We start from the raw sequence: 125,201 nt of genomic DNA on the forward strand, positions 1-125,201 counted from the left end.
TAAAGGTGTTTTTCCTTCTGCTTGGAAATTTGCTCATATCCAGCCAATTCCTAAAAAGGGTGACAAATCCCTCCCTTCCAATTATCGTCCCATTGCAGTTACTTCTACTCTTTCTAAAGTAATGGAGAAATCAATTAACCGCCAACTCTTAAACTACCTAGAAACCTTCTGTCTTATCAACGACCGCCAGTATGGATTCCGTCAGTGTCGATCCACTGGTGATATTCTGGTTTATGTTATCCATTTATGGACTAATTCAATGGAAAAGTTCGCTGAAACACAAGCAGTTGCTCTTGACATCTCAAAGGCTTTCGATCGTGTTTGGCATAAAGGTCTTCTATAAACAAGCTTCCATCTTACGGTTTGCCAACTGTTTTTTGTAATTGGTTATCTAGTTTTCTCTCTGATCGCTCACTGAGGGTGATGGTAGATGGCTCTCTGTCTTCTAACTTCTCCACTAATGCCGATGTCCCCCAAGGTTCAGTTCTTTCCCCCACTCTTTTCCTCTTGTATATTAATGACCTTCTTCCATTGACTGGAAATCCTATCCATAGTTTTGCCGATGATAGCACATTGCATTCCACTTTCCATTTTGAGAAACCTTGCCCTGCTCAATCAGCTTCAACTTCTCTCAAATCTGCTACCAATTCCTTAAATGCCGACCTCCAGGTAATTCTCCAGTGGGGCAAAGACAACTTAGTTGATTTAAATCCTAAAACTCAGTCTTGTCTTATATCTCGCAAAAAGGATTCTTCTGCTCCTATGTTTATCTTTGGTGACACTCCGATTTCTAGTCAAAATGATATATCTCTTTTGGGGATTACCCTGACTTCTACTTTCTCTTGGCACAAGCACATTACAAATATTGCTTCCTCTGCATCTAAAAAACTTGGTTTTCTCTTTCGCTCTCGGCGTTACTTTTCTTCCAAACAGCTATTCACTCTGTACAAATCGCAAATCCGCCCTACCGTGGAATATTGTTCCCACAACTGGGGTGGTGCCCCCAAAACCTCTCTCAGGCTTCTTGAATCCGTTCAGAAGAGGGCAGCTAGATTAATTAATGATTCATCTCTAACAGAGTATCTCCACTCGCTATCTCATTGACGTACTGTTTCTGCTGCATGCCTCTTCTACAGATCAGATACTTCCATGGGCACTGTTCTTCTGAATTGGCTTCTATAATTCCCACTCTCTCTTTCAAAACAGTCCGAACCCGTGCCACCACCAGCCAACATCCATTTACTGTCCAACTTTAAAGTCACAGAACCAACCGTCCATCTTCCTCATTTATTCATTCAATTGCCGTTTTCTGGAACAACCTTCCTACGTAATTCCTGAAAATTACAGTCTACAGAAGTTCAAGTCCAATGTCAACAAATATCTTCTTTTGTCTTCTCAACCTCCAACACAAGCACGCTACTATAGGTTCTAATACCTCTCGTGTTTGGGGTTTACATAAAAAAAACAAAAGAGTTCTTACTAACAGCAACAATAATAATAATAACGGGACACAACCAACTACTCCATGCACTTGATACCAGTACACATCTGGAGTGGAAAAAAATTCCATAAAGGAGAAAGTTTTTTTTGATATAATAATAATAATATCGTATCTGACAGCTAACACAGTAATCAACTAACAAAATAATCCTACCAACGTTTGAACCAACAGAAAACTAGTTGCCCAACAACTAAAAAAACAAATTTCTACGTCCAAAGATGGACCATAAACAAGCACGTCAGTAAAAAAAAACTTTAATACTGTAAAATCTGATATATAAAATAAAGCTTGAACACAACATTCTAAGTGAACAGAATGAATCACCAAAGGGTAAATTTTTGTACAAAATCTTATGATAATAATAATTGGTTAGGGCGGCAGATGAAACAAATGACAAGCAGTTAAGCAAGAATCTTATTTGGTAGAAAAGTTTACAAATACAAATCAGTATTCCAGCAGTGAAGGATAAACACCATATAGAGATCTATTACATTAAGACTTCTTTATTGCTATTCTAACCGTATGGGAAAAAAAAGTCTTTTTTTTTTTATACAGTTTACGTTTTCTTTTATTTCATGTCTTAGCCCTTGCTTTTATGCGGTTATTTTATTATGCACAATATATTTACAATTGTTATGTACAAGTACTATGATATTATTACTATAAAGTAATATTTTATAATATTAATAATTTCTGCTACAAAAAACAAGGGGTCACTTTCAATCTCCACAGTTCAAAAGCATCTGTAAACTTTCGACCAGACATCACACATTACGTTTTACCTATCAAGGTTAACAAGATGAAAATATGCTGAACAAACACATTGGGAAGTACATGTCTTGAGAGACTGAACTGCATTTTTGGACTCCGATTGCAAGCCTAAGCGAAAAACAGATTATGATTGAACAAAATTTGTTTCTGTCCTTCAGTGTTTCACAACAACATTTCTTCAGTCGGTCGGTGAACCCAGAACGTATTCTGAAAGTACTTGTAAGTAAAACGATTAACATGAGGACATAGGGAAATTGCAGGCTAAATATGTGGTAAAGAATAAGGTAAACGTAGGTAAGTAGAACGCCTAGATTATAAATTCTAATTTAAAAATAAGTATGCTACAGAAATTTTCGTTTTATGTCAAACAACTGAATGCCTCTGTACTATATTCAAAAAAATTTAAATCTACAAAATTGAAAGACTTATAATAAACTAACCGAGTATAAATGTAATGTTGTCATTTGAACTTAGATTAAATATGTTACGTCTAGTTGGTGTATGGTTAGTTTGAACTTTTTACATTCCCCATTCATAATTTTCTGCAGATCAGTTCGCTTTCATTTGAGGGATTCTGTAGATGAGTTGGCTGGTTGGTTGGTTGTTAGGCGAGTTGGCTGGTTGGTTGGTTGTTAGGCGCATCAGCAAATTTATACCATATTACGCTGTATATAATGTCTGTAAATTCTGTGTGTGTTGTATGGTCCACTTGCTATTTGACAAAAAACTCCAGTTTCCGGGAGAAAATAACCATCTTACCTCGCCTAAGGCCTACTAACTCAACCACGTTATGTAAAAGGCTCATAAAAATTCGTAGCGTCATTGAAGGGATTAAAACTCCGGTCTTTTCCATCCTGTTGGGAAGGACGGTGATTATACCAACTGTGCTACCCACGAGGACCTATACCGAGGAACAGTAATCTTAAATCAACAGTCATTTTATAGATTGTAACAATTAGCTAGATCTTGAAGAAATCCTTGAAGATCCTTTAATAAGCCAAAGTTCTTTGCATGCCCTCTTGTAAATGGTTTTATTCTGAGCATTTTATTTTCCAAAATGATAGCGTACACCTTGATCTTTATATTGGCTACTTAAATTGAGCCAGATGGATAGGTCTGCTAGTGACTTTTCAAGAGATGAATAATTTTTACGAGAATGTGAAAAGAAACTTTAAATTAGTTCAATTGAATGACTTTTTTAAAATCAAGATATATAATGCCAAACTGCCTGCTATTATTTGAGGGTGTTTCAAAGATCAAAGAGATTTGTCAAGCTGACCTTAAGAGACAGAATAATGCTCTTCAAACAAAATGAATATCCACCAAAAAACTGACTGATGACGTACTTTATTCATTTGGAAAGTTGTTTTGCACCAAAGCAACTAAGGCTATGAAGCATCAGTGTATTATATTTATAATTACGTGCATTTCGTGGTCAGTTTTTTATTTTGCTGGATGAAAAGCCTTTTAGGGAAGGAAATAGTGCAACCCTAGCCGGAAACCGACTAACTCAGCCAAATTGTATAAAAGGCCATAATAATTCTTCCCGTCTTGACGAGATTCGAACCCAAGTCTTCTCTACTTGGTGTAGACGATAATAACTCACTATCCATGAGGGCTATTTAGAAAGAGGGTGGATGAAACATTTTTTATGGAAAACATTGATTATATCTATATCTAAATATATCGATATTAATTTATGGTTTGCTCCCCATAAGCAGGTTTAGTGCACGGCTTAAGATTTAACACCAGACGAATAAGCCGATCCTAAATTTAAGATGTTTTTTAATGCTTCAGAGGTCGACTTATATGCAGGAACATACGGTAAAGACAAGGAAAACTATCCATCTTCGTTATTAATGCTGAAAGCAGAATATATATAACAAAGAATGTTATGTTTATTAAAATTTTAGCAGCGAATGCTATATTTTAAAATAATACAAATCGGAAGCCTTCAACCATACTTCTATCTTTTGACCTATTCTCAATTCTCTTTGTTCTTTCTGTCTTCACCATTGACAGTTGTTTCTTTGTAATACCATAAACGCTATCAGGTACATACTAGTAAAGTGGTTCTGGGATGCTTCAAATTGTTTTTCGAGAGTAAGTAGTTCATTCTCTAATGTACCATATAATTATGTAGAGTACGCTCTTCCTGTTATTTTTCTATAACCTGATCTCATTTCTCCCCCGTACTCTCCAATGCTTTCTCCTTGACCTTAATCATCGGTTCTCACATATATACAACTTTCGCTCCACTAACTCTTTCGTCCTTGTCTACCTCCTTTCACTTCCCTGAGGGTTTTTGATCATCCCCATATCTATTCAATCTGAACTTTCGGCATGCAGAGTCTCATATCGACTTCCTTGTTCGCTTAGAAGTCAGAGTAATTCCGTAGAGTTGATATGAATCAGGTGCGTAATTTATGCCGCTGGAGTATCTTCCAGGAATATAATGACTGGGTTTCTTATGCACGAATCAATAAAAAGTAATATATATATGTATATATTTTTTCTCATATAAATCATTTGACATTATCAATTAGATCTTATATTTCATTTTGTGATTTTTTCCTTGAATATTACTTCTCAAGAAGTAATACTAAAAAATTACATGTTTATTGAATTTTGTATTAGCGAACTGGATAAAGCTCCTTTACAATAACGCAAACTGGAAGGCAAACACATAATGGTAATTATTTTTATGATACCATTCAGAATGACCGATTTCTATAGGGTAATTCAAAATTGTGCAGTCCAAAGTGAAAGAGCTAATTTCTCTTATTTTGTAATTATACTCAATTCTTACAAAATTATATCCTGGGAAACACTGTATTCCTCGACAGGCAGAACAGTGGTCGTTAGATTACACTTACACATACTCATTAAAACCAGTTTGTTCGTGAAAAAATCATATCTGAACGTGTATATATGCTCACTGAACAAAAAATTAGAAACCTCTATTCAATATCTAGAAGAGCCACCGGTAATGGTGGGCTGTAATTCAATATCTGAATTACAGCCCTTACGCCTCGTGGCTTAAATTCCACCACTAGCGCCAGATTTAACCATTCTTTCATAAGGATATTTGTTTGCTGTTGTACTATGATCGGCAGAGAACTGCAAAGCCGAACCGTCTTTCCAACATATCCCCAGACATTCTCAATTAGATTCAATCCTGGAGCATTAGGCGGCCAGGCGTTGGAAATCTTGAGATTGTTCCTTTAGCCGCACAGGTACAGTTTTTCCATACTGGATAGTTGCATTGTTTTGAAAGAATCCATCTCAATCCAGATAAATATGAAGTAATGTGTGGTGAAGTTGATCCGATACCACAGAAAGATACTATTGGAGGTAAGACGACCTTCTAACGGTATTGGCGACCCAGACCGTACCAACACAGCATACCCGATACCATGATACCACCTCCAGCCACGAACATAGTATTCCAAATGAATTGAATTGAATTCACTTTACTTACTTTAAAGTTTCCTTTAAATCCGTACGATTTCGTTCTTAGAATACCGACTTTTTTCTTTTTCTTCCTTTTAGCACTGCATCCTGCTTTTGCCTTCCACCCATTGTATACTTTTGAGGCACCTCCATAGCCAGGTGGGCAGGAGCAGCAGTGCGTAGCACACCTTCTTGATTAGACCGGGGTTCGAGCCCTTGACCCTCAAATACGGAGGATGCGAAAAGATCAGGGAATGACAACCGCATATCCCGGAGCAATATGGCCTTAGTTGCTAATGCTCCAAATAACAAACAAACAAACAAGTATACTTTTGAGATGGTTTCTTTCGACACACCAGTGATTTCCTATGTTTTGTTCCTGCTAAATGCGCTGCAAAAATTACACTTTTCTGAAAATCAGAAAGATCACCTGCTTTCCCATAGCCTGGGTGACAAAGCCCAAGGAAAGCGTACAGTAGTCATGTCATACAGAAGAACTTGTGATCATATCACGTTAACACTTACATTGAGGCCAACTGCAAAAGTTTTCTTGGTTTTTTTTTTGGCTGTGACTGTAATCAAATAGTACTTTTGTTAAAGCCAAAGACATACGGAATGATTTCAACTCAAAGTTTAATAGGGAGTACCACCAAACAATATGATATTATGCAAGAGCGTGCAAGCCGTGTGGCGAAATTTTTTTTATTCGGCTTTGTTTTTTGACATCCAGTCTACTGAAGTCACAAGCCCACCCCACAAAACGCAAATCTAACTCCAATTCACAGAAAATTCTAGATTCTAGGGTGTGTAGCGGCGTGTTAGCAGAACATTAAAGACACATTTTTTACAAAAAATTTACAAATCTTTAATGAACATTATATACAACATTTACATAAAAAAACAAACTACATATATGCATATCAATTTCTATATACAGGGTGTCTCAAAAATACACGGCATAACTTCAGGGATGAGTTCCTCACATGTAGACAATAAAAATATTTTATATCAACATAGTTCCGGAAATGCTTGGTTTCCGAGTTTTGAAGGTCTGTCTATGACACTTAACTGTTCACATCACCTTATAGTAATTGTTCAAAATGTCCACCTTCTGCCTGAATACAGGCCTCACATCGACGTCTCATGGACTCGCGAAGACGATGCCAAATTCCTGGCATGTTTCGTATTGTCTTACAACCTGCCACAATTCGATTGCGGAGAGTTTCCACATCAGCTACCGGAGTCGAATACACTAATGACTTTAAATGGCCCCACAAGAAGAAATTTAGTGGGTTTAAATCAGCTGAGCATGGAGGCCAGGCAGTTGGTCCACCTCTACCTATCCACCGACCAAGAAATATTCGATTCAAGTAATTGCAGGCTAGGTGGCTGAAATGTGCGGGAGCGCCATCGTGCATGAAGTGTGCTCAATGACGAATGATCAGTGGCGTGTCGTCCAAGAAATCAGGCAAGTTGTTTTCCAGAAAATTTCTACACGCCTGCCCTGTGAGTTTGTTTGGAAGTACATGGGGCCCAAATAACTTATCACCAAAAACATCCACCCAGATGTTGAGGCTGAACCGCTGTTGGTGATGTGATGGAAGAATTGCATGTGGGTTTTCCTCAGTCCATACATGCTGATTGTGAAAGTTTTGGATTCTGTCTCGTGTGAACTTTGCTTCATCTGTGAATTTGAAGAATTTCCTGTGAAGAATTTCCTAAGGCAGGAAAGTGAGAAGTTCTACCACACTGCTGCAAGAACCACTGGCAGAACATTACTCGCGCAGGGTAATCTGCTGGTAACAAGGCCTGTACCCGTTGCAGATGGTAAGGATACAGTTGGTGTTCTCGCGACACTCTCCAAATAGTCGAACAGCCAGTTGCATTGCTATTCTGCGTGTGCTGATTCCAGGAGTGGCATGCACAACATTCAAAATCTCCTCCTCTACTTCAGGAGTCGTAGATGTTGGTCGTCTTCTGTCGGTAGCACGAGGTGTAAAGGTCCCATGTTCACAAAGGCGGCGATGGATACCTTCAAACTTTTCCTGTCTGGACATCTTCGTTCTGGGAACCTTTCGTAGTACAAACAACGAGCCGTCAAACCGTACATAAAGTACATATCTGCTTGCTCCTGATTTGAGTACATGGTCGGAATGGAAAACCACCAGATTCTGTCAGTACCTTGTGATGAAGGAAATCACCTGCGGGAGATAAGACATTCCAGTTAATAACTCGGTAAAGCATGTCCGGAACTATGTTAATATAAAATATTTTATTGTCTACATATGAGGAACTCATTCCTGAAGTTATGCCGTGTATTTTTGAGACATCCTGTATATATATAAACCATACTATAGTACAATACACTGTCTCTCCCTCGGGACTGATGCTCGAGGTCGTTCCTTTTCCGTTACAAATTATCCACTTTACTTTGTATCAATTGTATCTTACATATTATGAATCCTCAATGAATATCCAATCATTCTCATCTAATACTATTTGTTATCGCTTACATCAGTAATACCCATTACAACTCTTATTATTTTGTTAGATCTCTTAGCTTTTAAAACATGAAATGTATTAAAATTGGTACACTCGTACATCAGTAATATTCACTACAGGTGGTACCTTAGTTACTCCTTTTATTCAAGAGGTTTCTCAATAAATAAAATTTCTTTCTCTATAAACCGTATCTGTCAAGTTATCATTTGTCGACACCTTGTCTAAATTAATAATATATGTGAACATATCCTCGACTTACTACCCCTATGAATATATTTTCTTTATTAAATCCTTTATACTATTTCTCTCTTTTTATTACCCCTGTACCACCCTTACGTTATTTCATAATCATTAACATTCATAACAAATTATCTCAACCATAGTAACCAACTTGCCTATATCAAATTAGAAAGAACTATGAATAAATTTCTTACAGAGTTTAGATTATGAGTCCATGAGTCCGTGGTTCAATATAAAAAAAAACAGGAATAGACTTACATTCCAAAATGGCCGCTTCTTGGGCGTTCTGATTTTTTCTTTCCTTTCTTGGCTCACATATCTGCACAACTGGCCATTTCTCAATGGACCGAGCCCTAGACACAAGTGTAGTCTCTTACACGACAAAATGTCGGAGGTACAGTTTGCGATTACGTTGCCAGGGACGTCGATCACCCGACAACTACCTTCCGATGCCGGACAAGGCTTTCTTTCTCTTCTTGGCTCACACATCTGCACAACTTTCAACGCACATGTTCCCACTCTTCCATACCTCCAAGAAAACAATCTCTTTCAGTCCGCACGTACTCGCGTCCTCTACGCCTCATTATCCCTTTCTCTCACCCATTTTTCCTTCTTCATCTTGCTACCACTAGATGTGAACTCTGACCACCAAAAAATCTACTTCCACTTCCACCCGCAAACTCATGACTTTTTCCCCTTAGACCACAGAGAAGTAAGATACAGAATGGACACTTGCTTGCTCAAATTACTCCCCCCGAACTTTACTCTTTCCCTCAAGGAACGCCTCCCCCAAGGACTCCAACCAAGCCCTATACTGTTTAATTTTTTTCATTCCTTCCTATTTGCTAAAACAACTAATTCCCCCCTACTCCTCAGCGCACAAACCAACCCTTCTCTAGAAATTTCTTCTTTTTTTTTTTCTCATGGCAGTATGGCTCTTTCATGTTTGCCGATCACCTCCAAAACACTCAGTTTCGTGTTCACAATATCAGCCACCCTGACACCGTTTTCTTTTAGCGCGTACACTGGATGTCCACTAATTTACTGTTTACTTCCTAATGGTAGCTTAGATCTAAAGAGACGCTTCATAATCCAGTTCCATGGTCCTATTGTTCTTGCCCTCAGCAACCCTTTTCTCGCCTGTTCACAAAAGGCACCCCCTCCCTGTTCCTGGCGGCTGTCCCTCTTAGCTCTCTTATATTACTCGAAATTACTTGTTTCCATTTAGCTGCTATTTTAACACATACCTCTGTAACTTTCCCATCCCCAAATCCAGTGTTTCTCCAACTTTAACCTTTATTACATTCAAACTAAATATTAAATCTTAATACTTACTACCTTTAAAACTTAATATCCCCTTTCCATCGCCCTTCCTGGATTTATTTTAGCAAAACAGATATTTTTATTTTATTTGTAAGATCTAGTCTTACACAGCTTAACTTTGTCCCTCTCACTGACTTAAGTCGATCACGTGTCGACCCCTTACTCCCTTCCCCAAACTAGCAGTTTCCCGAACCATTTATACCTCCTCAAAGATATCAAAAACCTTGCACCTTCTCTGTTTAAGTGAATATTGTCTTTAGAAAACAAATTCTACTAATCAACCAAGGCCAGCCATGCTGGAAAGATCTCCCCCCCCCCCATAAGCATTGCAGAGCTCTTTAAGTGTTAATCCACAAGACGTTCATCATGAAATTCCCCGTGTCTGTCTGGCAGAACTACAGACACAAGAACAATTTGTCCTATCTCGCGACACTTTTTCAACATCTGCCTGGCATCTTGGTCGACATTATAAATCGCCATCTGCCGCTCGTGTCCTCGTAGGTAGGACAGTTGGCATAATCACCGTCCTTCCCATAATCGGGTGGAAAAGACGTGGGTTCAAATACTGTACTGTCAATGCTAAGAATTTTTAAGGGCCTTTTTCACAACGTGGCTAAGTTAGTCGGGCTCAGCCTAGGACAGCATGGTTTTTCTCCCAGAAACTCGGGTTTTTCCATCAGCAAACAGCAAATCGACCACAGAACACACGAAATTTAGTTGCTGCTGCTGCGCCTAAAACCCTACAAGTAACCAACCTGCCACTCGTTTGGAGAGATCTGGGTTCGATTCCGTTGACGACTAAATGAACCTCTAAAGTCATCTTAAATGACTAAAAGGTAAAAATGTAAATATAGCAGCTCAATTTGTTATATGTAAACAAACGACAATAAACAAAATCACAGCAAATGCTGTCATGTACTCTAAACTAATTTTAAATTCCCTCTTAGTGCCAGCGAAAACATCAACGAATGTGCTTCGAGAGAAATATATTTTCGCACTGGAAGTTGAAAAAATTAACTATGCTTCTTGAGCAAAAATTATAATGAGGTGTATGCAATTTTTATCAATTTACACGGCATTTTGATTTTAATAATGGACTTTGAAGACATTCAATATATTTGTTTCACGTAATAACAAAGATCGTCCACTTTCGTTTTTTGCGCCATTATAATTTATTAAGTTATAATGATAACATGCATGACAAGATGCAAGATAAAATAAATCGATTGCGTGTGGGAGACAGAAAGTCGATGTTTATGAAAGAGATTAACCATACACTTAATGAAGCATACATTTTTCCAGTAGTATCTACATTGGGCATTTTTCTTTCTCTCCACTCTCCACTCTGTTATTCTAAAATGGCGTCAAACTACTCGCCGGTTCACACAAACGCTGTATGAGACCAGTCGCATAGCTGTAATTCTCAAGATATATTTGCATAAAGTTAAAAAATTTACTGAATAAGCAACAGAACTAAAAGTGGGAAATGTCACCCTTTTTTTTTTCTTTCTTTTTTTGCACGGATTCTTAAAACAAATGTGATCACTGATAAGAGTGCCGGATTGCTTTCTTAATATTTTGTGCTGAAACCTTTTGCTTTTATGACGCCCTTCAATCTTCGCGGCATACTCTCAACCAGTTTTTTATAAATGTCACATGATATGTTCCTCCACTCGGCCTTTAACGCAGCCTTGTTCTTTGGGCGATCTCGACGTGCACGTACCCGACCATCCAATACATCCCAAAGATGCTCAATAGGGTTCAGATCAGTACTCTGGGCGGCTGGCCAATCCAACTTTTCCACACCCATGTCCTCAAACCACTCTGTTATGACCCGAGAAGTATGGCATGGCGCGTTGTCTTGCTGATACAGGTATGGGCCTTCCCCGAAGTATTGCTATGATGTTGAAAGTGCATAATTGTCCAGGTTGTCCTGGTATTGCACAGCATTCATGGTTTTGTCGATAACGACTAATGGGCCCAAGCTAAACCATGAAAGGAGCCCCATACTACGACACTGCCTCCATCAAACTTCATTGTTGGGAGGATACAATCAGGAAGAAATTTGTTCCCCTAGCATTCGCCACACCCAGGAACGGCCATCAGACTGGCAGAGTGAGAACCTCGACTCGTCTGTCCATAGGACTGTTTTCCACTGCTCTACAGTCCAGGATTAGCGCTCCTTACACCATGTTACTCGGCGTCTAGCATTTGTTGAGGTGATCAGTTGTGTTGAACTGTTGAGGTAATTCTGTTGAACGTGTCATCTTGCATGTCGACTTTTGCAAATGCCTGTTCGAAGCCCAGTGTGCATATTTATAGCAGGTTCTGTGACGTGTTGCATGCATAGGATCTGTTTCCCCATCAATGGAGCGGTGTCCAGATCTTACTTGGCTTGCCATACGACTAACATATTCTTATTTTATATTATAATTATATATATATACTCACGGCAAAAAAATTTCGAAACATTTTGCGATTGGCGTCAATAGAGAATTAAACGTACGGTATGCAAATGTAAGTTGTCAATGGTATGATACAAGTTTCTTGCTATCAGATAAAGACTGTGCGCTTTCCTAGGCTTCTTAGTCGATCAAATCAAGTTTCAGCTTCACTGAAGCTGAAAAGAATTACGACCGATTCCAATCACTATAAATTTAGCTAATTTATAGGTAGTGATTTACAGTTAAGTATAACTTACACAGTCATGGAGTAATTTTGGAAGGACATTAAGCATGGATGCGCTGTATTACCTCCTGATTTATGGACAAAAACACGTACAGCAATCATCAAGAATCGATTCGCTTCTTCACAGTTGTGAAAGTTATTCAGATTATGCAATGACTCACTCAAGAAAGGTCTACAAGGCTGCAATGACCTCGTAATCTATTACTTGTCTTGTGGCAACGAGCTTCGAAGGGTTCTAAAACTTCCTGTCTTTCTGAAGGATGAATGCTGTAAGTTTCTTTCTTTTTTTGGAAATTAAAGGGAAAAAAATTCAGCTTACTTTGAAACAGCACAATACCGTGTACCAGTTCTGATGTCTAAACGAGGTATGTGTGGACTGCCTTTAAACTCCAACAAATTCAACTGTTAGAGTGACCTGAATCATTCTGGAAATTCGAATTTAGTCCAGACGCTTTCTTTATTTCTACAAACAACCGTTTCTTATGAAAATACCAAAATACACAAAAAAGTAGCACGTGTAACGCATCAAGAACTGTCTGATGCTCTTTCTAGTACAGCATTCACTGCAAATTCGGCCCTAAGTGTGTGTGCTAGATGGGAATAGGCCAACATGACAAAAAAAAAAAATAAATAAATAAAATAAGCGATTAATTTGACATGCTAGGTTTGCTAGGGTTTGTCAAGCGTGACCAACAACTTACATCAAACCGGCCATGAACCTACACTGTGCCCCCCTCCTCTAAAACAGGGGAAGTAGTGCTGTTCTGTAATTTAGTAGTTGTTTCTTAAACATGTATACTTTGAATAACATTAAAACTATTATTAAAATTCCCCTGGAAAGATCTTCGTGGGTGGCGCTTCGATTTAAAATAAATCTTTAAGACTAAGCAGTTTACATGTTGATTATCCACTTATAAATGATTTGTGCTCAAAATATAAATTTTATTGTGTTCCAAAATTTTGGAACACAAATATATGGTTTATGTTCCAAATATAAATCATTTGAAACAACTTTTTTTAAAAAATTAAAAGTTGTTTCAAATGATTCACTAAAAAACCACTTGTGTGTAGCACAGTTTGTAAAATCGCCATTCTCCCCACACCGGGTGAAAAGACCTGAGTTCGAGTCCTGTCAATGACGTGAGGGATTTTTATGGGCCTTTTTCATAATGTGGCTGAGTTAGTCGGTTTCAGACGAGGTTAGCATGGTTTTTCTCCCTGGAAACTCGGGTTTTTCATCCAGCAAAACAGAAAATCGACAGCAGAACACTCAATTTAAAGACAGTATGGTCTTAGTTGCTGATGTTGCTGAAACTCTACAGCAAAAATAACACTAAAAAACTTAACCTCCCTTCCCTTCCTTTTGTGAATACCGGATAACAGACAAAAATCGATTTGCCTGTATCGAACTACTTATTTGAGTACTGTACTGCAATTTATTCAGTCTTGAAAATGAAAAAAAAAATAATAATAAGAAATTTCTAGAGAAGGGTTGGTTTGCGCGCTACGGAGACGGCTGTGGTGAGATGTTTTAGCAAATAGAAAGGAATGAAAAATTAAACAAAGTATGGGGATTCGTTGGAGTCCTTGGGGGAGGCGTTTCAAACTTGAGGGAAAAAGAAAAGTTCGGGGGAGTAATGTCACAAGTGTCCAATGTGTATCTGATTTATCTGTAGTCTAGGAGCGGTAGCAAGATGAAGAAAAAGAAAAAAAAAACGTGAGAGAAAGAAAGCCTGGTCCTGCATCGGAAGGCAATGATAGGCAGTGAAGGCGGTGGTTAAGTTTAAAGATATGTGAGCCAAGTAGAAATGGAAGAAAGCCTTGTTCGCATCGGAAGGCAGTGTGCCCAAGAAATGGAAGAAAGCCTGAGCGCAAGGGAATTGGAGGTAGCGGCCATTTCGGAACGTAAGTCTGTTCCTGTTTTTTTTTTTTTTTTTCTTTCTCTCTCGAATCCTGAACTCAAGGACTCATAACCTAGCTCTGTAAGCAATTGAGTGATAGTCCTTTAAAAAAAAAGAACATTCCTGTGGTATCAGGCAAGTTAGTTACTAAGGTTGAGATAATTTGTTATGAATGTAAATGATTATGAAATAATGTAAGGGTGGTAAAGGGGATGACTAAGATGATAACTAGAGAGTAATTAAGGTATAATGGGTGATCTATAGTGAATATTATTGAGGTAAGAGGTAATACAGTTGTAATACATTTCATGTGTTAAAGATTAGGAAAAAATTTAATAAGAGTTGAAATGAGTTTTACTGATGTAAGTGATAAAAATTGGTAATGGCAAAGAATGATTGAGTAAACATTAATGATTCATAATAAATAAGATACAACTGATACAAACTGATGTAATAATTTGTAAATTGAGAATAGCTGATGAGAGAGAGAGATAGTGTATTGTACTGTAGTATGGTTCAAATATATGGAAATAGGCATGCTTGCATGTAATTATTTGTTTTTTTATGTAAATGCTGTATACAGGGTGTTTCAGTTAAACGTTTCAGAACTTCTAAGAGGGGTAGGGTACATCCTGACAACTCGAAATCATATAGCAATGTGGGGTCGGAAATGCTTTCCTGAAGCGGTGTTGTACACAGAAGCACCATAAAGAAAAGAGACCGTAAGTGAGAAATCGTTTTAATAATACATGAAAAGAAGCAAAAGGTACATGGATTAAAGTAAGTGTTCGAAGTTTCTTCCACGGGCTACAATGCACGCCTCACATCTCCGACGCATGGACATCCGAACATTCTGGAATACTCCAGGCGAATTTCGAATTTCTTCGGCAGCTACTGCGATTCTTGCAACCAGCTCCTCAGCATTGTCAACAGGGGTGTCATAAACTAGCGATTTCATATGACCCCAGAAATAAAAATCAAGACATGATAGGTCGGGTGACCGAGCAAGCCAACGCACGGGACCACCACGTCCGTTCCACTGTTGACCAAATGTGACATCCAGGTAGTTACGAACATCTCCGCTATAATGGGCAGGGGCTCCATCATGTTGGAACGACATTGTCTGTTGCGTCGATGCAGAAATCTGTTCATCTCTCAAAAGTTGTGGCAATACTTGCTGCAGAAAGATCAAGTAGATAGGTCCGGTTAGACGACACGGTAACAGGTAAGGTCCGATGAGGTGATCTCCCATAATACCGGCCCATACATTGACCGAAAATCGAATCTGTGCTGCACGACGTCGCACGACGACTTCTGTGTACAATACCGCTTCAGGAAAGCATTTCCGACCCCACATTGCTATATGATTTCGAGTTGTCAGGATGTACCCTACCCCTCTTAGAAGTTCTGAAACGTTTAACTAAAACACCCTGTATAATGCTCATTAAAGGTTTGTAAATTTTTATTGAAAAAATATATCTTTAATGTTCTGCTAACACCCGCTTTACACACCCTAGAATTTTCTGTGAATTACAGTCAGATTTGTGTTTGTGGGGCGGGCTTTTAACTTCAGTAGGGTAGAAGTCAAAACACAACAAAAAACAAGCCAAGCAATAATAACATTTTTAATTCCCCCCACAAGTTGCATCAGCGACTTAGACAATATGTGCCGTATATAATACATCTGTAAATTGCATGCGTGTGTGTGTTCTGTGGTTGTTTTGTTGTCTGCTGGACTAAAGCCAGCCGAGTTTCCAGGAGAAAAAAACCATGCGACCCTCGTCTGAGACCGACTGACTCAGCCGCATTGTAAAAAATGCCCATGAAAATTAATCCTCGCGTCATCAACAGGATTCGAACTCAAGTGTTTTCCACCCGGTGTGAGGAGGACGGTGGTTATACCAGCTGTGCTGCCCACGAGGGTTGAGGGTACTGATTGTTGGAATAAACTTCTACCTAGTGTGTTGTGGAAGTGAGACTGAATAAATTTAAAGAAAGATTGGAAAAATTATTAGAATGAATGAGCAAATGCAGCTGAAGAGGGTTTTTTTTTTTTGGCTGATGCTGTATAAGCTTGCTTCCTTGCATCATTTTGTCATATTTAATTTCGTATAGCACTGATGTCGCCATTTCATAAAACACGCAAAACGGACCATAGTAACGCCTTCTGGCCTTAGTTACCTCTTCCCAATTTAAAACAAACAAGCGCCAACTAACGATGATGATTTTTGATGTTTTCCTTGATCATGACAAACAACTGTCAAAATTCCTCATTTCCTTTTAAAATTAATTAATTATTCTGTTCATTCCAGCAAGTGTTTGCTTTCACCCCTTTTACACAACCGGCCCGATTGAAGGGTATACAAAAAGGAAAGAATAGAAATTACTTACAATACTGTATTTACAAAATGCAATTATTGACAATATTACAAGAATAAATTATTTACAGTGCCTTATTTACAAAAATTAAGGTAAAATTAATACAAAAAGTAATAAAAAAATTTTATGATGCATTAAGATTTGATTTCTTGCTTATTACATATTTTTATATTACTAATTATCACTTATTACAGGGTATAACGTCTTAACATAATACTACATCTTGTTCCATCTTTATTCGAGGTGTTTCCATCAGGGTACTCCCGTTCTGTAGTTGAAGTAAGCTATGGGCTTCAGAGAGGCTTGCTCTGACAGTATTTCACAGTGTCTACTGCCAATGAATTAAAAAGGTTGACTACGTTGTTTGAAAAGAAATTCTTTAGACAGGAAAGATTGGGTAATATAGAATGTAACGGTAGGTAGGTTCTTTCTTCGCCTGCATTCCCTAAGATTTCTCTACTCATAAGAGATTCCGCGCAGAAAAGGCTCAGGTTCGAATCTCGTCAATGGACAGAACTTTTATGGTCTTTTTTCTCTCCGTGGATGAGTAGTCGACCTCAAGCGTGATTAGCAAGGTCTCCCCAACCCATTAATGCGGGTTTTTCGTCCAGCAAAACAGGCAAATCGACCGAAGAACACAAGCAATTTATGAATATATTACACATTGGCAGATGAGTTCGTTCTCGAATGGCTCTAATATGACTATAAGTTTTTACTCCTAAGAGAAGATATTAGAGAATGTCGGAAAAAACACCTACCGACTCTTAAACTGGTGAGGCAGGCAAAGGGCGATTTAAAAAAAACTTAGCAATTAAGTAGAGAATTTGTATTTGACAAATTACAAATATGCCTTCTTAGTACATAGCATGCCATTTGTTTTTTGAAGATGATATCCTCGCTGTGACCTCTGTCTCTGCGCAGACATTCTAATCTTCCAAGCACGTTTTCCATGACGCGGGATAGCATCTCCCAAGTAATTCCGGCAATTTATTCACGAATTCATTCTTTCATCTTTTTTTCATTATGCGATGAGAGTACACCTTACTTTTTAAGTGCTCCCATAAAAAAAAATCATTTGCTAACAGGTCCGGGGACCTTGAATGTCAAGAAATGTCACCAGTTCTGGTATGGTTATGAAAAAGAAATCGTACAGCGTCCATTAACACCCTAGTGGTATGAGACCACGGCCAACTTGTTGAAAGCAGCTAGCCTCATTAAGTTAAGGAAACTTAGTTGCTAGAAGTTGCACGTTAGCAACGCTGTCTGATGTCACAGTTGTTACTCTTCTATTATCATCTTTAAAAAAAAGTATGGGCCGATTATTCTGTGGGATAAAATTTCACATCAGACTCTTATCGGTCACTGCGCAATGGTTGCTGGGGTAATCGGCGAAGGTTTCCTTCCGACCAATAACGAAAGTTTTGTTTATTCACAAAATTCGTAAAATAATAAATTTATATAAACTCTCTTAAAATCATAAATTTATACAAACACGCCACCAAGAAATCTGAATTGCACTCTTGGAAGTAAATATTTCGAACATAAAGAAAGAGGATGATCTCGTTTATTAAAATACTTATTTCAAATATATTTTATATTTCGTTTGTACTTGTAACTCTCACTCAAAAGTATTATGAAAAGTATTATGAATAACGAGATCAACAGAGCTCGAATCATACTCAGCATTTCGGATTGAAACTGCTCTCTCAATCTCTCTTTGCTGAGAGAGGAAAGGCGTAGACACATTCAAACAATGAGAGAAGAACTGAAAGAAAATCCAGAGGTGAGTCTAATGGTGCTGTGATGGGCCGGAGAGGAAAATTCAGTCTGTAACTTCCGTGTCGTGTGAGCTGTTCTTGGAAAGCAGCTCTGTTCCTCCCGGTCTGATTGTTGAAACTATAATTAGGTGTCATTAAGTGCACATAAATTTCTGCATTCAAAGTTGGACAGCTACAAATACGTCTTATGACTGAGCACTCTAGCTCTCCACTTAAAAGGCGCAGAGTTAAAATGGTCAGTTGTGTTGCAGAATTCTAAACAGAAGACGTGCCCTGGATACCAACGTTTATTATTTTTGAAAGCACTCTCTTTCCGGGACGTAAGGTTTCTCACGGATTCTCCAAATCTGTCATTGTCACACTGAGACAATGCAGTTTTGATCAAACCGTATACTTTTAATTAATTTTAGACTGTTTCCGAATTTCTGAAGCGTCAATTTTTAGCAATCGTAATAAATGGGTCGGATCACTCTGAGTGCAGATATCGTTCCTCTGGAATTGACCATTGCTGATTCCGATAAAGACATTATTGCTTTCAAATTTCATTACTTTCAAGTAATTGTTCAATAATATGAACAAATATCGGTTGTAGAGTGCGAAAATTTGGGAAAGGAACGAATAGGACAAGGATTCAAATCCACGATCGGAGATTGCAGTCCTTGAATGCTGCGCTGTTCTGATGAAACAAAACAACAATATACTGTACAAATATATACGAAGTTCAATATGCAGTTCTGGTTTAAAAAAATCCACGTCTTTTGAGTTTTTTCACGAAATATTTTTGATTGATTAGAATGATAGTATGCTCTTTTTCGAGGAAGTTCACTATCATTGTGCTCTTATTACCATTCAAGACAGAGAACAACCTCTTTGCAATGAATTCAGGTGTTCAAAAATTCTTTGAAGGAGGAAAATCGCACGTTTTAGCAGCTTTGACTACTTTTATCCCAGGGTCAAACTTATGGACTTATCCGCAGACATAAATCCATTAAAAACATCAATCTGATTATTATTAAATATGTGTATGACTGCCTGTGAACACTTGATGATTCTTTTCAAACGGTTTGAAACAAATCTTGATGAAAGTTTACTCATGCTTAATTATCACTTAGAATATCATAAACTGTTTCATATGATATTAATTTTTTCATTTCATTTTTCCTTTATTTACACACAAAATGCAGCCTCGAGACTTATGTATATCAAATTATATACAACATATATTTACATATATTTAAATACACTCTGTACATAACTTTTAACCCGCGCGCGCGCTCGTGTGTATGTGTAAATGTGTTCTTCAACTGTGGTGGCTCCCAGACATAAGTCCAACTCCACCTTGGATTCCTGTGATAGTATAGAATCTCTACAGAACGCGCCTGGAAGAGTATATTATGTGACCTGTGTCTACTATCACTGTAGCGCAATTCGCGCATGAAATTCCTACCCATCAGAAGTAGTGCAACACTGGTGGGTTCCAGCAATCCCGCTTCTCGGTTGCCCATACCAGGGAGCTAGCATAAAAAAAAAACTATTAGGCTATTCTCTGGAGGGCACAACCACAAACTTCAAGTTGAATCCACCAGAGTCTAGAACAAAACTCCAAAAGTCACAGTTCATCTGAAAATCTCTTCATTTGCTGTCCCACAATCACTGGAACATCAAAGTCCAATAAGATATCATCCAGCAGTTGTCTAACTGTTCACCATGGAAAACAGAACCACTAGATATGTCCAACATGTTAGCCGTATATTTAATAGTGATCATTCGGAATGAAGGAACAGTATTCTGTATGGAATCAATGTTTTCTGGAGGCGCAAAATTGGGGGGGGGGTCTTTCACTTCTTACACTGTCTTCAATGCTTTCCCTTTACCCTTTTCCAAAGTACTTCACTTCACCTTTTAAACTGATCTGAAAAAAACAAAAAAAAAAAAAAAAAAAAAACAAAAACAACAACAGAATATATCATTATTTTCTCTCTGAACTTCTGAAAACACAATTATTCTGTACATTCACAAACGCAATATATAAATTTAACTTAAAACTGTAGTTAACAGTTAATCGATGATTATCAGCCAAATATCATCTATACTTTTCGAAGAGCCTTTAATTTGTAGAGAAAGAAATCAAAATCATTAAAAATTCAAGGTACTGATTCCAAAAACCCCAACCACTGGGCCATGGCCGAGTTTACAATACCCCAAATGCAAAAAACAGGGGAGAATGTGAGGGACAGAAGAAACACAACTGAAGGAGAGATTCGGAAGGACTAACCCCGAATTGTGGGGGAAATGCCTTAAGGCAATAATGATGAATCACCAATCGGGAAACCTCCCAGTTTTGTTACCATTTATAAGATACGGTACATTCAAAGTTCACCATAATATTTTTAAAAAATATAATAATAAAATTTCAGTTTGTACTTTTGAATATTTGTTTACAGAAATCATTGCTTACGCATTTACAGCCCGCGTATTACTGGAAAAAGTGAAAGAAAAAAGTACAGATCTCATATCGTTTTGATTCATGTCACAGGTTGAACATATTTCACTTGAGTTGTACATAGTGGACATTAAACTCAGTTAAACCTGATATTTTCGCTATGAAGATGTATTTCAAATTGAAGTACACGGATAACAACTCGTTTGAATCTAATGAATATTGAGTATAATTCAAGTGAATATCTTCCTTCAATACATAAATTTCAATGATTTTATTGAGGAGGCAGGAGGTGGAGGTTCAGGTTTCAAAATAAACGAATTGATAGCACAAACAGAAATGAAAAATATTTCCGATGGAAAGCAGTTTGTTTCAAATTAGTACAATACCAAGGCAACTCGTAGTTAAGGAAAAATGTTCTGCTATGGGCATTAAGACCATCGTACTAATAAGGCAGTATAAATCTCGCTGGCCACAAAAACACAGGAAGGTCAAGATAGTCCTCCTGCTTTTCATCCTTTTGAAAAGGCCACAATAGTTTAGGTTAAGTGTGCATTAAGTGCGAAAGCAATTAAGGCTATGAAAAGTCAGTATATTATCACTCAATCAACCATTTTTGTTCGTTTGTTCCATCTATCGTTGTAAAAGTTGATAGCTTAAAAAATTCAAGGAAGAAATACACAAACCTTTGGGGGAAATGGTAATTGGAAATGGTATTTGGGGGAATAGGTAAAACGGAAAGTTTTTTTTTTTTTTTGGATCATGCTGTATAAACTTGTTTTCTTGCATTATATGGTACTACTAATGGTAATTATGTTTGTAAATGCGTGTATTCTTCAGTCAGTTTGCTGTCTGTTGAAAAACCCGATTCTTCGGGAGGAAAAAAAAAAATGCAGTCCTCGCCTGAGAGCGACTAACTTGGCCACGTTGTGAAAATAGCCTAAAAGAATTCTTCGCATCATTAACGGGATTCAAACTCAAAACTTTTCCAGCCGCCGTTGAAGTTCGGTAATTGTAATCACTACCTGTGAGGACAATCAAAACAATTAGCTATTATATAATTTCTAAATTCGAAAGATTTACTCCAAGAATGTTTCCCAAAAGTTGGTGTACGTTTAAGATAAAAGGGCGCACCCAGCAGCCGTCGTTAGTAGCAGAGCTGGCATAATCACCGTCCTCCCCACACCGCGTAGAAAAGACCTGGGTTTGAATACCGTCAAAAACGCGAGCAATTTTTATGAGCCTTTTTCACTACATGGCTGAGTTAGTCGGTCTCAGGCGAGGGGAGCATGGTTTTCTCCAGACACTCGAGTTTTTCGTCCAGCAAAACAGCAATGGACCACAGAACACATGCAATTTATAGACATATTATATACGGCGCAATATGGCTTAAGTTGCTGATGCACCTACACACCTACAAGAACCAACCAACCACACCAGTATAATTTCGATATCAATGGCTGCGAAGGGAAATTCATTTATGTATGACGTAATTTTCCTGTATACTGAAATGACGCAATTATCTTGTAAAGAAGGAGAATCCAATGTTGCAAAACCGTCAAGATGTCCAAATAATTCCGAAGACAAATCAATGTCAAGTTGCTTAGAAATCCCGTTGATGTTATCTTCATCTTGTGGAGTAATAATAATAGGTCTCAAACGGATAAATTTCCCCTACAAGACTTTGCGTGACCAACTAACAAATTGTTAAGTGTTGAACTTCTGATTTAATTTCTGCGACCCATAAAGCCACTTCTCGCATATACATTGTATAAGTAAAAAATGACCCATATTGAGAATTAACAAACTGGCTTTAATAGACACGGATACAAAGTCAAAATCGCCACATGTATTCTCTACTTTGATAATTAGCCATCTCATTCGGACTGTAACGAGCACGAGTTCACTGGAGTGTTTATTTCCAGTATCACTTGTGAGTATAATGCCAAATTCTAGTGATCCGTATTATATGATGTAGAGATACTCCGTGAAATGTAGGCGAAACTAAGGCTCAACGACCAACATCTCACTTAGCATACCAGTATGTTAAGAAGAAACAATTTCTATTGTCGCTATCAGTTACTGTACTCAATTGGCCTTCTCTTTGTTAAAATTTTGCCTGTTGTAACAAATACCCAATTTATTGTGTGATTTTACTGACAGTTTTTCAGTGAAAGTGTTATATTATTACTATTATCATTCTATTCACTGTTCTGAAACAAGGTTGTTGTTTTTTTGTTCCATTGTACTCTAGTTTATTTTGAATAAGCGATAATTTTGATGAAGGTTTTGTATGCAATGATTTCAACTCTGTTTTGAAATAATTGCCTCACTGGCTGTATGTTAGCCCTCGTGAGTAGCACAGTTGGTATAATCACCCTCCTTCACGCACCAGATGGAAAAGACCTGAGTTCGAATCCTGTCAATGGCACGGTGAAGTTTTATAGGTGACATTTTATAACGTGGCTGAGTTAGTCGGTCTCAGGAGAGGGTAGCAGTTTCTGCTCCACGAGACTCGGGTTTTTCATCCAGCAAACTGCAATTTCCCACAGAACACATGAAATTTACACAAACATATATACGACGCAATATGGTCCAAGTTTCCTGAAACTTGGACCATAACTTTCCTAAAACCTTCATGTTAATTTATATTTGTGCGGATGCGCTGATGATATCGGTGTTTCGGGAATCTTTCAAAAACAATTTTTTCAGTAGTTTTCATAAGTGCAAGTAAAATTGTTTCCATAAAATGTTACTAATAATATTATTATTTCATTAGGATCTTTTGTTATGGCACTGTTATTCAACTTTATTTATTTATTTAGTCAAGTAAAGGAAAAGGAGAGGTTACACCTACCCTTAGAGAGCAAACATTTGCTAGGAGGGTAAACATAACTATAACAGATTAACAATATATACAATATATATAACAATATATTAATATAAGGACACTGATAAAATTTATTACAGCAGGCTAAGACAATATTCAGGATAAATGTTCTAAATAAATTCAGCATCCCTGGAAGAACGGTGCGGATGAACAGGCAAGTTGTAGAAGGCTGTCCAGAACAGGAGGGGAGTGCAGTTTTTCCTCAATCACAGAAGCCTATGGAGAGCGGAGGAGAATTGAAACATCTAAAATTGCAGTATTGCGTAGATATCCGCAAAGACTTTGGATCTGTAGGTCTTGTCCACGCAAATCGCCTCGGGGTTAATATTTAAGTCGTTCAGATCAATCGTGTTTGCTAAAAAACATATGACTAAGCGAGCTGATTTCGATGAGGGCAGGTCGGATCTTAGATGTTCGGTGATTAGTTGCTCTTCTGTTATCTTTGGGTAGAATGATGAGCCTATTGATGATGGGAGCATCTAGTCTACCGGAAATATGCTTGGAGAGGGTTATTATATTGAGAGTAGTGATTATTTGTTTCCAAGGGGTCATTCCATGCAGTGAGTGCGGTATAGCCCTAGAGATAATAAGGGAATGTCCTGAAGACCTATTGAGGAATCGCAGCAGACAATACTCAAACCCCAAGAAATACTGCAGGTAGGTTGGAGGAGTGGAGGACCAGATTTCCGACGCGTAGAGAGCCACGGGTTCAACACAAGTTTGGATAAATCTAGATATTAGCTTCTTATTGCCGTAACCAACCAGTTCCTGGCGAGCAGACCAAAGGGCTGCATAGAATTTGTTTCTTGCTTCCTTGAATTGCTCCAGAAAAGACGGATTCGAATTCCAGACCAAACCGAGGTTCCTGTGAGGGTTGAAAAACTTGATTTGATGTCCGTTTAGACTGGAACGCTTACTTTATTTGTTAATAACTTTTCCTATTCATTTTTAAGGAACGTAATGTAATTCAATGGATTCTTCTTATGTTTATTACGTTTTCAAGAGGGAGTTCGACGAGGATATTTTATAAATAATTAAACAGTACTAAAATGCATTAAATAAACACAGTATACAAGGTCACGATTCATAACAACATTATAAAAAATATATGTTCAAGAATTTTTTTTTTAAAGCTAGAAAATACTGCATTTACTATTTACATCGCATCAAAGGTGATCACCAGAAGCACTCATTCCTTAATAAGTCTCTCCTTCCCCCAAACCATCCACATTAAAGAATTAGTTACCTAAGCAAGGACAACAACTCTGTAAAATCTGGCACTTTATAACCCGGAATTCTTTAAAATTTGGTACATTTTATGAAAAAAATCGACATCTTACAATCGAGAAATATTAAGAAAGTAATCCAGCGTTCATGACTTTAAAAAGAATTCATGCAAAATCGGTGAAATTTCTCTCTTTATAAAATGCTTGCAGAACCGTCTTGTCTTTTCATCTGTTGTTGCGGCCAGCAGGATTCAAATTGCTCAGATAATGCAGTGGTGTTATTTCTCAAAGCAGAACAACGTTTCCTTTAGAACTTGCCCTGGAATTGCCCTGGAACTGTAACTTGTCCTGGAATTGCATTATTCTGTTTTTATTTATTATAGTAGGCGTTCACTGCCAAAATCTGGCATCCACGCCATATTATACAATACCGCAATTAAAGACATAGATACATGAATACAATTATCTAAATACATGACTACATAAATCCATATACTGTACAGTGTTTAGTACACAGATCCACTTAGTCCAGTCTAGTAGAAGACGCCCAGGCACTACAAACCCATTAGATAGGAAGCTCACTAAAACTCTATCAGTTCATCGATTATAAAAAAGTGCACATTGATAAAGTTCAGACTTAACGAAGATGCCACCAGAAAGAAGAGTTCACGTTAGTTGATTTAATTCTATGAAGACTGGACTTGCACTACTTTGAAACAAACGATCTCCAATAAAGGCTAATTTGGCCATATATATATATATATATATATTTTTTTTTTTTTTTTGTTTAAAATATGAGACTTACCGCAGCTTGTTTCAGGACTAGTTGTCCCTCATTAGATAGCAGGTGGTCTCTCGTGACAATACGTAGACAGATCAATTCTAAAGATGTTGTTGAGCGTGAGCTTCCAAATGACATACTTAAATCAGTTTTCATGTTCTAATATAGCTAAAACTATGTTGAAAATAGTTCAATAAGTTTGCTAAAAACTTTTAACTTTTTACGATATACTTAATATTATTTATGATGTTCTTAACTTTTCATATTTTTATGAAACCCTAAATATGAAAGGTATTCGAACCTATAGTAGTTAGTACAGTGCATGGGTTGAAAGTTATGGGGGGTTTGATGGCGCATCAAACCCCACATAACTTTCAACCCGAGTTCGAATCCCATCAATTCACTGATAGGATTCGAATTCGGGCAAGGAACTGAAGCGAGGAACTTTATGGGCTTTTTTATCACTTCGTGGTTTAGTTAGTCTTAGGCGTGGACAGCAAGGTTTCCCTTGCTGTCCACGCCTAAGACTGTCCCTTGCTGTCCACGCCTAAAAACCCGATTTTCGCGCAGAAAAATTGGGAAATTCTCTTGAGAACACGTGCAATTTAGCACAAAATATACTAAATATATATAGGCAGATGAGTTCCTTCTCAGGCACCCCTAACACGGTTTTGTAAACACAATTGGTGTGCCTAAGCAGATGATCATCGGCAAATGCATATAGGGTTTTTATTAACTTCGGCAAACCAAAGCCATATTGCACCATATACAGGGTGTTTCAGTTAAACGTTTCAGAACTTCTAAGAGGGGTAGGGTACAACCTGACAACTCGAAATCATATAGCAATGTGGGGTCGGAAATGCTTTCGTGAAGCGGTGTTGTACACAGAAGCACCATAAAGAAAAGAGACCGTAAGTGAGAAATCGTTTTAATAATACATGAAAAGAAGCAAAAGGTACATGGATTAAAGTAAGTGTTCGAAGTTTCTTCCACGGGCTACAATAAACTAGCGATTTCATATGACCCCAGAAATAAAAATCAAGACATGATAGGTCGGGTGACCGAGCAGGCCAACGCACGGGACCACCACGTCCGATCCACTGTTGACCAAATGTGACATCCAGGTAGTTACGAACATCTCCGCTATAATGGGCAGGGGCTCCATCGTGTTGGAACCACATTGTCTGTTGCGTCGATGCAGAAATCTGTTCATCTCTCAAAAGTTGTGGCAATACTTGCTGCAGAAAGATCAAGTAGATAGGTCCGGTTAGACGACACGGTAACAGGTAAGGTCCGATGAGGTGATCTCCCATAATACCGGGCATACATTGACCGAAAATCAAATCTGTGCTGCACGACGTCGTATTGTATGAGGGTTCTCGACCGCCCAGATATGGTCGTTATGCGTGTTGAAAATTCCTTCCCTTGTGAAGGATGCCTCATCGGAAAACAACACTTCAGCAGGAAAAAGGGGATCTGTAGCACATTTTCCAAGGTACCACTGTGCGAAAGCAATACGAGGTGCATAATCCTCCGGTTGCTGTGTCTGGACACGCTGCACGTGAAACGGATGCATGTCTTGTTCTCGGAGAATCCTCCAGACGCTGCAATGGGAAACCCCGACTGCGTTTGCTAGACTTCGTGTACTCGTTCTTGGATTCCCCTGTACATGCTGCAGCACATTCTGTTCGACGGCTGGAGTCCGTGCTGTTCTTACCCTGTCCCTGTCAGCTCTTTCAAATGAACCTCTCTCAGCTAACCTCTGGTGCAGTCTTGCAAAGAAATTATGATTGGGAATACGCCTCGTCGGATATCGTTCCGCGTACAAACGCTGTGCGGCTGGCCCACTACAATTTGCAGCCCCGTACGCCAAATGCATATCGGCTAACTCTGCGTTCGTGTAATCATCCATCCTACTAACTTGGCGTTCTTGTGCGAAATTAAGATTCCCTGCACTAAAGCTCGGAATTTTCGATTCTGCCCATTGGTATATGATTTCGAGTTGTCAGAATGTACCCTACCCCTCTTAGAAGTTCTGAAACGTTTAACTGAAACACCCTGTATATTGTCTGTAATTTGCTTATATTCTGTGGTCGATTTTCTGCAACTTGGATGAAAATCCGAGTTTCTGTGAGGAAAAAAAAACATGCTACCCTCGCCTGAGACCGAATAACTCAGCCACGCTGTGAAAAAGGGTCCATAAAAATTCCTCTCGTCAACGAAGGAATTCGAATTCAGGTCTTTTCCACCGGTGTGGAGAGGACAGCGATTGTGCCAACTGTGCTACCCAGGAAGGCGCATATGCAAAGAGCAGTAACAGACGAATTAGCCAATAAACAGAAGTATTTATTCGCATGTACCACCAGTGTACGTGCTCCACCATATAGAAATTAGTACTTTATTCTGTCACTACTTTATAAAGATGATTTTATTCGAAAAGATGGTTTACGTAACGTGAGGATTTATTTATTTTTTTCGCAAATATCTAAAATATAAGCAATTTTCAAGCACAAAAAAATTACTAAAATTCATCATAACTTGAACTAACCACAGTGGTCACGAACCTAAAAGTAAAATGTAATATTGATGTCCTTCGGTATGTTGGTCAGAGAAATTATGAGTGAAAGACTCAAAAGAAATGAATATTTATGTGTCAGCTACCATAATCTACTGAAGAAAGAATTTCGGCATGTCAAAAGATGCGTATAGCAAAGTAAAACCGTGAAAGAAAGAGCGTTAAATTCTTTGCTACGTTTCCGCATACTTGTGACCTCTAAGGCTTAGGAAAGGGACTTCACGAAATCGTAATAAGCACCTTCACAACTTTTACACTAGCCTTAGGAAATGTTTGGGGGATCCGTTAACAAAAAATTCAGCTGTAAAATAATTATCAGATTTACGGATGCACCCATCTGTGAGGCACGAGAGATAGAAAGATTTAAAAAATCATAAGGATTTAAGTCGCAAAGAGATACTATAAAGCAGGAGTTCACAAAGTGCAACCCGAAAGCTTTTGTATGCGGCCTGCTGCCTTTTTTATGATGTTATGTATAAATGGAAAGAAAATCTTTGTTCAAATTTTAAAGAATCATAAGAATTGTGTATTAACCACAGTGGAAACCTTTTAATACGAAATGCGCAGGACTTTCACAAATATTTCCTGTTAAGTGAATTTAATGGTAAAATTTTTGATGACCGATTCCCAGTTTGGAGAAAAACGAGTGGGGATTAGTTCACAGAATAATTAGTTGACTGGTAGGTACTGAGAAAATCCCAACTATCAAAGTCATGATAACAAGCTGCATCTACAAACTCTTCTCTTTCCAACTCTTCTTTCATGCGAGAATGGTAGTGATATCAGAGCGTTAACCCGATATATGGTCCACCCACAATTTCTATCGTCATATTTTCATCAGTATTGGCCCATTGACGAAAAAGTTTGTGGACCGCTGCTATAAACTATTCACTTAAGATTGCAAATATGACTGAAAGATAAAAGAAAAAAGTTCTTAAGTATTTAGAGAAGAAAGCGGACAGAGCTTAAGAAAACAAAATGAACAAAAGAGTGTTAAATTAAATTAAAAAAAAAAAAGGAGAAGAAACTGATAGCTATAGAGGAAGAAGTCAGTGAAAGATAAAAGATGGAATGGAAGAAAGAGAAACCCACTGAGGCATATGAACGAAAGTGAGAAGGTTAATCTACCTAAAATAGCCCTTACATCATCTTAACATCCTACGGGTATTCACGAGACTTGAAAACAAGTTCTCCGCAAGCTGTTTCTGACATTCGACGCCAGATGACTCTGTCTTTGTCCCTTCACTTTAAAGGTACGGGTCTTGCTCCCATACACATACTGGACAGGTCATGTGTTACAGGTCACGATGAAGTGACTTCTCCGTACCGACCAAAACATCTCATCTGCAGAAACTGGTTCTGGTGAAAAGCGGGGGTTATCACAGAAGCTACGAGGGGGGAGGGAGGGAAAGGTTATTAGGACGAGCAACTCACGGAAGGAGGACAGCGCAGCTTTTCTCAGGATATTCCATTTCTAGCGTCGTCGAGTGCGGAGGTACGGCAAAGGTCAGCCTGTACGCTAAAACATCAGGCATTACTGTCCGTTGGCAAAGGGGCTCCTTTCGGTGTGTTTGCACGTGATCGCCAATTGGTCGTCGGACTGCTGACCAGCCGACGTCTGAAGACGCTTACTCCGACCGGTAAGGTCTCGTCAGGTGCGCGTAGTAGCACCAGACGGAGAGCACGGAAGCGTACGTGTATCGCATTCAGTAGCATGCGTGTGGGAAAGTCTGGATAAGAAAGAAAGAAAAGGTAAATAAAATCACTCGTTTTATTTTATGTTTTTTTTTTTGGGGTTTCATTTCGATACACTACTTAAAATGGCCTTTTTATTTTTCAGTAATTTTAATAGCAATTAACATTATCAATTGATTTTTCGCATTAAATATTAGTATCGTTCAATAAAAGAAAGGGAAATTTTATTTTAGAAGTGTGTTGATTTATTTGTGCAGTAAATTTATTTGTAATGTTAAAAGAGAATTTTTAACATCCTACTGCCAGTTCAGTTCATTCTGGTCCGGCAATCCGTTTTCGACATTATAACACTAAAATCATAATTTAAATTATAATAGTTATATTTGGTTATTTAATTAATTTTTTAAAAAATAAATGCATCAAGTACAGAATACCTGCCCGGCTATTTAATAGGCATATGTACAGGGATATGGGGGGGTTAAATTTATGCGATCCTTGAAATTTTAAGTGATTAATAAGAGTTTCATAAAGTTTATAATAATTTAAAAATTACACAAGACAGTCATGACAATTTTATAAATAATTTGCATATTAGATTGAGGATCCAGCCATGGATACTAAGTGAAATATGCCAACTGGTTTGTATGTATGCTTAAGTATAAAATAAAAATAAAAGCCAAAAAGAAGGTACTCTGTACATTTCAAGATACGTGCCGTATTTACTCGCATATTTGCCTCGTTGTGCTTATAAAAGTCGTATTAATAAAGAAGCAATTATTTTATTTCACTGAAATCTATTTTTTTGTTGTTTAATACTTCTCAAGTTGTGTACCGATCCACCTAAGATCCATGCATTTTTTTCCTTTCGTTAGATCATTATTTTATTATTATTTTTTTTTTTCGGTAATTATTATCTGACTCGGGATCCAAGGGCCAATTAGTCTGTAAGCACTTAACAGGATGCTGGAATTAAATGCATACAAATATAATCAGTGCGCCGAGATAAAAAATAAACTATAAAATCAGTTTTTAAAGAGCATAAAGACCTCTTAAATTTCATGATATGGCATATATTTATACAGCAATTAATCCACTTACAACTACAAATTTTAGAAGAAGATACATCAATTATATTTTAGAAACATAAAGCCAGAACGTCTATTGAACAAAATTTTAGATCATTGGTGACTTACCCAAGCGGTATTACTATGCAAGAGACTCGTGCATGTTATTATTTTAAGATCTATCAAACCATGTAACAAATGTGCGAAAATTTACACAATATCATTGGTTAGTGTATTAGTAAAGGGTGTGTAAACTTGAAATAATTAAAATAATAATACATACTTTCCAGCAGCCGCTAGCCCTTTAAAAAATATGCACAAAAGTGCAGTTATAGCTCACAGCCACTATTGTATCATTGGTTTGCTCCTAGCTTCATACTGCAGTTATTCTCATTTGTTGATTTTTTTATGAAATATAAACTGTCCATTTAAAACATTATGTTCAACCCCGTGCTTCAGCAATGGTCCTTCCTCCCCGTCTGCTGGCACGCACATGTCGCGGTGAAAACCGGTAAATTTGATACTGCAAGTTTGTGGCATGCGGTTCACACGAAGGACTTGATCGACATGGGCAAGAAACGTGATATGACAGACTTCGAATATTGGTTGATTGTCGGGTACCGTTTGAATGGTGGAAATATTATGAAAACTGCGCACCTTGTGGGCTGTTCGCAGAATGCTGTAGTTAAGGTGTTCCAAAAGTGGACGAACAACCGATAGAACAGCAGTCGCCGGGCCAATGGCGAGCGCCCAAGTCTCATCGATGGTCGTGGTGAACGTGCTGTCCCACCTTGTGCAAGTCGATAGACGGAAAACGGTAGAACGGCTGACCATAGATGAACTGTCAGCGCGGTAAAACAGTGCTATCGTCACCGTCCTCCCAACATCGGGTTTTTGGTCCGGCAAAACAGGCAAATCGATCATAAAACATGCAATTTACAGACACTATATACATGGATAGATGAGATACTTTCCGGGTCACCCTAAAGTAATGGTGACCGTGGATGACCAATGCAGAAGTGCTTTAACATAAAAGGTCTGTGTCGTGGTGAACTCCGAGCCTGACGGGAATGAGGAGGCAAGGTGATGTGAGCGAGATGAGTATTTCAGAGAAGGAATGGAGGTGGCAAGTGGTTTCCTAGGCAAAAAAAGGAAAGCACTGGGTAAAGGTAAAGTGGAGGTGCAAGTGGTAAAGAAGTTTATGAATCAGAACACTTATTATTGGACTTGTACAATATTTGTTTAGATGAAGGAAAATTCCCCAAAAAGTGGAAAGAAGCAGTTGCGAGGATTTTTTATAAAGAATCCAGAGTAACCAGTAAGAGATCCTGCCTCATTATAGGCCATTTGCTCTGCTTTCTATGATTGGAAAAAAAAATTGATAAGTTACTGATGGGGCGAATTGAAGCAGCCTAGCAATCGAAAGGTTATTAAAATAGCCTGAGAGTCGAACGGTACGTGCTCATCAATTCTGCCCCTCTTGAAGCAATTTGGCTTCAAGAAGGGCAGATCTAAGAACGTGCTATTGAGGAATATTGTCGGAAGTGCAGTTCTCACAAAAGAAATACGCCCTGTGATTTTTGTTGATATTAAGGGGGAATTTGGCCAATTATGGTGGGAAAGTTTCATGATTAGAATGAAAAAATAAGCTGTCCAAAAAATTCGTAAAGCAGTTGATAGACTACTTTAGTAATAGATCTGTAGACTTGATAACAAAACATACTGAGATAAGATATGATGAGACTCGTGGGGCCACTCAGGGCTCAATTATTGGTCCATCTGCGTGGAAACTGTATACTAGATAGTTTGTTGAAAAAAGAATGGGAGAGTGGCGAGCCTACTGCATACGCCGATGATTTGGCAATTATGGTGTATAGAGTATGCAGATTTGCGAAAAGAGCTTGAGGAGAATGCTCAGGAGTCATTAAAGATGGTCGAACAATGGACAGATTTACATAAGTTAGTAGTCTCATGAAAAGGCAAACATAATATTGTTGAAGGGCAATCACAGTAGGTGATGGCATCCCACTGTAAGGTTGTATTCATATCCGGTGACATGTGCCCCCTTCATCAACTATCTCGGGGTTATATTGGATGAGAAGTTAAGGTTTGTACCCCATGCTCGTCATTTGAGAGAAAAGATAAAGAGATTGGTGCGGATGCAATGGGGGTCAAGGGAAATTTCCTTGACCTCCTATATAAATCTTTGTACGAATTGTGGCATATGCTTGTGGAGCATGGGGTCATAGAGTTCAAAATGTAGTGGTGAGAAGGATTCTGTTATGAGCTCAGAGATTTGCCCTTCTTAGGGTCACTCGGGCGTGTAGAACGGTTTCCAACGATGCCTTACAGGTTTCAGCAGATTGTGAACCCATAGATTTTGTAATTATGAAAAGAACATTGGAATGCAACGAAAGTGAAAAAGTCTATGGAGATAAATGGGGCCCTGCCTGATATGAGAAAAGTGTATGAAAGGAAAGATTTAAAAAATGAAAAGAAGCGATTTAAAGTAGAAGTAATGAGGATGTTGGAGCTGTTTTGCAGTTAGCCTTATGACCTTTGCCTTTTTTGCCCGAGGTGAATGAATGCAATGGAAAAAATAAGAAGTTGGCCTAAGAGTAAGATTAGCGAAATTGGGAGTTGTAAGAAGTCCAGAGTCTGACAAAATGAGGAGGCAAGCGATGCGAGCGAGATGAGTATTTCACAGAGCACAAAGGTATAGAACATGGGCAAGGAACATGATATGACAGACTTTGGAGAAATTGAAGATGTGCAACACTTGCTTTATAGTTGATGAGAGCCCTGTCAATCAATTCGGCCCTGGAAAGATTGTGCAGGGCTCAAGGGGTAGAATTTTTTTCAGCCTGGTCTGTACTTGTTAACAGGAGAGACTGCTTCTACAGGGATGGGATACACTTAAATAGAAAGGGTGCAAGAATGTTTGCTGATGCTATCGAGGCAATGTTAGGTGGGTCGGAAAACTGCTAGATTGGGGGGATACAAGGACTAATAGATTAACAGTAGCCACTGGCAGAGGTGAAAGTGATTCTTGCACTGCTTCTATTGGAATGAGCCGCAGCCTGGAAAATAAGATGCAGGATATTTCAGAGACTGCTGGGAATCATTGGGGTACAAGTAAACACATGGGTTGTGTTAGGGTAGCTAAGAAAAAGAACAGGTGCATGTATACTTGTGTGTACACCAATGCTAGGAGTTTAGTAAATAAATTTGATGAATTTGAGGTATTGCTCAAAACATCAAAGGCAGATATTGTGGGGATTTCAGAGACGTGGTGTCACACAGATATAAGAAATGCAGAACTGGAATTTGGGGAGTACAATGTCTACAGAAAGGATAGACAGGATAGGAAGGGAGGAGGGGTTATGCTATTAGTTAAAAAACACATAAAATCCAAGGAAGTGAAGCCAGTCGACATCGCTGGACAGTGCAGTGTCGAGTCAGTTTGGTGTGACATAAGCATTGGGAGATCAAAATTGAGAGTAGGAGTGTGCTATAGGCCTAATGACTCTGATGAGTATAATAAGAAACTGTTCGGAGAAATAGAGTGGGCCAGTAAATCAGAGAGTCTTATAATGGGGGATTTTAATTTCCCAGATATTGACTGGAATTTGGGGGCTGGTCACTCACACAGTAGCAAGGCTTTTGTGGATTTATTGGATGATTGTTTTCTACATCAGCATGTTCGGGAGGCAACTAGAGGGAGTAATACTCTTGATTTGATTATCAGTAGTGATTCTTCATGCATTAAGAATCTGCAGATAAATGAACCACTTGGTGGCAGTGATCACAGTGTGCTGAAGTGGGAGTTACTCAAAGAGGTAACTACCATTAGGGGTAAAGGGAAGGGGTATTGCTTTCGTAAAGGCGACTACAATGGACTGAGACAGTATTTAAATTCTATACAGTGGGATCAACTGATGATATTGCCAACAGCAAATTCAAAATGGGAAGCATTCAAAGAACTTATCGTGGAAGCTACTAGGCTTTACATACCAACTAAGAAATATTGTTCAAGGTTTAGGCCTAAATGGTTGTCAGATGAACTAATGAGGCATATGGCAGAGAAGAAAAATGCATGGGATACATACAAATTAACACGTGACACGGACGCCTATGATAGATACAAGTTGATCTGTAACCAAGTTACAAAGGAGGTTAGGCAGGCGAAGGCAGATTACGAGAGATCCTTGGCAAGGGATGCGAAGAAAAACAGCAAAGAGTTCTTTACTTATGTAAACTCTAGAAGGAAGGGGATGAATCAGATTGGTCCACTTGAGATCGATGGGTCAACTGTTGATGACCCTGCTCGGGTAGCTAACAAACTAAATGAATATTTTGCATCGACATTCACACATGAGGAGTTATTCAGCGAGGGGAATGCCAGAGGTGTATTCAACTCTAGCAGTAAGCTAGAGAATCTTGTAATAACTGAGAGCAAAGTGGAGGAGAAATTGTTGAAGATAAACACAAGAAAGGCACCTGGGGTGGATGGGATCTATCCAGTTATATTAAAGGAGGCAGCAAAGGAGGTAAGCAAACCCTTAGCCATAATTATGAGAGCTTCCTTGGACTCAGGGGAGGTACCCATTGACTGGAGATGTGCAAATGTGACCCCAATTCACAAAGGGGGATCAAAGGCTGACACAAGTAATTATAGACCTGTGAGTTTAACTTCTGTTCCCGGAAAATTAATGGAGGCACTGGTGAAAGAAGCACTGCAGGATCATCTAGACAAGACTTCAGTTATAGCTAGGACACAGCATGGTTTTGTTAAGGGGAAGTCTTGCCTGACCAATTTGATTGGATACTATGATGCAGTCACAAAAGAACTGGATGCAGGGAATAACTTTGATATTATATACTTGGATCTTAGAAAGGCTTTTGATACTGTTGCACATGGAAGACTGCTGCACAAATTGGAGCAGTGTGGCATTGGAGGCAAGTTGCTGCTATGGATAAAGGGGTGGTTGAGGGGGAGAAGACAGAGAGTGGTAATCAATGGACACTGCTCATCGTGGACTAATGTTATTAGTGGAGTCCCTCAGGGTTCAGTATTGGGGCCTTTATTGTTTTCTGTATTTATAAATGATATTGATGATGGTATATCAGGCTTAATGTCCAAGTTTGCAGACGATACGAAGGTTGGCAGGGTTGTCAAGGACACTACTGACACTATGCTGCTGCAACAGGATTTGGAAAGGTTGAGCAGATGGGCTTCGAGGTGGCAAATGAAGTTTAACATTGACAAATGTAAAGTACTACATATGGGAAACAGCAACCCCAGAGCAACGTATCAACTCTGTGGTACTACACTGACAGTGGTAGAGAATGAAAGGGACCTGGGGGTGGTGGTGCAGGCAGATATGAAGTTCTCTGAGCAGTGCAGACGAGCTGCAAGAGTAGCTCATGGTGTATTGTCAATGATATATAGGAATTTTTCTAGCAGGGATAAGGAGGTGATTATTCCCTTGTATAAGGCAATGGTCAGGCCACACCTAGAGTACTGTATACAGGCCTGGAGGCCTCATTTCAGGAAGGATGTAGAGCTGCTGGAACGAGTACAGAGAAGGGCAACTAGATTGGTGAATGGGACAAAGGGGTTCTCTTACGAAGAAAGGCTTAAGTTTTGCAAATTACAGTGTCTGGAAACTAGGCACCAGCGGGGTGATCTGATAGAGGTGTACAAAGCCTTGAATGGTTTGAGCATGCTCAATGCTGATGGGATTCTTCCTCTAGCTCAGAAAAATCACCTGAGAGGGCATAAATTCAAATTGAGGAAAGACAGATGTAGGATAGATGTGCGGAAATTTGCCTTTAGCCAGCGGGTGGTTGGTGGGTGGAACAGACTTCCATCCCTTGTCGTGGAAGTTGATAGCCTAAATAAGTTTAAGGCTCAGCTGGACAGGTATTTCGAACGAACAGAGGGGTGAAGTGGAAGTGGTTATTTTTATTTATTTATGTTACTTTTTTTTTTTTTTTTTTTTTTTTTTTTTTTTGGCTGATGCTGCATAAGCTTGCTTTCTTGCATCAAATGCCTCTACTAATGCTAATGCTAATGCTAATATACTGTATAGTGAGAGTAGATGCAAGTTTATGAGGGAGATGGACATGCATTTAGGCTGCAGACAGACGAACTTTTTAAAGTTCGAAAGTATTTTGATTCTTTTTTGAAGTTTGTAGGAAATATATACGTTGAGAAGGGGATTGCATGTTTCCTGATTTTAAAGTATATTTTATACACTTTTCATTCTGTTCTGAGGTTGCAAATATGTATATATAATATGAGAAATGATAGCGTCTCTGTTTTGTATAAATTATATAATAAAAAATTATTGATGTGGTAATGTATAAAGCTGGTATGTAATTTTTTTTATTGAGTAAAGAAAAGGGTTAACTGTCCTGGCTGTATAGTTAAATGTTTTATTTTGTTCTGGATTTGTATTGTGATGTTTGAAATTGAAGTGATGTGGTATGCTTCTGTGATGAGTTTAGATGTAAGTAAGTAGGTAAAGTATATTTATTGTGAGAATGTAAGTATATATAAAGGAATTTTATTTATTAGACTGTAAACACAGGTATATATCTTGTATATTCTATACTATGGGATAGAAAATCCCATAGTAAAGAATATACAAGATTAGTCTCAGATCAGAAGGTTAAAATGAAAGAATAATAGGATAATACACGGAACTTAGCTTAGACAGTAGAGATCCGCCTCCTCGGGACAGGGGCGTTGGTTGATAAAGCACTCAGGTCTTGACTGTGTCAGGCGGGTGCTGTGGCTAAGTATCAGTATGAGAGAGAATGTGAGATGTTCTATGTGCTTATGGGCTATGCCAAGGGAGCACTGATACTAGTGTTGTGAGATTATGACCATAGATTATAACCCAGGGGACAACCAGCGGCGCTTTCAAGACACGATTAAACGACCTCTCCTCTGTATGGGCCGCCGGAATAGGCGCTCGGTCAAGGTTCTCATGCTTACGACCATTGGCAACGACGCCTGAAGTTCGCATCTGAACGGAGTAATTGAACCATTTGACGACTGGAAAAAAAAAAAGTTGCCTTTTCCAATGAATCACGTTTCCGGCCATGTCGTGTGCACGGCAGATGGAGGGGACAGCGAAAAACTGCGCAGAAGAATCACTCTGATACCTTAGTCCAACAGAAACAGGAAGATAGCAGCTGTTTTGGCATCGGGAATATTTTCCTGAGAATCTCTTGAAACCCTCAAACCCCTAGACCGCACTCTGAATGCTACAAACTACAAGTATCCATTGTGGTTGATCAGGTACACTCCTTCATGATAACTGTCTTCCCAGATGGCACAGATGCATTCCAAAAGGACAATACGTTCGCTCTGCCACGTTGCCGGTATTATTTGAGAGTGATTCACCGAACACGAAGGTGACTTCCAGATGCTACCTTGGCAGCCGAATTCGCAGGTTATGAATCCCATAGAAAATCTCTGGGATTATGGATCGACAGAGCTGGCGTTTGGATTCTCTGCCACACAGACTATCGCACATCTGCGGAAAGCAATCCTGGCAACATGGTAAAACATACCTTCTGCAATGTTCATCGGCCTTTTTTTTTTTTTTTTTGTGGTCTCTGTCACGAAGCTCATGCGACCCTGGCAGAGACCAACCAGAGATTTTGGGACTGCCTGGCTACTTCCCAGAGGTTAGTGGTGGGCAACGAGGAGTCCCATCAGGAGGGCTCTGCGGCGAAAAGCCGACAACAAAACATAACGCTACACCGCTTTCTCGTAAATCTCTTTCCCCCTTTTCAAATTCCAGTGTTCACACCTTTTTTTTTTTATTTAGGCCTTGCCACTGAAATCCTCGGAAATTAGATGGCGGGGCCTGCCAGAGTACTTAAATAATCTATTGGGTGCCTGACTTGACTCCTCGAGGCAAAGTGTGGGCAACGGCGGATCCCAATAGGGGGATCCACTGTTGATCCACGGCTAAACGGTCAGAAAAACAACAGAACATAACACTACACAACAAACCACTCCCCACACACTTTTTAAATCTTTGGCCTTCACAGAGTTCTGTGTCACACGCAGAAATAATACAAACCAGAGATGGGGGAAACCCCTGGTGCCGTCAGACAACTAGCACACTTTACACTTCATTAAACAACACACTACTCACACTTCTGGCTTTCACAGAGTACTGTTTTCCTGCACAGAGTATACGGCGCAGCTGTGGGAAACCACCGGAGGCGCCCCCAACCCAAACACTATGCCACTATGGCCTTATTGAAACCATACTTAACAGTGTGTTGGTGGTACGGCCAGTAAGAGGAAGGCATACCCACTATTAGGAGTCTGCGCGGTAGCACAGTGGTATCGTCACCGTCCTCCCCACACCGGGTGGAAAAGGGCTGGGTTCGAATCCCGTCGATGACGCGAGGAACTTTAATGGGCTTTTTTCACTCCGTGGCTGAGTCGGTCTCAGGCGTAGATAGCAAGGTTTTTCTCCCCAGTAACTGGGGTTTTTTCGTCCAGCAAAACAGGCAAATCGACCATAGAACATATGCAATTTACAGACACAAATACGGCTTAATGTATTTAATTACGGGCAACCCTAAAATAATAATAATAATAATTAATACCCACTATTAGGGGGTGATAGTGAATTACGCGCTAAAGCTCCTGCAGTCTATATCCCATCATTGAATTGCGCACACCAGGAAAGGCTACTTTCTTAGTCGTGAATTGCACATCACAGGGCATTAGGGTCTCTTTTCCATTATCTCAAACTATTAAGTAATCAATAGTTGAAATAGTGTATTTGTTAGGCGGTTCTTGTGGTTTCCCACAAACCCGCTTTAAATATTCTGTGATGATGCACTACTTGCAAAGCCAGTCGGTGTGGGTCATGTGACTAGTGTGTTGTTCGCCTGGTCTCTTAGTTACCGGGAGGCACGATCACCAGGAAAGAATCTCCCAGCATCCGTCCATGACACGGGGAGCTAGACCAGGGACAGTAGAAAACACCTGTCGGGCTGCCTGCACTCTTGAAATAGCGAGAGTGAAGGGAGCCAGCAGAAAGGAGAATTTTACAGTAAAGATGAAGGCATATGGAGGCGGCGGAAGGCACTTCCAAGGTGAAAACAGAGGAGAAGAAAATGCTTAGTGCAAAGGAATGTCCCTAGAGAGGGGCGTGGGATGGGAAAGAAAGAGAAAGTGCAAAAGCGTGAGTAGAAGTTCTGCCTGGTGCGGGAGTCATCAGGAAAGTTGGGAGTATCGGATGAATTTGACTAGGGAAGAGTTGTTTCACTATTGCAGAAGACTTTTTTGATGGAATGATCAAGGTGGTGCAGCAGCGCAGAGCACATATCGACCGTCAGAAGGGCTTCAAATCCCACCAGGGTATTCACTAGTTAGCTGGAAGAGTGAGTATGATGGTGCTTTCAGATCAATGCCATCTTTACAATGAGAACGATGTCCACTTGGGTATTCATTCAGCTCTGGTTGTGGAAACAGCAGATGTGAGGAGAGAGAGTGTTTTCAGGAACATTTGGTCTGGATGTCTCATTTGTAGAATCTGACGTTGAGAGATGATACCAGCGCCTCTTGGAAGGCTGCAGAGGCATACCTGCTAAAAGCTAAAAACGCTTCTCTTCTTTTGATTTTAACAGGTTGCTCTCCGGACTGAGTGTGGTTAAATTTAGATCCAGTAACAGTTAATTACGTAGGTCCAGGTAGATGTTGCACGAATACATTACGTGGTGCCAGTCTTCCAGTTCTCCGCATTCACAGTGGTTTTCAATTCACAACGCTTTTTAATAACCCATGTCCTGTCAAAAGAAAGGTAGTATGTACAAACCAGTCAAGTCTTTGTTTGTTGAAGTAGGAGACACTAGGCAGAAATAACTTGGTAGTACTGCCTTTGGTGGAATCATCTCAACGGATTTTCCAGGGGAGACTAGTTCCTGCCGGAGTTCTTGTTTTGGATCTACATCGACAAGAGTTTTTATCCCGAGGAATTCAGATTTTTTTTCTTTATAATAGTATGGGAAAGTCCTGTGAAGGCCGCTGGGAGGTCAAGGGGGATACGTCCTGTCAATACTTGTAGTGCTGCTGTTGACGTCGTTCTACATGCCAGTCATTTTAAATAACATCAACCGTTTATCTGCAGCAATAGGTTCCTAGCGCTGATGATTATGATGTATTATGGATGTTATGATGTTCAACGTCCGAGATCTCCATCAGGAGAGGCATCTTTCAGGTAGATGCCCTAAGCCCACTGTGGTTCTGTCTGGCACTCGACCCGCTATCGACAACACTCAACAACAGCAAGTATGGATATAACCTCAAAGAAGAAAAGAAAAACTTGTACACCCTCTCCCACCTGATGCACGTGGATGACATCAAGATCTATGCGACAACCCAGAAGCAACTACTTCGGATCACCTAAGAATTCCACAATGATATCAGGATGGAATTTGTTCTAGACGAATGCAGGACCCATGGATTGCATCACGGGATATTAATCGGCCGAAACTACCAGATGCAGACTGGTAAACAGATCGAAGCCATGACAGGAAGACAGACATTCAAATACTGGGGATGATACATGCTCAGCAGTTAGAGCACAAGGAGATCAAGGCCTGCCTGACCGAAAAATACTATCAGAGACTCAGAAGCCTGCTCAAAGCAAAGATGAACGGAGGGAACACAGTTAAAAACCATTAAACCTATGCAGTCCCAGTGTTAACATTCTCCTTCGGGATCATAGATTGGACTAACGCCGAGCTGGAGGATATCATGAGAAAGACAATGACAATGATGACCAAGAGCAGCCAAATCCACCCGAGTTCAGCAGTGGAGAGACTGACAACATCTCGGAAAGAAGGATGATAGACCTGATACACCTCAACGAGCAACAGAAGACAGTGATAGCTAACATGAAAGATTACTTCCAGAAAAACACTGCAGCACACCACCAGGCCATAAGGAAGATAGACAAGCGATATACTCCACTCAACCTAAGCGAGTAATCTTCTTCCTCCCAGACGGAGAAAACGAAGCTAGAAGGATGAGCAAAGAAGACACTCCATAGTAGACACTACAATGGCTTCCATCAGGAGCACATAGATAAAATGGCTTTTAAAGCATGGCTCACGAGCGGGAAGCTCTTCCCCGACACTGAAGGATTCATACTCGCTGTCCAAGACGAGATTATCAACACCAGAACAAAACAAAAAAAAACTATTATATTAGGGTCACCTGGACAGTTACTTTCCCATGTGTATTTTTCTGTAAATTGCGTGTATTCTCTGGTCGCTTTGCTTGTTTTGCTGGATGAAAAATCCCAGTTTTTCTGGAAAAAAAAAACCTTGCTATCTACGCCCGAAACCGATTAACTCGGCTATGGAGTGAAAAAAGCCCATAAAGTTCCTCGTGTCATCGACGGGATTCGAAACGGGGCCTTTTCCACCCAGTGTGAGGAGGCTGGTGACGATACTACTGTGCTACACGGGTAGACACCAGGATCACATTACACTAAGAGCTATAGAAAATATTTCGCAAAGGAGCCTCGAGTATCAGATAACACATGTTGACGATGCCACTTGGCCTCAGAATCTATTCCACACATTACCGCAGGATGCAAGGTGATGCATTGGATTTTTTGTGCATCTATGAGTGTACTCCATCTGTACCCAGACGGAATACACTCGTAGACACGACCAGGTGGCCAGGAAAATACATCAGAAGTTAGCGAGGAAATACTAGTTGATCAAAGAAAGTGTACCGTGTTACAAGTACGAACCCCAGGCCGTACTAGATACCCCAACCCACACGCTGTATTGGGATATCAGTCTACGCGGGTAGCACAGTGTTATTGTCACCGTCATCCCCATACCCGAATGGAAAAGGCCCGGGTTCGGATCCCGTCTATGATGCGAGGAACTTTAATGGGTTTGTTTTCACTCCGTGGCTGAGTTAGTCGGTCTCAGGCGTAGATGGCTAGGTTTTTCCCCCCAGAAACTGGGTTTTTTCGACCAGCAAACAGGCACATCGGCCAGAGAACACACGCAATTTACAGACATAATACATAAACGGGTTTATGTAATCATTTACGTGAGACCCTAATATAATAATGTACTGTGACTTCGCCATAATAACGGACAAGACAAACCCGCACAACAGACCCGGACATAACCCTTGACGACAAGAAGGAAAACGCTACCTATCTGACTGATATAGTGGTGCGCAACACTGGCAACTTCCAGGAAACCCACGAGGAAAAGATCAGGAAGTACACGAACCTAAGAAAGGAGATCAAAGAAATGTGGCATATGGAACAAGTAAAGACCATCCCGGTCATCGTGTCAACCGCCGGTATAAGAAAAGCACCTGGGGTGGATAGGATCTATCCAGTCATATTAAAGGAGGTAGAAGAGGAAGTAAGAAAACCCTTAGCTATGATTATGAGAGCATTCATGGACTCAGAGGAGGTCCCCACGGACTGGAGATGTACAAATGTATCCCTAATTCACAAAAGGGATCAATGGGTGACACGAGTAATTACAGACCTGTTAGTTTAACTTCTGATCCGGGGTAATTAATGGAGTCACTAGTTAAAGAAGCACTGCAGGATCACCTAGACAAGACTACAGCAATAATTCAGACGCAGCATGGATTTTTCAAGGGGAAGTCTTGCCTGATCAATTTGACTTTACGTTATGACGTGGTTACAAAGCATCTGGATGCAAAAATAATTTTGATACCATATACTTGTACAGTATTTCAGGAAAGCTTTTGATACCGTTGCACTTGTTAGACTACTGAGACTACAGTACAAATTGTAGCATCATGGCATTAAGGGTAAATTGCTACAATGGATAAAAGGATGGTTGAGTATGAGAAGACAGAGAGCGGTAATCAACGGACATCGCTCTTCGTGGAATAATGTTATTAATGGAATCCCTCGGGGTTCGGTGTTGGGTCCATTGTTTTGTATATTTATCAATGACATTGATGAAGGCACATCAGGCTTAATGTCCAAGTTTGCAGATGATACAAAGGTTTGCAGGGTTGTTAATGACAGTATGCTACTGCAACAGGATCTAGAAAGGTTGGGCAGATGCGCTGAGAAGTGGCAACTGAAGTTTCACATTGATAAATGCAAAGTACTGCATATGGGTAGCAGTAACCCCAGAGAAACGTACCAACTGTGTGGTACTACACTCAGGGTAGTGGAGAATGAAAAAGACCTCGGGGTAATTGTGCAGTTAGATATGAAATTTTCTGAGCTGTGAAAAAAGGTTGCCAGAGCAGGATATGGGGTCTTGTCAATGATATACAGGAATTTTATTAGCAGGGATAAAGAGGTGATTATCCTTTGTATAAGTAGATGGTCAGGCCACATCTTGATTACTGCGTACAGGTCCGAAAGCTTCATTTTAAGAAGGATATAGAGTTGCTAGAAAGAGTACAGAGAAGGGGAACAAAGGAGTACTCTTACCAAGAAAGGCTTAAGTTCTGCAAATTGCAGCGTCTGGAGACTAGATACCTGCGAGGTGATCTGATTGAGGTGTATAAGACCTTGAATGGTATGAGCAGGCTGTTCAAACCATTCAAGAGGAGGAAGAGTTCTTCCTCCTCTTGCTCAAATTACGAACCTGAGGGGGCATAAATTCAAATTTAGGAAAGACCGTTGCAGAAAAGATGCACAGAAATTTGCATTTAGCCAGCGGGTAGTTGATTGCTGGAACCTTCCACAGGTGAACGCTATCACCTTCCACGACATTCATCTGTCGTTGTGGAAGGTGATAGCTTAAATAAATTTAAGGAAAAACTAGACAAACATTTGGAGTGAATGGATGAGTGAAATGGGAAGTTTTTATATATTTTTTTTTTGCTGATGCTGTATAAACTTGCTTTCTTGCATCATATGCCTCTACTAATGGTAATGCTGTAGCCAAAGACCCTACATTATAACCTAGCAGCAGTGATCTGTTGGAGAACATACACCGATGAGCCAAAACATTATGACCAGCGAGTCGTTATGCAAATCGAAGCATCTGCAGGTGAACTACGGCGGGTGCACGGGTCGGGACATGGTATAAAAACACCTGATACTTAGCTCCGTTAATCAGTGTTTCTCTTGTTCTTCAGATGGGAAAGGCAGCGGAACTACACGAGTTTGACAAAGGCCAAATTGTAATGACCAGACGACTGGGTCAGAGTATATCCGAAACAGCACGGCTGGTGGGATGCTCATGGTCAGCCGTGGTTAGTACCTACAGAAAGTGGTCCGAAGTGGGGGAACCCACGAGCCGCCGGCGAAGTGTTGGACGACCACGGCTCATCGATGCGCGAGGAGTGTGTGAGGGCTCTCCCGGATGGTATGTGGCAACAGAAGAGCGACTGCGGCGCAACTCGCCGGTAATTGGAATGCTGATGACTGAGTAATGTACAGTACAACATACAGTACATCGAACCCTGCTGAAAATGGGGCTGCATATCCGCAGGCCGCTCCGAGTACCCATGCTAACCATGGTTCACCGGCGACAATGCCTATAATGGGCAGGCTAGCATCGAAATTGGACCTTGAGTGATTGGAAGAAGGTCATCTGGTCCAATGAATCACGTTTCCTGTTGCACTATGTGGACGGCCGGGTACGTGTGCGTCGTTTACCTGGGGAACTGATGGAGCGTGTATGCACCATGGGATGAAAATAAGCCGGTGTCATGCTTTGGAAAATGTTCTGCTGGGATATCCTGGGTCCAGTCATCCATGTGCTGGGCAGTCTGACGTCTACCACCTACCTAAAATTTAATATCATCCAAATTAAATTCGCCCACATTTCGGTCTTTCAATCTAGCGTTAAACCCATGTAAACGTAAAAAAAATCAATTCTGCGTGATTACTCTAGACAGAATCGAACCCAGGCTTCTCTCGAAACGAGTAGCGCGTAGCGAGCTAATGCCCCACTGTGCTTTTTTAAGGAGGATCCCTTCATGGACGGATTCGAACCTGGGCATTATCCAGCCGGTGTGGGGAGAGGATGGTGATTATTTCCACTGTACAATCCGCGAGGTACATTCTGGATTCCAGTTTGTACATTTGACATTGTTAGTTGTTCGTCTGACTTTAGTTTGTTCAAGGGTTTCATCTGCTCTTGAAGTAGCCATTTTGTATATTTGAAATTCGTATCCGTTTTCCAATTTCCGGAATGTGATGCTGAAAGTAATGCTATCTTCGTTAGTTATCGTTTTTTATTTATTTTCCTCGGGGGGCGTTTGTCACTCTCTTCCATCTTAAATATTCTAAAATACCAATCACCTTAAACCTTCCAAATGAATGATATCTCAACTTATGCTTTAAAATAAATTGTATTGAAAAGGAAAAAGAATTGCGTATACAAACAGTAGAAATATTCTGAAGAATACCTGAATATGAAGTCAAACACTAATGTACATGTATATTCAGTCGTTAGTCCTTTTGAAATAATTAAAACAGTGCCAATCGCATTATACTCTCACGATAAAAGAATACTGGAACCATTATAATCGACTACTGCAGCTTGCAATTTTTTTTTTTTTTCACAGTGTGGCCGAGTTAGTCAGTCTCAGGCAAAGACTTCATGGCTTTTATATATGCCATAATAATACCATAATTCTGTATATAATTATGGTGGTAACTGTATGTTTAGTAGCAGTAATCGTTTTTATCTATGGACATGAACCCTTGATTGTACCTGATCTTTTCACGTATGTGAGGACACCAAAATAGTTCATCAAAGTTAGGGAGGATGTTGAATCACATGTGTTGCAACAAAGCAGTTTCCTAGTTTGAATTAAGGATAATTACAGGAAATCAAACACAGACGTCTCATAAACAGACACACCTTTGAATATGCCAGTGTGCGAGTTGCCTATTTTAACGTCTCCTACTTAGCTGGGTGAATGCGAAATCAGTTATTTACGGGACAGTTTTTATGGTATTTGGTGATGCGTTTGATGTATCTGAAAAAGTCGGTCGGGGGCTCTCTGATATAACACTCACAGCAGCTCCATAGAAATTGTGAATGGCTGTGAGGGCCAATCAAAAAGTATGCCTATAGCTATTCAGGTCTTTGATCTTCCGCATTCAGGAACTTCAAACTGCGGGAGATCCTATGTTAAAACTCATGCGGTATGGATGGAAGAGGACAAGGGGAACAAAATCGTAAACTACACAAAGGTATTCCTGCACTTTAATAATTAGGGAAATGCTTTTCTCTCAAATCTTGACTTCTGAAGTGTTAAGATTTATTTTTTTAAGAAGGTAGGGAGCTCAATTTGAAGTGAATAGCTTTGCCACCAACAAAATGACATTCATATCTATTGTTGACTTTTGACGATTGAGCAGCAGTCATATCGTGAACCGGATGTGGGACAAACACACAATACGCTAACAAGGATTGGAAGGCATTGAATTAATACAATAAAATTGGCTTATACGCGTGATTTGGTAGGATGACTGTTGTTGGACAACCTACTAACAATATGATTGCATTTTATGTCTTCATCAGTAGTTCTATAGATGCATTGTCCATAGTGTAATACTATCTTTTATTACTTTTAAAAGTAGTTCAAAGAATGGAAGTCGACAATTTTGGAAAGGGATTAAAGGAACTGTCACAAAAGAAAGATAAAGTGGTTATTCCTATTCGCTAGGTTATTTTATGTGGTGAATTACTAAATACCCAAGAAGATGTGAATTTCTGGTAGATAGCGTTATGTCACTCAGACCATTTTAAATGATAATGAAAAGAATAGTCTCCTATTAGAATATGCATCACAATCCTAAATCTAAAATTGATTTACATATACTTTTTTAGCATGAGTATTCCAATTGAAATGAATAAGTTGAAAGCCAAAGACAGCAATATTTAAAAGACCGTTGAATTTCAATGTGGACAGGTGGTGAGATGCCATAGGACATAAACGTATACGACGGATTTCGAAGCTTCTCAACGCTCCGAAGGCGACTGTTCTGGAACATCGAACATAAATTATTCCATTTGCCGTACCAAAGATGACTAGGGATTTCTTTTACAAAAAATTTGGTAACCTTATATTCTTCAATTACATTCCATTAAAGTTTAGGTACAGTTTGGTGAGGCCGTCATATTCGCTAGACCTTAATCGATTATTTTCTTACGATGTCTCAAGAAGCGAATCTATTTCAGCAATCCACATGCTATTTAAGCAAAAATTGAGGCTGTCAGAAGAAAGTGAATAAGACTATAGGAGAGCTTTGCCCTTCGGTGGAGGGAGGAACTCTTAAAGACTAGGAATTCTAAAGGAATGTTTCGATTGGGGCTATATTTCAGGCGGAAGGAGTAGTGTTCTCTAACTTCCATTTCCACGTTTCTTTGCTCGTACAATATGTAAGTCTGCCTATGAACACATGTTTGTACAAATATACAGTATTACACAATAAAAAAAGAAAAATAACAATATAAATTTGCGATTCTGTTGGTTAGACAAGGCTCTGTAAGCTTAATACAATTATGTGCAGATTTGAAAGGGTGGGCGGTTTGCTGAAGAGCGGATATATCCAAAATTCGTACTATTGCCGGAGCTGTCTTCTGGTATACGTGGAACTGAAACCACGTCTACTTTTCATGTCTATAAAATGGGTGTATGTCTATGTCGGTTTGCTTATATATCCACTGCCACCAGTCATAAAGACCACGGGGTATAAAATAAAAAAAATAAATTTTCTGTTTATACTCCGGGACGACCAAACGGTCAGAGGAGTTGACAAGATAGACAGAATACAAGAAACAGCACCGTATTCAGCAGTCACGGGCTTGAACCCCGGTCACTCAAGGCACGTGTACTTATGCACCCGCGCGCCTGACCACTAGGCTACGGCGGCATATTTTAATCCTAAGCTCAGATTCGCCGTCCACAGCGAGCACCTACTAAAACGGTTCAACTATACTGAATTCAATATATCCCGCAATCCTCTATGCTGCAGAAATCTGGGCCCCAGCATCTCCCTCCCTGCAGAAGCCAATATTCAGTTCCGAATACTGGACCTTGAAATGGATGACAACCAAGAACCACTTTCCCCTTAGGTTAGGATCACAGAAAGGGCACATACAACTGATCATCCCGAGGTTTCCAAACCTCATCACCATGAGGCGTACTAGGATGGTGATAAAAATGCTAACAGGTAACATAAATGTGAGTGGCAAGTCCTTCAAGAGTCTCTGAGATCGAGTTCCCTCGATCTCTCATGTAACAGGTAACATAAATGTGATCTCGATCTAACAGGTAACATAAATGTGAGTGGCAAGTCCTTCCAGAGTCTCTGAGATCAAGTCCCCGAGGGAACTCGATCTCATGAGAGAAAGAAAGATAATAATTTGTAGTCATAAAAGTTGTGCAAATACTCCAATTGATATTAATCATTTCATCATCTAAGTGTAAAGCTGTTGAACCTGCTGCCGTGATGAGCGTGTACTAGTGATGCCTTGTAACCAGCATTATGGACATTTATTAGTAATAAAGATTGTTTATTTATAAAACATCAGAGTAGTTTTGATATCAACCAAAGAGATAAATGCGGTCGCCATACGAAAATAGCTTACCCTCAATATAGAAACCATTGCACTTTGGATTGAGAACAAGAATTGATCCAAATTTTTGACTAAAAACGCAATTAAAATGGATGGAAATAATACACGAGAGAACTCCATCATGTATATTATCTATATTCTCAGTTCATTCCTCTTATTCTGTCACTTAACTGCACTGAGCAACTACTTTAGCAGTTTCGGAGGCAATTCACACATCAAACGAAGAGAGCGAAGGTAGGCGACTTTCCTGATGCAAACACAGCAATGAACTGCGAATAATTGACCAATCAAATACAGGAAATGACAGAGCACAGTATTTGCATTACGCTAAAACAACCATATCAGGAAGTCCATCAATGGTGTACTCTATTTCCACCCTCTGTTTCACTGATTTCAAACGGTTGACGAACACAACAAAGCTTCCCCTTAAAAGGGAAAGGGTATTTGCAAAAGTTATAATCAGTTATTGGCGGTTCTAGAATGACTGTTGTTAACTCCAATTTCCAAGGGGGAAACAAGTCGAAGAATAAGTTTAATGATAACTTTGAAAGATAAGTTGAGACTGTCCTCGTTTTCGGTAAGCTGGCTTCTCGCTTCTTTCTGCAGAGGAAACGGGAGGAAGAGGGTAAAGAGAACCACCAATTACACGGATATAATAAGCACTAATGGTCTTTCTTAATCACGGATTGGAATTAAGTGCAAGCAAGTAAGTGACCAATATGAATTCCAGTTTAAGAGAACAATTAGTGCAAGGAGTATTTATACAGTTCTTCAACCGAAGATCCAAGTATGATTGGTTAAACTAACAAAAAATAATATAAAAATATTAAATAAATAAGCACACTTAACTTTGATATCACCCAAAGAGATAAACGCGGTCGCCATACGAAAATAGCTTACCCTCAATATAGAAACCATTGCACTTTGGATTGAGAACAAGAATTGATCCAAAATTTTGACTAAAAACGCAATTAAAATGGATGAAAATAATACACGAGAGAACTCCATCATGTATTAGGAGTTGAGTCGTTACACGCGGACGGACAGATGGGCAGATATGGTGAAGACAATAGGTGCTTACGTATACAGATGAGTATGTACGCGACTAAAAACGAACAAATATTAATGACTTTCATGCGCGAACTGAGAATACTTCGTTTCTGTGCATCCATTCCTCTAATGGGAGCACGCCAACAAATATAATATCCAGGGCTGCAGCTACAATATACGGTATATGTATAGCCTAATTGACATGTATGAATGAATGAAAAAAAAAAATAATAATAAAAATTATTTCACTTCTATTCGTCCGATTTTAATGAAATTTGGGATTGGCTAGAGTTAGACAAATCGCGCTAAAAGAGCCAAATATAAAATTTAATGAGAATCCGTACAGTGAGAATCGAGTTATTACATGCGGACGGACGTACAAAGAATAATTACTAGATTTTTATTAGTTCAGTTTTAATTAAATTTTGGACGACTCGACAAATTGTTTAAGAAGAGCCAAATATAAATTTCATGCAAATCCATCCAGTGAGAGTCGAGATATTACATGCGGAAGGACGGACAAATAAATAATATTTGCCGGATTTCTATTAGTCCGATTGGTCCAATTTTAATGAAATTTGTGCGGGATGAACAAATCGTTGTAAAAATCTTTCCAAACATAAAATTTTATGAAAATTCATCAATTAGGAATCGAGTTATTACATGCTGACGGACAGACATGGTGAAGACAATAGTTGATTAACGCACCTAAAATGGAATTACTGAGGATTCATTTTACCAACCTTTTTTTTTTTTTTTTCATATGATTAGCATGGGCGCCAGCAGCATGGGGCAAAGTGGTGCAAGTGCACGACCCTTTGGATTTCGAAATAATACACAATTCTTAATATTTTAATTAATTTATTGAATCATAAGATATTGCATGTATTCGAAACTTTGGTGAAGAAAAAAATTATTCCCACACGCACCACATTCACTTCAACTTTCCTTTAAAAATATCTTGTCGGCTCCCATGCTGGTTAGTATTAGTATTGGTATTATAATGGCTAAATATATTAATCAAATTTATTGTACCAACACAGTATATTAAACATTGTATTCGATGATGTATTTACCGAAAAAAAAAAACATGGTAAAAAATATCAATTTCGCTTTGAATTTTACCAGACTCTCCGCCTCGGTCACCGTTGAAAGCAATTTATTCCAATGAACTACAATACGCTGCCCAAAGGTAAATTTCACTTAAGATCCAGCCATCTGTAATCCTCTATATCTTGTTTCTTCTACCAGTGGAAAACAAACTTCCCTCATTCATTTTCCTGATCCTTTTCAGGGCCTTATATAAAAAATTATCCGTTGTATCAGGCGAAATGGAATTGACATTACATTAACTGCGATTTGTCAAATCTCCTTTCCTATCCGAACTAAGAAAATTATATTACAAGTCGTAAAGAAACTTTAATGCCATTGTATTACTTTACGTTCACAACATGCTACTTCTGGTTTCCTACTTGTAACTATTTGTACCAATTTGTACCCCCTTCCCTACTCTGTGCTAAATTAACTGAACAGCCACATCAGGAGGATGCATTCACAGAAACCTCCCCTGGTTAATTTTTAAAACACCTTGGGAGGGGGGGGGCATTTCTGCGGAACTATTCAAGGAAAACTAAGGATTTAATTGGCAAATAAGAAATTCGTCACACTGTGTGCTAGATATATAGTGAAGCAGGGAAATTCTTCAACTTTCCTTATTCTTTGAGTGGGTTACTTTAAATACTCCCACAGCTACGGGGTTAATAAATTACTCCTGGCAGTCCTCAGATCTTTTCGTTCTCTAGGCTACAAGGCTTAAAATAGGCCAACTCTCAACGGAGTGGGTCCGTTTTCCACCTCCTATCTATTTAGTATGCCGATCCGGGTCATTAAAAGTTGAGAATTCACTCCAACGTATAATTTACCTGCCTTTTCCTACCTCTCGAAGATTAATAGCAAACAAACACCTTCGACTGTCTCAAGAAACTCATCAATGATAGCCTTCCATTGCTGAAGCTCAAAAGTTTGCAGTAATAGACGTGATCTGAAGTGTGTAATTATCTGCAGCGAATTTTTGGAATACAATCATGAGTTTCGTAGATGCGTAAAAGTGCTGAGATGTCACGATTTCTGTCTACAAGAGGATCGGGATTGTTTGTTTGTTGAAAGGTTTTTAGGCGCATCAGCGACTTAAGCCATATCGCGCCTTACATATTATGTCTGTAAGCTGCGTGTGTGTGTTCTATGGTCGGTTTGATGTTTGCCGGACGAAAAACCCTGAGACCGACTAACTCAGCCACGTTGTGAAAAACGCCCATAAAAATTCCTCAAGTCACTGATTGCAACAACATCCTCAACGTTGAATTCTTGATATTAGCCAGAATCAGTAAATCTGTGACATTTAATTTTATTTAAAATTTTAACGTTTCCTTGTGAAGTTGATTTTCCAATTACGGTGTTACTACAGTTTTGAATACAATTTTAACTCACTCCAATCATACAATAGACCTCATTGTAGGACGAGGGAAACAAGACAGTTAGTAGAAATCTTTAACTGGCGCTTCCGTCATCTTAGAATACGAATAAAGTATATACAGTAATTGACAATAATGTGATAAGATTTTCTGATGGCGTGATACTGAAGGATCAGCCAAGAGATGCAGTTTGGGATTAATACTGTGAAGAAAGGTATAGCATTTAAACCTTCTCCCTGTCTTGTTCCATTAATGCAACAGGATACAAGAACAAACGTTGCACGAAGCAGTGAAGCGATTTTAGGATAAATAGGTGAAGTGACTAGAATTTATAGAGTGAGAGTTATTGAAAACGTGTGATATTAGTACACCTCGTTAGAGGAAGCTTAGGTGCTGCCCCAGTCCTGGATAAAATGAAAGAGAGGAGATTTGGATCGTTCAGGTATAAGAGCTCATCCAGCCAACTTGTTATTGTTGTTGTTGTTGGGTTTTAGGAGCATCAGCGACTAAGGCCATATTGCTCCATGTATATTGTCTGTAAATTGCGTGTGTGTTCTGTTTTCTGGTCGAAAAATCCGAGTTTTCGGGAGAAAAAACCGTGTTACCCTCGCCTAAAACAGACTAACTGAGCCACGTTGTGAAAAAGGCCCATAAAAATTTCTAAAGTCATCGACGGGATTCGAACTCAGGTATTTTCCACCCGGTGTGGGGAGAACGTCGGCGAGGGAAAGCGAAGGCCAAGCGAATTGAGTGCACATGAATGGAGGACGTGGAAATGGATATGGACTGTGGAGTTGGAGAGGGTTTCCGCCCACAAAATAATTAGTACTCAGAGAAGGTCTGTTCACCAGCAAATTGTTTGTTTAATACTTGTATGTAGTTAATTTGCAAAGTTCTGCCATAGTCGATCCCTTTCGTACAGTGTCCGGTTTTTCAAGAATCCCGATATTAGATGCTATCCTCTCATTCGTATTTGGGCAGTAATAATGAAGAACCTCATCATTACTGCCTTAATTTTAGATAAATAGCGAGCAGGCCTTTTTCGTCCAAAATGACATTGGCCAAAAAACACTCGGCTTTATGGAATACTTTCGATATTTCCAATAGCCGGATTTTCGCACCATCCTTCTTCCAATTTAGTTACACCAATCGAAGTGAACCATACTAACTTCATCTTAATCCGCCGCGTTTCAGCATGCCAGGCTTTATGGGACGGAGCATTACGTTCCATAAAGTTGGGAGCGTGTTCCTTATTACTGACAGAAGAAGGTTGGGAGTATGTTTCTTATTACAGACAGGAATGTCGGTATCAAGGAGTTGCCAAAAATTATAATATACGAAGTTTCTATGAGAGTTTTCAGCACGATGGCCAACGTTTCCAGTCCAGATCAGAGAAGCAGTCTCATACCTGACGCTTTCTCACTCTCCCCCAATTTCGCTGAGAGACGATAGACGATACATTGCGAACATTCTCAGACCAAATTCGACCATCTGGTCTCGACATTGTGTATTGAGACTCGTTACTCCATTGGATATTTTTAATGAATGTTTGCCACCCTACTCCTAAAATGTGGTATTATGTTAAGCTTATGAAGTGTAGTTCTCTCGTGAAAGTTAAACCCATTCAACTCCTACAGTGGGCGCACTCGTGGACAGTCCTATTGGCATCTGAGGCTCCGATTCCAGGTTAAGTAGGCGCGCTTATGAGACTCATGTAACCACTGAGAGGTCGGTTATTGGACTGTAGTTTTGATAAAGAAATCTAAAACCTGTTAAAAAAAAACTGCAAAGTAAATACAAGCATTCAGGGTTAGTCGATCCCTTACCGTCAATTCTATTGACCTATCAGACTGATTTAACTGTTCAATCATTGACTATTAATTAAATCTCACGAAAGTAAAGATCTGCAGTGGCGTACACCGATACTCATGATTCTCTATGATTGTCTGAAATTCCATAAGCCCCTTACTGCAACTCATAATAGTTGATAATATCTCTGGAGTTTTCTTTACTCTTTTATATCCAGTCTTTTTTTTTTTTTTTTCCGAATACAGCCAGCTCACATCCTTCGCTACCTTTGGAGGATGTTCTAATTCTTTTGAAATAATAGTGTATGAGTGTACAACGAGATTAGAATGAACACAAAAATATCTATTAAAAAACACTAATGAAAATACAGCCAATAAATACTATTCATAACATCCATTCCTACCACCATTGATAATGAAAATTTTGTTGGAACAATATACACTGAGTGGGCACCGTATTAGATACATCTACTTAATAGCGAGTAGGTCCTTTTTTAGCTCTCATAACTGTTAGATTCGTAGTGGCATGGACTCAATGAAGTATCGAAAGAGTGCCACAGATAGGGATGCTAGCCCATGGTAACTCAGCTTCTTCCATAGTTGTTGCAAATTGGATGGTTGAGGATTTCTGCTCTGAAGCTCCATGCACTTCACCCCAAAAGTGCTCAATTAGATTAAGATCTGGTGACTGAGGAAGCCACAACAGCAAGCTGAATTCGCTCACGTTCCTGGAACCAGCTGTGTGAAATTATGGCCTTGTGACATGGAGCGTTATCCTGATGGAACAACCCATTCTCCGAGATACACTGCAGCATCCACACGTTAATCCACTGATATCAAGGAGCTTAACGTAGGAACGTTAGCTTCTTGATACCAGTGAAATTCCTGATAAGTGATAATGGATAAAATAACATGATTGTTTAATTACAATGAGGACACGTAGGAAAAATAATACATTTACTTAAAAGTACTTTCAAAAACATTAATAAATTTATCCAACTATGTTACAATCAACGTATATTATGCCCGTAGCACCTTGACAGTTGCAGCAATATTTTTGTAAAATCCTAATTACCCCTACAGCCCTTCAGCTTTTGTTTAAATACTTTCACATCGCAAGATGATAGTTCTGACATTACGGTTGGTGTTCCAAAACTTCTCATTCGAAATTTTTCCCATCTGTTTACCCCACCTTTCAAATTTGTTGTTAAGTTCCATATAAATGGAACTCACAAAAAATTCAGGTTAGATGAGTTGGAACACCCACCATGTCTATAGCTGACTGGGCATCTCCACTATTCAGGGAAGAAAGAATAAAAGAATACAAATTATTAAAAGAATGATTCTTCCTTATAACGATCTAATAAATAAAGTCTCTTATATCAGTACCTATTGTTCATTTTATGCTCACTAACAAATCACTTTTTTTATTTGTTACTGTGGCTAAAGGAAATCACTTCGCTCATTGGGGTTAATTCTAAACCTTAACTAGCAACTCGGCCTCGTTGTTTATCACTCTGATAACCCCCGACTGTGTGTGTGTTTGTGCTGCGCCTTCTTCCTGCTGTTTGGCCAGTCTAGAGGCCTAACCCCTTTCCGTTGAATGTGCACTATACACCCTATTGCGGTATCTAGCTGATGATTGCAAACGACACGAAAACTCTCATTTCACATGAATCCATTACTGTCCCCCTTGTCTTGAATTGCATGGTGGATGAAGCAGCAAACGCCCTCTGCACAATTTCCTCCCTGTGCTTAAAGTTACTCAGGTCACTGCCCAGCTATACTCAGTACACCCATGTGTGGGTTCCATGCACGGCCTTCTTATTTTTAACTACTACACTTACGTAACTGAACTATAAGACAGCAACACAATACCAAATTATAATACAATCCCCCCCCCCCAAAAAAACATACATGATCTTTTTGCTAGACAAAACTTCCAGAACTAAGTATTTGTTCCTAAAGAAAAGAAATCATAAATTGCGTGCCTCTACCCGTAAACAATAATACTAATGTCTAGTTACAATTAAAAAGCTTAATACTTTTAAAAAAGAATTAAGAAATAAAGTGACCAGAATTCATCTGTTATGTTTGCGTGGTGAAGTCTTTCAGAGGTTGCAATTTCAATGGAAAGAATGGCTAGGTTGGACAGCCGCTCTTGGGCTAGAAATGGCTACCTTATATACAATGTTTTTCAATTATTTTTGATTTACTCAAACTTTTTTCACAAGATGGCGATGCAATCGGCAAAGATAGAAACGCAAAATACCAGTATTGATAACATGTCAACAGAGTATATATTTATTTATATTATGCATGACTACAATACAAGAGTTATTTCGCAATAAGAATGTGTGTATAAAATATATAAAAATGCAATAGTAGTAGAAAAATAATAAAATAATCAGGATGAAAAAAAAAAAAAAAAAGGTAATGTATATATTATAGAAAAGACGAATTCTTTGGATATAAAACAAATTCTTAGTCTTGTGGTTTAATTTACTACTTTATGTTAAATAACATTATTTTTACGGTATTTTGTGTTTAATGGTATGTTATACATAGTATAAACATTTTTTTTTATGCTTTGCGCTATTTACAACATACATAATATAGATAGATTCCTGTAGTCTCATAGACAGATTATTTGAAGCTTTATGCTATAGCATAAAGCTTATAGCATATAGCATTAAACACTAAATTTTATAAAATTTAGTGTTTAAACTAATTAAAATAACGATTACTGCATCAAACCTTAAAATATTAAGCTTTAATCCATCTAAATTTTGGGATACAACAGCAAGAATAGCTCAAAACCTCAAATGCAATACTCATCTACATTATTTTTAATTGCAAATTGAACTAATTGCTAGAGATTATAGCAGTGTTGCAAAAGTTAAGATTCAAGCGTTTCGCAAATATTTATCTGCTCATTTTTGCATTTCTCACTTTCAAATTCTTTCCTCTGTTGTTATTACTTGCTTTTATTTTGTCATCCTTCTCTTTCTTTCTCTCCTCGGTCTGAGGTATTCCATAGCAGTCAACATCAACCTTAATAACTTTTTTTGACAGCTATATTTACTCAATGTTATCGAGGTTTCGGGTCAAAGACCCAGCGAGAGCCGAGTCATTATAAATAATAATGATGGTACATATCATGTAAATCGTGCTTATGTACATCGGATGTGATTACGAGGTTATAAAGGGAGAATATCATAAGTGAGCCTTTAATGTCATACTAAATCATTCATCATTTCAACATTTGTAACTTTTACTCATCCGCTAACCCACTGATTATGCATCATGTTAACCCATTTTACAAAAAATGGGGTTAATGCGATCACAGAATAACCTTTTATTGCTTCAAACAAAGTTAAATCTCTTTCAAATGGATGTCATATTTGTAAGCTTTAAAAAATTGAATATACGAGATTTAACGAATACCATATTACCTAACTTTTGTCTCGTAAATGGTTTTGTTCTTTAAGCACCACGGCATATATATGTCATGTGTTTTTAAAAACAAGGCTACTTTTCTATTTAGAAAAACAGCATAAAACTAACAGTGGATTTTACTTCTTTGATTTATTTATTTATTTATTTTTTTGTTCTGCTTTGCAAGTTTTAAGTTAGGCGTAACGTACGTTGGCAAACTTAACTTTGGTAATAACGTATAATTGTATTTCATATTCACTTCTAATACTTATGTATTATATAAATAAAATTATTGCCATACCGATAATTATGTACTTTCTGGGATTGCTACTGCGTTTGTCATTAAATCAAGCATAAAATGACAACATCTTATCGATAACAAAAACAATCAATCACTTATAATCACAACAAATGAAAATCGAGAGAAGTCTATGCTCTGTTTGCTTGCCGCTATGTGGCGCTTTGATAATTAATTTCTTTACAGGAGCGAAATAATATGAAAACCATAGTAATTCTAATAATGTTATTAAAACCGTCTGGCTATAATACTTAAGCACGGTAATTAAACAGCAATTTTCTACAGGCGAAAATAACCATTATAACTGGGCAATTGAAAACTATTCTCGTGACATATCTTGGTGCTCACAATTACACGGCAAAGCAGCTTTTAGTTGCTAATCTGTTTCTATCTCTTGAACCGTGACAGTCTTAGAAGAAACCTCACGTAGATGATTAATTCATATTTCCGGGCCTTACAACTACCGGAAATATGATTGGTGCTGTTTAGAAATTAGTTGTACTTGTGGATGCGATAAGATAAGTGTGTCGAACCTGGAAGTCCAACCAGAAGCAAATGCATCGTAATGCACAAATTAATTTTGAAGCACAAACTGATACGCCTATTGAAAAGCTTGTTCGATAACTTTTTAATACACTTCCCTTTCTTTATCAGAACCGGTCTAACTCGCTAATTAGGAGTCATGAAGAACATCTAATGCGGAAGTATGGTATATAGGTATATTGGGAGGAACGTATGACATGAGGTGAGGGTGAGGATCTCTGGGGCTAAGCGAATGCCCCAAAACTGATAAGAGTAATGTTGCTAATTATCCACTTGGACGAACTTCTAAACACCTCATTAGTGTCATGGGTGAAGGAAAAGATCTTCTTCCTTTTCTTTTCGGCAGAAAAGAAAAGTCTTTCCAATAATAATTTGGACTGGATTTTGGGAGAAACCCCAACACCTTGGCCTAAAATAGATTACTTACAGCCACAGAATTTCTAAAAAAAATTCTCTTATTTTTTTTTCTTTTTCTTTTTTTAAGAAATCAAAACTATAATAAATTTCGGAATTGATTTTAATTACGCATTTTATTTTTGTAAAAGTTACCCTTGTGATTTTAAATCTAATATAAGTGATTGTGCAACATCAAACGTGACTTTCGTTTTAATTATAAACCTACATTACTATGTAATTCTATGTCATATATATAATACGACTGTATATGTATATAATAAACTGTTCACAAATGTATCAATCGTTTTATCCATCTGAATACGGTGTTGGTCCTTCTTTGGCCTGTAAAGGGTGAAGTCTCAGAAAAACCCTTTTTGAAAATTTATATCACATAAATTAGCAGAATTTATATATTTTAGGCTAATTTATGACACATAAAGTAGCAGAAAGCAGTTTCGGCATAATTATTTCTCCATTCCGCCAACAGTACATACATTGGGCAAGTACAAATCCTGAAGCATTTTTGAGGGTTTTTAAATCGAAATTCGCGCAGTAGTTCTGTGTAATTTGAATTTGATCGGCCTGCTCAGATTAGAATTCTGAAATTTGATCTTCAAATCTCAGATTTGAAGCCCTCCCTAAAATTTCATCAATGTTTTGATGAATTTTATGGAGGGCTTCCAGCATAAAATTTCATCAGTGTTGAAAAGATTACATATGCGAAATTTAAATAATAGTATGTTAACTTTAACTTGCAATAATCATATATAGTTTGAACATTTCTTTAAGCTGTTGTTGTATTGTTATTGTAGAGTTATAGGCGCATCAGAAACTTAAGCCATATTAGCTGTTTATAAGATGTATGTAAATTACTTGTGTTCTATGATCGATTTGCTGTTTACCGGACGAAAAACCAGAGTTTCCGGCGAAACCAACATGCTGACCTCGCCTGAGACCGACTAACTCAGCCACGTTGTGAAAAAGATCCATAAAAATTCCTCACGTCATTGATATTATTTGAAGTCAGGCGTTTTTCCCCCAGTGTGGGAAGGACAGTGATTGCAAAACACATGAGGGCTTTCTTTAAGCACCACAACATATAACAGTTTTGTTATAAAAAGACTCTTTTCTATTTCGAAAAACAGTATAAAATTAACAATGGGTTTTGCCCTCTTGCTTCGTGCAAAGTTAAATTTCTTTCATTTAACTTTGCATGAAGCTCTCGAGATTCATTAATTCCTTGGTTAACCATACAACCAAGTTCTTCCACATGATAAAAATAGCTTCTATCTAGATCCCTTCCGTCACTCCAAAGAATCGCTTTCCTCTCCTCCGGAGTCTAGTTCCTTCGAGTGCGACAATATTATACTCATCGCTATGCATTAACTTTTCTGATGAAAATTTCGTGAGTAGTAGTTTCTACATAGAATTTTTGTTGATGCAATGCTCTATTCACAGTATGAGTAACATATTCTGGGACTTTTTGGCAAACCTGAGCGGTTTTTTTGGACAACTCGATTACGAGTTCAGAGAGCTGTTGTGGTAAAAAATGACCGGTATTAATGGCCAACTACCATCCTCTTGCGTACGATATAACAGAATTCGGAATACTGAGAAGCAGTGAAATCTGTTATACGCGTCTTTCCCCATAGCATCCCAAACCTTTTTAATGTTCAAATTCGTTGAGCTTGTTTCTGCGTAGCATGTCGATTAAAAATGACAGACACCTCTACAAAATGTGCTTAATCGTTTCTGTCCCATAGTTGCACAACAGGAGGAGGAGTAAAATTTCAATTATTACAAACCTCCTACTATTACTTTTATTAATTTCCGCTTAAAGATACAGTACTAGCAAAAAATAAAAGGAAACTAGACGTCGTTTTTTTAAGTAAAAATTGTAGTGATGTTTTTGTATGTGCAATAATAATAACTTAATATAGTACTACACTGGTGTGCAAAACTTAAGGACCAACACTATTTCTAAACGTTACAACCACAAAATCTTTACTTAAGGTACTCTTTACTGATGAGAGTAGATTCACTCTCAGCAGCGATTCTGGACGTCAGCTAATCTGGCGAGAGTCTGGTACACGGTATCACCCTACAAACATCACGGAAAGGGATCGATATGGCGGTCGAGGTGTTCTCGTCTGGGGGGGGGGGGCGTTATCTTGGATGGACGTACACAACTCCAGATACTGGAAGGCGGTACACACTACTGTACTGAGGTAATCCTTTCCCATATGCGTATGTTCCGAGGTGCTATTGGCCCCGAGTTCGTATTTATGGATGATAACGCCACACCCCATCGCACTGCAGCTGTTGATATGCTTTTGGAAAGTGAGGACTGTTCGTATGGATTGGCCTACCCGTTCCTCAGACCGATCTAAATCCTATCGAACACATACGGGACGCTCTGGGGAGACGCCTAACGGCACGTCCACACCCATCAGAAATTGTTCACCAGCTGAAGATGGCGCTGACAGAGGAATGGACGGTGTTACCGCAAGAACTTATCAACGACATTGTTCTAAATATGGACAGACGGTTCAAAGCCTGCATCGACATTAGGGGTGGCCATATCTCCTACTGAGGACCTGTAAGATGTAAAATCTTACAAATATAATATTTTGTGGAGGAGTGAGATTTATTTAAAGTAAAACTTATAATATGGCAATATGGGGGAGCGAACCTTACAAGCCAAGGGATTAAATTAGACAACGTCTATACAAGGGGAGCGGTAAGTTAATAGCTTTTCACCTAGGGACACTTCGACTCTCAGCTCACACAGGCAAACCAGAACAATAGAAACCTATAGCAACGGCTATTAGTAGAAGGTGTCAACTCTGGTAAACAATAGCGCGGTGGACCATGTGCTGTCGGGACATTTCTTTAATCGGTGACACCTGTACAAAAGACAGGACAGTGAAAACGGAACAAATGCTGGGAAGTAGATTTAAGTCTGTCTGGCTGGCAGTGATGGCAAGTTTTATAGATCGTGGGAAATTAGTCTGCTAAAATATAACTATAAGCAGCTGACTTCAAAGGTACTGACAGCCTGAGACAGTTTACAAATTTCTTAAAATAAGAAGTTAGATCGAGCAACAAGGAATCAGCTTGAGAAAATAAAATGGGCAAATAAGAAGACAGAGAAAGTTGATAAAATGAGTAAGATTGGTTAAACAGAAAACTAGGGCGGTTTTGACATATGTAGGCGGTACAGAAAAGGAGATGAACAAAAAGTGAGTGAACGGGGAGAGGGAAGACACAGAGTTGAGAATTTGGGAGTGTTTTGCGAAGATGAGTTAGTGACAGATCCCCGAGTTGAGTTATGTGGGTGTTTAGGAAAATGGGTTAGTGGGATTCTAAGTTGAGTTTTTGTTGGTGCTAGGGAAAATGAAATAGTCAGCGAACACAGCAGTAGAGATTTTCGTCGAGATAAGTAAAATGAGTTAGTAACATGGACAGTTGAGGGTTCTGTTGTGGTAGGAAATATGTGTCAGTTAACAGTTGAGTGTTTGGTAGTGGTGGGAAAAGAGAAGGGTAGCGCCCTGGGAAGTTTTCATCTTGAAAAAGTTCTTAATAGGTGGAGCGGAAAAACGAGGGTAACACCCTATGAGTTTTTCCTTGTGATAAGTTTTAATAAAGCGGAGTGGAGAAGGAGTTAGTGTGAGATGCCCTATGAGTTTTCTTTGTGATAAGTTTTAATAAAGTGGAGTGGAGAAGGAGTTAGAGTGAGATGCCCTATGAGTTTTCCTTGTGATAGGTTTTAATAAGGTGGAGAGAGAGAAGGAGCGAAATCCGCAGAATCAGTAGCTCGAGAGAAAGGAGCGAAAATGCGAAATTAGTAGCTCGAGGAGAAGGAAGGAAGCAGCGAATGGATGGTAGCCCGAATAAGGTGGAGAAAGAACGCCAGTCCCATGCAGCCAAGAGTTCCTAAAAAAAATTATCTGTAGCAAATTCAGGTGAAAGCAGATGAAGGAGATCCTCAGTGAGCCAAAAATGGAAAGCTTGAAACCGCCCCGGAAAGTAAAGGAAAGAAAAAAGATAATAGTAAGTATTGTAAGTTAACAAGGACTGTTAGTGAAACAGTATAGTGGTTAATTAATGAAGAACAGAGATAGCCCTAGAAGTAAATTGATAGATAAATTATATCTTAAGTAAATTATATATATACTAACAGAGTTTAATTAATTCAAAAAGGTTATTGTAAAATGAAAAAAAAAAAAAAAAAAAACGAAAGATAAGTAATAGATTAAATTGTTGTTCAAATGATTATAATATGTTAGAAGGATAATTGAACTATAGTGAAAAACCTTGAATGTTTTAAGGACAGATAATTGAATCCTATGAGAAGTTTTGATTATGTTTTAAGGATAGGTAATTGAATATAGTGTTTGTATTAATGAAGAATTGTTGGTCCAACTGAAAGACTAATAACAAACAGAGACTTTAGGAAAGTTAAGATTGGTCTTCAGTGTATTGTAAGAGAATGGCGAGAACACAGAGTATAATGATGAAAATAGCATATTGATTGTTAATATAAGAATAATATATGCAAGGTATCCTTGACTTAACCTTGTATGCATATTACATGTTTTTTTATTCAATTGTATATTATGTTGTACATATATATGTAAATAAACTTTGTTGTTTATTAATTTGTGAGTTTGTTATTCCTGAATACTCAGCCTTTCCGAAGGGAATTATACACAATTGAGAAGTTCCCACGAATCTGGAATTCTCCTAGGAAGTCAAGTCAGATGCGTAAGTGGGGGAAATAAGAATAAAGTAAACAAACACATAATAGGGAACAAAACGAAATAAGAACAATAAAACAATAACTAAATATATAAACAATCATCATCTTTGTTTTCCACCCCCCACAGACCACCTCTTCCCTTCGTTTCATCTTTGGCAGTGATGCATCTGCATCATGGCAGCCAGCGCTATATTGCCTTTTTTATAAAGTCCCTCTGTACCGTTTTGTTTCCGTTGTAGTGTCGGTGTTGTTTCCTTCATCATTTCTGTACCTCACGATGTTCCTTTAGTATGCTTTTCCCATATCGAGGCCACTCCTATGAGAAGCTACAGGTGAAAACCTGACTGGTCCTTAAATTTTGCACACCAGTGTAATACACATTGATTTATTTTTTAACGAAACAAAAACTATGAATCCCCCCATATGAATTTCAGTTTGTGTGTGAGTGTCCCAACCTTTTAGCAACATTATCATCATCATCATCATTAGCCATATGGTGTAAGGAAGCCTGAGGCTTTTGCTGCACCAGCCAAAAAAAAAAATTTCCGAGTCTCCCTCAAAGAGAGAGAGAGAGAGAGAGAGAGGAATCACCAATAAATAGAATGATGATATCCAGCTCAGGACCCCTGAGTGTGCCAAGCCCATACTCACCAGATGTAAGCCCCTGGGGTTGTACATGATGTGCATCCCTCGTGAATAGCACAGTTGGTAGGATCGCCGTCCTTCCCACACCGGGTGGAAAAGACCTGAGTTCGAGTTTCGTCGATGACGGGAGGAATTTTTATGGGTCTTTTTCACAACGTGGATGAGTTAGTCGATCTCAGGCGAGGGTAGCATGGTTTTTCTTCCAGAAAACAGAAAATAGACCTCAGAACACCCATAGATTACAGACAATATACGCTGAACAATATGGCTTTAGTTGCTGATGCTCCTAAAACCCTATTGCAAGAACAAGAACATGATGTGTAATATATGTAATAAGTTAATACGACATACACGAATTTTCCCGTGACTCTATAATGATTTTGGCACTTCTCATTCGTTTGGAGAGGTCTGAATGCGATCCCCGTCTGTGACCGAAGAAATTTCTGAAGTCTTCTACAATCGAGACTGTATACTCCCCCAATCTCAGGCGGAGGGAGTAGGTTATCCCTCCGCGAGTCATTCTTGGTTTTTCATCCCGCAAAACAACAAATCGCCCCTTGAGCACACACACTTGTACACACATCATACGCATGGCGCAATATGTTCCTAAGTGGCAGATGAGCTTAAAACAACAAAAATATTTATGAAAATGAAAAGTTGGGCGGTCATCAGATTAACGTGTTACGAAAGGAAGTAGTCAGAATACTTAAGCGGTAATGCTTAAAAGAGTTTAATTTTGATGTATTCCAAAGTTAGTATGTCATCCTTTTGTTTAGATGGTTGGTTTCAATTTGTGCTGAAGACATTACACGAATTCTGTGGTCAAATTTCTTGTTTTTTTGGATGAAAAACCTGAATTTCCAGAAGGAAAAAAAAAATACCATGAAACTCGTTTAGAATATACTGTAATTAAAATTCCCTAATATTTAACTTCTGTTAAATATTAGGGAATGCATGAATGCCTGAAGCATTTTCAGTCTAGAGGTACATTAGCTTGAGTGAGAATTTTGTTGTACAGATTTTCCAAAATATCTATGAAGGAAAAAGTACCGTTTCTGAGCTGAGGCAGTAGTTGGGTATACCGTTCAGTTATAATGCAGAGAAATTTGGAAGAGAGTTGAGTAGCCATTTTAAGTCTGAGAGTGAAATAGAAATTTCAGACAGCATGTCACAAATGGAGAGTCCTTGAATATGGGCATTGCATCTTTGAATGAGAAGAAAGAAAGTATGGTAATATGATCAGTCCAGGTTTCCAGCCGGAAGTCTTGAAAGATGAACGAGGTATTTTGTAAAAAGATCCTCCATCCTTTTTTGAGATCGGGTATTAATAAACTGAGTTAAGGCTGTGTTCTTAGCAGTATCAAAGACATACTGGCGACCTGAGAAGCAGCATATATGTATACTCTCAGAGTGCCGCCTTCGATACTTCTTCCTTATTCTGGAAAAGGGTGTATAAATTGGATGCCCACCATGGTTTATTTTGTAAGGAGAACCGGCACCATGTAGATATTGTCACACGTGAAATAAAAGAAAGCCAACAAGCCAGCCAAAACCAGGCACCATCAGGGAGAGTAATTTGAAAGCAGACTGAGAGCAAGATCCTTGTTCAGGAAAGTGATGAAACTGTTTTGCTCAGAGGCTGAGGAGAAGGTCTTGGGGTTTGTGAGATGGCAAGACATTATGAATGTAGCATTCAGAGGAGTGTGGTTTGAGTCGAAGCAAATTGGTAGATTTTCAGTAAAAGCAGCAATTTGGGTATTAATAAAGATTCTGTCAAGCTTGGCAGCTGGCAGTAGTCTTAGTGGGAGGAGAAGCAGCTTCCGTTCAGTTGAGAATTAGAAGCTGGCTAGACAAGCGAGTGGCGATGTCAGTGGGAAGTGAATTACTAAGGTTAAAATCACAAACATAAATTAGGATGTCGGATGGTTCTGTGGTGCAGATCAACCAGATACTTAGATCGCCATATTGGCTGATCGACACTAGAGCGGCACATTAATCCACAACAACGAGAACAGGCGCTCCACAAATGTGGACCTGGATGGCCACAGCTTCAGTTTGGGAAGTCTGATATTAGTAGTGAAAGATGATAGGGTAAGCCGCGAAAGAGAACAGGAAACACCACCATACCGTCGATTCTCACGAGATGTAACATGAAAAAGGAAGTTAAAATAGGAATTTGGCAGCGGGAGTACGGAAATCATTTGTATTGTTTAGCACCAGTTTTCGACTTGTCTGAAAGAGGAGAATGGTAGGTGCTAAGTCCTTCGATGGTTGACACGCAAATCAAAAATGTCAATATAATCGAGGAAGTAAAGAGAAGAAAATTTATTAGAAAAGAAAATGGTTAAAGCAAAACTGTTTACTTCACGGCTATTAGCATTATATTTTGTTGGCATTTTGAAATGTAAATCTCCTTTTTAAAAATTTCCTCAATATATTATGAAAATACGAATCCATTTCAAAATGAGGTTTTATTATAGGTTTACAGTCGGAAGGTAGCGCATAAAACATTGTCATTCTACTCACTACATAGAATAGAAAAAAATATAAATAAATAAACACAGCTAAAATAACCACGTATACTTATTCAAATAGATTTATTGCAGATCTTTGACCTTAAAAGCAACAAATCGGCTACAGTATACGACCAGTTCAGTACTCATTATGCACGTAGGCATGCGTGTTGCAGACAGTGGAAACTACTTCATACGGAATGCATTAGAATTTAGCTTCTCTCTGTGTATGTCCACGAAAAAAAAGAATAAATAAATAACTTAAAGTAGTAATTTAAAACGAGATGATTATACCTATGAGACTGTTCTCGCCATTACAGGATGCATAAAGTTAAAGGTGACGGTTACTACGTTACATGGAGCTGGGCTCAATTCTTATTCATATCAGATGCAATCAGCAAGGACGAATTACACATATCAAAGTGATATACGCCGTGTAATTCATGTAATCTGTACCACTGCTATACAAGTAATACTTTTCCGTTATATAAGTTATTTACCGTGCCTGACCAGTTCAGATATGAAATAAATAAAATTTTCATTCTGATATGAAAAGTCTGATAACGAAAAGACATTTTCAAGCCCCAATGATAACAGTAAAATGACAAAGGACTGTCAAAAGTCTCCAAATGAATCACTATATATTGATTCATCAGGGAAGTTATTTAGAAAATAAATGAACAAATATGATTAACTGGTAGATACCCTTCATATAGGATTATAATAATCCGTTGATCATCTGCTTGATATGTGATTTGAAATACCATTGCTGTCACAATGTGACTGCCGTCTTCCACCTGTCTAAAAATATCTCACTCCATATCCAATGACATCATGTGCAGTTGCCAGAGTTACACCGTTGACCAGTGGGTTCCCGATAAATGGATAACCCTTTAGAAGGCAATTCACTGGCCAAATTGATACCTTAAAGAATCAATTTTCAATGAGTTAATTATTATCTGACCTTAATCTTAAAACCAATAAACGTCGGATAACATAAAAACGCTGTAAGGCTTTGTCCCTTTCTAAACTTTCTTACTGTGAAGGTATTCCGACCTAAAAAATCACTGAACTAAAGTTAAAACTAAACACACCCCAGTAGCTTGTCACGCGTTTCAAACACGTCCCGTTAAAATGAACTGATGCAACGCTCTTTCTGTCAATGAGTTAGAAAGTGCTGGACCGTTAACATGTAGTTTTGAGACGATCCACGGCTTAATATACATCTGCTTCTTTCTCTTGGAGTGCATGTGTGTATGTGTGAAATTCATCTATCTTATGTGCTCAAGGACTTACTCTGTCTGGTGAGTCGTTTCCGTTTAACCTTTAATCCTATTGGATTGATGACAAATGATCCGTGTACGTGTTTCAGACAGGTATCCAAGGCAAACGAGTAAAACACCTGAATCTTCCCTGTCCTTCAACTTAATAGCTGCACGTGGAAATACCATACCTTTCTTTAAGCAGAATTAGTTGTTAATTCTCTGTGCATTTTTGTTTATTTGTATCCTCACTCCTTGTGGAGATAAATATAAAAGTAAGTAAACTGTTGATTCTTTTTATTTTTAACCAGTGTTCACAGTAAGAATAAATTAGAATGTTAATTCCCAATGGTTGAATAGAAAATTGTTTCCTCTTAACGTTTTCCGCTTAGTGCTAATTTTTACCTACTGTGAATCTTACTCCTATAAGGAGAAGTAGTCCTTGAGCTCATTCTCATCGTTAACTTATTGCTATCGTTATTAACGTAAGTAAAAACATTTCTCCATGGATCTGACTTAAAAAGTTATAGGATAATTAAAAGATGGTTCTTTAAATTGACAAAACATTTCGAAGTTTGTTTCTATAACCATCCTTATATAAGTCAGATGTTTGGTTTCATACTATGAAAATGACTACTTCGTTACTATGGTGACGAAAGATGCATATGGATCAATGGAAACAGGCATATCCCATTGCTATTCCATATTCACAGGTAGCCTAATAATGTAATGTTAATATGCTTCTGTAGGATAGGCTTAGTATTTTTCGACACAAATTCACACTGGGTTGGTAAACTGTGTGTTTATAAAAACACTTTGCTGAGTTCAAAACCGGTCGAAACATCCTACGATCGAGACATCCTACCATTTTCGGATGAGATTGATTAACTCGGTAAAAAAAAATAAAATGCCTACGCATGTCTACCACGCAGTAAGCTTGGGTTGTCACTGGCAAAGCAGTAGAGTTCCACAATACCTCCCAATAGTTACAGTTCTTATAGCAATCACGTATAAAAAAAACCTACGAGTTCAAAGTGAGTTTTGTTTTATAATACTTGTAAAAGTTATTATATAATTTCAATATGATTTTAACAATTTTAGTCTTCTTTGTTCCTTCTAAAAGTTCCAAATATAACTAATACTTTATTCTTAATAACATTTTAAAAGAAAATAATAAATTGATAATTTATAACTTGGAATTTTATAATTTTCGCTGGTCACGTTAAAAATAACACAAAAATAGAATTTAGCACTCAAAAATAGTACATATTTGTTCTACAGCTTTATTATATACAGTATAATACAGTACTGCACAAATGTATCTTTTTTTTCCCGAGTTAAAAATAGCATAGGGTACATGGAAAAGTACAATTAATATTACACTGTACAATAAATGTATGATATCTAAATATTTATTATTATTATTATTCAGGTTCCTTGTTCAATTTGACCGTTGGAGACCAACATTTTCCAGCCAACTCTGTCTCTTGCTTTGTGAAATAGTTCTTGTGTTGTAAGACCCCCATCCCCGTCCATTCTTTTATATTATCAAGCCACTTTTTTCTTGGTCTTCCTTTGCTCATTTGCCTTTAATCTTCCTTTTCAGGATTAGTCTCTGCAGGTCATATTGTGGGCTTCTTATAATATGCCGAGGTAGGAAGTCTTTCTCTTTGAAATTGTAGTTAGTAGTGTCCTCTCTTAAGGACCTGCTCGTTAGTGACTCGATCTGTCTGCGAAATTTTTAGCATTCTTCTGAGCGTCCACATCTCGAAGGCTTCCTGATTTTCCTGATTTCTGCCTTCCGCATGACCCAGGTCTCACATCCATATAGGAGATTGCTCCATGTGTAGCATTTGGCCATTCGATACCTTTTCTGAAACTCCAGTTTCGTGTCACAGAGAAAGTTCTTAAGATTCTTAAATACCTCTTTGGCCATACCAATTCTGCTTATATTTTCTGTGCCTCTGTCATTATTATTTGTAAAGATTTTCCCTAGATATTCAACGCTACTCACTTGTTCGATGGGGGAGTTGTCACAAAAAAAAAAAAAAAAAAAAAAAACTATTTTTAGGCCATCCGAATAATTAAATCCATCTGCCGTGCATTATATTATGTCAGTAAATTGCATGTGTTCTATGGTCAATTTTCCTGTTTTGCTAGACGAAAAACCCGAATTGCAGGGAGGAGGGGAGTTGCCACAGCGTATTTTTATTCCACGCAAGGTGTTTTTGCTTATGGCCATAGTTTTGGTCTTTTTGGCATTAATTGTTAAGCCTATCTGTTCGCTGGCTGTTACCATTTTGTTGAGGAGTGTTTGTAGCTTTTCCTCTGATGTTGCAATGAGGGCAGTATCATCTGCATATCACAGGTTACTGATAACTGAACCATTAACAGTAATTCCTTCTTTATAATCTTGTATTAGATCTATAATGGTTTCAGCATAGAGACTGTACAGCATAGGAGACAACACGCATTCTTGCCTCACTCCTTTCTGGATTTTAACCCAGACTGTGTCTTCTCCCTCTACAGTGATTGCCGCTTCCTGCTCAAGGTATAGTAACTGTAGTATCCTTAGTTCCTTGGGATTGATGTTTATATTGTTCAAGAGCTGGAAGAGGATATCATATTTCAAGAAATCTAATGCTTTGTCAATGAAGTCGATGAAGCTGACATATAGGTTCTTCTGGTGTTCAATTGCTCTTTCTGCCAGTATATTCAGAGAAAACATTGCCTCGCTTGTACCAACCCCCTTTTTAAAACCCATCTGGTCTTTCCACATTTGTTCATCTTTTCCATTTTTCCAATTTGTTCTTGAATCTTGCCTTCAATTCTGCGTAGAATCATCTTCAAGAGGACTTTCATGGAATGGCTTATTGTGCGGTGGTCTGCACATTTTGCTGCTCCTGCCTTTTTTTTTGGTATGGGAATAAAGATGGATCTCAGAAAGTCAAGGAGTAATTTCCCTCCATTGAGGATATTATTGAAAATATTGAGGAGCTGTTGTTTTCCTCTTATTCCGAAGGTACCTGAGCATTTCGGCTGGGATGTTATCAATGCCATTTGCTTTGTTATTGTTCATTGACTTAATTGCTTGCTCCAGTTCTTCCATCAAAAAGTCTTGATGTTCGTCTTCTGTTTGGGTGTTGTCATTTCCTAGTTATCTGTCATCTTTGCAGTATAGTTCCCTGATATTCTTGCCATCTATCCTTTTTCTGTTGCTTGTCCACAATTTTCCTGTTGTTTTTATTCAGAATGTGGCTTCTTGCACGGTCTTTCCTGATATTGCATAATTCCTTCACTTCTTTATGGACTAATGTTCCTTTATGCTCATTTTGCAGATATTCAATCCTTTTAAAACTCTCCTCCATCCATGTCTGTTTCGTCTTCCTTACTTCCGTTTTAATCAAACTGTCATACATCTTATATTTTTCTACATCTTTGTTCTTAAAAATTTTCCTGCGCTCCATTAGATCTAGTATTTCGTTTGTCATCCAGTGCCGTTTGGCTTTCCTTTGGGCCCGTCCAAAAATTGCATTTGCAGCATACAGTCATTATTTTCTTGAACAAGGTCCACTCAGAATTTGGATCTCTATCTAGTAATCGAAATTACTATCCTCAATTCGCTCTTCGGTTGTACTTGTGAAATGTCTCCCATGTACTGGCTGGCTAAGTTTTTCTTTGTCCCAGCCTTTCTTTAGTTCCTTATCCTTGATTGTCTTTAATTTTATAACCAGCTTCCCTGTTAGCGGGCAGTGGTCTGAGCGAAGTGGCCTAGTGGTTCTACACCAACACAGAGAACAAAGGTGGAGATGGGCTATACTGCCTTGGAGCCACCATGATACACGTACACACACAACAATAATTGAAATGTGTCTATTCAGATATAACAGAATATATGTGAAATACATTGATAATACTTCCAAATTACCTTTAGAATCTGTCATTTTAAACTTATTTAATACTTTATTAACAGAAGGAATTTAAAATAACTCAAGGACTGCAATAGAAAACTATCGTCCTATAGTTCTTTTAAATTCTTTAGCCAAATTATTTGACTCTATAATATCACAGAAGCATTAGCATTAATAGTGGCATATGATTCAAGAAAGCAAGCTTATACAGTACTACTTAAGTGTTTTTACTTCTAAACCTACTGAACCTTTTCTTTTTTTTAGTCTCCAGAACAGTATTTTTGATAAGTTTGAAAATCCGAACAAATCGGAAGTCAGAACTACCTACCCCCGTTCCCAATTAACTCGGATTATCGACGCTCTACTGTATTCAAGAACGTATAACACATAATGATATTGATATAATGATTTTGATAATGTATAACAGACCACAATAATCGTAGTATCAGTACAGGGTTATCCATTAAAATTCATATACTTTGGATCGCCCTGGTGATGTATAATTCAATAACAACCCTAAATTTTAGTAAATTTACAACACGTCTATTTAGTTGAACCACATACCTTGTCTAGCTGAAAAATTGGCCTGGGGGTTGGGCGATTCCCGACTATGTCCCTGCCCCTGTTCTTGAGGAAATGATGTTTACATTCTTATCCTATAACTTTTCCCTTTCTATCACTTCCTTCTGTTTTACTATCTCTCGATTCACTTAAGCCTTGAATATGAGGTCAAGATTTCGTCTGGTGGAACAATATTCGCACGCAATCCTGACTTCCCGTATCAAAATGAAAAATAAACAACGAAAAGAAAAGAAGGTCAATGTACGGAACGGATGACACCCTACGTCATACGAAAATTTTCAAGGAACGCATTGAACTTAACAAAGGATTTCTATTCAGTCATAACGTGCAACCCTTAATTGGGTGAACCTATTAACAGCTAACGGCCTCCAAGGAACACTTTAAAAGATAATTGAGCATTAAATAGAAAGTGATTAGTGGTTACCATACCGATTACTTTTAGTTATGGAAGTTCACTGCTCATTAATAGTACGTACACCTTATATAAGTATTATGCTTAATTATGATTAATTATATAGGAAATTGTATACACGCATATAGAACGTGGAGAAAAAAAATAGATAGTGTGTTCATTACCTCATTTCGGCAAATACTTGCGAAATGGTCCTTAGAGATTTGACTTAAATAGTTGTAACCGAGGTTGATTTACAGTTTATTAATGACTATCTCAGAGAGGGCTTGAGGTCAAGTAATTGTCATATCGGATGTTCAATAGAAGACGACATGCCTAGTTGAAGTTAAGTACCGGATTGATATCAGCAAGAGAAGATGGTAATCGTTAAATGTTTCATTGTACTTTGCGCTATATGGGTGAGATGATGTATCAGTGAAGACCTATTTCAAAAGGTACTGGCACTTCCTGTTGTTTAAGAGGTCGTGACACCGAGAGAATATGTGAGAAAGCAGGCTATAAAAAGGATGGCTATACCGGATATAAATGCAGGCCACAGCAGGGCTAAATACTAAACTAGTGAAGTGTGTAAACGCATTTAGTCCGAACAGACATAAAAATACATAGCAAAAAATAAAATAAAAACTGTTAAAATACACTTGAACAATCAGTCAATTGTGGGTTCGCTGCCCTCTGCTTTGTTAACCGAGGCGATTATCGGTACCTTACTCTGCCATTTATATTAATACACTAAACATCGAAAATGCGGGTATCTTACTTGATTTTATTAGTTTTCGCCAGGTGGCACTGCAAAATAATCGTGTTATTTCTGTAAATTATAATCATTGTTGCGTGATGTACAGAATAATATACAGATTGAACTAACATCCTTTGTGGAAGAGTATTATCATGAGACTCAGTTATCATCCGCTCTGGCTGCTAAACGTTTACAAGGTTGGATGATAAAGCCTTGTGGTAATAAATTCCACTCCATTATAAACGATCTTAATCAGTGGAAGAATCTGGAAGATGCGTTTCCCAATTCATCTTTAAGCATTCGATATATCGAACTGAATTAGTATTTGTGTTAGTATTAGTGTTATAATGACTAAATGGTGCTAGGAAGCTAGTTGATCTCGTGGACAGCACACACAGGCGATCTTCCTGTCTTTTTGTCGTCGTGAACACCTTCCCGTCCCTCTCTGAACCATTTGTACCATTCGTACACACTTGGCTGACTCATGGTTTCATCACCGTAACACTTTCCGTAACATCTCCAACATTTCTGCACCATTTTTACCGAGTTTCACTAAAAATTTAAAATCTTTGCTCTAAATTACGATCACTCATTTTTTTGCCGAAGGGTTAAAACACTGATCCACTTAAAGTGGCACAGTTAAATCAAAACTTAACCGATTGCAACGAAACAAAAACTGATCTATACAGGAAAAAATAAGCTACAGCATGATATGGATGTTGTTGACACGCACAGTAGACAGGTGTTAGTAAGCAGTGATTCTCGTTTCATTTTAGCAGCACCTTGAGCTCAATGTTAATACCTTATAGCTCTTAAGCTTAATAAACTGAAGTCTGTAAATAATTTCATGCGGTATTAGTGTTTCTTCTTTCTCAGATACACTATATTTCGTAAGCACCACCACATAATGTCCTTTCAGAACTATATTAGAGTGAGAAAGTTAATATATTGTTAAGTCAATATAACGAAAACCAATACTTGGAATTTGACTGGTGTTAATTATAAAAAAAAAAAACCTACAGTATACAAACACGACCTTGATACTCAGAAATTTCACCTTCATTGTAAGGTGAAAAGTAGGATTCTTAGTAAGGTGTAAAGTAGGATTCTTAGAAACTAAATGGGTATTTTACCACAGCAGAATGCAATATACCTGCTGAATATAGAAACATTTTGCAACTCGCATGGGCAGATTATTAAACGTACGCCATGCAAATATAAATTGTCACATGGTATTACCACAAGTTCCTTGGTATCAGATAAATACTGTACGCTTTCCTGTGGATTCTTACTCGATCCGGTCATGGGGAAAACAGTTTACTTTCCGATTTTCAGAAACGACTTTGAGCACGTTGGAGCACGTTTAACAGGAGCCACAATAGAAAAAACAAAAGAAATCATTGGTGTGTTTGGAAAGAAATCATCTCAGAAGCACACCTTTTAGAGCTGCACAATGAGAATGCAGTCTAGAAGGAAGAAATACAACAGAAAGTCAGTACTCCAAGGCCACAGCAACCAAAAGCGAATAATGCGTTTAGTGTGCAGCAAATGACTGAAAATTTAGGGAAAGAGAGATCCATTTCAACCGAAATCTGGGATTTGGTAGTTGTATGCCTATACGAAAATCACTTCGACTGGAGTGGTACCGCCAACGCCAAGACTCGACTGTGGAATAGTGGAAAAAGATCATATGGAGTCTCGATTAACACTTTTTTGCATCAATGAAATGGTGAATATATGGCTTGAATCTCATGGATCTGAACATCCAGACTGCCACTCAAGCGGCTGGAGGTGGTACGGACTGGATCCACTCATACCGTTAGAACGTTGGGTTACCTCTAATGAATATCTTTCTGTTGTATCGGACCAACTTCGCAACAACAACCCTAAAAGGCTTCATTTTTACCCGGATTGTGATGGTTTCTTTCAAGAGGACAACGCAATTGTCCGCCGTTCAAAAATTGTATCTGAATGATTGGAGGAACATTCCCAACAGCTACCGTGGCCTCCTAATTCTTCAGATCCCAATCCAGTTAAAAATGTCTGGGATATGTTGGAAAGGGCAGTTCGGCTTCGCAGTTCTGTACCGATCACAATACAGCAGCTGACAAGTATCCTAAGGGAAGAATAGTCAGATCTGGAGCTAACTCCCTCAGACACCTAGTGGAAGAATCCGTGTCGCAATGTATGGGCTGTAATTCTGATCAAGAGTGGCTCTACGAAATACTGAATAAGGTTTCTAACTTTTTGGCTAATGAGTATACATACGATATCAAAGGCATCATTCATAAAAAAAATTATACAAAAAAAAAAAAAAGAAAAAAGAAATGAAATGAATAAAAATGATGAATGAAAAACGAAACGTTTTTCATTCATCATTTTTAACTGTGTTTTTTTTTTTTATTTAGCAAAAAATAATTCTTATTCTGTCAGTTTTTCTTTTCTCTCAGTATTCAGGATAGAAGGAGAGAAGTAGATAGCTGGTGAGACCTACTTACGCTAGTGAAGTGTGTCTGATTGACTGTATGTAAAGCAGGACCAGCTGTTAAAAAAAAAAAAAAAAGTCAAGGGATAATCACTGACAGACAAAAGAATCAAACGGTATTTGAACTCCTTCAGATGATAGAAACCCAAATTGCAGTGGTTTATCCTGAGAGTGAAGTCCCTGACACGCACTATTATGACGTATCGTAATTTGAAATGTTATAAGAGACTCGTTCAGTGGTTTGGGTTGTGCATCTGTTTTGTTCTCAATAGAAGAAACTGTTCTTACAGCTAACGTATTCAGTATTCAGGTCGGGTCGATCGTTAACATTTAAATGTTTATAGGTGTAAGCAGAAAAAAGAAGAGAGAGACTAAGAATCTGCAAAGTCATAATGTTTCGATAATGGAGACATCTAGGCAGGGGGTGGAATAGATTATAAGAGCTCTCCAGCAGGTGGCTTCTGCGGGTATAGCTGTGGTAGTTTGTCCTCTTTTTCTATGTATAGAACAAGTAGACTGAGCAAAAAGCTTATTTCGGAAATTACATCAATGGATTTACAGATTTAATGCTGATCTAAGCATGGCAACAAAAAGAAACAGTGCAGACACCTGTGGCTTTCCATCATTATAGTGTGATACGTAGCCAGTAATCTCGAAAAACTAAAGCTATCACTGCTAACAAATTGTTTCTGTGGTGTATGTACGTGTTAAACTTATTTAACTACTTGTTGCTTATTCGATTTAAATAACTTCCATTCTTAAAATAATTAAATCTTAAAATTCTTTTATGCCATTCTTAAAATAATCTTACTTTAAAACAACCTCCTTTTATATACTCCTCGCGTATTACACTTACCAACTGGAATGCGTGTTTCTCTCACGTTTCTAAAGAGAGAGAAAAAATTAGCTCTGTATGTGGCTGGTTCTGTGACATAAACGCGAAGCAAACAAGTATAAAACACTATTTACAACTCGTTTAGTTATAGAAATTACATCGTACATGCAAGGTCTCACAGTTAATTATTTTTATTTATTAAAATCAGTATGGAGTTAACTGTGTCACCGTCCCTATACAGCATATCTACTACAGGGCTACATTTGCACACGAAAAACACATACAATATAATTACATACATTGGTATATAGGTATGCAAATTGGTACACAGATTGGTGTACACTGGGGGCAGTTGCGAATAACAGTAGTAAACTTAATAGGCAATCAAAAGACAGCCAAAGGAAGATCACACGAACTGGTTGTTCTTGTTGGGTTTTAGGAGCATCAGCGACAAAGGCCATATTGTCCATAAATTGCGTGTGTTCTGCAGTCGATTTTCTGTTTACTGAACGAAAAACATCAGTTTCCGGGAGAAAATCCATGCTACCCCCTCACCTGAGACCGACTAACTCAGCCATGTTGTTAAAAAGGCCCATAAAAATTCTTTTTTTTTTTTCAGAGAGTTACTATGAAACGTCGGTCTATGCTCGTTTGGTTCTCATGTTGCTTTGTGATAGAAGATCACGTCCGTTATTCCTCCCTTCCCATGATTGAGTGTGGCCCTTGCGGATAGCTAGTGAATATAATCACTGTACTCTCCAAAAGACTTAGGCGTAAAAGGCCCTCCCAGAAGGTCTAGGTGGAAAAAGTCCTCCCAAAATGTCTGGGTGTAAAAGATCTAGGTTCGAATCCCGTCAGTGACACGAGGAGCTTTTGTGGGCTTTTTTCGCAACGTGGCTGAGCTTTAGATGAATCCGATATTCAGTCTTATTGTGTTTTTTGGTATCTATCAGGTGCCTAATCAAATCGTTGATGCATAGACTTCGTAGTTGAACAGACTAATGCCGTAAAAAATCCCACTAACCTTTTAACATTTCGCGAAATAAGATCTTTCAAGTTTTCCAAGTTCTGAAGACATGGAAAAGTAGCATCGAGAACAAGGAACCACTATTGATGTTTCAACATTTTTTTTTTCCGAAAAACAGGAAAAAGGCATTGTCAGGATATAGAGTCCATACTTGGCTAAAGATTTGTTTCTTGGTGGATAAATACGTTTCCAGAAATGTTTCAAATTTTGAAGGTAGGCTGTTTATTTTGTGCTGGAACAAATTCTTAATTGATAATTCCTTTGATACCGATAAAGAATTGCAGCGCGGTTTTCAGAGTAATGTGACGGCACTACTGAAAGGACTTCCAGAAAACGATTTCCAATAATGTTTTCAACTTTCCAGGCATTGCAGATACGTTGGGATTTAAGTATCAACAGCCAGAAGGAGAGCACTTTAAGGTTAGTGGTAAAATATAATTTTACAGAATAAGTCTGTTCACTTTATTTTCAGATCTCGTATAAAAAAAACCTCTCCCAATTAAAATTCATTATCCCTTCTCTACATCTCTATATTAAATTTCCTGTCTAAGTTTTTTCTTTAATATCTTTGTTTGTCACTTGAACGTTTGACATTAATATTAATATAGCAGAAGTGTTAATTGTTACCAATCGAATTAACCATGTTTTATTTTTTATATATATATTTTTAGGTAACTTAATCTAGTCCTGATAAAGATGTCCTGTATAAAGTTCCTCGGTGTGTTGTACTTAGTCAGCTTGGCACAGTGTGATATTTTCTCTTCTACTGCACATCTTGAAAACCTTCTCTATCTGGAGCGACATCTAGTGGTTTTCTTACACAATTATTTAGAACGAATGGAACAAAAATTAGCACACGTAAGAGGGTAAGTGTCTTGAGATTTATGCCCTAAGACAACAAGATTAAACATCTAAAAGCGCTTAAAATCACTTGATAATTTTTATCCAGTAATTTGACAGTAAAATCAATCTGTATTAATATAAAATAAATGAATCACGAGTTCGTATTAATACTTTGGAACATTAAGGAGGCTCAAATTATTGATGCTTCGCTAGACCTGGTAACTGTTATCTTCAACAAATAACAATTAGTATTCAAATCAACGTGTTCTTAATGAACAGGAGGCTCCGCTTAAAGTTAGTTCATGGCCTGAATTGAGGCATGTACTCAATGACCGGTGATGGCTTTTCTTCGTTGTAATAGAGCGTGAAGGCCGATGGCATCAAAAGATTTTAATGGTGATAAAGTTCTAGTTTCTATATGGACTCTCATTAATTCAGATACCAAACCTTTTCTTAAAGGTAAAATTGGAGAATACTATAGAAATAGAAGCTATTTATAACCATCTAATATAATGATAGAAGCTATTTATACCAATTTAATATAATGATAGAAGCTATTTATACCCATATAATATAATGATAGAAGCTATTTATACCCATTTAATATAATGATAGAAGTTATTTAAACCCATTTAATCACCAAAATTCATATGATACGATGGAAGAAACTACCTGATTACAAAAACTAAAGATTCATTTTTATATGATTCTTGTATCCTTTCATGTATCTTGTATGCGATTTGAAAGGTGCAGTACTCCAAAGAACGAATCCATCTTTATAATCAAAATCGTCATCAATTCAAGGAAAACTGCTAGTATTTCGATAATCTACAGTTAATGTTAACTTGTGTCGATTTATAAATAAAAACAAATAAATTTTAAGTTTATGCTACGGGGAATCCACATGAAGTCAGAAGAGTTTACATGATAGAGAGAATGCACGAACAGCATCGTATTCAGCTATCCCGTGGGCTCGCATTACGGGCAACTCGAACTCGTGTACATTGTACCCCGGAATTTAACAACTCGGCTATTGCGGCCATGGACGCAGGCAGGATATTTTGCAGGGAATAAATTTTTTGCTCACCAAATTTTCGAATACATGCTTCAATAAATTAATGAAAATATTAAAAATCGTGTATTACTTCGAAATTCAAAGTTGCACCACCCTGCCCCATGCTGCTGGCGCCCATGATTGCTGCCGTGTATAGATTGCATAAGATGACATACAGACTAAGGATAAGTCATTGAAATGCTGACGTTGGTTATAAACAAGCAAAACAGGCTAAGTACACTGTTAAAAACAATCAAACACACATCTCTCTGATGTTAATGTAATTGCAGATAATATATAAAGTTGGTTGGAGTAGAGTTTTAGGCGCATGAGCAACTTAAGCCATATTGCACTGTGTATATGTATAATATGACAGTAAATTGCGTGTGTTCTGTGGTCGATTTGCTGTTTGCTGGAAGCAAAAACTATGCTACTCTCGCCTGAGGTCAAATAACTCAGCTACATTATGAAAAATGCCCATAAAAATTCCTCGTATCATTGACGGGATTCGAACTGAGGTCTTTTTCAGCGGGTGTGGCTGATTATACCAACTGTTCTACGCACGAGGGTTAATATACACAGCAAAAGACCATTCTCTAACCTTACTAAAAACTCAATAGCCTTTCTGGTTCATTAGTCATACATCAAAAAGAATATACTATTATAGATTCTCATATTAAGATGCTGTTCATTAGTTAATGACTTCATATTGCAAAATTCGATTTTCAAGCTGAAAAACAATGAAAGAATTAAAAAATTTGTTTGATCATCATCTAGAAAGGTGAAATAAACAATGCAAAGTTTTAAACTCCTTTTATGTTAAATAAAATGTTCAACTCCGGAAAATAAGCAAAATTCGTTTCTCTAGTCTTCATTGGAAGATGGAGGAACTTTTTATGTATATATTGTATATATTTTTTTTTCACCACCTTGGCTGAGGGTTTCAAGGTTTTTTCCCCCACCTAGGAAACCTCTGGATTTTCATCCCACAACTAGGTTATCTGTATGAATTTCTATGCCTAGGCAACTACAAATAGGTTATGCAAAGTTTACTAATTATTCTCCGTGCAATCAATATATTGTCGTCCTGCTTTCAAAGCCTATTCTCCTTTTTATCAGCCTTTTATAAAGACATAAAGACATGAGCAGAATTTTTGTGTAACCAGACCGTAAGTTCATCATCTAACATACTTTGTCAAGAATGAGTGGTTTGACTGCTCACATTCGGGAAAGGTTTACCTCACCTGGATCATACAGCCACTTTGACAAATTGAAGAATGAGCAGCCAAACCACTTAATCTCGAAACTTAAAGTATGTTAGGGGGTGGCCTCATGGTCTGATTAAGCTAATAATATGCTAAAATCTTCTCTTTTTTTCGAGGAGGCAAGCTATGGCTTTAATATAAGGAATTTTTAGCATAATGTAGTAGAACTTTGTATATTTTTTCAAATATATCAAACCGGAAGCAATTCTTCTTTTCTCTGTTAAAACACGATTGTAAAAGTGACTTAAAAGAAAAGGCTTTGGTTTTAGCAATTGGCTAAATCGAAGAAGAATTCAAAAGGAAAGCAGGGAAGTAAACAAACACCTCATTTCTAAAAGTAAAATGATTTTTCCCGTGCTCAATTTATTATTATTATTTATGATATTTAAATCCTAAAATTTTAGGTTATTATTATTGATCTTTCTTTTAAAGTTACGATAATCCAAATTTATTCAAATATTAGATTAAAGTTAACGTGGAATCCGTATTCACAAATAAGAGTACAAATATAAAATGAAGTGAAATCACTAAATGATATAATCTAGGTACAAATCCAGATCTGTTTACTTCAATGATACTCACAAGAGAGCTGCTCGAAAATGTAATTTACAGCTTGATTCAATTAAAAAAAATTAAAACTTCACATTTAGTTTCTGTAGTTTTTAGTAATAAATGGACATTACTTTAACATTTTAATTTCTTTTCATTCTTAAAGGTAATCCTCTACCCTTTGTTTTGTATATTTATCAGTGATATTGATGAAGGTATATCAGGCTTAATGTCGAAGTTTGTAGACGATACAAGGTTGGCAGGGTTGTTAATGACAGTAATGTCATTAACAACTCTGCACAGGATCTAGAACATTTGGGCAGATGGGCTGAGAAATGGCAACTGAAGTTTAACCTTGATAAATGCAAAGTACTGCATATGGGTAGAAGTAACCCCAGAGAAACGTACCAACTATGTGGTACCACACTTAGGGTTGTAGAAAATGAAAAAGACCTGAGAGTAATTGTGCAGTCAGATATGAAATTTTCTGAGCAGTGCAGACAGGCCGTCAGCAGGTCATGGAGTATTGTCAATGATATACAGGAATTTTGCTAGTAGGGAAAAGGAGGTGATTATCCCTTTATATAAGGCAATGGTCAGCCACGCCTTGAGTACTGCGTACAGGTCTGGAGGCCTAATTTTAGGAAGGATGTAGAGTTGCTTGAGCGAGTACAGAGAAGGGCAACAAGATTGGTGAGGGCAACGAAAGGGTGGTCTTACCAAGAGAGGCTTAAATTCTGAAAATTGCATCGTCTGGAGACTAGGCAACTGCGAGGTGATCTGATTGAGGTGTGTCCAGATGACGAACCTGAGGGGGCATAAATTCAAACTGAGGAAAGACAGTTATAGAACAGATGTGCGGAAATTTGATTTAGCCAGCGGGTAGTTGATTGCTGGAACAAACTTCCATCCGTCGTTGTGGAAGTTGATAGCTTAAATAAATTCAAGGAGGAACTGGACAAACATTTAGAGGGAATGGATGTGGCAAATGTTTTTTTTTTTTTTTTTTTGGGCTGATGCTACATAAGCTTGCTTTCTTGCATCACATGCCTCAACTACTGCTACTACTTTCCCTATAAAATCAAACATTTGTATTGATTGGAACCATGACTATCAAGCCATCTTGATTTCGCTCAGTTAATGATTGACAAGCCTGTAAAGAATCCAGAAATTTTACCATTTCCCTGATAGTCAAATTTCCTAATATTTTTGTATTGTTTTAAAAGAAACTCCCACATATACTGATTACAAAGCAAAAACCCGTTTTTTGATATGACCTATAATTTTCGAGTTATTAATTTTTAAAAGTGGTAAAGGTCTTTATAACCACCCTTATTTATTTTTTTATATAACTTGAAAAATTGCAATTTATGCATTTCTTTATAGTTAGACACACAAGTGTAGTCAGCTCAGAAACTCTCAAGTAATAAATTAATAACATATCCTTATTAATGAGTTAAATATCATAATGAAGGTTACATTTTTAGCATTAATAAACTGACTCCCATTATTACAGCTTATTTCTTTGTTTCTGTTTTTTTTTTCTTTCTTATAGCTATCTTGAAGAATTTTCGCGGACTGCAGGTTACCATTATTACCTTCAGGGAGAAGACTCTGGGGCCGATTTGGTCAGTAACCCGCTACAGTCGTTCCAGATGGTTAAAAGGCTTACGGTGGATTGGTCTAATCTGAGACGTTTAATGGAAGAAAATGACTGGGACAGTAAGTGGACGTATTCTTTGGCTTTACGTTCTGTGACTAATTTTAATGTCTTAGTTTACAGTTAAACAGTGTTATATTATTGAAACAAAAATTTTGGTGACCATTCTTCAGAAATATTAATACTTAAACATATTCCCAAACTTAATTCTCTATAAACATACCTAAAAATCCTTTCACTCTATCTTCCTCTGCCAATTTACTCGTGACGAAGGGTGTAAACGCATTCTACCCTACAGATATGCAAAACAGCCATTTCCTTATGTGGCGAATCCACCCACAACATTAAGAAAGTTGCAAATGTTAACTATGACGTGCTCTATCACTTAATCATAGGGGCAAGTTTTACCAACAAACTTGTTTTCTTCTTTTCCACAGTGCTATTCATCCGATCATTTCCATACACTTTGCTTAGAAAGACTGAATACTTTCCTCGACTATAATTCAGTGTGCGTGACAGGAACATGCAGCCTTGCATAATTTAGGTTAAAGCTGTAATTTTCTGAAAAAAAAAAAAAAAAAAGGATGGTAAGATACCTCTCCCCCTTACATATACGAAACTACAGTTTATGGGAGGTAAATTGCTGCTGATGTAGTACTATCAACTTCGTTAAGTTCAGTGAATTCCTCTTTTATTTTCTTGAAAGAACCAAAAAAAATTATATGGTCTAAAAAAAGAAAATTCTGTCTTTTCCACTACTCTACAGGACAACCTTCTGTGACCATATTTAAAATGACATTTTTGACATTAATGAAGAATCAGCAAGGATTTTTATTAGTTTCTAACCTTAAAAAAAAGACTTAATATTGGATTTAACTTTTTCCAGAATTTGTCAATGCAATGAGAACAATCTTGTTTTATTTTTCCTGCGAGCAGCCTATCAGATTGAAACCCCTAAGGCAATGGGTAGGGGCAAGGGCTATTATGGTTCGTGGAGTACAACTGGTTTTACAACTGGGAATTTTTAATGTTCCTAATAACCAAAAAGGTTAAAGGTTGTTAGAACCATTGAATAGAAGTAGCAGATTCATACTGCAGCCCAATTTTCAAATTCTGGAAATTTTTCTTTTTATTCTTTCTGTGACTTTACGATGTGGATTTTTAAAATTCTGTGTAATTCCAGCTTTACCTTTACTGAGCTGAATACTTATTGCTACCGGCCAAACAAGAAACGTAGCTAAAAGTTTTAAATTTTAAAAAAGAAGGAAAACCTCAAAACCGGTAAAATAATCTTTCCCTGCAGGTTTCAAAGGAAGGTTTGTGTTTCTTTCTAAATTTTCGTTTCGGTTTCTAACAGCTTTTGCCAATCAAGGAAAAGATCATCTTTTTGGCTTTTCATTTTCATTTTGGTAACCCTAAACTTACAAAGGAACCCATCGTTTCACTAATTTTTGGTGTTTTTCTTCTTTTTAAATTTAAAAAATTTTACTTATATTTCCTGTCTAGATGATAGCGACAAGTATAATCATCTTATTTCAATCCCTACCTCTGAAAATGGGCTGTTATGGTTCACCTTAACTGTCCAGAATAAACTATGACAAAATTACAGAAACTGGAAAATGAATATAGTTCTTAAGGCTGCATTTCGCATATTCGTTCTCTGATTACAGTGTTGTTACCAAAACGTGTGAAATGAATAACTGAAAGATCATTTAAATTTCTACTTAAAATATTTTGTTTTAATTTATAATATTATTATTAAATATATAATACAGATTTTATTCTTCTTGTATGATTTAGGATTCTTCGTTTAAAACCAAACAAATCAGTTTATTGAGTTTTAAATAAGAAAGCTAATGTGAATATTTATTTATTTATTTTCATTCTTTTGCAGGAGTCGAAAATTTGATCAATACCAACCTATTATTAATGCCTCAAGATGAAGACCTTCAGGGTGCTGCGCTAGCCCTGGTCAGACTGAAAGACACTTATAAAATGAACACCACTGATATGGCTCGGGGAAATCTGATGGGAATTCAATCCCCTGTTGGACTTACAGGTAGAGTAAATAATCTACAGGGTTTTTATAAATTACAGGTAAAAAACCAGGGAAAACTGATTTGAACTACCGTGATACCCTGTCTGTTTTCTGCTTCAGTTATGAGTATACAATGAGATAACTTTGCATTAAGAACATCCCCAACTGTAAATTTATGCGCAGCCACGTAGCGCATTTTCTGTATATAAGAAATCTGGAAATATAGAATTACCCTCGAAGAATGGACCAGAGACGTGACTAAATTGAGTTTCAATTGGGGATGGTCGTTGAGGACCAGATTAGTAGTGTGGCTGTCTCTTGTATATCAAAAGCGGAATAGCAGTGGAAGAACCACTAGGAATCTCATTAAGACTGGCCACGAATTCTTGACCAAAGGGAGCGAGGGGAGGATCCAATGCGCCGTCGAACAGAGCAGATGTGCCGCAGTGGAGCAACTGACTATGGAGCACAGCATGGAATAAAAGTCCGTTTCAACTTCAACCACAAGTCAGACACCAAAATTGTTGGACTAACGCAGATGACCGCCCACACGAGCATCACTGCTGACGGCTTGTCACAAGCAAATTCGCTTTCAGTGGACATGGGAGTGGAGTCAATGGATAGTGGATGGCTAGAAACAGATTGTCTGATCTGATGAATCGCGTTTGGACGTGCATCATGTGGATTACTTTAGGTTAGATTAGGTGCGTCTTAAGTATCAAAGTAACTAATGTAATGACGCGTCAGTGTATTGTTTCGGTAATTGCGTGCGTTCTTCGGCCGGTTTGCTGGACGAAATATCGGGATTTCAGGGAGAAGAACCATGTAATCTTTTTCGCGACCGACTAACTCAACCACATTAAGAATCATTAACGGAATTCGAACTCAGATCTTTTCTACTCAGTATGGGAGGACAGTGATTACAGTCACTTGATATCCACGAGAACCATGAGGACGGCTTTGTGAGGGTGTGGCGTACTCGCCATCAGGCGCTCAAAGTCAGCTGCAGGAAGGAGGCTGTATAGGCTGGGGAACTAATGGCCAGGGGTATGTTTGGACACTAGATACTCCTGGGCATCAATCCCCTAACGTGTACGAGTCCTGAGCGTCTAACTCAGGACTTGTTCACGTCCTTAATTTGACCACGTGTGAACCCACTTATTTATAGTGATTGTTTCCCAGACCTCCAAGATAGTTTGGTGGTCTGGGAAGACAAATATACAAAACAACGCTTCATGTCAGAGGTCTGCTACGCCGGTGGGCTGATTCGAGCACTCCGACGAGTTGCCCTCGTGGGTAGCAAAGTTGGTATGATCACTCCTTCCCACCGGGTGGAAAAGACCTAAGTTCGAATCTCGTCGGTTGCATGAAGAATTTTTATGGGTATTTTTTCACAACGTGGCTGAGTCAGTTGGTCTTAGGCGAGAGTAGCATGGTTTTTCTCCGGGAAACTCGGGTTTTTCACCCGGAGTAGCAGCAAATCGACCACAGAACACATGCAATTTACAGGCATAATATATATATGGCGCAATACGCCTAAACCCAACCAACCAGCTGAAGAGTTCATCGCATTCCCATCGTCAAATTAGAACGATCTTAGCCAATTGAACGTGTCACACGCCGTCGGGCTAGCCGTTTGGCGCCTGGATCCATTTCGATCAAATACCTAGATCGAATACAGGCCGTGTTGCGTGTTAAAGGTGGTGCAACCATGTAGGTAGGTACTAGATAGATATTTCCAACCCAAAGTTATCTCAATGTGTATATGATGTGAAAACTTGCGTAACATCTCTACTTTACATTTTTAAAAATGTGTTGTGTTACTGTGCTTGCTGAAAGGATGACCTGAGGGCATGTTAGCAAAGAATACCGGGCATACATACTCGTTTTAGCTAGGAAGTATCCATGCGTCCAACGTCATTGTTGCAACGTCAGGTTGTGGGAGGAATCACTGCAGAACACACATGGATTCAATCGCATGCACGTGGAAGTAGGAGGACAATATTCGAATCAGTACAGTATAGTTATTTTAAAGGATTGCTTAACAAAATCGGTTAAACTTGTTCTCTGTAGCTGAGTGATCGATTGCATGTGTATAACAAAATACAGAAAAAAATACTTTGAATGTTCGTGGTTCGTCACTACTAAATGGGTATAATTTTCTTGTATTCTCGCTTTCTTATGAAATCCTCTGGCCTTACGTAGTCATCCCGGAGTATAAACATAAATATTTATTTGTGTATAGTAAAACAGAGTTGAATATTGTACAGTATCATTATTTTTATATCCCTTTCCAATTTTAATCTAAGAGCAAAAATCTGGAAAGGGCTCCCCATATGCCACTGTATCAAAATCGGAAACTGTGATTCACAGTATTTGCTGCATCTCCATTGAAATAGTCTGTCGCATACCTTTTATATCCCTTTCAAAATTAAATCCAAGATTACCATTGGATTTAATTTTTAAAGGGTAAAAGCAAAAGGGGGAGGGGAAGAGTTCCCCTCATATGCCGTTGTTTTGAAATCGGAAACAGTGATTCACAGTTGCTACCATTATACTATACTACAGAATTAGTTTATATTCGCAGTGACTCCTCCCACAAGCCTGATGTTGCAACCATGTCATTGATGCAATGTAGCGTACAAGTATGCCAAACTTGTAATAAAGAGTGAATGAATTTAAATGTCTTTTACTATGAATTATTATAAATACAGTAGTACAAAGTAGATAGTAAAATCCAATATTTAAATTTTTACAGCTCGAGATTGTTTATTCCTGGGCAAGCAGTCCTTCAATACTGGTTATTATGGTCACTCTATTGAATGGCTTGAGGAAGCTTACACGCGTGCTTTGCATGAGGGCAATGCCACAGCTACTGTCCAGGAGATCATGCCTTTCCTGCAAATTGCCATTCAGTTTGTAAGTAACGAAATATAATAATTGAAAATGAAGATTTTGTAGTCAATAAATTTCTTTATTATTGTTATATTAATCTTTCCTTTCTCTATTATGAAAAAGTAAATAAGTCAGTTGCAGTTTCAGTCTCATCTGTGGAACGAATATTTTTCAAAAATCCCCTAGTAAATCGGGATTAGTCATGGTGTGATAATTTCGATTATACAATGTGAAATAATTTAGATCCGATTAAAGTTCCTGATTCCAAGAGGAATGTTCCAAAAGTAAGGTACAAACAGGCATAGCACGCAGTGAAGTTAACGAGTGGTAGCGTTTTATCGGCATCTCTTAGAGTGGCATGGGCCTTCTTTGAAAAGCGTGCTAAGCATACGCACGTGATATCCAAATTAAACGACAATGAGACCAAGTTGTAGAATCCACCTTGTCAAATGGTGTCTTGCCAAGGTATTTATCATGTTAAGATCCTTATCCGAGAGGACCAACAACCTGAAAATTTGACAAATTGGAGCTGAACATTTCGCAAACGAAATTCATGATATCTCTTCATGACATCTTCCTGCAATTTGGTACTTTGGTTACTAGATAACTAACGGACTGTTCTTGAGGAAAATCACCGCGGGTCATTAGACCTGGATCCATCGTGTCACACGAGCCTCGAAAGTGGACACCATGATGTGCACACCACCTCCCCACCACAAAAATATCTGTGAGTAGATTTTCTACCAAGAGGGGAACAATCAATGCAACCCATTACATAAACACATTGAATAAACTGAAGAAAGCTGTTCGTCAAAGGAGACCAAGAAAGATACGACATGCACGGTTATGTTACACTACAATAAGACCACACAGATAGACTGAAAGATTCAAAAATGGTTCCAGAAATATGGGAGGGGAGGTGCTGCAACATCTCGCACACAGTCAGTCAGACTTTCATCCCTTTGGGGAGGGTCCTTCAATCGGTATTTATCGGATCTGAGGTTTGTGAATAATGATGATGCTATTGTGGCAGGGGCGAACTGATTACAGGCTCTTGATCTGAATTTCTTTGGAAAGGGCTTCGATGAATTGGTTTCCCGTGGGCACAATTGCCTAAACAAGAGTGATTTTTATTTAGGAAAGTAATGTTATGATGTCTGCATGTGTTCAAGTAGTTGTATCTCTGTGGTAATAAATGCAGTATCACCGTTTCCTTGTTACCTTACTTTTTTGAATGTCCCTCGTACTTTCAAGTGTTTCTATTAGTAGCGCAAAAAAAATAAATTCATATGATTATGAAAAATATCTTTAAGATCCCATGATATTGCAGAACCAGTACTCCGGAATTTTTCTATAGTAAGTAATACACTTCATTTTACAAAAAATAAATACTTTTTTTCTGTACATTATTTTAGAACTAGTCATAATTTCCAGGGAAAAGATTCATCCATCCCCCCAATTCTACTTTTATATCCCTTTCCGATTTTAATCCAAAAGCAAAAATCTGGAAAGGGCTCCCCATATGCTGTTGTATCAAAATCGGAAACTGTGATTCACAGTATTTGCTGCATCTCCATTGAAAAAATAGTCTGTCGCATACCTTTTATATCCCTTTCAAAATTAAATCCAAGGGTAAAAGGGAAGGGGGATATAAAAAACACTAACTACGTTTGAAACCACTTATATTTTATTTTTTTTTTACAATGCGTCTTCCACTGGTAACTCGTGCCAAAATTGTCTCACTAGCAGCAAGCTTTTGGTTACAAATATTTAAATGGAATTTCATTTTAATTAATTCTTTCAGTTTAGGTTTCCATTGATGACTTCGATTTCTTAATATTCTCACCAAGAAATACTCCAAGTATAATCTGGAGATCTAGCTGGTCACTCGACTGACTTCGCTTGCTAATCCAACTATGGATGAATTATTGTTCAAGAAATATTTTTCTGAATGGCGGGACACTATCTTGTTGCATAGAAGGCTGTTAAGATTAGGCATATGTTAAGCATCGAAACAACTAAGGCTATGAGGCGTCAGTATATTGTGTCTGAATTTGCGAGTATGACTCAGTCGGTTAGCTGTTTGTTGGAAAAAAACGATTTTCCGGGAAAAAAAACTATGTAACCTTTGTCAAAGACTGACTAACTCTGAAAAGTTGTGACAGAAGCCCATAAGACTCTTACTTTTTATTCACAAGTTGTGCACTGTATGTAAGACAGTCTTGGAAAAATTACCTCTGTATTTTAATATAACTTTTCGTTGACTCTTGTTCCTTCAGTAAGATAAAAATTAATGAATGAAAATATTCCAGGAAGAACGTTTTTCTTCAATTCTGGTGAAAAATGAGGGTTATTTAAAAGTCCCGTAATTGCTGTGAGCAATGGATGTAAAATAAGCTAAAATTATTTGCATTAAAAAGTGCTTTGTAATGAAGTAAATTAACAAAATTATTTTTCTCTTGGTAAACACGCTTTTCATGTTTTCAAATATGTTATTACGCCTCGAGATGCCACTGATAAGGCAATCTCGTGATTATCTCATTTGTGGATAATGCAAATCATGAACTCATTTAGCAATAAAAAGGGTATCGGGTCATCATAGTAGTATACTTCTATTCTACTTACGGGAAGAGTTCCTTATGATGGTTTGAACTTCGTGTTCTAAAACTATTTTTAAATTTTGCCTAGGGTTTTAATTAATTCATTTTTTTTTTGTCTAATTCCAGTGAAAAGGTCTTATTTTATAAAGATGTGGGACTTTATGACTGTCTTATTTGATATACAGATTTAAAAAAATAATAATAATTACCTTGTTTTCTAGACCATAAGACTCCCTCTCGCACGTTTCTGAAGGCAAAGTTTTGTAGAAAAATATTTTATTTAATATACTGAAACAGATTTACAATGGTTTTTTTAAAGATAACGTCAGTATATTCATTGTATAACGCCAATAACGCGTTTTGGCTACTGTCACGCTCGTTATTACTGATATTTTGGTCTAAAATTTCGCTTTCTTCAAAGAATGTATCATCATCATGTACTCAAGGACATTGCTGATTCCACATTTCTTTAAAAACATGGAAACAAACTGTCTCGTGTTTCATTAACTTCAACTAATTTTTCACCCATTCACACTCCTAGGAGATGGTTGTTCGTCTTCGTTTGTAGAGGTATATTTATTTCTCACCCTACTTTTACCCAAATTAAATCATTAGTTTCCTTCATGGGGTTGCACAAATTCGTTTATCATTTTAGGGAGTCATGGTATCGCAAAGTTTGAGAATCCCCTAGCTTCAATGATGTTTGAGTGCATTACACAGATTATAAACATATTATTATTTCAAAAATTATCGAAACTTTAAGCAGTGTAAGATTTAGTGTACAATCTTGCAAATAATAGTGTTCCTAAAGCAGGTAAATAACCCAAATTCAGAGGAGATGCACTTTCCAAGGAGAATCATATTCGATGTGTCCTCCTCTGCATGAAATAACGTTGAATCTTCCGAAGTATAGCTGCAAATTTCCTGTGTAAACTGAAAACATTTCTTGGTCTATTATTGCCCTTTTCAAATCATCAGTTGTGTATTTTAGTCTAGCAAACACCAAATCGACCACAGAACACACGGAATTTACAGAAATGATATGATGCGCCTAAAATCCTACAACAGCCAATCATAAGGCCCTGAGTAATACCAGACTAATAAAGGCTGTACTGCTTCTCAAAAAACTGTCAAAATGAAACTGCTTTTTGCTGCTCTAGGAAGAACTGCTCTAGGAAGAACTATAAGAAAAAACCAATATAAAAAATCTTTTTCCGTATCATATCGGATGATATCATGATTTCTGTTGCTATGGTTATCTCCGTACGTGTCATTCATCTATGGGTTTTGAGATAATTGGATAATCTGTAAACCATATAATTCCTCTGTTTGATGTTTCGTTGGAGTAGCCTCTAACATATCATGTAGCCTTTGTCCCAAAAAAAAGTAACAAGGTCATTGACTAACAGACTCTGTAATGATAAATTGAAGAACCTAAGGCAAGTCACAGACTGGTATCGTTGCTACCAGTTAGAACAAAGAACACGTTACTGCTTCTAGGTACTTCGTTCTTTCTGTTTTCCACAGAAAACTACTTTCTCCGAGGTAAACTGCATCTACAACCGGAATCTCAAGAATGACCTGTACAGTATGTTTATTTTTAACTTTCTACTTTGTTTGATATCTTATTAAATCTCGTGGCAAGAATCTCTTCGCTAAAAAATATACTTCAGGCAATCGTGTTTCCCTCACTGGTAGACTGTAAGACAGACGTTTAACTTTCCAAGCATCCTCTATCGACTAGTTCCTGTTATTTTAGTTCAGTAATGATCCCTGTTAAGTGGTGCAAGATAGGTCTGTGTGTGTACAAACTCAACTCTCTATGGAGCAACCTTCAGCTGAAGCTAAAACAAGTTTTGAAAAATGAATGAATGGCAATGAGGGAGATGTTCTTATCTCGTCGTGCCTGCTTTTTAAATGAAACTTCCTGTAGAGAGAAGAGGATAGTTTGCAAAAAATATGGAAGGGGAGGATAATAACTTATGATTGGATTAGGTTAGACGTCCGTGTTTGTGTGTTAAACGCCGAAATAACTAAAACTATGAGGAATCAGTAAATTGAGTTTGCAATTGCGTGTTTTCTTCGGTCGGCTTGTTGCTTTTTGGACGAAAAAAAAAACAGTTTCCAGAAGAAAAAAGCATGCACACTTCGCCCGAATAGGCTTTTTATTGACGAAATTCTAACTCAGAGCTTTTCCACCACCCGTTGTGAGAGGATGTTGATTAAGACCACGGTGCCTGTGAGACTGTGTTTGAAATACAGGTAATGTCGTTTTTATATCCCCTAGCATCATTGATGTTTTGGGTCCACAATGTAACACCAATGGTTCAGGTGGACTGCAAGAAGAAGTATCTAGTCTATTTTCTTTTCCTGGTTGTTCATTCCTTCTTCTATTTGAATTTGCTGTTTCCTATTGCTTTCTGAGGTTCCGAACAGTTCTGAGAAGAAGTAGTGGGAAGAAGTCGCGAATGAGACGAAGTGTGGGTGGTCCGTACCTAGATACAGTATAGTTTGGGAAGGACGCTACGTGGTTGTTTCCCATTAAGATTATTATTATATTAAAACCACTATTACACCTCATGAAAATTAATAATATAGTTTATTAGGCTGTTTGCCTACATTACTGTACATTAGGGTGACGTTTCGGGTATCTTACCGATACCCATCATCAGACCAAGCTGTTGGGGGAATAGAAAATAGAAAGGATTACAAATTTGAATGATTTAGAATATTACAATTACCAATTTATAATTACAGTTATCAATATTACAATTACAATTTGCCAATTATGGTTCTAAAGCATTAGGTTTTAAATTGCCGTTGCAATAGAAAACAGGAAATCTAAGGTAAATTACAAAGAGATTAAATTCTTACTTGCTGACAGATTCTTCCTCCTGAAAAAATTCTATCAGCAGGTAAGAACTATAATTTAGAATCATAATTGGCAAATTGTAATTGTAATATTGATAATTGTAATTGGTAATTGTAAATGACTTAATTATTTATTAATTATATAACTCAATAACCATGTATTATTGGTAATTGTGATACTCTACATTCAAATTTGTAACCCTTTCAATTTTCTATTTCCCCAACAGCTTGGTCTGATTATGGGTATCGGTAAGATACCCGAAACGTCACCCTAATGTATAATAATATAGGCGAACAGCCTAATAAACTATATTATTAATTTTCACATGGTATAAGAGTGGTTTTAATATAATAATAACCTTAATGGAAAACAACCACGTAGCGTCCTTCCCAAACCATATTAAATTAACCGTTCTTCTAACTTTGTGTCGCGGTGAGAACTGGTAAACTAGCTACCGTAATTACTGTGTTCAAAGGAGACAGTTATTATATTTGGAACAGATGATAGCCTGATTTACTGCCATCTGCTAACCTGCAGGATTCCATAGAACTGGCTTCTTGCTAGTCCTCTGCTTTGGTCGTCTTTTCATACACTGAATAAGTGTTACCAGTATTTCATTAATGCTATCTTTAAGCTAATGAAGAGGAATAATATTCGTCGCTGATGAAGAGGAATAATATTCAGATGTTTTGTTTTCTTCTTGTTTGTTTTATATATATTTTTTGCTAATAAAGGATTTTTATATACAGGGTGATTCACTACCAGTGCGACAAACTTGCAGGAGGTGTAGGAGGCACAAAGACGAATCGGGATCACATAGCATTGCAGGGTCTGAAATGTCTTCGTCATGCGGTAAAGGACGTTGAACGGGAGGTCGCGTGAACAGCGATCCCGCTGGAAGTCAGCATTTGCAAACCGTTTCTGTTAAAGAAACCAAGTAGCAAAAGTCCTCCGGAGTGGATAATCTGCAGGCTCCAATGATTGGACGCGTTGCAGATGGTATGAACTCATTTGGTTTGTTGACAGTATCCTCCATACAGTGGATTGGGAAATACCCAATCGTTGGCCTATCGCTCGAGTACTCGTACTCGGATTGCCTTCTGCAAGACGTAGGACATTCTCCTCATTGTCTGGCGTCCTCGTCGTTCGCTCTCGATTCATGGTACCTCTCGTGAAACAACCAGTCTCACGTAACCGTCTGTGCACACGTGCGAAAATCGTATGATGAGGAGCACGCCTGTGCGGGAAACGTTCCTGGTACAAGCTGTAAGATGTAAAATCTTACATGTTTAATATTTTAGAAAAAAAAGTGAGATTAATGTAAAATAAAGATTAGGAAATGGCAATATGGGGCAGCGGAACAGTACTGGTCACAAATACTAATTAGATAATGGGTCACAGGCAAAGGGATTAAATGTAGACAAAGTAACGAGTAAAGGTAGCGTGTGAGACTACGGGCCGAACGTGTCTATGGCTACTGGCGAGGAGGTGCGAACAATTTTGGCTAGGACAGAACATACGTGAAGGACACAATCGGTCGGACATTCCTTTTGATCGAGGACACCCGGAGACCAGCCAGGTAGTAAATAGGGGTCAAATGCTCTAGTGAGATTTTAAAATTGGCGTCCGACTGTCGGCGATCGCAAGGTTAGAAGATAGTGAAAAACAAATTCGTTAAAAGCACAAACAAAGTAGCCGCGCGCTTCAAAGGAACAGACAATCTGGGAAAATTTATAATTTATTAAAATAAGAGGTTGCATTGTACATAGTAAAATTAGCTTGAGAAAGGTCGAAGGACGAATAGGGCAGAAAGAAAGTCGAAGAAAAGGAGAAGATTGGTTATAGAACAAAAAAGCAGACCTGACATACTAGGGCGGTACATGATTGAAATGACAAAAAGGAGTGAACAGGGGAAAAGAGAGAGATCCGTCAGTTGAGCTTTATGTGGGTGGTTATGAAGATGAGTTAGAAACAGTGAGAACCCCGAGTTGAGTATGTGGGGGTGTGTGGAAATAAGTTAGGGGAGACGCAGTTGAAGTTTTTTTCGTGTTAGAAAATGTGAGAACACAGATCCCTCAGTTGAGCTTTATGTGGATGGTTATGAAGATGAGTTAGAAACAGAGAGAACCCCGAGTTGAGTATGTGGGGGTGAGCCTTCTTGTGGTGGTTTTGTAAAAATGTGAGTTAGAGACAGAATGGAGTGATGTGGGTATTAATGGAAATGGGTTAATGTTATACTAAGTTGAGTTTTTTTTTTTTTTGTCGGTGTTTGATAGTTGGGTGAGATAGTTTGGACACAACACACAGTTGAGAATTTGGGGGTGTTTTGCGAAGATGAGTTAGTAACATGGGCAGTTGAGGGTTCTGTTGCGGCAGGAAATATGTGTCAGTTAACAGTTGAGTGTTTGGTCGTGGTGGGAAAAGAGCAGGGTAGCGCCCTGTGAGGTCTTCTTCTTGAAAGTGTTTTTTAATAGGTGGAGCGAGAAAACGAGGGTAGCACCCTATGAGTTTTTCCTTGTGAAAGGTTTTAATAAGGTGGAGAGAGAGGGAGCGAAATCCGCAGAATCAGTAGCTCGAGAGAAAGGAGCGAAAACTCGGAATTAGTAGCTCGATATAGTGGCGAATGGAAGTAGCCCGTGTAAGTTGAAAAAAGGCCTCAGGATGAAGATAGCAGTCCCCATATCGACGGAGTATGATAGTATGCAACGTGCCAGCCCAGTTAAAGTGTACAGTGAGTCCATCAGAATACCAGAATTGTGATCCTCATTAGAAAATTCGCTAGGAGTTCTAGAATGAATGCCCTGATATACGATGATGACATTTCCAACTAAGAGTGGGAGGATCCAAAACAGCGAAGCCGCCTAAGAAGAAATTAAGTAAGTGACTAACATAGTATTCTCGTTACCTTAAAGGACTTTAGGACCCTAATAACAGATTAGTGGAGATTTAAGATACTAAGAGATATATACATGTATAAAAATATATACGTAATGTAGAGAGAGATAAGTTAGGTAATAATAAAAGAAATTTGACATGTATAACTTTGTAATTAGTGAAAGGAGCTAAATAAGAAGAAAAGGGTGTTAATGATGGTAGTGGCTTTGATTAATAATCAAACATATGTTATGTTATAAGCAAAAGAGAGAAAAGGAATATTTGTCATAAGTTGTTTCCTAAAAAATGTAGGTATGATTAGCATTTTGGAAGGGGAGGGTAAAGTCCTAAACCAGTGTATAAGGTAAGAATTATGGAGCATGTAAGGAAATTTATGGATCATGTGCAAGGAAGGAAATTATAACAGTTTGCTGTACTAATATCGTTTGTGTTGTAAAGGAAAGGATAACATTAATAGAGTATAACCAATGTACTTAGTTATATATATAACTAATACTAAGTAGACAAAGTTGAATATTAATAGTACATGCCTCAGTTTGTTCATTTTTTTTATGTTGTATATATATGTAAATAAACTATGTTATATTATATATTTGTGTGTGTAGTTTGTCATCCTGGAACACCCATCTCTTCCGAAGGGAATTATAATTAATCGAGAAGTTCCCTTGAATTTGGAATTCTCCTAGGAAGTAAAAGTCAGATGCGTAAGTGGGGGAAATAAGAATAAAGTGGACAAACACCTAAAAGGGAACAAATAAAAAACGAAATAAAATTAAGAAAAAAAAAAAAAAACAATAAAACGAAAATAAATAAATATATAAATCATTTCTTGTTTTTCCACTCCCCACAAAGCGCAGAGCGGCGCGCCCGTTACAGTCCGCAACTCCATACGCGAGGTGCATGTCGGCCAGTTCAACGTTTGAATACTCGTCCATCCTACTGCCTCGGAAACCGGTTCGCAAATGCTGACTTCCCGCGGAATCGCTGTTCACGCGACCTTCCGTTCAACGTCCTCTACCGCATGACGAAGGCATTTCGGACCCTGCAATGCTATGTGATTCCGATTCGTCTTTGTGCCCCCTACACCTCCTGCAAGTTTGTCGCACTGGTAGTGAATCACTCTGTATACAACTGGATTCTAGGACTTTATCCATTTGCAAACTTATCATGTGGTTAGTATAATCACTGAAAAGGGCAAATTTGTTTTAGTAGAAATGAATCTTTTGATCCCCTTTATTATCAGCCCGCTGGGTAGCACAGTTAATACGATAATCGTTATCTTCACTCCCCCAACATCGTGTGGCAAAGACCTGGGTTCGAAACCCGTCGGTAACGAGAAGTTTTTTTTTTTTTTATCACAGGACACACGCAATTTACAGACATATTATATATGGTGCAACACGCCTAAGTTGCTGATGCGCCTAAAACCCTACTCAACCAACTAACCAACAATCCACAAACATGCAAAGAATAGATTATAAAAGAAATTTAATTTATCTCAAAATATCAAATATTGCGTGCAATGCCTGTCTATACATTACTTTTGGAACATCTCTCCTTTGTATATTTAATATCTAGTTTCAACTATTTATTATTTATGAACTTTATCTTGCAGCATGACGGTCTTTTTGAAAGTAAAGATATTGATGGTGAGTACTTTATTAATGGAGATGAATTTCTCTCACGTATATTTTCTAGTATTTTTACTACTTTTCAGAGAATTAAATACATTTTTAATTTAGTGGATGTTGCTAAGATTTTTCTGTTTTCTACAGTGGCTTCATACGATACTTTGGGATCCCCTGTGAAAGAAACGGGAATTTTTCAAAGAAGAAAGAAAGAAGAGCCTAGAAAAATTACGCTGGGAGAGGCAGTGACAGATGCTGATGACTATCACAATTTTGTTGATCTATGTAGAGGGATTAAACTTCGAGTAAGTAGTTTCATTTTATTTCGCCAAGTATAAAATTTAATTTAAAAAAATCCAACCACTGGGAGTTGAATTATTATATGCTGTCGGGCGCACGAAGAAATAATAATTGCTGGATTTCTGTTGATCCGCTTTTAATGAAATTGGGATTACTCCACGTCTCTCCAGTAGAGTTTAATATAGAATTTCATGAAAGTCCATCTACGAGGGATTCGAATTATTACAATTTTAATTTCATTAATGCCGATCTATTGGGCTAGATTTAATGAAATTTGGGAGGTCTCAACAAATGTTTCTAAAAGAACGAAATATAAAAATTTAATGAAAATCCATCCATTAGGAGTCTATTTGTTACATGCGGACGGACGGACGCATATAGTGAAGAGAACAGGTACATTACGCATATATACTAATGCGCCTAAGAAGCCTTTTTCTTTAGTCCAGTAAAGCAGGCAACCCATGTTTTCACTGGTTGCTGCCGAGATGATGTATTAGTGATGTATTCATTAATTATTGTGCCATATACACCATATATCTACATTCAAAATTGCTCTTTGTTAAATCGGTCCATAAAATGTCCAGATTCCGAAAAGATTCAAACATTTGTTAATGATTTCAGAGTCCTGCAGAAGAATCCAAATTACAATGTCGCATAACCAATCGGAATCAACCTGCACTAATTTTGCAGCCTGTGAAGATAGAGGAATTTAGCTTAGATCCATATATTATTCAGATCTACGACATTATGTCTGATAAAGAAGCCGAAACAATGAGAACAATAGCTATACCAAAAGTAGGTGGAATATTACATTTTTTTTTTAATTTCAATATTATTTCTAATAAATAATAGTATTTTATTTGCTACAAAGGTTAACTCTATATTACTCAATTTTAGTTCTTTCCAATAGTTATAAATACTACGGTGATTAAATTATTTATAAAGAAACCTTACTATTCAGAAGTTTAAATTAGTGAGATTTTATTGGAAATGTATACTCATTGGTCAGCAAATTAGAAACCTTTTGTAATTGGTGGCAATGGATACTTAAACATACGGTATGTAAATACAAGCAAGCTGTTACGTGGTGTGACCATAGTTCCTTAGTATCAGATAAATAATGTACGGTTAGTTGATTCAGCTCATAGAGAAGATAGGTGGTCTTTCCGATTTTCAGAAACGTTTTATTGTTGGAGTACCTTTAGCAGGAACCACAACTGAAGAAAAAAAGGAAACTACTGGTGTCGAAAGCAACCTCCTCAAAAGCATACAATTGGTGGAAGACGAAAGGACCATGAGTCTTAAAAGGAAAAGAGTCGGTACTCGAAGAACGAAACCGCAAGAATTGAAAGCGATTTGTACTTCAGAATAGAAGGTGCAGTTGCAGCAAGTGACAGAAAAAAATTCAATTTACCCAAAGAAAGACTCATTGCCAACCGAAACATACGGCGGGAGGTGAAATCTGGGATTTGGTAGGCGGGTGCATATGAGAAAGCCACTTCTCTATGTGAAAAATCGAAAGATTCGACAGTGATGCTGTCAACGCCAAGGTTGGACTGTGCAAATGTGAAAAAAGATCACGTGGTCTGACGAGTCTCCATTTATACTTTATGCACCAATGGTAGAGTGAAGGTCATTAAACCATTTGGCGTGAACCTCATTAAACCATACATCTAAACTGTCTCGTATCCACCACTCAAGTGGCTGGGGGTGGTATCGTGGTATAGAGATACGTTCTGTTGGTACGGATTTATACGCTCATACCATTATAAGATCATATTATCTCCACTATATCGGATCAACTTCACCCTGCAATGCTTCATTTTCACCTGTATTGCGATGAATTCTTTCAAGACGACAATGCAGTTATCCATATTGCAAAAATTGTATAGTAATCTTTGGAGGAACATTCTAAGATTTCCAACATTTACCGTGGCCGCCTAATTCTGCAGATCTGAATCCAACTGACACATCTGGGATACAGTAGAAATAGCAGTTCGGCTTTGCAGTTCTTTACTGATCACAATAAAGCAGTTGACAAATGTCCTGATGAAAGAATGGTTAACTCTGGAGCTAGACTCTTTCAGATGTAACTAGGAAAAAAGGTGGTCCTACCAGATATAGAAAAAAGGTTTGTAATTGTTTGCCCAGTGAGTTTATTGTCCGCTTTTGTATTTCGGTTGGTTTTAGTAGACGAAGCGAAACATAAACATGAAAAAATCCTTTCCGTTATTGGAAAAGTTAATACAAAAATTTAATAAACAACATATATCTAGAAAAAGTCAGGTACTCAGGAAGCATCTCATACAATTTGTATGAGATGCTTCCTGAGTTAGCAACCCTCCCCTCCAATAATTGCTTAGTTCTTCCTTGAATTTATTCAAACAACCCACTTCCAAAACAGCAGATTGAAATTTGTTCCAACAATCAACCACCCGCTGGTTGAAGAAAAACCTCCACACATCTATTTTGTAACCAACCTTCCTTAATTTGAATTTATGCCCCTCATGTGTGAAGTCTGAACAAGAGGAAGAATACCATCAGCATTGAGTTTGCTCAATCCATTCAAAGCCTTAAAACACCTCAAGAAAATCATCTCGCGGGTATCTAGTCTCCAGACGCTGCAATTGGCTGAACTGAAGTCTTTCTTGTTAAGACCACCCTTATCGAGTGGTCTTAACAAGAAAGGCGTAAATTAAGCAGAAAAATCACTCGCCTAATTTTTTTTAGATCTTATCAGGAGCGGGAGTAAAGTAGCACGCGCTCTTTGAGTGGACCAGGGTTCAAGCCCGTGACCGCTAAATACAATTAACGTTTGTATTGATGATTTATTGTAAACTCCACTGACCTGGTGGTCGTGCCGGAATATAAACAAGAACCTTGCCAACCTTTATATTGTCCACAAACCTGATAAACATTAAACCTGATATACCTTAATCTATACTAGCCTTAACCTTAACCACCCTTTCTGAGTTAGCTGTGTGATTTTGTCAGATTGGAATCTATGTAACATATAATGGGAGATACCTGTGCATGGATATACGGATATGCACGCTTAGACGCGTGTGCATCCTTGCTTCAATTACACGTGCTGATTTAACTTAAACGTATTTCCTTATTATCTTAGCTTAGCAGATCTATGGTTCAAGCCAAAGCAGGAAATGAAGAAATTTCTGTGACAAGGACCAGTCAGAACGGTTGGGTGTCTCCTCATGAACATCCCGTTGCGTATAGAATCAATCATAGAGTCGAAATAGTGACGGGATTGTCGACAGATGTTTCTAAGGAACATTCTGAGATGGTACAGGTAAGACAGTTTTCACTAATTGAATGTAAAGAGAGAAGAATTGAATCATAATATGATTAAGATTCTTGATAAAATTTCTTTTTTAATTGCAGGTTGCTAATTACGGCATGGGTGGTCATTACACGCCTCACTTCGACTATCTCATTGTAGACAAGCCTCCAGATGAGGTAAGAACTGTGACTCGTAATTCTATCCACAAAACTAAGTTTTCGAATTCATTGCATAAATGAGGCATTATTTAGTATTTCGTTGTGTATGTGGTTTATCACTGGTATCACTAGTAGTAGTTTTGTGATATATTGCTGGTAGTAGTTTATATAGGCCTTTAACTGAAATATCAGAGGCCTATATAGGCAACACGAACAAAAATGGTTGCTATAACAATACGAGGTCTGATCAAAAAGTTCTGGAATACAGCTAATGTGATGAAGTAAACGATGAAGGAAGCTTAGCGTCTATTTGGATGTGTCCTTCGAAGTCTTCTTGACATTGCATACACTGTCTCTTAGTTGGTTGTAGTGTTTTAGACGCATCGGCAACTTAGGCCATATTCCGCGTACATAATGTCTTTAAATTGGGTGTGTTCTGTGGTCGATTTGCTGTTTGCCGGACGAATAACTCAACAATGTTGTGAAAATGGCCCATAAAAATTCATTGACAGGATTCGAACTCAGGTCTTTTTCACCAGCTGTGGAGCGGATGGTAAACTTTGCTACTCACGAGGGGTAGAATTTTAGTCTCCTTGACTAGTATACACGTATTACAACTTCTGCAACTTCTGGAAGAATTCTGATAACTTCTTTTGGAATTGCTTATAGCTCCTAGGTCACGTTCTGAATAATTTCCCCAGTCATTGAAAAATCTGCAACCTTTCAAGGGCACCTTAAGCTTGCGAAACAAAAAATCTCAGGATCAAAATCCAAAATCCGATTTAAAAAAAAATTAAGATAAGCATGGCCTTCACATATGATCGAGATTGTCTTGCTTTTTTGGGGCTTTGAAGAAGAAGACGGAGTCTTCCACTGAGAGGACTGGGCCTTTGTTTTCGAGTCATAGTCGTTCACCCACAATTCGTTACCAGTAATGATGGAAGAAACAAAGGATAGATTAGCAACGACACATTGACCAAGATTCTACCATGCGAGAATTCGCCGCTTTCTGAGATCACAGTGAAGATCAGAAGCACAACTTGGCTGAAATATGTCGCATTCTCAAATGTTCTGTTAAAATTGATTGACGTGCGGCATAAGAAATACTAATTTCACTAGCAACTTCGCGGATAATTAAACGTCAACCAATCCCGAGCAAATCACGGAAACGAGCGATTGAATCATTGGTTTTTGAAGTTGAAAGGTGGCCAGAGCGTGATCACTTTCGATGGACAAGTAGCCTTCTTTAAATTTGTGAACCATTGAAAAATGTTCAAATGACATCGGCATCTTCTCCTCTGAAAGCTGTTTTTAGCACTTCGTGGCGCTCTATTGCACTTTTCCCTAATTTGAAACAAATTTTAAGCAAATTCGCTGTTAAGTAAAATCGCTCATTTTAAAATGTGACGAAATACGTCAACAACTATAGGAGTGCACAAAATAGTGGAAACACCTGTGATAAGAGTTACAGATATGTACTAATATGGTGGTGGGACACTCTTTGCTTCTAAAACAGCTCGTATTCTACGTGAAACATAGTGGAATAGATTCAAATCAACCTTGAACTGTTTTAAGAGGAATATTGAACCATTCTTCACGAAAACCTTTCAAGCACCTTGAGTGATGAACGTGTAAGAAATCTGCTTCTCATTCTCCTTTCCAAATATGCCCACAGTGGCTCAATAACGTTTAAGTCTGGTGATTGTACAGGCCATGGAAGATTATTAACTTCAGTTTCACATTCCTCAACCCAAGACTAAACACATATGGCTGTGTGTATTGGAGCAATTTTATCATCTTGAAACACAGCATCGATTGTGGGAAACAATGCTTGCACCATGGGATGAACCTGGCCACTCAGAATATCAAGATAATCTGTAGCAGTAATTCGCTCTTTCAGGGTAATGATAGGACCTAAAGAATGCCAATATCTTGGCATTCTCTAGGTCCTATCATTTTTACCTAAACAATTGTTGATCCTCCTTCATGTTTTACGGTTGGCACAAGACAGTCAGGGTGATGTGCTTCCTTTGGCAGTCGCCAAACGTAAACTCTACTTGATGTTGGAAAAGTGTGAATGATGATTCCTCTGAAAATATAACATGTTTCCAAACATCAAGTGCCTAGTTTTTATGCTGCCATTGCATCCTATTTCTAATATTACCATCAGTAACGAGTGACTCTACAATAAATTTAAGCTTTATGAAGTTCTTTCTAGAAACTGGATTGCAATTGTTTCGAACTACAATCTTTTCAGAGTCCGGTGGTCTCTTTGAATCAGCTTCGATTTTCTGCATAATTCGTTCTATCAGGTTTTGTTTTTCCATACCTGGTAAATGCAGACATCACTTTCGATCTCTCTGGCTACAAGGAGCCTTGCTGGGTTCGTGGCTGACTGTAGGATTGAAGATTCACGGACCACCTGGGACCACCACGTCATAACGTACAAGATTGCAAGAGATTTGACAAGACCACCAACAGTTAAGCAGATGTCGAGTAGATATGCCATCACGAATCCAAACTGGAAGCTCTTCAGGAACCTACTGAACACAGCGGTGGAAAACAACCAACAGGAACTGGGAATCCGAACTGGGAGGAATCTAAACAGGAATCCGAACTGGGAGCTCTTCAGGAACCTACTGAACACAGCGGTGGAAAACAACCAACAGGAACTAAAATTGCAGACTGACTCAGAAGTACTACAGAAAAAGATAACTGGAATAATCACAACCGTAAGTGAAAAAGCAATCAAAAAAGGAACCCAAAGCCCCGGGGCGGTCCCCTAGTGGACACAGGAAATTAATGCTCTTCGCAAGGTGGTAATTAAAAGAAGAAAGGAATTCCAACAGCATGCAGGACCTAGCCAGAGACTGAGGTGGAGGCCCTAAGGCAACATTACAGAGATGCCAGAAACCGGTACACGGAGGCTATACGCAACAGTAAGAAACGAACCTGGGAACACTTAGTGACAACTGGGAATGACGACCCATATGGAACAGTCTATAAGGTTATAACCAACAAATTCCCCAGGGGGGGGGAGTTATCACGTCCATCCGAACCTCACAAGGGCAACTGGCAACTACATGGGAAGAATTTATACATAACATCTTAAATACTATCTTCAAGGAACCTGCTATTCCAATCCTACCGGAGAAAGACCATCTATGCCAGGAAAACAGTAACTATGGTACCCAAACAAAGGAACCCCCATTCACCATGGAGAAGCTTAGGGAAGCTGCCGCACAAATAAGGAACAAGAAATATCCTGATCTAGAGATGATAGAACCAGACATACTCAAAAAAGTAATAGAGTACACACCGCAACTCCAACTATCCCTGTACAACAGATGCCTAGAAGTAGGAAAATTCCCAACCAAATGGAGAACGGCGAATGTCAAACATTATAAAGAGCCCGAAAAAAGCAATGAGAACGCCCGAAATCATATAGACCTATTGCACTTCTGTCAATGGTCAGCAAACTATTTGAAAAGCTGATTTACCAACGGATCCTCAGGCACTACGAAGCAGCTGGTCTCCAAGCTCGAAATCAATACGGGTTTAAACCAGGATCTTCCACAATAGAAGCACTGAGAAACCTACTTAACGCAGCCAAAGAAAGTAACACTAAACATTTCCTAGTAATTTCAATTGACTTTGCCGGGGCGTCAGAGGAGCAAAAGTACCCATCAACCTCTACAATGTTATAGAAACATATCTATCCAACAGAAAAATAGAGATAAATACCCCATACAAAAAAATCAGAAGAATGGTGCATAGAGGATGTCCGCAGGGGTCTGTTCTCGGCTCACTCCTTTGGAACCTGGTTTCTGATGAGTTCTTGAGGATGCACCTGGACACTATGGGCGCACAGGCCTTTGCGGATGATCTGATCTTAACAATGCAAGCGAACTCGAGAGCACAACTAGAAAATTAAGCAAACCAAGCCGTGCAAACACCCTAACAATGGCCTCCAAACATTTTCTTACAATATCGCCGACAAAATCATCGTCGATACTACTAAGAGGAATACTGCTAATCACACGACCACCCCAAATTAAGATTGAGGGGAAAACTATTAAGCTTGCGAATCAACTGAAGTACTGGGAATTATACTACACATAAACTGTCCTTCTAGCCACACTTCAAGTATTTGAGACAGAAGATCACAAGTTATTCAGCCATGGTGGCTAGTTACGAGGCGTGACTGGGGCTTAAAAAGCGTATTCTAGCCCTCTACTACAAAACAACTTTCCTTTCAATGGTAGCATATGCCTCACCAATAAGGTACGATAAAACCACTCTAGTAGTGAACAAGAAAACCCTTGGTGCAATGCAACGCACCATCCTGCTCACCATTACACGCGCCTGCAGCACAGTGAATACCCCTGCGCTGCACGTAATAGCGCAGCACTACGGCTGGATTTGGAAATAGCAAGAACTGGACTCCTCTACTATCTGTCTAAAGGAATAAGGAATAGCCACCGCATTCCAAGACTTCACAATAGACCTGACCAATGACCGCAAGATGGAAAATTCCAGGCTTCAAGCACACCTGTTGCGGGTCTGGCAAAATAGGTGGATTGAAACAACCAAAGATTCCATCACCCACAAGTTCATGCCGCAACTAGACAAGCTTTACCCAAAATCGCCAAAATGGTTCTTTCCAGGGCTGCAAACAACATATATGCTCACCGGACATGGACCATTTAATGCAAAGTTAGTGGATTTCGCCCTGACAGAAGATCCCAGATGCACATGCGGTAAAATAGAAACCTGGGAACACCTCATACACGACTGCGGGCAGTATGAGGATCTCAGGTGTACCCTAATCACGAAAATAAGATACCTTCCCAAAGGACAGGCGCACTGCACTGCACTGCCTTCTAGATACGGAGAGGGAGTACAGAGCCCTGACTTGCTTTGCGCAAGGACTCTTCTCAAGAAGGAGAAGCTACAAGCAATACACCAGGAATGAGAGAGGATGGTAAACCCCATCCAACTGACTTGACTGAACTGGACGGGACCTGGTCCTAAGAGTAACAACCCAAATGGAAATCTCCATATAACAAGAGGACCAACTATAGATTTATGCTGGCCATATGGGCTATCAAGCCACGCTCCCTTGCGTGGCCCTTTTTCCCCCTCTCCCGCCGTCCTCTTCTTCGCCTGGTGGGGCATACCTCACTGATCACCTTGGGCCACCTTTCCTATCGTCCCCATACTTCTGTATTTTCCCCTCAGTCTTCAGCCTTCCTTCCCCTACTCTGTCTGTCCACTAAATGTACTCCCCACACCATGATAAAAAAAAAAAAAAAATCAAACGGATCCAAATTCTAAATTCCAAACGTTTACACAAATCCTTACTTCAGCGATCACCCCACGTGGATTTTTTTTTTAGGCCCTAGCCACTGAAATCCCATGAAATTAGGTGGCAGGGCCTGCCAGAGTACAAATATCAATCTACTGGGTACCTGGTCTGCCTCCACGGGGCTATCTGTGGGCAACGTTGGACCTCAGCAGGGATCCAGCGGCTAAATGTCCAGAAGAACAACGATACATGACGCTAGACTTACAAAATCCATACACTTTTAAATCTCTGGCCTTCCCAGCGAACTGGTACACCTACAATAAAAGCAACGCGGAGATGGGGGAATCCTCTGGTACCGTTTGACACGAATACACTTTACACTTTTCATAGGATTTCTCTGGATATGTTAAACAAATCAGCAGTTTTAGCCACCGATGCCCCTGCTTTACGTGCACAAACAATTTGATCTCTTTGGAATTCGGAGATGTCGGTCATTTTCTTCATGTACCTTTTTATATCACCTCTAAATAAGCATTAGCTTTTATCGTCTTTACTTCACAGTACTACCTACAAGAAACAAAAACAACTCATCACTGCATGTTCATAAATACATCATATAGCCATTACAAAACTACTACTTTCATATCAGGTGTTTCCATCATTTTGTCCACCCCTGTATTTAACGCGCATTCATTCAAACTGACTGCAGATAGACGGATGATTCATGTCGCAACTCGCTAGGACGACGCCACAATTTCATGATACAAAGTCCGTCCCCGAACTTTTTGATCACACCTCACGTATTAATCATTTACTCTCTTGCAAATTTGTGGTATTTTAATTTTCCATGAAATGAGTCGTAGCAAGAGTAAATAGACTGCGGTGTCCAAAGAATAGACTTCAATGTTCTAAGGATAAGTTCCTAATAATAAGACTTAAGTGTTTTAAGAATAGATTTTAGGATCCTAAGTAGAAATGTTAATTCCCTATCCAGCAATGGCATTTATACTACATATGACTAAAGAATATTGCAAGTTATAATCATTTTAACCAATTCATATTTCAGCGCGAGAAGATAAACGAAAAAGAATTACGTTCTGGTGATAGAACTGCCACTTTGATGTTCTATGTAAGTATGTCTTTATCTCTGGTTAATTTCGATAGAGATTATTGTAACTCAATACAGAATAGTTTATGGTTAAAGCCTCAAGTTACGTGATATTGCACTATCCTTTAGCCAATCAACCCGCCACGAGAACATCTTTAAGGAATTAACTATTCTGTAATCTAAATTACTCCACACCATCAGGCATCTCTCATATTGTGGAGTTATACTTCGCAACTGGGTTGTCAACATTGCAACACCGGGGTACCTGCTCACCCACTGATGAGGAGCCAATAAGCTCCGAAACGATGCTGTATGGATGATGGTATCCGCTGAGAATAAGTAACAATAGTCCTCTTCTATGGTGAAGCATTACTTATTCGAGGTAGTGCAATATCATGGTAACTCGTTGTGAAGGTATTCACAATATGAGATGTATTTAATGATGCCAATTTATAACTACTAAAGTAGTTGGCTACGTACAGAAATGATGCAATTGCACTAACTTGTGCGCTAGTGTAACTCAGTACTTTATTTATATCTTCTGTTCATTAATTACACTTAATTTATATCTTCTGCGGTTCAATACGTATACGAGGACTGTTAGAGAAGAAAAAGCCATTTAAAATCAAGTCTCCAGTCAATGACATTATTGCTGAACGTATTCTATACCTCAATCTAAATGAGGTAATCTATCTTGCTCTAATATGGTTTTCTCAGAGATGCCCTGTTTGTTCAGTAAATTTAAACAAACGATGCCTGATAACATCCTGGCTTTTCTTTCACCAATCATTGTATCGGTATTTCTCAGGCAGCGCGAGTTCAACACATGAGTTTGTGCATATATGCGAATACTTAGGACTGTATTTTTTGAATTATGCAATGCATTTTGAGTTAATGCGAATCTGCAATCAACCCGCCACGAGAACATCTTTAAGGAATTAACGATTTTTGTGAAATTAATAACACTGTTACACCATGTTGAAGAGCTAGTTGTAACTTCAACCAGTAATGAGGTGCTAACCTCATCTTCATTATTTCGTCTGTATATAAGTGAAGTTTAAATAAAAATTAGAAAAATTTCCAGAAATAAATATTCAGAAGCCTGTACACACCCAGAAAAGCAAAGCGACAAAGCTTTTTGTTTAGACAATTAGCACAATTGCTATCAAAAACAAGCTCGGAAAGATCGCACTCAAACTGACCCCCTCGTGGGTAGCACAGTTGGTACACTGGCCTCCCCACACCGGATGGAAAAGACCTGAGTTCTAATTCCGTCAATGACAAGAAGAATTTTTAGGGCCTTTTTCCACAACGTGATCAAGTTAGTCGATCTTAGAAGAGAGCAGCATGGTTTTTCTCCCAGAAACTCGGGTTTTTCGTCCAGCAAACCGACCACAAACCACATGCAATTTACAGACATATATATACGGCGCAATATGGCCTAAGTTGCTGATGCGCTCACAAACAACAAACTGACCCAAGGGGGAATGTAGCCATCACTTGAGAAGAAAATCCTAAAATGATAGAAGGGAAATAAGAAAGTTTAGGGGAGCCACAGTGACCACTTTTTCAGGAGCCAGTCGCCCTGTGGAAATTCCCAAGTATTTTCAACATTTAATCTTTAAGGAATTTTTGGACTATGCGAATCTGCAATCAACTGTACACACTCACTGTACTTAAATTGATGGCTGTTAAGTAGTGGAGAAAGGACTGTATCACGAAGGAAATAAAGGCAATTGGAGCATGGGTTAGAATTCTTTATCTTTGTTTTATACACCTTCGTGCATTCCAGGGTAGAAGAAACATTTTTATAAACACATATCATAAGGGGAACCAATTTTTTATTTTCAGGGCTTGATTTTAACTGAAATATTCGGTATCTTGGAGGTCAACTAGAAAAAGTGAACCTTGCCAAATATAATCCCAATGTTGCATTTAGTTTCATGATATCCTTAATGTTCGCATTTTTGCAACAGTCTTGACCCATAACCACACCACGGTTGTTTTCGTAAAGTAAAATTTGTTTTGAAATTTAAGTCGAAATATTCTCAAGACTCCCAATTTTCTTTTGCAGCTCACAGACGTCAATCGAGGAGGCGCTACAGCTTTTCCTAGAGTTGGAGCTGCAGTATATCCTAAAAAGGTTTGATTCATGCATTTATTCATAAATATTATACTGTCGTACAAATATTGTTTAGATTGACTTTTTTTCCCCTCATAATGCCCTATCCTTTCCATCATGTAATATGATTGTCTCTTGAGTTTATGATGGGCATGGTGGCTAGATCCAGTCTTCCTAACATTTCGCGGATACAGATCTAAAACGGTGTTAGCAGGCCGGCCGCGATATAGTCCACTGGACTGAACCTATTGGTAACCCTCTTATAGGCATCTGGATCAGTTACTGTATAATCTCGATGCATCTACTCTGTTAGATAGCGACTGGAGGGAGCCCGAGTAGTTTTTATGCGGGGGGGACATCGTCCAGACCACATTTTTTCAAGGAACTGAGTAGATCCTTACTGTATGTGTGCCATATCCAAAAATTTCATTATATCGTACAACATGAGACTCCCTTACCTTTTCATTACTACTGCATATATCACGAATAGTCAAACTAAGAGAACAAACTTATTTGCGAAAATATCTAAACACACTTCCTCATTCAGTTCAGAAATATATATGGTCGTAGTTCGAATCTCAATGATGTCCATTTCCACTTACAGTCTATCAAACCCCACTCACTTTTTCTGACGCAATCCCAATTATCAGTCGATTCAACCACGGCTCATCTTAGGTATCTAATTGTTCTCTGTATGGGCCTTTTTCACAACATGGCAGAGTTAGCCAGTTTAGGCGAGGGTAGCAGTTTTTCTCAAGAAAACTTGGATTTTTCATCCAGCAAACAGGCCAATCCACCAACAAAACACACGTCATTTGGAAACAATATATACGAGGCAGCGTGGTCTAAGTTGGAGATGCGTCTGAAAACCCTACAACAACTTTTGTTCGGCCGCCACCTCTTCCGGGATGATCGAACAAAGAGGCAACATTTATGAATTTTCTGTACCATTGCAGAACCGTAGGTCTACTCAGTGGCTCCTTTTTTAATTGTGTTCGAAATTTACGTATGCTGTACTGTATACTAGGGGTGGAAGACTGCAACTAACTCGTTGAACAAAAGTATGTACCTCATTGGGATGGTAATTTCCACCATAATTTCAATTTTGTGATTGTACTGCCATCTATTGTAGTGCACATATTTTCTGGAGGATGAATAAAAACTTGAAGATATCTTCTTTCACCTGGAAGTTTCAGGTTTGTATCATGTACCTTATTCACTCAATATTTTACTTTTTGTAAAGGAGGTTTGTGGATACCGCATTTTTCTCAGTCAATGTGACTCTAGTACTTGTGTGCTTTGGACATACTAGTTAGGCCGAAAACCGCTTTTAAGAACCACTAATCCCCGAGAACTGTTTATGCAGCCCATGAGCACTTCTAAGTTTGACACCCGTGAATTGTTAAGGATACTAATGCATCAACAAGTTTTGTTTTAGTTTTTTTGTAAGGTTTTTAAAAATTGGGATTTGATTTTTGGCAGTAATTTTACTCTGATGTTGGGCAATCGAGTGAACATAAGAACGTGTTAATATTTAAAAGCATTTATATATGAAGTTTTTTTCACAACGTGACCGAGTTAGTCAGTCTCAGACGAGAGTTGATAGCTTTTTCTCGGAAACTCAAGTCCAGCAAACAGCAACCCAACCGAAGAACACATGCAATTATAGACACAATGCACTGAAGCCTCAGTTTTAGTTGCAAATACAGTTAGGAGTGTGTTGTGGCACACTCCTAACCTAACTGTATTTGTATGTAATATATATACGAAGTTTTAATTTTCGAAAAACTTCAAAATTTTTTAAAAATCTCACTCCACAGAGCCACCTCTACCGGAAGCCACGCGCTTTCGGGGAACTCATTCGGGAAAGCTGAATTAGGAGACATCTGGTTAGAAAACCCTAACATTTCGTTGGTGACAAAAGATACATTGACCTTTTGTTTTCACGTGACAAGAAGTGTGGTTGGTAGCTACCAACAACATTCAAACAATGAAATCGATTGCAAACCTAGAAAGATTATAATCCTTTAACAAGATTTGCAATATTGCGGCGCTTAAAAAAGACTCCTGAAAGTATGTGAATCCATCTTATCAAACCCTTTGCCTATTTTTAGTTTCTGATGGAAATTAACTGTATGCATTTTTATAATTATACAGAAGAGTCACGTAATTTTAACATTTGAAACGCTACTTTTAATCCTTCAAAATAAAGCATTAAGTTGTTTAAAACAATGATAGAGCTTGGTGCTGTTTTTCATTTAAAACAGTAGAGTTTAATAAACGTGAAATAAATAGTGGATTAACGGACTCGCTTCTGAGAAAATTGCTTGGGCAAGTGATGAACATCGGGGTTAAAGGTTAAAAATGATACTGCATGTGCTGTCTAGGATGACACGAATCCATAATGGTTAGGAGAAAACAAGTTAAATTGGCCCACCCACATTCAATTATCTTCATTTACATACTAGAGTCACTTAGACTGCATGCTTTTTTCTAGCCATGCATAGTTTGACCTTTAACTTTTACCTACATATTCATCACTTTCTTAGACAGTTCCAATAAAGGTTGAGCCATTATTTTGAACATAATGATTAATAATAGCTGAATACGTGTGAAGGAAGGTTGTTCCAGAGAGGAGAAGTAGATGGATAAAGGTGGAAAAGTATAAGTTGGTTCTGTGAGTTTAAAGCTGGACAGTGAATGGATGCTGACTAATTACGGAACGTGTTCGGACTGACTTGAAAGAGAGCCCGAGAACTACACAGAAGCATCTATAGAAAATGCATGCAGCAGAAATTCAACATCTGTAAGACAGCGAGTGGAGAATGAATGTTGTCAAGAAGGTTGAGAGAGGTTTTGAGAAAATATTCCATGGTAGGATGGATTTTAGATTTGTACAGGGTGAGTAGCTCTTTAGAAGAAAAGTAACACTGAGAGCAAAAAAAGAAAACTTTTTTTTTTTTTTTGGTTTTTTTTCCATGCAGAGGAGCAATGTGTGATGTGCTTATGTCAAGACAGATTAGATAATTAGGGTAATCCCCAACAGAGATATGTGACCTTGTCTAAAATACGACAAGGCATTGACAAATTTCAGTTATGTGCTCTTTGGTTTTTTCAATCACTAAAGTTATCTAGATGCTAGATTGATTTTGTTGAACAATAAATATTCTTTTCATGTAATGCTTATCTTCTTTTAGGGCTCTGCGGTATTTTGGTACAATATAAGGCGGAATGGTGAAGGTGATCCTCAAACGCTTCATGGAGCATGTCCGGTTCTTTATGGAGGTAAATGGGGTAAGTGCAATAGACCTAGTCTTCCAATCTTAACATTTAGGATCACTTAACCTTATAGGAAGAAAACAGTAAAATATCGTAGTAAAACTTAAGAGTTGCTGTTGAAGTGAAGCTGACCTATGCGTTCGCTCACCCGTGGAACTTTCAGTGTTGAGATGTGAAAAGAAAACTGACACTCGTGTAAGGACTATTAGAAAAGTAAATAAGAAAACACGTTTCTGGAGAGAAGCGCATACGTAACTTATCTTTTCGTTTTATTACGTGACTTATGCACATTCGTTAACATTAGGTGGCTAAACGAAAATGGCTGCCAGACTTGAAACATTGACAAATAAAGAAGTGCACGCAGTCAAGTGATTTTGCATACCAAACGGACTAAGTCCACAGAAGTTCGTTAGCAGCTACGAGTTATGCATAGTCTTGCAGTCACATCTGAGTCGTTTTGCAGTAACGCAACATCCTACATTGCTATCTGCACACGACAGTGTTACTGAAGGTGGGGGTCTTGCTAATTCACCGGGCAGTTACAACATCACCATTACCTTTCGGCCTTTCAATAAATCACCACCAAGAAACCAGTTCGGTAAGGACGAAGTTAAAATGGTGATTTGAAGGTCGGTTAAGTGGAATTTACCTGAATTTTACAATGTTGGTATTACGTAAATTGAGGCATTTGTCCCCATGACATGGGAACAAATGCCTGATTGTGGTAATTTTTGTCGAAAAGTAATGTACTAAATGTGTTTTCATTTATGTGCGGTTTCATTGAAATGTGATTGAATGCCTTTCAACATAAACATCTATTACGTTACTTTTCAAACAGTCCGCTCATCAAGAATGAAATGTAATCTAAAACGAAAACAAATTGAAAATTCTAGAGAATATTACATATCGAGCAGGTCTGTGGACCAGGATACTTGGATACGATCATGTGATAAGGAATCTTGCATATCACTTTCTCTCGTTCGCCATCTGATCCTGATCATTCCATGGCTCCATATAGAAAAACATTCTGCCTACAATAAAGTAAGCTTGTTCCATTTTATATGGCCCATTCCCCGGAAAATGTTTTACATTTAACTTCCCTTTGAATTGCTATTACATTTAGGAATGGTGTAGAAATTCCTCGTGAACAAGATACAAAATTACTACTGTACGTATAGATTGTCATTTATTTCAAGTTGTTGATATGGCATCATTATGGCCTATTTTTCTTTATCAAGAAAGCTTAGTGGGTACGCTACTTACATCCGGAGAGATTTGATCCCCTTAGTGAATCTAAAGTAGTAAATCTCAAGCTTCATGGCTCGAACCATTTCAGTAAAAGTTTAAGGTTTTGGAACATACCCTGCATCAATGCATACCATACGTCACTGATTTTAACAGTCCACCAAAGGCACCAAAGTTCGATTCCCAATGAAAAGGGTGTATAGCGAGTCTATTTGATGTAGTATAGTTATGGAATTCAAGATTTATGTGGATTATAATCAGAGCCAGCTCTAGGAATTTAGAACACCTTAATCAAAAGAAAACAACAATAACAACAAAAAAAATAATAATATATATAGTAAATAAATAATAACCTCTGAAAACTAGTATTCATCCACAGAATGGTACTGAGATAATTTTGATCAACTAGATTTATTTTTTTAATTATTTCTACGGAACAACAGGCCAAAATGTGCCTAAATTTTTATTGAGAAATATCTTGTAATTATGAAAACCTTAAATAATGGATAACATAATTTTTAAAAAATAATAACATTTTATGTGAATTTTATTGAAAAATTACAAGCTGAAATACTTATTATTTGATGAACGTTGCTCTACTTGATCATTTCTTTTTTTTATCATTTCTCTTTAATGCTATACCAATAAATGATAGAAAACCAAAGTTGTTGTTGGGATATTAATGATTTATTTGCTTTTCAGAACTTTCTTCTGTTTTAACAGAGAAACACAAATTTAAAAGGATTCTTAAAGAAACTGTAACTGTAAAGGGCATTTAAATTAATAATAATAATATTAAACAACTCTAAAGGAATGGAATATATTTTCGAGCACCTATCGCTGTAATTTTTCTATAAATTGCATCAACATTAGTGTGACTTCCATCTGTCAAAGGTTACTAAAGAATCATTGTTTAAAATGCACATTATCAATCTCTTACTTAATGGATTTATCACAATGTGAAAACTGGAATGAGTTTCCAAGCACTTTTAGGATCTAGGACACCAGCTGGAAAATATGACTGCATTGGTAAAAGGATCACAAAGGATGGAGTCAGACCTGGAGATAAGGCATGTGGTCCGATGATCGCATTTAAGCTTTTCGGCACCAGTGGAAGATTATACTTATGGAGGAAACCACATGAGGCACTGAAACCATTGGGTACCAATATTGAAAGTTGGTGGAGGAGGTGTGATGTAGTGCACGTTTTGTGGCATGTGTTTGGTACTCTGATCCTGCTTTGAGCACCAGAACATTGTTGCAGATTGGTTATGCCTGCAATTTCTTCATTATCCCTCTGGACAGGTGTGCTCTCAAGATGACTGCACCAAATGTGTAGTTTGATGAACATGAGGCCAGCCCAATCTCAGTAAGCATCTGTGAAATTAACTGGAAAGTGTGCTTTTCAGCACAATTCTCTGTCCATGTCACTCCAGAAATTAAGGACAGCTTTGTTACATGAATGGTTCAACAATTCACATTACTTTCCAACTTTCCAACACCTTGTTGATTCTGTGCCACAGTGTGTCAACCAATGATTTTGGTCAAAAGTGGTCGAAAACAAATGTACATTATAACACACCGATGAGCCGAAACATTATGACCAGCGAGTCGTTATGCAAATCCAAGCAACTGCAGGTGAACTATGGCGCTGCGCAAGTCGGGACACGGTATAAAAAATACTTGATACTGAGCTCTGTTAATCAGTGTTATTCTTGTTCTTCAGATGGGAAAGGCCAGATTGTAATGGCTAGACGATTGGGTCAGAGCATATCCGAAACGGCACGGCTGGTGGGATGCTCCCGGTCAGCCGTGAGCATCCCATGGTACGTGGCAACAGAAGGACGACTGTGGCGCAAATATGTCGGGCACTCTGAAGTCTACCACCAACCTAAACATCATTGCTGACCAGGTACACACACTTTCATGACAACGGTCTTCCCCTCTGGCGGTGCCGTCTTTCAGCAGGATAATGCGCCATGCCACACTGCCCGGATTGTTCGAGACCGGTTCGTGGAACATGAGGAAGACTTACAGGTATTGCACTGGCCTCCAAATTCTCTAGACATCAATCCCATCAAGCCTCTGTGGTTTGTGTTGGAACAGCAACTCCAATCTGCGGCGTCTCAACCACGGACCTTACAGAAGTTAAAGGATCTGCTGGTTACGTGTTGGTACCAGATACAACAAGACACATTTAGAAACTTTGTAGCGTCCATGCCTCGCCGGGTACGAGCTGTTTTGGCTGCACGTGGAGGACCAACATCATATTAGGTAGGTGGTCATAATGTTTTGGCTCAGCGGTGTAAAATAAGCAATAATAAACCCATTATCCAATTAAAGTGGCTAGGTAGTTTATTAGAGGAAGCAAGCTTAATGAGTTTTGGGAAACTCCATAACCTAAAGGGAAGGCTACTAAGTGTCGGAGTGGCTGTTACAATTACCGACCACTCTCACCCTTGAATTACTTTCTTCTTCTTCCAGTCACATAGTTCCCTGAGGAGCTGTTGTGGCCGCCAACAAATTCCTCCAACTGCATCGATCATGTGTATACGAGTGGTATCGCCCAAAAGTTCACTGATCCCATCTTTCCACCTAGTTGCAGGTCTTCCTTTAACAGCAGTTTTTAGAGTTGTTTTTTTATGGCCTCTGTGGAATCAGATAATGTCATAGTATGCCTACCACATAGCTGATTTTGAAAGGGGCCGGCTTTAATCATAGGAAGAGTCATCGTGCATCCCACGAGATGCCCTTGAAGAGGAAAGGTGACTACAGCAGAGCTCCATTTAGTGCAAAAGGCTGATTACAACTGGCTTTCGCCTGGTTTCCAGAGGTCGTCTATGTATATAAGGGGATATATATTAATCATAGATTCGCACAAGTAATAATTATACACTGAGTGATCACTGAATTATGACCACCCCTATGAAAACTGAATGCGACCCGTTGACCACGTGAGGTACGAGAGTGCGGAGTTAGTCGACCTACGTAGCATAGATAAGGTGTCAGTCGTTCAGTAGGTAGTAAAATTCCGAGCGTGATGGGTAAAAGGAAGGATTTATCGGACTTTGATAAAGGACTGATTGTGGGTGCTCGACGAGCTTTTGCCTCGATTTCCCAAACGGCTGAACTGGTGGGGTGTTCGAGAGCCGCCGTAGTTAAAGTGTACCAGGACTGGCGTCAGAATGGTGAAACAACGACCTGACGGCAAAGCTGCAAAGGTCAGCGAAAGGTTGATGCTAGAGGTAAGCGGCGGGTGCGACGACTCGTACAGGCGAACAGGCGCAGCACTGTTGAAGAGTTGACTACTCAATACAACATGGGCCAACCCGGAACAATATCTGGCATGACCATGCATCGCACGCTCACACGTATGGGCTATACCAGCAGACGACTCCTACGGCATCCTCTCCTAACCAAAGTTCAACGGCGTAAAAGACTCGCCTGGTGCAAAGAGAATGCAAGTTGGACGTTAGAAGAACTGGGAGAAGGTGTGCTGGTCGGATGAGTCACGTTATTTACTCCACACCGTGGATGGTTGTGTACGGATTTGTCGTCAACAACATGAGGCTCTTCATCCATCATGCATGGTATCAAAAGTGCAGGCCGGTGGAGACGGTTGTATGGTGTGGGGCATGTTCCACTGGCAGGAACTTGTACCGCTGGTGCATGTGGAACAACGTATCAGTGGTCTCCGCTATCGTCAACTGCTTGTTGACTGTATACACCCCACTATGGTACACTTTTTCCCGAATGGCGATGGTGTCTTCCAAGATGACAATGCGCCAAGCCATCGGGCACTTGTTGTGCAGGAATGGTTTGAGGAACACAGTTCTGACTTCCAGCATATCGATTGGCCTCCGAACTCCACCGATATCAATCTCATAGAGCACTTGTGGGCCACTATGGAAAAGCATATCAGGCGTCTGGATACACCAATCACTTCCATACCTGCATTGCCGACCGCATTGCATACAGCTTGGTTGGCCATACCTCGCGAATACTTCCGACACCTTGCTGAATAAATGCCACGTCGGATAGCTGCTGTACTGAGGACAAAGTAGGACCTACGAAGTATTAGGTAGGTAGCCATAATTCAGTGATCATTCAGTGTACCTTCAGTCAATGAATTTATTCATAACGCCATTATCCCTCTTCTTCGATGTTTAATTACTATCCAATATTTCCAATTAATTATGTCGAATATATTTTAAAATAATTTTCTCTCAAACCATAAAGCGTTTCCTTACCATAAACATATTTTCATGCTGATTCGCACAGTCTTAACCCCCAATGAATACATTTCTTAGGTTTTAAAATATTCGTTCCTGTATTTAAAATTTACACTCCTTTCATATAGCTGCATAATCTTCTGTATTCTTCTAACCGTTAAACTGTTATTTTAATCTTAGAGCCTAAATATTTACCACACAGATATAAATTATGTGTCTAATGAATCCTCTATACCTCTTCTTCTGAATTGCCTTATTAGACTAAAAATTAAGAAGGTAATAATATATTTCTCATGAATTATATTAATAATACATAAGTTTCCAATAATATAGCAGATTTTTTCTTTTTTCAGTTGCTAATTACTGGATTCGGGAGAGTGGACAAACATTTAGAAGGAGATGTAGTCTTGACCCCACTGAATAACTTAACTTTGCAGCTGATGAAAATATAACTGTGGCAAAACACGATATATAATGATTTCTGTGAAAGAAGTGCTCCTATGAGTGAGAAGAAATCAGCTTTGAAATTCGAATATCACAGCAGCTGTTCATGATTGTGGATTCATTTTATTTGAACATCAGGCCCGTTGTTGAACTCTTTAATTTCATTGCTACTCAGGACCTTTGTTTCTTGCAAGGAACTTAAAAAGAAGTATGAAGAGGCACACAATATGATTTCGAGTACTGTAATTCATAATTTCTAAACGTTCTTTGTGATGAAACAAATAAACACAAAAACAATCTCCATTTCAAGATTATTTTAGTATTAATAGTGGCAAATGATGCAAGAAAGCTCACAGAAAACAGCCTTAAAAAAAACAAACCTACCTATCTGACCCGTGTCCTTTGAATTTATTCATTCATAACCAGAATGAATTACAATACGGTGCACTATTATCTGGTTTATTATTATTATTTTTTTATTAATCTTTTTTTCTCAATTCATATATTTGTCTATTTGATCTTAATTTAAAATTCAATCTGCTGTTAATTTTATTTAAAATTAAAATTTTATTAAATCCGTCCCCTGTCTGCCCACCTCATTTATTCATTCCCTCTTGTAACTTTTCGAATTATAACTTTATTTCACATTATTTTGGTCATTGGGAGGAGCTGAGTTTGAATTTCCTCTTGTTGGAAAGGACATTTATGGATATTTTTCACACTGTGGCTAAGTTAGTTGGTTTCAGGTACATGATACACTCCCTAAAATGGAGAAACTGACCATAGAACAAGCGATTTTCGGATGATATATTTGATTTCTTCTGATTGCAGGCTTCGATGCGCTCCATCTTTGCAGAGAGAGAGACAGTGATTCACTGCAGCATAGTGGTTGGCAAAATGGAAAGAATTAATTCAGTAGCAGCCCTACACCAGCTGATAGTAACGATGCAATGGTTTTTCATCAAGTTGGAAAACATGTTGCTGACTCATCATGGATGAGTTACTCCTTATTAAAATTACAGTCATTCACCTTGACGCCATATCACAAATTAAAAAAGAATTTCTCTAAAATATTATCTATGCAACAAGTAAAACATTTGAAATATTAATAAATTCTCAGAAATACAAAGATAAGGATTAAGTCATAGTCCCTCTGTGCGTACACAGGGAGTGAAATGATATGATCTTTATTTTTTCATCTTTATCATTTTTATTTTTTTAGACTCAAATATTTTCTCTCAAATTTGGTTCCTATGCAACTGCCTATATGGACAACACTGACTTGAACCTGACATCCTAGGCAACCTCCTACAGGGATGGGCTACCCCTGAGTTAACCGTGGATATACCCCCAAATACAATTCCCATTATAGGTCCATGAAACAAGAAATACTCTGAAAACTTGTACAAGGGTTACAACATCAGCAGATGATTGATATCTAGCCCAAAATGCCATTGGGAAATAACAGTATAGCAACTTTCTCCCAAGCTTGTATTTGCCTCAAGTTGAATGTGTCACAGTCAAGCTCTACTACATAAGCTGTTGAAGAGAGATTAGTATGGAAGATGATTTTTCTTCTCTCTTAGCAAAGGGGAGCTCTTTTTGATTTGGAAGTTAAACATTACTCAAGATATTTACTCCACGATAATTACCTTCTATTATCCAAACGTCACGTTATGAAACTTTTGCTGGTTCTGGATCACATACACAACTGAACACAACAAAGTGCATATCAAACAATTATAAGTTTTATGGTACCGTTAGAGAGAAATCGACAATCCGGTAGTTTTGTCAGTGAAGAAAACTATCAAGTTATTCCATGTTCATGAATGAATGCTCGAAACCTTCTACAATAGAATAGATATTTTTCTTGGTCCATCTTCTTTGGATCTTGAACCAGGTGAACCTGATATGGATGAAGGTTTCCTGAGACTTTTCAAAGGAGACTACTGCAACTTTTTCATCACTCCATTTCATGCCATGGACAGGTCCACTCTCAAGAAAGTGATTTATTTACCAGTCTTGCTGAGATGTCATCTTATGAGCTGTTTAGTATAGTTATTAGGGAGTTTTATGGCGCATCAGTATCTAAGGCTATTGTGCGTCCATCTTATGAGTAACAGCAATATCTGAACATTTCTTGTTAATCTTTTATGATGATAAAACTGACAGTCATGCTGCAAAATATTCTTCTCCCTACACCGGGTTGAAAAGGCCCGGGTTCGAATCCTGTCGATGACGCGAGGAACTTTAATGGGTTTTTTCACTCCGTGGCTGAGTTAGTCGGTCTTAGGCGTAGATAGCGGGGTATTTCGTCCAGCAAAACAGACAACTCGACCAAAGACCACACACAATTAACAGACGTAAGACACACAGCATGGAAAATGAATTTAATTATTTGAGTGACCTAAAAATAAGTTTTTTTTTTGCAAAATATTCTTTAATTATGAATACCTGCTGTACTTCAGAAAATGGCATCTTGCTCCTGCTATAAACGAAGCACTAATGGTGTCAAACCTGGACATATGACACTACTGGCACCTTATTAATATTAACTGTGGCAGATGATGCAAGGAAATAGCAACTTTCTCCCAAAATAGAAGTATTTATTCCAACAAATCATTTACTCTCTAGCTGAAAGCAAATTTTCATACGTTAATCCTGCAACCATCTTTTCTCAGTTTACATTTATGTTCTCGTACATGTTGCACAAGAAAGTTATTAAGATGCCATTACCATTTAATTTATCCAATTGCTTTAAAGCAGGGTGTCAAACTGACCCCCCGCAACGGGTTTTTTTTTGCGGCCCGCGCCGCCTCCCTGGAAAAGAATGACATTTCTAAAATGCGTTTCCGCTGCTTTCTACTGCTTTCTGTGTGAAAGTGCCTGAAGAGTTTTTGGAAACGATTCCCATCCATGGAACTACTACTGGGAAAGACATTTGTGACGCCGTATGGAGCATTCCGGAGAAATACAAGCTTCCTCTCAAGAGACTCGTGGCTGTGACTACCGATGGCGCCCAGCGATGACAGGCAATGTCAAAGGATTTGTATCAACACTAGAAGCAAAACTGAAGGACGAGTATCCGGACAAACAAAAATTGCAATCTTTCCACTGCATTATTCATCAGTAGGTTCTGTGTTCGAAAATACTGAAAATGGACTATGTGTCCAAGACTGTGGCCAAAATAGTGAATTTCATCCAGTTCAGAGTACTGAATCACCGCCAGTTTGCTCTCCTTCTAAAGGACCTGGAAAGTGAATTAGAAGGGCTGCCATACTAAACAGAGGTTCGTTGGTTATCTTGCCACAACGTACTAAAGAAGTTTTTTTTTTTTATTAATTTTGGAAAAAATAATACTGTTCCTAGAAATGAACTATATCGCTTCTGAAGGATCAGTCTTGGGTACAAGATCTCGCCATCCTAGTAGATATTACAGGTCATCTAAACATCACACTACAAGGGGAAGATCAGTTAATAACAGACATGCACGATGCACTGGTTAATTTTCAAAAAAAGTTGATTGTGTGACAAAATCAATTAAAAGAGGGTTAGGCTTAGCAATGGCAAGTTTGTAGGCCATGTGCGGCCCGCGGAGGGACACTAATACGGGAAATGGCCAGCAGTCCAAACGAGTTTAACACCCCTGCTTTAAAGCCTTAAACTCTTTAATCAAGGTTTCCTCACAGAAGCCTGGTTTCCAGATGCTACAATTTGTAGAACCGAAGTTGTTGAAAAATTTTGAAAAATTTCGAAAATGTTGAAAAATTGAAAAAAAAAACAGTTGAGTCAATGTCATACCTTTTCAAAATATTGTGACAGAATAGAAAAGATTAAAGAATTGACAGGCGCTTTAAAGATTTCAAGGAGCACCAAGATTTTTTCTCTTTTCGCGGGTCCTTTTCCTTTTAATGTGGAGAGAGAGCTCCAATTTCCATACAAATGGAACTAATTGATCTGCAGAATGACTCACTTTTAAGAGAGAAATACCGAGAAGTTGTAATCCCAAAAATCTACTCGTATTTAAGGCAAAAATACCTAGAGATAAGAAAGTCTGTTGCACAAATTCTATTTTACTTTGGGAGCACATATTTATGTGAACAACTGTTTTCGCGTATGAAAGCTAACAAAACAGCCCACAGATCAAGGCTAACCGACGCCAGTCTTTCTTCCATAAAGAAGGTTGTTTCTTCTCAACCTTTGACTCCAAATCTAGCGAAGCTGGTTGCAAGAAAACGGAGTCATGTCTGGCAAAAAGGAGTAGATTACCTAATTTCATGTCTCTTCCCTTGTTGAAATATTGTATTATCTGGAATAAACTTGCTTTTCATCATTCGTTCTGTTGTTTATTCAGTCTTTTATTTCCTTTCAATTAGTTATTAACTCATTCTCAGCTGTGAGTATCA

At 38.3% G+C, this 125,201-nt stretch overlaps 1 protein-coding gene across 4 annotated transcripts; it reads left to right on the forward strand.

Moving 5' to 3' along the window:
- The first annotated feature begins 29,697 nt into the window (after positions 1 to 29,697).
- On the forward strand, positions 29,698 to 121,013 carry LOC150090276 (prolyl 4-hydroxylase subunit alpha-1-like). 4 transcript variants are annotated; one of them, XM_090369053.1, is made up of 14 exons: positions 29,698 to 30,200; positions 79,674 to 79,868; positions 84,269 to 84,435; positions 86,268 to 86,432; positions 89,170 to 89,330; positions 99,289 to 99,322; positions 99,449 to 99,606; positions 100,223 to 100,396; positions 102,729 to 102,908; positions 103,001 to 103,075; positions 109,432 to 109,494; positions 111,548 to 111,616; positions 114,793 to 114,889; positions 120,705 to 121,013. In XM_090369053.1, the coding sequence occupies exons 2-14, from the start codon at positions 79,699 to 79,701 to the stop codon at positions 120,773 to 120,775; spliced, it is 1,584 nt and encodes a 527-aa protein (XP_090225179.1). In that variant the 5' UTR covers positions 29,698 to 30,200; positions 79,674 to 79,698; the 3' UTR covers positions 120,776 to 121,013. The 4 variants fall into 4 exon arrangements, with proteins under 4 accessions (XP_090225179.1, XP_090225180.1, XP_090225177.1 ...); XM_090369054.1 differs by lacking the exon at positions 29,698 to 30,200 and adding an exon at positions 69,185 to 69,289; XM_090369051.1 differs by lacking the exon at positions 29,698 to 30,200 and adding an exon at positions 69,433 to 69,499.
- The last annotated feature ends 4,188 nt before the right edge of the window (positions 121,014 to 125,201 follow it).

This window comes from Mastigoproctus giganteus, chromosome 2, assembly GCF_048544385.1.
Source record: "Mastigoproctus giganteus isolate SK-2022 chromosome 2, ASM4854438v1, whole genome shotgun sequence".
Classification (NCBI taxonomy): Eukaryota; Metazoa; Arthropoda; class Arachnida; order Uropygi; family Thelyphonidae; genus Mastigoproctus; species Mastigoproctus giganteus.

Bases quoted from the DNA above. Each gene is read 5' to 3' on its own strand.
- LOC150090276 (XM_090369053.1), top strand. From the start codon at position 79,699: ATGTCCTGTATAAAGTTCCTCGGTGTGTTGTACTTAGTCAGCTTGGCA. The intron at 99,323-99,448 runs GTGAGTACTTTA...TGTTTTCTACAG, and splicing joins TGAAAGTAAAGATATTGATG to TGGCTTCATACGATACTTTG. The intron at 99,607-100,222 runs GTAAGTAGTTTC...TAATGATTTCAG, and splicing joins GTAGAGGGATTAAACTTCGA to AGTCCTGCAGAAGAATCCAA.